Source organism: Microcaecilia unicolor, chromosome 6 (genome assembly GCF_901765095.1).
Source record: "Microcaecilia unicolor chromosome 6, aMicUni1.1, whole genome shotgun sequence".
Taxonomy (NCBI): domain Eukaryota; kingdom Metazoa; phylum Chordata; class Amphibia; order Gymnophiona; family Siphonopidae; genus Microcaecilia; species Microcaecilia unicolor.
This window is the reverse complement of record NC_044036.1, coordinates 239,293,198-239,394,145: the sequence shown is the minus strand read 5'-3', so window position 1 is coordinate 239,394,145 and position 100,948 is coordinate 239,293,198. Positions and strand designations below refer to the sequence as shown.

The following is a 100,948-nucleotide window of genomic DNA, read 5'->3' as shown; positions in this document are numbered from 1 at the left end:
GTTGACCATGTCGAAGGCACTGGACATATCAAATTGTAGGAGAAGTATATTATTGCCTTTTGCGATTGTTTGTTTAAATTTATTCATTAGAGCCACTAGTACTATTTCTGTGCTGTAGTTTGATCGAAATCCTGGTTAGTGAGTTGTTCTGTCACTACTCCTTCCATAAGTTTGGTTATTAGTGGGATAGATGCTACTGGGCTTATGTCACTTGTGCTTTTCTTTGCGTCTTTAGGTTACGGAGTGAGTAGTATATTTCCTCTGTTTTTTGGGAAGAGACCATTTTGTAGCATGTAATTTAGGTAGTCTGTGAGGTCTGTTAAGAATTGTTATGAAGCAGATCTTTTGAGATTGCTAGGACATATGTCTAGTTTGCATTGTGATTTGGCATATTTTTTGAGTGATTGGGAGATCTTTTCTATTGATAGTGAGTTAAAGTCTGTCCATGATCTATCTACAGGATATTCCCTGTGTATTGGGTCTAGACACTCAAGGAGGTTTGCATAGTCAGTTGTGCTGTTGGGTATCATAGTTCGTAGCTTTGTGATTTTCTCTTTGACGTATGTCCCTACTATGAAATAGCTGTGCATAGAGCTGCCAAATGATCGAGCTCCAGAAGGGAGATTTTTCAACCAGTCCTAGTGTGAACTGACATCCCAAATTCATGTGGGATTTGCAGTCCATGATTCTACCCATCAAAATCTGTGCACTCGGACCCCTGCAGGGTTGCTAATTTGAAGACATCAGGGATGTGCGTTTTTAAATACTGTCATATTCCTAAAATCAAATTCAAAATAAAATACCTTTTTCTACTGTTTGAACAATTTATTTTTTAATTTGCTTTGGTCTCACTGTCTCTTTTCTGTTTTTCTCCGTTTCTTCTGCCTTTTCAGGGTCTCTTGCCCATCTGACATTTCTTCTGTCGCCAAGTGCACCATCCTTCTTTCCTCTGCACCACTATTTGTCCTGTCTAGTATCTCCCTTCTGTGTCCCTTGTCCCTATCCTACCCCCAAGTTCAGCATCTGCCCTTTCTGTGTCCCCATCTCCCCCCCCCCCACCCCTTTTCAGCACAAGCCTACCTGGTCTCCTCATCTCCCCCTTTTCTAATATCTGCCCTCCTGGTGTCTCCATCTCTCCCTTTTTCTAACATTGCCCTGTGTCCCCCCTTTTTCCAGTATTACCTCTTTCTCCCCATCTCACCCTTCTCCCCATATTCCCAGTCCCCCCTTTCAGTACTGCCTCTTTGTGTCCTTATCTCCTCCTCCCCATTCCAGTAGTGCCTTCTCTGTGGCCCTATCTACTTACCCCCCCCCCCCCCCCCCCCCCTTTCTAGTAGTGCCCCTGTGTCCCTTTCAGTGAACGGTGAAGAAAAATGAGCTCAACCTATAGTTTATAACTGTGGTTTCCACCGGCTATAATAATTTTTGAAGCTGTTTTAGTGATATTCGATTGTTATTTCTTTTCTTCTCCAGCTTTTAAGGCACTTCCTATCCAACTGAAACTGCTTTAGATGGACCAAAAATAAAAAATTACAAGTTGGATGCAGTAGCTCATAAGTTTTGAGTGAACAGCAATGACAACTGCGCAGGGAAGTAGAAACAGAGTAACCAAACTGACTTCCCTGGCAGGCTTACAACGGACTAGATAGGCTGAGTTCCACTCTTGTCTATTAAACCTCCTTGGACAGCTTGCTCCCTTCTCAAGCTGCCCCCCCCCTACATGTTACGTCCGTGCTGATTTTCACTGCCCTCCTGTGCGAGTCTTGCACCTACTCCAAGTCCTGTCTGTTCCGCCCGCTCTTGCCCATCCGTGTGGTCGCTCGTTTTTAAAGCCCTGAGGCATTCTCCCTCTGACACCAGCAATTCACATAACCAGCCTTCTGCCAGCATCGGGGCCTCTCCTCAGGCGCGTCCCACCTCCCCAATGCAACTTCCTGTCTTCCGCAGAGGTGGGACGCGTCTGAGGGAGAGGCCCCGATGCAGGCAGAAGGCTGGCTTTGTGAATTGCCGGTGTCAGAGGGAGAACACCTCAGGGCTTTAAAAACGAGCAACCAAGCGGATGGGCGAGAGCGGGCGGAACAGACAGGACTCAGAGTAGGTGCAAGACTCGTGCAGGAGGGCAGTGAAAATCAGCACGGATGTAACATGTAGGGGGGGGCGGCTGGAGAAGGGAGCAAGCTGTAGCACAACTCAACATATGCAGTGCTGTACACAACATACGTAAGAGACAGTGCCTGCTCAACAGAGCTTGCAATCGATCAATGCAGGCAAAAAGGACAAATAAGGGATTAGGGAATTATTTGTTGTGGGAATGATTAAAACAAATATGGGCACTAAACAGATGAATAGGGGGTTAAGCGTTAAAAGCAGTCTCAAAGGGGGTGGAAGGCTTTATTACAGATGTACAGTATGTTGATGACTACATGTACTGTTATCATTTACTTTATATGTTTGGTAGTTTAACCACCCAGAATTGTAGAAGAAGTGGACTATAAATTTTTAACTAACTAACTAACTAACTAACTAACTAACTAACTAACTAACTAACTAACTAACTAACTAACAGATTTGAATGTCCTACCCTCATAAAGCTGCCCTATAGTTGTAATTTCAGCATCACCTAACTCTACAGCCCTGCACCTGCTCTTCCAAGGGATATCAGGGAAGCTACCTTCAAGGTTGTAAAATGAGATATCATCCCTCTCCCAAGCACTACCTTTCATACTTTCTGCCAAGTTGTCCTTGTTAGTTCTACACAAGGTTCTATTGTGATATATTTCTTAATCTGATCCTCAGGGAGTCAATAAGAGCCTCCAGAGGGCAAATATGGGTACTGAACTCTAGCTTCCTCACACATCACCCATTGCTTTGGGCAACACAGTAGTACCTCTTCAGGTCTGGTGCACCAGTCTTCCTTTATCCTAGTTGCTACCTGGATCTTGCAAGCAAGTTGATTCCTCTTATGCCAGACATGATTGTACATTTTCTTGGTAAGGTTCTGCAGCTCCAGGAATAGGTACGAGGACAGTTGGGAAGAGATATAAGAACTTCAGTAGGAGCATCATCCTCAGACATGAGATCCTTCCTTGCCAGGAGTGGAATAGCCTACTCCATCTCTTGAGATCTGCAGAGAGATTTAAACAATAGGGTAAATTTTACTCTTTAAAGCTCCTCCAGTGCTCCTTCTATATGGACCCCATTTCCCTTATAATTTCTAAAAGATTACTCAAGGCACCCCACTGTAAGCATAATGTCATCAGTGAAAAGTGAGATCTTATATTCCTTAGTACCCATAATAATGTCAATCATGTTCTCATTAGCCCTTAGCCTTACCCAGGGCTGGATTAAGGTCAACTGATGCCCTAAGCGCAGCCCAACAGTGGTGCCCCTTGGCCCTTCCATTGCTTAAGTGACAAACATTAAGACTCAATAAGTACTGAGAAATATCATTATTGTATGAAACAAAACATCATATATATTTATAATGATTACAAAACCACTGAAATCTATGTTAGATAATAAGTGTAGCAAATGATAGTGAAAGAGTTAAGAGGATGATAGCTATGGGGGAAAAAAAAACTCTGTGGTGCTCCCCTTCCCTTGGTGACCTAAGCATGTGCTTGTTTTGCCTCATGGTTAATCTGAGGCTAGCCTCGCCATCAGTGGTTCTACCATCACAGCAAAGAGCAAAGGCATGAGCAAGCAACCCCACCAGGTACTCCTTTTAAGGTAGAATATCTCAAATTACCCCCTGTTCATTCAGACTTTAGGCTGGAGTCCATATAGAGAGCTTCCACCTCTAGTCTTGGGGTCGGTATAGAGAGTTTCAACCTACCTTAATAATTTAGGTCCAAAACCCCATCCTCTTTAATGTTAAAATCATGAATATCCACGCCACCCTATCAAATGACTTTTCAGCATTCACTGCTATGAGAACTAGTGGAGGTCTGGTGGACCTGAGCCCAGCTCACCAAGTTGATCAGTTTCTTCACATTATCTCCTGCAAGTCCTCCAGGGATAAATACTGATTTGTCCCCATAGATAATCTGACAAATAACTTTGTTCAGCCTTGAAACTAGTATTTTTGCCAGTATATTGGCATCTAAATTTAGCAGAGATATTGACCTGTATGATTCACATAGCATTGGGTCCCTACCTTACTTATGGATCCCTGTAATACTTGCTGTTGTCATAGACTCTACCAAACTCTCCCCAGTCAGGATGAAATTAATGAGTGCAGCTAGTGGGGCTGCCAACACAGAAGCAAAAGATTTATATCCAGCCCTGGCTCCTTTCCAGGTTTTAGCTCTTTAGTTGCCTTGAGAATTTCCCCTTCCAAAATCTCCCCTTCTAGCATTTCCATTTGTCCATTTGTGATACTAGAGAGTTGGGTGTCTTCCAGATACTGCATCACCTGCTAAGTCTCACTGGCAAACTCAGAAGAGTTTAACCCCTGATAGTGTTTTGCAAAAAAGGACTCTAATCCATCAGGGTCATTAGTCACTCCACATGGTCTTTTCAGCTGTAGTATAGCATTGTGAACCTTCTGTTTCTTTAAAATGATGGACCCGGAGCTTACCAGTTCTGTTGCTCTCTTCAAACAACATCTAATGAGCCTTATTTACTACTACCACTACTTAGCATTTCTATAGTGCTACTAGATATACACAGTGCTGTACACTAAACATGTAAGAAACAGTCCCTGCTTGATGTATTTCTTCTGCCCATAAAACCTTCAGCTGTTCTCTTAGTACAGCTATCTACTTCTGAAGGCTATAGATAGGTTGCTGTCTATTCCTCCCCTCTAGCTTACTGATCTCTCTCAATTGTACAGCTTTACATTGGATTTTATTGACTTAATATACCGCTACATACTATTTGTGCCTAAGTGGTTTACGATAAAAACAATAATTACATACATACATCATAAAAGAATATAGATTACTACAAATACATGCCCCCCCCCCCCAAAAAAAAGTTAGAATTATCCTTAACAATCTTTACATTACTCAATATCGTAACATTGTCTGAACAATAAAGTCTTTAAGAGTTTATGGAAGGCATAATAAGATGACAAATCAGAGAAGCAATCAACCCAGGAATTCCATAAGTAAGATCCAACATATGAAAAAGACTTTTTATGAGTTGAAGATAACCTAAGCATCTCTGGTCCTGGTAATGCAAGAAGTTCTCGAAGCCTCTTCCACCTACTAGTTGAAGCAAGTGCTCTCTAATTACTGCCTTGAATCCCTCTCAGACTGCTCAATCCTGTCTCCACATTAGAATTTAACTCAAGTATAAAATATTTGTAGAGAGATCTGCCCAATCCTGTGTCTGCATTAGAATTTAACTCAAGTATAAAATATTTGGAGAGGGACGGGAGTGTGCCCTGTAAAGGAGTAACCTAGAGACAGAAAGAAGACTTGTCTGGTTTCCTGTCCCTGTCCCCATTAATGAGCAATACCTTGTGATGTCATTGGAGTGGCACCAGAAACACCTTTTAAAAGCTAGCCCTGCCATGGAACACAGCCCTCTGACACATGTCCAAAGGAGCACAACTACCCCCTTTGGAGCCACTGGAGAAGCCAACAGAGGAATAAACTGAGGAGGTACTCTACTCGTTTGAATTTGTGTGTCTTAATATCAGGAAAAGGAAAGGAAAAAATAAGGAAGCAAGTGTGGCTCCTTTGGTTATAAATGGCCCTATGTACTCATAAGAACATAAGAACAGCCATACTGTGTCAGACCAATGGTCCATCTAGCCCGCTTCCAGCAGTGGTCAATCCAGCAGGTCACAATACCTGGAAGCAGAAGCGTAGGTAGACCTGTTATTTTGGATGGGCCCACAGTTGGGTGGGCCTTCCCAAACCACCCTCCATTTATCCTATATCTTGCTCCCTCTCCTTTGCCCCCAGATCTCTCATTTGCCACCACAGCCATCCGACCATCTCCCATGTATCTTAGCTACTTCACAGGCGGCAGCAGTGACATGCATCCACTAATTGTGCTGAGTCTGCAGACTTCCCTCTGTCTCATTCTGCCCTCACTGATGTTGCTTCCTGGTGGGATGCGGCAGAGAGAAGCCTGCAGGGCATGCGCAGGCAGCAGATGAGTGTTGCTTCCCCCACCTTTGAAGTTGATGAGGTATACCGGGAAGGGGGAGGTTTAGAAAGAGGGTGAGTTGCCAGGCCGTGGGTGAGCAAGTGAGTGAGGGCAAATGCTGGATCCAGATGAGGGAGAGAGGAGAGCAAGGCAGCCACTGCTGAATTGTCTTGGGTGGGCCTGAGCCAAGAATGGGTGGGCCTGTGCCCACCCATGTCCACCCGTAGCTACCCCACTGCCTGGTAGAAACCCAACTAGTAGCAACATTCCATGATACTAATCCCAGGACAAGCAGTGGCTTACCTCATGTCCATCTCAATAACTGACTATGGACTTTTCCTCCAGGAACTTGTTCAAACCTTTTTAAAACCCAGATACGCTAGTTGCTGTTACCATATCCTCCGACAATGAGTTCCAGAGCTTAACTATTCTTTGAGTGAAAAAATATTTCTCCTATTTGTTTTAAAGGAATTTCCGTGCAAGTTCATTGACTGTCCTCTGGTCTTTGTACTTTTTGAAAGAGTGAAAAATCAATTCACTTTTACTCGTTCTACATCACTCAGGATTTTATAGACCTTAATCATATCGCCCCTTAGCTGTCTCTTTTCCAAGCTAAAGAGACCTAACCTCTTTAGCCTTTCCTCATATGGGAGGAGTTCCATCCCTGTTATCATTTTGGTCACTCTTCTTTGAACCTTTTCTAATTCCACTAAAACTTTTTTGAAATATGGCAACCAGAATTGAACACAATACTCAAGGTGAAGTTGCACTATGGAGAGCTACAGAGGCATTATACTATTCTTGGTCTTATTTTGCATCTTTTCCTATATAATAATTCTCACCTCCAACGTTCTAAAACCTGGCTGCCTGTGTCCGTCACTTGCTGAGTCTCTGAAGCCTCATCTGACATCACTGCAGGGGGAGGAGTAAAGCCTCAACTGACGTCACTGCAGGGTGAGGAGTAGGGAAACACGCGGAGCGTGTTTCCCTACTCCTCCCCCTGCCTACGAAGCAGCTCTCACTTCCGCCCCCCTGCTGCATCAACCAAGCCCCTCCCCCACGGTGCATCACCCAAGCCTTGACGCCCTTCCCCCACATCATCTCTCGCTGCTGGTGGGATAGGGAGGAAAGAGTCCTCATTGCCACCGGGGCCAACAACGGTGGAACGCGGAGCTTCCGAGTCGTGACTGGCAGCGGAAATAGAGAATGCGAGTCCCGAGACGCCGAGCAGCTAGATGACTCTGGTAATGGTACAGCGATCTCCCACCCCTACCACCAGCTCCAGCCCCTGCGTGTCGGTGAGTGAGTGTCCAGTGGCTGGCTTCGGCCTCGCGTCTTCCTGTCAGGACGCTGCGCATGCGCACTCAGCCCGGACTGGAAATTGGGATGCGCCTCACCCTGTCGAACTGCTGAAATAATTCACTCATACGCTCGGTCACCCATCCATACATTTACAGATTCATACAATTATTCTCTCTCGGTCATAAAAGAATGCATTTTGCTCACACACATGGTCACACGCGCTATTCTTACAATTACTTCCATATTCAGATGAGCTGCTTCCGCCCCGCTTCAGGTATAAGTGCAGACTTCCTCTTCCCCCTCCCCCACGGCTCAGGCTCACAGACACACACACACACACACACACACACACACACACACACACACACACACTCTGTCTCTCATACACTCTCTCTCACACAAACACACACACACTCTGTCTCTCTCTCTCTCTCTCTCTCTCTCTCATTCTCTCTCTGACATACATACTCCATCTCTCATACATACATACACTCTGAGGAAAACCTTGCTAGCGCCTGTTTCATTTCTCACAGAAACGGGCTTTTTTCCTAGTTTCCTAATAATTCTTAGCATCCTGTTTGCTTTTTTGGCTGCCACCACACACTGGGCTGAAGATTTCAGTCTATTGTCTACAGTGACACCTAGATCTGACTTCTAAGGTGGACCCTAGCATCAGGAAACTATGATTCAGATTATTCTTCCCATTGTGCATCACTGTGCATTTGTCCACATTAAATTTCATCTGCCATTTGAATGCCCTGTGTTCCAGTTTCCTAAGTTCTTCGTGCAGTTTTTCACAATCCAAATGTGTTTTGACAAGTTTGAATAGTTTTGTGTCATCTGCAAGTTTAATCATCTCATTCGTTGTTCTGATTTCCAGATCATTTATAAATATGCAGGGAAAGGGATATCATGTTAGGGAACTCAGCCCTGAGGCTCGCACTGACACAAAATGCCTCATTGATGTCATGTGGCAGAAGTGGGGACATTAAGATTCCACAAAAGTCAATTTGGCAGTTGGGGTTGGTATATGACAGGGAGATGATATGTGGGGTGTGTTGTGTGAGAAGGTGTTAAGAAAATAGTAGAAGCTGTGGTATGAGAAAGCTGTGAGAAGAAAATGAAGTGTTGCGAATGATATTTTAAAACAAAGGTCAAAGATGTTTGAGTGACAGCAAATGAAAAGTAAAGGAGTGAAACTAAATATAAGAGATCATTGGATAGTAGTGAATTTAAAAGTAAAGTCATTTTAATTGCTATGCAGGAGCTGGAAAAGGTCAGTAGTTATCTGAGTTAACTTTGGAACACAGTTCAGGGGGCTGAATAAAGTAAAATGCCTCCCAGGATTCTCAGCTAGCAGGAGTACCAGGCTAATACTGACTATAATCAGAGAAGAGTCTAAGGGTTCTAACACTGATGTTGTTATCCACCTGGGAACAAATGATTTAGCCAATAATACCTCACTTGTAGTCCAAAGAGCTTTTCAGGAGTTGGAGGAGGGGTTAAAACCTTTGGTACAGACTGTAGCTTTTTCTGAAGTTCTACCTACTTATGGATATAGCGAGGAAAGATTACAAAATACTGAGAACTTCAATATGTCTCAAAGCCTGGTGTCACCAAGAAGGTTTAAGGTACAAAGGTAGATGTGGCAATATATGGAAAAACAAATTACTATACTGTAATGATGGACTGCATCTCACTGTGGCAGGAAAAAGAATTCTGACATTCAGACAATTTGTTTCTAGGCATTTAAACTAGAAGGTGGGGGTGGCAGTTGGAAGCAGATCAATTCAGGTAGTCACCCCCAGTAAAAGACAAGCTGTGACAGTAGTAAAGAAAGCAATGAAAACAATAATCTTAGCAATTCACTTCTTAGCAATACCGTAGAAGGTGAGACTAAACTAAAAACTATAGAGAAGATGAGACTACTACTGAAATGTAGCTGGAAAGCAATGACCACAAAGTTCATGACCAGCAAGCCCTGATGGTAGGGGTAGATTTAGATGTTGTTGCTATCACTGAGACATGCTTCAATGACTCCTATGAATGGGTTGCAAACATACCGGGTTATAATCTCTTCAGGAAGGATAGAGATGGTCAAAAAGGTGGAGGAGTAGCTCTATGTATGAGAAACAAAAAAAGTGACTGAAATGCAGGGGGCTTGGGGAAAGGAAGAAGCAATATAGATCACCTTGAAAAGAGAAGATGGGCTCTCTATCCACATGGGTATTCTCCATAGACATCCAACGCAATCAGAGCGGCTTGATAAGGATCTGGTTGTAGATGTCTAAAAATTGGGAAAGAAAGGAAAAGTGCTGTTAATTGGAAATTTCAGCCTGCCAGATGTGGACTGGAAAGCTCTATCTGTAAAATTGGATAGAAGTAGAGAGATTGTGGATGCCTTTCAAGGCACTCTACTCAGACAAATGGTAACAGAACGCATGAGGGAAGGAATGACACTGGATCTGGTGCTCACAAATGGGGAAAGTGTGTCTAACAACAGAGTGAGGGGCCTGCCTGGGCAGTAGTGATCATCAAATAGTTTGGTTTGATATAATAGCTAAAGTGGAGGAGAGCCACTCAAAACTCAAAGTCTTGGATTTCAAACATGCTGACATTAGTTAAATGGTGACATACCTGAAGAAAGAATTGATGGGATAGGAGGACATATGAGAAGTAGAAAGACAGTAGTCCAGGTTGAAAGGAGCTATTAAAATGGCTACTAACCTTTATGTAGGAGAGTAAATAAAAGCAAGAAAAACAATATGGTTCTCCAAACAAGTGGCTGAGAAAATAAAGGCAAAAGAGCTGGCATTCATGAAATACAGAAAAAGCTCAAGAAGAGGAACACAGAACAGAATACTGGATGAAACTGAAAGAAGCCAAGAGAGATATATGTATGGTGAAAAGCATAGGCAGAAGAACAAATGGCTTGAAATGTAAAGAGGGGTGACGGGAATTTTGTTTAGATATATTAGTGAAAGGAGGGATGCTAAAAATGAAATTGTGAGATTGAAAGATGCTGTGGATGGCTATGTGGAGAGTGATGAGGAAAAAGTGAACATGCTAAACAAATACATCTGGTCTGTGTTCACAGAAGAAAATCCTGGAGAAGGACCGTAATCGGCTGGTGAAAGTACATATGAGAATGTAGTGGATATTGCACCTTTCACAGAAGAAAGTGTTTATGAACAACTTGTTCCACAGGATTGGAGAAGTGCGGATGAGGTCCCTATTCACAAAAGTGGCACCAGAGAAGCAGCGGGAAACTACAGACTGGTAAACTTCACGTCGGTTATTGGAAAAGTAATGGAAGCGCTGAAGGAGAGGATAGTGAATTTCCTGGAATCCAATGGGTTACAAGATATGAGGCAACATGGTTTTACCAAAGGTAAATCGTTCCAAATGAATTTGATTGAATTCTTTGACTGGGCAACTAGAGAATTGGATATTGGACGTGCGGTAGATGTAATCACTCTGGATTTCAGCAAAGCCTTTGACATGGTTCCTCAAAGGAGACTTTTGAATAAACTTGACAGGACCCAAACTGGTGAACTGAATTAGAAACTGGTTGACAGACAGACACCAGAGAGTGATGGTCAATGTAATCAATTCGGCGGAAGGAAAAGTGAGTTGCGGAGTGCCTCAAGGATCGGTGCTGGGGCTGATTCTGTTCAATATATTTGTGAGCAACATAGCAGAAAGGTTATTCTACAAAGGGGTTGACATTCCTGAATTATGGGATAACAGTATTGAAATAATAATCCTATCATGGTCAGACCATTTCCTAATTAAATTTTTCCTAAGTGACCACCTGAAACAAATGGCACCTCCCAGAGTTTGGAAGGAGATCAGAGACAAAAAAATGTTGACCGTTGAGAATTTCCTAGAGGCCTTGGACTATCCACATGTGGATGAAAAGAAAACTACAGTGTCAGAACAGGTTGAGATTTGGAATACACAGTTAGCCAAGACCTTAGAGAAAACAGCACCACTAAAACGGTCTTATGTCCCACTCACAAACGCTCACCTACCCCACTTACAAATGCTCACCTTGGTTTTCTCCAGAACTTTGGATCCTTAAATGTAAAGGACGGAAACTAGAAAGGAGATGGCATAAATCCCACCTAGATGAAGATAGGCTAAACTGTAGGAAGCACATGACAAAGTACAGCCAAGCTTTAACAGCAAACAAAAAACAATATTTCTCTCAATGCATTGCACAGGCTGCCAATTCAACCAAGCAATTGTTCAACATAGTAAACAGCCTACTGCAACCCCTACAACAGAACCAGCCTGCCCAGTCTAAACTGAACTGCAATGATTTTACTGCATACTTTGCCAACAAACTTAAAAGTCTCTGCCAGGATTTATAGGCAGTCCCACCCAGTCTCCAGTCAGTTAACCAGGAGTGCACAAACTCACCCCCTCCTGATAGAGACAGATGGGACACTTTTAACTCAATGGCAGAGGAGAGCCTTGACAAAATCCTAAGAGACCTTTGACCAACCACTTGCTCCCTCGACCCTTGCCCATCAAAGATAGTGCAGCAGGTAAGTGTGGGCCTCATAGAAGGTGCCACAAAAATTGTGAATGCCTCTCTTTCTAATGGGCAACTACCAACAGCATTAAAAAGGGCAGTGGTTCATCCTTTGCTAAAGAGAAACAACCTAGACCAGGACAAACTTGAAAGTTACCGGCCAGTATCCAACATCAAATTTCTAGGAAAACTTATAGAACAGTCTGTGTTCAACTTAATGCCTGGCTAGAAGAAAGAAACTGGCTAGATCCATGTCAATCTGGATTCAGACCCGGTTATGGAATAGAAACGGTCCTCGTATCCCTACTAGATGATCTTCACAGAAACTAAGACAGGGGATTCACTTTGGTGTTAGTACTGCTAGATTTCTCAGCAGCTTTTGACACTGTGGATCATGATATCATGCTAACACGACTGACAGAAACAGATATCAATGGAACAGTACTTGCGTGGTTCAGATCCTATCTATCAGACAGGCAACAATTCACAATGTTTGGCAGCAACTCATCGCCACCATGGGCACTGACCTGTGGGATACCACAAAGATCGATATTGTAACCTATTCTGTTCAATATATGCCTCAAGCCACTAGCTGAGCTGATTCTGTCAATGGACACTCAGTTCTACATCTACGTGGATGATGTGCAGCTACTCATACCCACTGAACATGACTTACCTACAGCCTTGAATAAACTGATTACCAATTTAACATCAATTCAAGAATGGGCTAAACACAACAAACTTTGCCTGAATCCAAGTAAAAGCAAGCTTCTCTGGGTTCCTAACACAAGTGGATACATACCTCTTTTGGGAAGTATGAACTCCCCCTCAAATCACAAGTCAGGAACCTTGGAATACAATTAGATTCAACACTTACTCTGATTCCCTAAATCCAAGCAACCTTCAAAAACTGCTTCTACTATCTGTGACAGCTGTGCTGCCTCTCTCCTTACACCGAGAAGGTAAATCTTATCCCAGTTGTGCATGCCATGATAACATCAAGACCGGATTACTACAATGTACTATTCAACGGTCTGACTTTAAAGGTCCTGCACCAGGTTCAATTGATTCAGAATGCTGCAGCAAGACTCGTAGAAGGTTGCAAGTGACGTGACCACATCACACCATTTTTACAAAAACGTTATTGGCTGCCAATACAGGGCTAAATTTAAAACTCTAATTCTGATCTTCAAGGCCCTTAAAGGAAATGGCCCTGAGTACTTGAAGAACAGGATGACTCTCTACACACTGCCAAGGACCCTAAGGTCTTCTCAAGGACTATCGCTAACTACATCCTCTCCAAAAGACATTGCACGATATGATACCCGCAAGAGAGCCTTCTCTGGAGGAGCCCCCACACCAGGGGCGTAGCCAGACAACAGACTTTGGGTGGGCCTAGGCAAGAAGTGGGTAGGCACCAAGTGTTCCCCCCCCCCCCCCCCCCCCATAACCAAGATCACAAGGAGCTGCTGCTCCTTGTGATCTTGGGCAAGTTACTTAACCCTCCATTGCCTCAGGTACAAACTTAGATTGTGAGCCCTCCTGGGACAGAGAAATATCCAGTGTACCTGAATGTAACTCACCTTGAGCTACTACTGAAAAATGTGTGAGCAAAATCTAAATAAAGAAATTAATAAAATAAATCTCAGCTGGCGGGAAAATGCTTCTTTCCACCTTGGCAGTCTGCAGCAGGTATGCGCTGAAAAATGAGCATGCTTAGGTGCCAGTATCATGGAGAGTAGCGTTTTTGTTACCATCAGGGGGAAGTCTTCAGCTGGCCGAACTTGGGATCCCCACCAGCTACCACTAAACAGGTGGGCCTGAGCCCTAAATGGGTGGGCCCTGGCCCACCCATGCCCACCTGTGGCTATGCCACTGCCCCACACTCTGGAATGCACTGCCTGAAAGGCTAGAGCTTAACGCAAGACTATCTCTACTTCAGGAAGTAGGTGAAAGCTTGGCTCTCCAACCAGACCTTTAATGGAAGAAGTAACTAACTTGTTAGTCTCACTGACACATACAAGGAGCGACATGGTCTGCACATACTGCAGCAGGACATGTTTATCCACTCCTACCCTAGCTGGGATAATATTTAACCATCTCTCTAACCTCATGTGCAACTTTCTTTAAAATTAGTCACCTTACTTTCTAACTCTACTTAATCTCTTACCTATCTATATGTTCCGTCACCTGATAGAATAGGATCCCTCAATGTTTAAGGATCCTTAAACATTGAAGACATGCAGTGTCTAAAGTTACGGATGTCATGCATGCTTTGAGACAGCCCAAGGTAGCGAAACTCTGGCCACAGTCGGTGTGATTGACCCATTCTGCATGTTGTGCCTACTATTTAGAAGTTTAAGCTAAGTATTTTTTCACTTCTTTTTTTGGATCCATGAGTTGTCATTCCTGTGAAGTTTTTAGCAATAAACAGTATAAGAGATAAAGGATTTTTATGCTGATGTTATTTCCTCCATACCTTATTCCAAAAAAATATATAGGGTGGAGGTTTGGGTACAGAGGCCTTTTCCCTTTCTCATTAATTACTTTTTTGCATTTCACGGGAACATAGTATCATACTAATAATCCTGCAATCTACTTAAGATAAGCTTTTTGTACTTACCTATATTTGTACATGTAAACAAGGAATTAATTCTTTCCTTGTCTTTCCCTCTTTTTCAGATAAATGTTAACAGAGTCTGGAGAAACTCCAGCACAACCCCCAAAAGGTAAATATTCTTTTTTTTCCTCTGTTTTTTTTCTGTGTAAATTGTCTTTTACTTATTTGTGGTTTTTCTTTCATGTATTCATTCTTGTCCTTGCTTGTGGTGAAGCTCAAGGTCTTCTTTCTCCTCTCCTTTCTCTTTGGTATACCTACTAACCTGGCTGAATAAATCGAATAAAAGATGTTATCACCCTCTTCTATAATTGTGAGGTTCTTCTAAGTTACTCAAAAACAACTATTAATTTTACTGGGGTTTCCAACTAGGTAAAACAAGGGATGATTCTTTTCCCTATCTATTGTTTTTTTTTCCTTATTCTGTTACCTAGTTCCTTGATCTAAAAGTGTTTTGCTCCCAAGATGGCTGCGCCCTGCTAGGACGCCTTAGACCTCGCTCCTTACGATGCCTAAACGTCGAGGGAAAATCGCGGGCAGAGCTTCCCCGCATTCATCCCCGTTACCTGGTCCTCTGGATCGATTCATGAGGCCATGGGAACTTATACAAGAAGGCGGAACGCCTCCAATCGGGAACGCCGGCGAACGGGAGATATTGGCTTCCCCCGGACTGGAAACAACTTTAAGCCCCGCTGCACGCACTCCTCCTCCTCAACCGCTTGGCGCCAGTTCCTTCCTCTTTGACCCGACGGGGTCTCCCTCGGATGGAGTAGGGAACCCGGAAGAACCTCGGGGAGAAGCGTCTTCACCATCGGGGGAAGGAATGGAGGGAAGTTTGCCCATATCATCACCACATTGAGGAGAGAGAAACTGAGGGTCGAAGTGCAGCAGATTTACAGTCTTCAGTAAGGTTTGAACTTCCTAAAGAGTTAGTGGCCAAGCCAAAGAATGTGACTTTAGATACTCTGTGGGATTTAATGTCCAACCTGGGACAATGTTTTCTTAAGCAAACTGAAGAGTTTTTACCAAGAGTAAAGACTATTGAAAGTGACCTGAAAAAAAAAGAGGAAGAGTTTAAAGTTTTAAATGAAAAAATGGAAAAAATTGATCAAAGGGTTATGAAGATGGAAACGTTACAAACTTTGATGGTAAAAGATGTAACTAATCTCAGGCGGAAAACAGAGGTTTTTGACAATTATACCAAAAATCATAACCTGAGATTCGTTAACTTTCCTAGGATTCCAAATGTTCTTCCTCTTGATATGTTGAAACGTTATTTCCATGAAAATTTGAATATTCAGGAAAAGGACTTTCCACCCTTTTCCCAAGTTTATTATGTCCCAGAAAGGAACTTGAATCAAGAGACTGAAAAACCTATTGACGTTTCTCTTTTGCTTGAGACTTCTGACTCTGAATTGGTCACAGCCACTACTTTGGTAGCGACTGTCGCCCTACTACCTGATAAGAATTGGATCTTCCGCCTTTTTTTCCGTAATAAAGAGAACCCTTTTTTGGGTCTCAAAATATTGTTATTTCCTGATGTCTCCAAGGAGACACGTCAACGGAGGAAACAATTCTTACTCCTTAAGCCAGAAATTCTGCACTTGGGGGGTGCCTTCTTTTTAAGGTACCCCTGCAAGTGCATAGTAAGGCTAGGGGGAAAGAAATATGTATTTACTGAACCTGAACATCTGTCAGCATTAGTAGCCTCAGTTAAAATGGAGAAGCTTTAAAGAATAATGTATAATTTCTTAGCAGAGAAGGATTTACCCAGCAACTTTTTTTTTTCCTATATTATAATTCTCCCCTTAGATTACCTGAAATCTTGGATCTCCAATTATGGACTTGAGTGTCTTATAAATTTGAAAGTGTATAGATTTATATGCTTGTTTTTGAGAGTATTTTCCTTTTATAACAGTTCCTAGTTATATGACACCTTCCTAAGCAAGATGTTTCTTGTAAATATTGTTTAAATGAATAAATAATAATAAAAAAAAAAAATAAAAGTGTTTTGCTTGTTACAACAGTTGTCACTGTTTGCTCCTACTTTCAAACACACTGCACTTAGCTATTACACCTTCACTCCAAGCAATATCACTGACACTTGGTCAGGACCTTCACAATCAGACCCTTCATGGGTATGCATCCGTTTAGAATTCCAGATCTCTTATAGAGATCTCAATCCAGGGCAGTATAACATTCAAATGGACCTTTTTCTTTGCCCAGTTTGCCAAAACTGCTTTGTCTCTCAGTTTTACAAGCTAAGTTCACTCAGGCAGAATTTTAATGCTAGCAGTATATCTAGATTTTCAGAAAGCGTTTGACAAAGTCCCTCATGAGAGACTCCTGAGAAAATTAAAGATTCATGGGACAGAAGGCAATGTTCTGTAGTGGATTAGGAATTGGCTGATAATTAGAAAATAGAAGGTATAGTTAAATGGCTAATTCTCTTAGTGGAGGAGGGTGAATAATGGAGTGCACCAAGGATCTGTACTAGGGCCAGTGCTTTTGTATTAATGATCTGGAAATGGGAACGATGACTGAGGTGATTAAATTTGCAGATGACAAAAAACTATTCAGAGTTGTTAGAATGCATGGGGATTGTGAAAAATTGCAGGAAGGCCTTAGCAAGTTGGAAGACTGGGCATCCAAATGGCTGATTAAATTTAATGTGGACAAATGCAAAGTGATGCACATTGGGAAGAATAATCCAAATCATAGTTACTTGATGCTAAGATCCACCTTAGGAGTCAGCACCCAAGAAAAAAATCTAGGTGTCAACGTACACAATATGCTGAAATCTTCCGCCCAATGCATGGCGGTAGCCAAAAGATCAAACAGAAAGCTAGGAATTATCAGGAAAGGGATAGAAAATAAGACAAAAAATATTATATTGCTTCTGTATCGCTCCATGCTGTGACCACACCTTGAGTACTGTGTGTAATTCTGGTCGCGGTATCTTCAAAAAGATATAGCAGAATTAGAACAAGTTCAAAGAAGGATGACCAAAATGATTAAGGGGATGGAGTTCCTCTCATATAAGGAAAGGCATAAGAGCTTAGCAGTGGCATAGGAAGGGGGGGCGGGGGTGGCGGTCCGCCCCGGGTGCACGCCGCTGGGGGGTGTCGGCTCCACGCTGGTGCACTGCCCTCTCTGCCCCGGAACAGGTTACTTCCTGTTCCGGGACAGAGAGAGCAGTGAACCAGTGCGGAGCCGACACACCCCAGCAACGTGCAGTCGGGGCGGATCGGCCCTCCCGCCTGTCCCTCGCCGCAGGTATGCGCTCTGGGGGGGTATGTGCTCCGGGGGTGTGCGCTCCAGCGGGAGGAGGGTGCGCCGTGCTGCACCCGGGGGGGGGGGTGCGCAGCGGCGACCCGCCCCAGGTGTCAGCTCCCCTCGCTACGGCTCTGGAGCTTAGGACTCTTCAGCTTTGAAGAGAAGGCTGAGGAGGATATGATAGAGGTCTACAAAATACTTACAGGGGCATTTTCGAAAGAGAAGGGCGCCCATCTTCCGACACAAATCGGGATATGGGTGTCCTTTTCTCAGGGTCGTCGCCCAAATCAGCATAATTGAAAGCCAATTTTGGGCGCCCTCAACTGCAGTCCATCGCGGGGATGACCAAAGTTCACGGGGGCGTGTCGAAGGCGGGACTGGGGCATGCTTAAGAGATGGGCGTCCTCTTCTGATAATGGAAAAAAAAAGGGTGTCCCTGACGAGCATTTGGTCGACTTTACTTGGTCCATTTTTTTTCACGTACAAGCCTCAAAAAGGTGCCCAAACTGACCAGATGACCACCGGAGAGAATCGGGGATGACCTCCCCTTACTTCCCCAGTGATCACCAACCCCCTCCCACCATAAAAAACTTTTTAATAAATTTTTTTTCCAGCCTCTATGCCAGCCTCAAATGTCATACCCAGCTCCATGACAGCAGTATGCAGGTCCCTGGAGCAGTTTTAGTGGATGCAGTGCACTTCAGGCAGGCGGACCCAGGCCCATCCCCCCCACCTGTTACACTTGTGCTGGTAAATGTGAGCCCTTCAAAACCCACCCAAAACCCACTGTACCCACATGTAGGTGCCCCCCTTCACCCCTTAGGGCTATGGTAGTGGTGTACAGTTGTGGGGAGTGGGTTTGGGGGGGTTTGGGGGGCTCAGCACCGAAGGTAAGGTCGTCCTAAATGTTGAGATTTGGGCGTCCCGACTGTATTATTGAAACGAAAGATGGACACCTATCTTGTTGCGATAATAGCGGTTTCCCCACCCCTTTACGGGGTCATCCTGTGGGGACGCCCTCAGGAAAAATTGGGCACCTTATTCGATTATGCCCCTCTTTGTGGTGTAGAACGGGTAAACTTAAATCAATTTTTTACTGTTACAAAAAGTACAAAGACTAGGGGACGCTCAAGGAAGTTATATGGTACTACTTATAAAACGAACAGGAGGTAATATTTTTTCACTCAATGAATACTCTGGAACTTGTTGCCAGTGAATGTGGTATCAACAGTTAGTGTATCTGGGTTTAAAAAAAGGTTTGGATAAGTTCCTGGAAGAAAAGTCCATAAACTACTACTACTACTATTTAACATTTCTAAAGCGCTACCAGGGTTACGCAGTGCTGTACAATCTAACAAAGAAGGACAGTCCCTGCTCAAAGGAGCTTACAATCTAAAGGACAAAAAAGTGCAGTCAATCAAATTGGGGCAGTCTAGATTTCCTGGATAGAGGTACAATGGTTAGGTGCTGAAAGCGACATTGAAGAGGTGGGCTTTGAGCAAGGATTTGAAGATGGGCAGGGAGGGGGCTTGGCGTATGGGCTCAGGGAGTTTATTCCAAGCATAGGGTGAGGCGAGGCAGAAAGGGCGGAGCCTGGAGTTGGCGGTGGTGGAGAAGGGTACTGAGAGGAGGGATTTGTCCTGTGAGCGGAGGTTATGGGTAGGAGCGTAAGGGGAGATGAGGGTAGGAGATAATGAGGGGCTGCAGATTGAGTGCATTTGTAGGTTAGTAGGAGAAGCTTGAACTATATGCGGTACCTGATCGGAAGCCAGTGAAGTGACTTGAGGAGAGAGGTGATGTGAGCATCTCGGTCGAGGCGCATGATAAGACGGGCATCAGAGTTCTGAACGGATTGAAGGGGGGATAGAAGGTTAAGTGGGAGGCCAGTGAGGAGTAGGTTGCAGTAGTCAAGGTAAGAGGTGATGAGAAAGTGGATGAGAGTTCGGGTGGTGTGCTCGGAGAGGAAGGGCCGAATTTTGCTGATGTTATAGAGAAAGAAGCGACATGTCTTGGCTGTCTGCTGGATATGGGCAGAGAAGGAGAGGGAGGAGTCGAAAATGACTCTGAGGTTGCGGGCAGATGAGACAGGGAGGATGAGGGCTTCTCACTGTTCCTCTGCACCGCTGGCTTCTTCAGCGCAGTGGTTCTTCTCCCATCGCCGGCCTGCCACTTGGTCGGTTGCTGGCCGTTTGGAGGTTGTGATGGCGCTGTTGAGTACTCTTGGAGGGAGCTGCCCTGCCGATCCCAGCTGCAGAGGTGGCCTGATTTGTATGCTTCTCGGTTTCCACTTCTCTCTCAGCTGTTTCTCACTGAAGAGGTCGGAGAGTGTGTGGGTCACTGCGCCAGTTGCCATGGGAGCAGGAGTGGCAGTTAATGGACTCCATTTCCATCAAGCAGGGTCATCTTTTTTTTTTTTTATTTGTACCCTGCACTTTTTCCCACTCATGGCAGGCTCAATGTGGCAGGCAATGGAGGGTTAAGTGACTTGCCCAAAGTCACAAGGAGCTGCCTGGGCCGGGAATCGAACTCAGTTCCTCAGTTCCCCAGGACCAAAGTCCACCACCCTAACCACTAGGTCACTCCTCCTCTTAGTGTGTCCAGTTGATGTACCTCTCTTCAAGCCAGAAGAGGTTCAGCCTACTCCTCAGATTCAACTTATAACCTGCAGATCTTCCTACCATCATATCTACGGACCATTTTAGACACATTTACCCTTTCCCTGTTATCTACTTTCCCAGTTTCCTCTATTCTATCTAATTTGATTGTAACCATCTCATCTTTGACCTGGCAATAGCCATTCAGTGCATTGTAAGCCACTTTGAGCCTGCAAAACTGTGGGAAAAACGTGGGGTATAAATGTGCAAAATAAATAAATATAGATATTGGGAAAGCCATTGCTTGTCCCTGCGATCTGAATTGATTTGCTCTTTTTCTAACCACTGACAGGTCAGTAGTGACCCATGAAATGCATAAGTTAAAAGCTCAGACTTAAAATGTCTGAGCACTGCATTTTCTGTACTTTCAGTGGCGTAGGAAGGGGGGGCGGTGGGGCGGTCCGCCCCGGGTGCACGCCGCTGGGGGGGTGTCGTCTCTGTTGGTTCCTTGCTCCCTCTGCCCCGGAACAGGTTACTTCCTGTTCCGGGGCAGAGAGAGCAAGGAACCAATGGAGCCGACGCAGCTCCCAGCGACGTGGACTCGGGGGCGGATCGGCCCTCCCGCCTGTCCGCTCCTTGCTTCTAAAGTAAGTAAGAATGCACGCCGGACGGGTCTGCCGCCTTCGCTACGGCATTGTGTACTTTATGCTTAAAGCTGCATCTTTCTGTCTAAAGGTTCAAACTTAGAAAGCCTGACAGTTTCATCTTTCTGTACTTCGAGGTCAAACTGCTCCAGCAAGGAGTGCTCTTCCCCTGCCCTGGCAGAAATGGTGCCACTAATTCTACATTCACAAGGACACTGAGAGAGCATACATAGTTTGAAAGCGGAGATGCTTTTAGGTCTTAGATAGCATTATAGTAAACATGGGTACTGGGGAAATTCCTATAACATAATGGCATCTATAATGTTCTGTAAAAGAACCTTGGAGGTGCTGAAGTTCTATAAACATTATGCTGTGTTCTGTAAACATTCAGATAGTGTGTTCCATTTAATGTAACCAATATGGTAAGGCAGAAATTAGCTAATGTTACAATAAAATTGGCTGAAATTGCAAATTGTAGACTTGACGGGAGGGGGATTGATGCTCAATCGACTGCATATAAGGCACTCCTGTCTTACATCTAAACAGAGGCTGAGAGACCATCCACGTAGCGCTATAGAAATGATAAGTAGTAGTAGTAGTAGTGCATTTTTACCACAGTGATATCTCCTCCTCCCACAACAAATATTTCTATTTGTTGTGCTTTCCCTAATTCCCTAATTCCTTTACCTAATTCCTTACCTAATTCCCTAATTACTTTATCTAATTCTCTAATTACTTTACCTAATTACCTTGCCTGATTACCTTGTCTGATCACCCTGCCTAATTATTTTGCCTAATTGTTTTATTGCCTAATTAGTTCATTGGCTAATTACTTTATCATCTGATTGCTTTGTTATTATCTATACTGGAATAAAAACTATCCCTTTGGAAGGAAACTAGCCTCTGATCTCTCTGTCACACTATATCTTGGGAATGGCTGGTCCACTGTATCTTGGGGTAAGTGTTAGGATAATAACAGAAAGTGGGAATATAAACCTGGCTTATCCAAAGAACTGGAACCAAACAAAATCTATATAGATATTCAAACAAACAATGTTTATTAATATTTTATTAAAATGACTCGACACAACGTTGTGTTTTGGACTGGTGGGCAATCCTATCATGTTCACGCAGACTTCAGTGACAGATGGTGCATCCTTTTAACGGTCTTTTTCAAGACCATTGCTATGTTTTTATCTCTAGTTTTTTAATTATCAATTGAGACTTGAGTTTGTTTCATATCATCAATTCATATGTTTTATTTTTATCATGAATATAAGACTCCTGATGTAGGCCACCAGGCCGAAACACAACGTTGTATCGAGTCATTTTAATGAAATATTAATAAACATTGTTTGAATATCTATATAGATTTTGTTTGGTTCCAGTTCTTTGGATAAGCCTGGTTTATATTCCCACTTCCTGTTATTATTATTTTCTGCTCCATGGGATCTACTGAGTTCTCCAAGTACGTGGATACTCTTTAGGTAAGTGTTAGGAGACAGAAACCCTATTGTTTCACCTGTCCAAACTATTATATTCCATATGACAGGTGGAAGGATAAGAGAGAAGAATATCACAGCCTACTCTGGGACTGGGTAGTTATCAGGGGAAGACCCTATTATGGCCTTCCCTAAGGCTCCACTATAAACAGATCAATAGCATGAATCTTGCTTCTATTTAGGATTCTATCAGGTACTTGTGACCTGAATTGGCCATTGGTCTAGATGGACCATTGGTCTGACCTAGTATGGCTATTCTTATGTACATTTTAAAAAATTATTATTAACACCGAAAGAATTACAATGGCAAAAATGAATAAACAAAGTTGCAGAAACAAGAAATAGCAACCCCACTCACTCCCCTCAGTATCATAAAGCCCCCTCCCCCACAGCTCCCTTACATTCCCAGGGTGCACTGTTATTCGATATCTCAAGACTCTATCACAAAGTACTATCCCCAGATTCTATATATGGCGCCTAGATTCCACGTGGAGATATGCGAGTATCTTAATTGGTGGAACAAGGTAATTAGTGTTTTAACAGCACTTAACAAGTAATAACAAGCGCTAATTGGCAATAATTACAATCTATGCATGGAAATCACTAAGCATAAGCACTAAGCACCTAAATTGCAAAGTGCGCAGTTCAAAATAAATGCACATAGCTTAAAAGGGGCATGTTTATGGGCATATTTATGGGCATTTTGTGGGCGTTTCAAAATTTCCACGCGTAATTACAGAATACAGGTTTGTGAGCCTAAATCTACATGCACGGATTTACACCAGGTTTTTATTGGTGTAAATGAATGCGCGTAGATTTAGGCACTATGTTATCGACTAAGTGTATTCTATATACTGCGCGTAAATTTTATAGAATATGCTTAGTTCTGCTGGATCTTTTTAGGTATCATATATAGAATCTGGCCCTATGCACTTTCTGAGGAAGTACTTCCCAAACAGGAGAACATGTAACCTGAAATAATTTCTACAATTTAGGAGTAGCATTTTTTACATCTAATTTTTCCAACTTTAATAAATGATATACATTATTTGGCTAAGCGTTCTGAAGCAATCTTCATTCCCCCTTTCACAAAAATGGTTGGCCTACCACATTGTCAAATATTAAATCAAAGGTAAGCCAGTTATTGCTTTCAGGTAGGAAAGAACATACTCTCAAAAGGAACATTCCCAAAACATGTGAGCTAGATTGACATGTAAATGTGAACATTTCAAACATTTCCCTTCAAATTTTCAAACAAAACTTTTCTACAAAGTTCCAGAGGAGATAAATCAAGGGCCCTAGGAAAGTTTAATACCCGAAGATTAAGCCTTCTATTACAATTCTCTAATTGTTCAATCTTATGGTATATCAAAATTTTGTCTTTTAACACTGCAGATACGGTCTCCTTAATATCTTTAACTTCTGTTTGAACTTGTTTGACTTGTTCAGCAGAGTCCTTCCTAACCATCTCCAAAGAAAGGGGAAGAGAGTCAGCTTTACTCACAAGGTTGCCACTTCTTGCGTGGATTTTTTCACTGTTAAATCAAGACTTTGAAGAACCTTCCAAACATTTTCTAGGGTAACCACCATGGGTGCTGCTTCTCAAAAAGCTCCAATGCTCTCTCTCACAGCAGACTTCTCGTTAGGTCTGGCTACCTCCTCAAGGTTCACTGAAATAGCAGCTTCCACCTCCAGAACAGTTAAGGGAAGATCCTGAATATTCGCTGGACACAGTGGAGGGCTGACTGTCGGCGGCAACAATAATGCATCCAACACCAGCAAACTGTGCACTCCCTCACGCAGACTTGCAGCAGGGCTTCTGTCATCACTTGACTCAAGTTGCAGGAGTTTGATGGTGTACCCATCCAAACTTTGCTGGACAGATGAGGAGGTGGTCGCTGGGAGGGGTACACCCCTTACCATAAGAGCCAACTTTTCAAAATTATTGGGGGTGCTAAGCACAATGGAAATAACCCCTCCTTGGACACATACAAGGAATGTTCTCAATATTGGAGGTGCTCAAGCACCCATAGCACCCACAGAGTCGGCTCCTAAGCCCCTTACCACCCCTTTTCTTTTGGTGTGCAACATGATCTTTGAAGAAAGAAACAAGAAAATGTCAGCAAAAGAAAATAGAGGTGAACACAAGCAAACACTCACGCTGCCATCTTGGCTATGCTTCTTTTTAATAGGATTTACTATTTGCCTAATGCCTCTAATAAGCTACAGGAGATGACATGGGGCCAAATTCAAACGCAATCAAGGAAAGAGGACAATTAAGATGTGTCTGCTATAGTAGAAGATTCCTTCTCAGGGACATCTGAAAGATCAACTTTATTAGTCTCTTTTGTCTTTCAGCAGGACCTAAATGCGATTATGAGACTATGCCAGATTAATATTCGGCAAGGCGAAATATGAAAGTGCCAGACCCCTTAGAGAAATCCTGCATTGGCTCCCACTGAAGGACTGTATTGCATTCAAGATATGTACCTTGGTCCATAAAATCATTTATGGAGATGCCCCATCATACATGTCAGACCTAATTGACTTACCAGAGAGAAACAATAAAAGTTCATCACGCACCTGCTTAAACCTTCATTATCCCAATTGCAGAGGACTTAAATATCCAGTGTCTCATACACCTGCACGCAACTATGGAATGAATTACCGATTACCATAAAAACAACACACGACCTGACAACCTTCCGAAAGTTATTAAAGACCTACTTATTCATAAAGGCGTACAATAAAGATTCCCCATAACGATCTGATTTCCTAATTATTCCAATCACAACTAGTAAGGAACCCTCCTATCTGTTCATCCTAATTACATCCTCACGACTGAATATTATATCTTGTCCTGATATCATTATATTATGTTATGTTGACCTTTCAATCCACTTCCAATCCAATATGATTTACTTATGCACTCTTATTTGTAACATTTGTAAAATTATTATTCCGTTAATATGATTGCTTTGATATTCTATGTACCCATCTTTATCTATATTTTGAAATTCTTATCCTATAATGTGTACATGTTGCTATAACATTTTGTAAGCCACATTGAGCCTGCAAATAGGTGGGAAAATGTTGGGATACAAGTGCAGCAAATAAATAAATAAATAAATAAAATATTTTTGGAATCAACAGACTCAATTTTGTGGACAAAGGTTTTGGATACATCCAGATGGTACAAAATCTACACAAGAAAGAAGAAAAGGGGTTTTGGTAACGAGAGATGAAGTTAAGAAATTGGGGGGTTCTTTTCTTTTAGCTTATCTGTGCAAGTGTCAAGTATGTTACTTAGGAATTAAATATATTTTTTTTTATTTTTTTTTTTTATTTATTAGTTTTTAATTTCTTACAAGTGCAAAACTTGTTACAGAAAAACAGCCAATTTTAAATTTTTAAAGTAAAAAAAAAATTAAACAAGAATAAGTTTAACAGCTTTCTTAGACCTCAATTAAGGGGGGGGGAGTTACATAATCAGTGGAGATTTAAAGGTATTATTGCCAAATTATACATAACGCGGTTTATGTGCACTAATTCGTCTCTCATCATTTTACTATATTTGCATGCAGTTGTTTCATGTCCAGAAAGGATTTCAGCTGTTCTGGGTCATAAAATACATACTTTATCCCACTGAGCTTGACCAAGCATTTGCAAGGATATGCTAACAAAAATGAGCCACCTAACTTAATGACATCCTGTTTCATTAGTAAAAATAATTTTCTCCGTTCCTGAGTTACCTTAGTAACGTCAGGAAATATCCACAATTTGTTTCCAAAGAACAGTTCTTTTGAATATTTAAAGTACAACTTAAATATTGTGTTAAAGTCCTGTTCAAATACCAGGGAAACCAAGAGGGTAGCCCTCTCCGGAACAATTTCAATAGATTGTTCTAAAATTGCTGATAAGTTGTTGAGATCTACTCCTTCTACTCCGAGGCCATCTTTATTTCCTTCTTTCCCCGCAAATCTTGCTGGCAAGTAATATATTTTACTTATAGGGGGAATAAGTTCTTGCGGTATTTTCAAATTTTCCAACAAGTATTTTTTAAATAAGTCAATAGGTGTTTTACCAGGAATTTTAGGAAAATTCAGTACTCGGAGGTTTAGTCTTCTATTGAAGTTCTCAATCTGTTCGAGTTTTCTGTGCATTGCCAACTGGTTTTTCATTACCGTGATTTTAAATTCTTGCAATTGACCAACATCTTTTTTTAAATCTTTAACTTGTGTAGTCAGCTCTTCTTTCACCATTTCTAAATTTTTCACCATGTCTTCAAATTTCAGGGATAAAGTATTTACCTTTTCAGATGTATTTTGAAGAGTAGAGTCGATTTTTCCCAGCATCAGCCATATCCTCTCCAGATTCACCTCCGGAGTTGTTCCGGGTCCCTCAAACACAGGGACTCCTCTTTCTCGGCTACTTTCTTGTGGTAAAGGGTCTCCGCTTGCAGCAACCTTGATCACCTCCATGGGGTCTCGGGTGCTTGCTCCCTCCACCATCACAGACGCCGGACACGGAGGACAGCTTGATTCTGGAGGCGGAGATAGCGATGTTTCAAGGCCCAGTAGGGGAACCGCTCCACCGGCTGCCCCTAAAGCAGGCGTCTCCGTCTCTAATCTATGAGACGAACGCGAAAGGAAGGGCTCAATGCTGCCTTGAAGTGGAGAGGAAGCAGCTGCGGGTCGCGGAGGAATCCTCACAGCTCCTTTCCGCTTTGTATGCGGCATTTTGCGGTAGGAAAAATCTATTTCACTCGTGCAGCAAAGAGCTCTCTTCCCAAACGCGGTCACAAATCCGCCATCTTAGAAACGCCCCCCGGGTCGCAGGACTTAAATATATTTTTTATACACCAGAACAACTGAAAGCCTTTCTGGACCTGAAGAAAATTTCTAGAGGGAATGTTCTATCAGAGAGTTAGCTGATTTAAGTATGTATATGTGGGCTAATCACACTAGGCCTTTTAAACTTTTTTATATAACTTCTTTTTCTCCCTATAAATTTTGTTCCACTCCTCCAATTTATGGTGGTTTAAGGAAGAGGTATAATTATGTTTCTTCACTGAAAATGTGGTATTTTGAAATTCTCTCTGTATTTTTGGTACAAGTGGTTATGTTTGGAATTCTTGTTTGAAATTGAAATAAATAAATAAATAAATAAACCTTTCCCATCAGATGAAAATCCAGCCAAATGAGCTAGTTGAGGAGAAACATAAAGTCTGGTTAAGAATTTATACTGTTGTTCTCAGAGGACAGCAGAGTGGGTTAAAGAGGGCAACCACTTCATTAACAGATGTTGATCATTGCCATGAGATTTGATTTAGAGTTAAAATCATTCAACTATTTATGGGTCAGATGATCTGGGTCCCATTTGGCAGATAAACTTTGCACAACCTTTTGATATGAAGTAATATATGCCCTTGTAGGTCTGTTAAGAAGCAAGATTTCTTGTATTGAATCCCATGCCTCCTCAGCTAGGGCAACTTTATCCAAGGAGTAAATGTGGAAGGGCATTTTCAATATGATGTCTAAATCTGGATGTTTTGCAGAAAATATCCAAAAATCCAGTAGCAAAAATGGCCATTTTCAAAACAGAAAAACGTTTAACTTTTTGTTAAGAAACTGGTCATTTGCTAACTGTTGTTCTGCTTAGTGGGTCTATCTTTTTAAAACATTTTAGAAAAAAGAAAATGTCCAAGAGAAAAAAGCAAAAAATCAAGCCATTGGGATGTAGGAGGAGCCACCATTCCTAGTAGACTGGCCACACAGACTTCCCAGCAGAGCAGTAAGTACCCTGTATCCCAGCAGAGCATGGGACACTGCAGTCAACTTCACATTAAATGTCCCAGGCACACATCTCACCATTACCTCCTTATATTGTACAGGGAGTCACCAAAACCCACCAAAAACCTACTGTGGCCTAACTATACACTACTAGAATAGTCCTTATGCCTGCAGGTGAGTTTTTGAGGGCTCACATTTTCCACCACAAGTGTAACAGTTAGAGCAGGATATAGACCTGGGTCCCCTTCGCTACAGTGCTCTGAACCGACAACTAGGCTACTCCAGGGACCTGCTTACTGCTCCAATAGGACTGGCCATAACATCTGATGCTGTCATAGAACTTGGTATATATGGTTTCTTTCACATCTTTGGGGGTGGCAGGGGGGTCAGTGACCAATGGGAAAGTAAGGGGGAGTCATGCCTTAAAAAGGAGATAGAGCAGCTTTTAAACTAGAAACTGGGGGAAGGCCGACAGTCGTTCAAAAGCGCATGGTTCAGAACAAGGTATCACCAAAACAGGGAAGATAGGGTAATCCGATAGCGAGGTTGCAATAGAGACCATAGTGGACCAGGTGTCTTTAAATAAAAAGCAGACAAAAGATTGCTAATTATCACGGTCAACTGCTGAGCAAGTTATAAAAAGGAACAACAAACATAGTTTGAAATGTCTATATGTGAATGCCAGAAGCCTAACAAATAAGATGGGAGAGTATGTGTTAGGCGGTGAGAGTCTGATATGTATGGACGGGAGAGGGATCTTGGGGTGATAGTATCTGAGGATCTGAAAGCGACAAAACTGTGTGACAAGGCGGTGGCCATAACTATAAGGTTGCTAAGCTGTATAGAGAGAGGTGTGACCAGCAGAAGAAAAGAGGTTTTAATGCCCCTGTATAAGTCATTGGTGAGGCCCCACCTGGAGTATTGTGTTCAGTTTTGGAGGCCGTATCTTGCTAAGGATGTAAAAAGAATTGAAGCGGTGCAAAGAAAAGCTACAAAAATGGTATGAGATTTGCGTTACAAGACGTATGAGGAGAGACTTGCTGACTTGAACATATATACCTTGGAAGAAAGGAGAAACAGGGGTGATTGTAAGCTCTTTGAGCAGGGACTGTGTTTCTCTATGTCAAGTGTTCAGTGCTGCGTGCGTCTGGTAGCGCTATATAAATGCTAATAGTAGTAGTAGTAGTATATGATACAGATGTTCAAATATTTGAAAGGTATTAATCCGCAAACGAACCTTTTCCGGAGATGGGAACTAGAGGACATGAAATGAGATTGAAGGGGGGCAGACTCAAGAAAAATGTCAGGAAGTATTTTTTCATGGAGAGAGTGGTGGATACTTGGAATGCCCTCCTGCGGGAGGTGGTGGAGATGAAAACGGTAACGGAATTCAAACATGCATGGGATAAACATAAAGGAATCCTGTTTGGAAGGAATGGATCCTCAAAAGCTTAACTGAGATTGGGTGGCAGAACCGGAGGGGGAGGCGGGACTGGGTTGAGAAGCGGGGCTAGTGCTGGGCAAGACTTCTACGGTCTGTGCCCTGACAATGGCAGATAGAAATCAAGGTAAGGTATACACAAAAAGTAGCACATATGAGTTTATCTTGTTGGGCAGACTGGATGGACCGTGCACGTCTTTTTCTGCCGTCATCTACTATATTGCATTAAATGAAAAATTAGATATAATAGGCATCTCTGACACCTGGTGGAAGGAGGATAACTAGTGGAACACTGTCATACCAGGGTACAAATTATATTGTAACTAGTAAAAAAGGCCCGTTTCTGAGAGCAATGAAACGGGCGCTAGCAAGGTATTTGTTTCCTGGAATGAATGTTTTGATAGGGATTGTTATTTTAATTGTGTTGTGTTGAGATAGTGACATGAAATCAACTCTGCCTATTCCCCACACCACTGCAGCCCAGCCCAGCACCTTACCACCTCCTGTTCCCACAGTGATGAAGCCTGGAGTAGTGTAGGAGACTTGAATACATGCGAGGCAAAGCAGCACAGGGTCAGGTTTTCTTTATTCGGCAGCTGTGCTGGTGTAGTGACGGCCAGTGTCTTTGCAGGTGGAGTTCTGTCAGAGCAGTTTGTCCAGTTAGGAGTTCTGCGTGAGTAAGCGAGTTAGGCGTCAGGTTTTAAGCTGGAGGAGGATTTCAGCACGACGGACAGATTCGGGCAGTTGTTTGTTGAGCAGCGCGAGGAACTGAGTGAGAGGTGGCTCTTTGTTGTGTTCAGGAGGGCTCGGAGTGCGGGAGGTACACGGTGCGAGGGGCGGGAGGGCGGAACACGCGCGAGCAACTTAGCCAGCTGTCTGTTCTGATCAGCTGTGCTCTGAGGGCGGGGCTATGACAGCGAGTGGAGCGCTTCCTGTGGGGGGCAGAGCGATGACGAAGCTTTGAGGGCGGAGCTATTACGAAGCGATTCCTGTGGAGGGCGGAGCTATTACGAAGCCTGGCAGCTGGCTGTTCTGATCAGCTGTGCTCCGAGGGCGGGAGGGCTCCGAGGGCGGGGCTATGACAGTGAGTGGATCAATTCCTGTGGAGGGCGGAGCTATTACAAAGCGATTCCTACCTACGAACATCAGGACTTCAGGCTTCACTGCAACGCTGCCGGCTTCAGAACGTTGGAGGTGCTTTTTATAGGATAGGATAAGTAGTGATAGGGTGGATTGAATAGGTGGAGGGGTAGCATTGTATGTTAAGTGTGAAGGAGAGGACCTGGGGGTGGATGAGATGGAAGTGGAGGGAGAAGAAGTGAGGAGGCTCAAGAGCAGAAGGCCGAACAGAGTCTTGCCTCCATTCCAGCCACAGAGAGTGAGACGAGAAGTAGTAATGCCCCCTATGCAAGGGGGGAGGGAGAAGGACTACATTACCCACCATCCCCTGAGAGAGAGCAGAGAAAGGTTAGTGACCCCTGTAAAATGGAGGAGAGGCAGAGACTACATTTCCCAGCAACCCCGGGGCAAACCCTGGTACAGAGATTATCTTCCCCATCAGGCCAGAGGGGAGAGCTCTAACAAGGCAGGGGAGGGGCTCCTGGAGGGTAATCAAGTAAAAGAGGAACAGCTGCCCAGAGCAGTGTTGCCAGGTGGGCGGTTTTACCGCCCAATTGGGCGGTTTTCCGCGACCCGCCGCGGGAAATTTTTGCCCGCGGCGGGTTGCGGTTTTTTGGGCTGTTTTTGGCCTTCAGTGCGGTTTTTTCGGCCGCGGGGGGGCGGGGTTAGTGACGTTTTTGGGTGGGGTTAATGACGTTTTGGGCGGGGTTAGTGACGTGGGAGGCGGGGCCGATGACGTAGGAGGCGGGGCCGATGACGTGAGAGGCGGGGCCGATGACGGGGAGGCGGGGCCGATGACGTGGGAGGCGGGGCCGATGACGGGGAGGCGGGGCCGGTGACGTGGGAGGCGGGGCCGGTGACAGCGGGGGCGGGGTTGATGACGGCGGGGGCGGGCGTGATGACGCGGGGGTGGGGGTGTCAGGGGCGGGGTTTGTGTTTGGGCGTATAAGTATTGGACATTATGGAAAAGAATTGATATTCAGAAGATGCAAGCTAAGTTATATTTTTGAATTGATTCACCGTAATTGTGGCGTGATAAATAGCCTCTACCTTTTTGTATTGTTTAAGGTGTATGCACAGGTATTTTATGAATAAGAAGAGTGGAGTTTTTTTTGTGAAGACTAGTGATTGAAGAAAGGAGTTCTCTTAACTTTGAAAAGTATTGCTTTAAAGAGAATTTTTCCTGTGGTTTCTGAAGTCTTTTTTTCTCCACGTATTTTTCATAAATATACGTGAATTCACACCTGCAATACAGGGTTCTAAATAGTAGAAAGGTTTAATAGATTTTTGATTTCAATTACCCCAATATTGACTGGGTAAATGTAATATCAGGGCATACTGGGAAGGTAAAATTCTTTGACAAAATTGAGGACTGCTTTATAGAGCAGTTGGTACAGGAGCCAACAAGAAGAGGAAAAATTCTAGACCTAGTGCTTAGTGGAGAGCACGATATCATGTAGGAGGTAATAGTGGCAGGGCCACTTGATAACAGGAAATCCAATACGTTAGCATTTAACTTTCAAAAGGGAGACAATGATAAAATGAGAAGGACGGAGAAAAAAAAACTTAGAGGAGCAGCTGCAAAGGTAAATATTTTACATCAGGAGTGGATGCTGTTCAAAAACACCATCCTGGAAGCCCAGGCCAGTTATATTTCATGTATTAAAAAAGGAGGAAGGGAGGCCAAATGATAGCCGACATGATTACAAAAGTGAGGTGAAGGAAGCTATTAGAGCTAAAAGAAAATCCTTCAGAAAATGGAAGAAGGATCCGACCAGTGGTGTGCTGGTAAATTTTTAACAACAGGCTCTCTCCCCGGTCCACCTCTGCGCCCCCCCCCCCAATCCACCTCTGCGCCCCCCCCCCAATCCACCTCTGCGCCCCCCCAAAATTGCAGAGCTGGCTGTAGCCAGTGGGGGGGGGGGGGGGGGGGCAATGCATTACTCTCTCCAGGAAAAAAAAATTAAATGATCCCAGGTTCCAATCTAATTCATGTTTAATGTGGGATAAAAAACCATAAATAAGTAAATAAATATAAACTTTTCATGTTGAGCATCTGATTCTCAAAGGGAACATATTCCAAACACTATAATGAAAATAAAATTATTTTTTTCTACCTTTGTTGTCTGGTGACTGTTTTTCTGATCATGCTGGCCCAGTATCCGATTCTGCTGCTATCTGTCCTCTTAACTCTGTTTCCAGGGCTTCCTTTCCATTTATTTCTTTCCTTTCCTCCTTTCTTCTTCATTTCTGGTCCTCAGCTTCTGCCTATTTTCTTCATCCATGTGCAGTTTTTCTCCTCTCTTCCTTTTCCCTTATCTTATCTCCTTCCTCACTCTTCCCTCCCCTCCATCCATGTCCAGCATTTATTCTCTCTCCCCTCCTCTCTCCCTGCCCTCCATCCACCCATGGCCAGCAGTGACCCTCCTCTCCCCTGCCCAGCATGCACCCATACCCAGCGACCCTTCTCTCCCCTGCCCTCCATCCACCCATGGCCAGCGACCCTTCTCTTCCCTTCCCTCCATCCACCCATGGCCAGCGACCCTTCTCTCCCTTGCCCTCCATCCACACATGCCCAGCAGTGACCCTCCTCTCCCCTGTCCTCCATCCACCCATGCCCAGCAGTGACCCTCCTCTCCCCTGTCCTCCATCCACCCATGCCCAGCAGTGACCCTCCTTTCCCCTGTCCTCTATCCACCCATGCCCACCAGTGACCCTTCTTTCCCCTGCCCTCCATCCACCCATGCTCAGCAGTGACCCTCCTCTCCCCTGCCCTCCATCCACCCATTCCCAGCAGTGACCCTTCTTTCCCCTGTCCTCCATCCACCCATGCCACCAGTGACCCTCCTCTCCCCTGCCACCCCCTCCCGACTTGTTTCACAAATTCTCCTGCTTCCTCCCTCCCTCCCTCCCGATCCGGTCCCTCACCGACCCTACCTTGGCCATCAAATTCTTCGGGGCAGGCAGTGTTGCCTGCCCGCTGCCATCGCTGACTTTCCTCCGCCGCCCGATCGCGCTTCAAAATGGCCACAGACTTACAGAAGTCTCGCGAGGCCGCCTCTGGAAGTCTAGGCGGCCATTTTTAAAGCGCAAACAGGCGGCGGAGGAAAGTCAGCGATAGCAGCGGGCAGGCAACACTGCCTGCCCCGAAGAATTTGATAGTCAAGGTAGGATCTGTGAGGGACCGGATCCGGAGGGCAGAGGGAGGGAGAGCCGACTCGCCCTTTCCAACAACCGGCTCGCAAGTCCGGCCAAAATTTAACAACCGGATCTTGCGAGCCGGAGCGAGCCGGCTCCAGCACACCACTGGATCCGACTGAAAATAATAAGAAACAGCAAAAGGAATGGCATGTCAAATTCAAAGCACTGATAAGGAAGCAAAGAGGGGCTTTGAATAAAAGATTGCATCGGAGGCAAAAACACATAGTAAAAACTCTTTTAGGTATATTAAAAGCAAGAAGCTGGCAAAAGAATCAGTTGGATTGCTAAATGACTGAGGGGTAAAAGGGGCACTCAGTGAAGACAAAGCCATAGTGGAGATATTAAATGAATTCTTTGCTTCGGTCTTCACCAAGGAAGATTTGGGAGAGATACTGGTAACAAAAATGGTATTCAAAGCTGACGAGTCAGAGAAACTGAATGAAATCTCTACAAAATTGAAAGATGTAATGGTGCTATTTGACAAACTGAAGAGTAGCAAATTGCCTGGACAGGATGGTATTCATCCCAGAATGCTGATAGAATGAAAAATGAACTTGCACAACTATTGTTAGTAATATGTAATTTATCTTTAAAATCAAGCATGGTACCGGAAGATTGGAGGGTGACCAAAGTAACGCCAATTTTTAAAAAAGGTTGCAGAAGTAATCTGGGCAATTATAGACAAGTGAGCCTGACTTTGCTGCTGGGCAAAATGGTAGAGACTATTATAAAGAACAAAACTACAGAGCATATTCAAAAGCATATATTAATAAGACATAGCCAACATGGATTTAATGAAGGGAAATCTTGCCTCACCAATTTACTACAATTCTTTGAAGGAGTGAACAAACATGTGGCTAAAGGTGAGCCAGCTGATATTGTGTATCTGAATTTTCAGAAGGCGCTTTGACAAAGTACCTCATGAAAAACTCCAGAGGAAATTGGAGAGCCATGGGATAGGAGGTACTGTCCTATTGTGGATTAAAAACTGGTTAAAAGAAAACAAAGAGTAGGGTTAAATGGTCAGTATTCTCAATGGAGAAGGGCAGAGCCGTAGCTAGGTGGGGCCACGGGGGCATGGGCCCCCACAGATTACGCCCTGGCCCCCTCTACATCTGACCCCTCCCCGCTGCCACCCGCCCCCACATCAGGTACCTTGTTTGCTGGCGGGGGTCCCCAAACCCAACCAGCAGAAGAGTCTTCTTCAGCGCTGGTCAACTCCGGAGCCTTCGCTGTGGGATCATCTATTTCTGACGCCTTACGTCCTGCACCGTGCATGTAGCCCCGTGCAGGATGTAAGGCGTCAGAAACAGAAGATCACACTACGAATGCGCCAGAGTCGACCGGCGCTGAAGAAGACTCTTCAGCTGGCGGGGATTGGAGACCCCCGCCAGCAAACAAGGTACCTGATGCGGCGGCGGGGGGGGGGGGGGTGAGGTTGTGGTGGTGGGGGGTTGCAGTTATGGCGGCGGGGGGTCCAAAGTGGCGGGGGGGTTGGTGGCGGGGGAGGTGGCTAAAAGTGCCCCCCCACCTCGGGCGCTGGCCCCCCTCCCACCGAGGTCTGTCTATGCCCCTGGAGAAGGGTGTTAGTGGGGTTCCCCAGGGGTCTGTGCTGGGACTGCTGCTTCTTTACATATTTATAAATGATCTAGAGATGGGAGTAAACCCAGACTAGCTTGTTTTACTACCCTGACCTGAACTGTGGTGAAAGACAAGCCTGAAATGGCCATCCGGAGGGCTGTAAGTGGCTCCTAGCCCAGGGTTATCACAATGTGCATATATGCTAGCATTCTAAAGATATATGCACTTGATGCATACTTAAATGTTAGTGCTTGGTTTATAGATTTGCCGTCATACAGTGTATGTAAATGTGACATTACAGAGGGGAAGGAGTTGCAAAGCTGTGATAAAATATGGCATCCACACACAACCCCCATACCCCTTGTTACCATAACACACGACCCAGCCTACCATTCTAATCCTCCAATGCACACACATCCCCTGCCACACCCAGAAGACATACATGTTATGATTGGGGTCTGAACCCCTCTCAAACTTACCTCTTTCCTGGGAGTCAGCTTCTTAGCTGGCTTCTGTTTCTTTTTCTGTCCTTTCTGAGCTGGCTCTGTCTCTCTGTGCTGGCAGCTTCCAGCAGCAGGGCTCTAATTGTTTCACTATACTGCACCTGTGTGGGTAGTCTGAGTTGCTCTAACTCTCTTTGGGTGTACTGGCTTCAAGTGTTTCACAGTTTTGCATTGGTGTGGGTTGGGCCTCTCTGGGTCAGTGTGCTTTTGCCTAGGTCTAGGGAGTGTGACATCATCAGGGAGGGCCTTGATAAGGAAGTGGTCTTGTTTCCTTCAGGGCCTTTGCAACAGTTGTGTTTGCTTTAGGTAGGGTGGTGCAGTGTGCACTTCTGACATTGTGTCTAGGGTCCCTGCTTGCTTTTGCTAAGGTCCAGGTTAGTGTTAGTGCAGTGTGCACTGGTGTCTATGTGTTTAGCTTTCCTGCTTTTCCCTTTGGTTCCCCTGCTTTTCCCTCTTGGTTTTGGAAGCATTGCTATGTGTAGGGCTTTGGAAGCTCTGTTGCTATTAGAAGTACTCCTGGGTTTGGTGTTGTTAGGAACACTGCAGAGTTTGCTGTTAGAAGTACTTCTGGTGTTTGTGCTATTGGGAGCATTGCAGTCTTTGCTGTTGGTGTTTGGTGATTTAGAATCACTTTTGGCTTATGTGTTAGCTTCACTGCTTTTTCCTTGTGGCTCCCCTGTCTTCCCTTTTAGTGCTAGGAGCTCTTCTGGTTGCTTGCCAGAGTAGTGCTTAGGAAGCACCTTGTTAGTTGTATCTAGCTTGCTAGAGCAGTGCTTAGGTAGCTGGTTAGTTCTGTGTTTAGCTTATTAGTGTAAAGCTCTGCTTGTAGCTTGGTGCTTAGTAGCACCTGTGTTAGCTTTGTGTTTAGTTCCCTGCTCTGTTAGTCTAGGGCTGAGGAAGTCCCTTTCTTGAGCAGGGATTAGGAGCTCCTGTTTAGTATAGGGCTTAGGAAGTCCTTTTGTCAGTTTACGGTTAGGAACACTCCTGCTGGTTTAGGGCTTGGGAGCACGTAGATCAGTTTAGGGTTAGGAGCACTTCTGTTTCCAGTCCTGGTCCCTATGTCATCCGGTATCCAGTAAGTCCTGTCGGCTACTCGAACCCAGGAGCTCAACTCTTGGGGGGCTTAGTAGCTAAGTACAGGTGAAGCTGTTGGACCAGTCCAGTGTGCTCCAGTCCCGTGTTCCGGTCCTGTGTCCTCCAGTCTGGGGGTCCAATCCAGGGTGTTCCAGTCTGGTGTGCTCCAGTCCAGTGTGTTCCGGTCCGTTGTGTGTTCCAGTCCTGTGTCCTCCAGTCCGGGGGATTCCAGTCCATGTGTTCCGGTTCGCTGGGCAGTGCCTGCAGTCCCTGCCGGTGTGCTTACCCAGTGTTGGTTGGTGGGTTTTGCCTGCTGCTGTCGCTCCTCGTCAGCAGCCCAAGGGCTCACGTTTGCTCCAGAGCCCGGCCCCGCGGGCTCTGAACCTGAGAACCTGACAGATTGCAAAGGCCATGAGCCCGGCAAGAACCCCCGCCCAGCTGACCCAGCTGGGGTCCAGCTCCATCGTTGTTCTTGATCCTTCTATGACTCTTCGTCAGTATCGTGGGAAACTGTTGTCTCATCCTGTTTTGAAGAAGACCCCTGAAGCGGCAGCTGAGAGAAAACGTGTCCGGTGGCTTGGAATCACTGAAAGCCCAGTTTCAGATATGGACCCTTTCATCACGCTCTCAGAGTATCGCCACAGCCTTGTCCTGAATCCAGCTTTGTGGGATACTCCGGAAGCTGTCGCTGAGAGAAGACGTCTTGGGAATTCCACGCTCTGGGCCCAGCAGGGGTCCAGTCCCGTTCAAGCAGTGCACCCAGACAAGCCTCTGAATCCAGTCCGAGCAGCGCGTTCAGCCAAGCTTCAGAGTCCAGTCCGAGGGACGCTGCTGACCGAGCCTCCGATGCCAGTTCAAGTGGCGCCTCCACGCAAGCCTCGGAGTCCAGTTCAAGTGGCGCTTCAAACCAAGCCTCCTAGTACAAGTTTGGATCCCAGTTCCAACCCCATTTTTGATCTGATCCGTTTCTGACACTCCAGGATTACCGGGTTGCACTTTTGTCTGATCCAGCCCTGAAGAATACTCCTGAAGCTGCAGCAGAGAAAAGGCGTGTCTCCTGGCTTGGGTTCGAAGAGAACCCAGTTTCTGCTATTGACCCTGCTACCAAGCTCTTCTTTTATCGCTTCCAGCTTCTCTCGGATCCAGCCCTGCGGGATACTCCTGAAGCCCAAGCTGAAAGAAGGTGGCTTCCTGATTTTTCCCGCCAAACTTCTGAGTCCAGCCTGAAGGGCTTTGCCTGCCAAGATGCTGAGTCTGGATCGAGTTGCAGTTCCAGTCAAGATGCTGAGTCTGGGTCGAGTTGCAGTTCCAGTCAAGATGCTGAGTCTGGATCGAGTTGCAGTTCCAGTCAAGATGCTGAGAGTTGCAGTTCCAGTCAAGATGCTGAGTCTGGATCGAGTTGCAGTTCCAGTCAAGATGCTGAGTCTGGATCGAGTTGCAGTTCCAGTCAAGATGCTGAGTCTGGATTGAGTTGCGGTTCCAGTCAAGATGCTGAGTCTGGATCGAGTTGCAGTTCCAGTCAAGATGCTGAGTCTGGATCGAGTTGTAGTTCCAGTCAAGATGCTGAGTCTGGTAGTTCCAGTCAAGATGCTGAGTCTGGATCGAGTTGCAGTTCCAGTCAAGATGCTGAGTCTGGATTGAGTTGCGGTTCCAGTCAAGATGCTGAGTCTGGATCGAGTTGTAGTTCCAGTCAAGATGCTGAGAGTGGTAGTTCCAGTCAAGATGCTGAGTCTGGATCGAGTTGCAGTTCCAGTCAAGATGCTGAGTCTGGATCGAGTTGCAGTTCCAGTCAAGATGCTGAGTCTGGATTGAGTTGCGGTTCCAGTCAAGATGCTGAGTCTGGATCGAGTTGCAGTTCCAGTCAAGATGCTGAGTCTGGATCGAGTTGTAGTTCCAGTCAAGATGCTGAGTCTGGAGCGAGTTGCAGTCCCAGCCGGGATGCTGAGTCTACACCGAGTGATGAGTCCATGAGTGCTGAGTCTGCACTGAGTACAGAGTCCAGCCGAGACAATGAGTCCACGATGAGTGCTGAGTCTACACCGAGTGCAGAGCCCAGCCAAGATGACGAGTCCACGATGAGTGCTGAGTCTGCACCGAGTGCAGAGTTCAGCCGAGATGCCGAATCAGAATTGAGTTACAGTCCCGGGCAAGATGCAGAGTCCGGGTCAAGTTACAGTCCCGGCCAAGATGCTGAGTCCGGTGAGAGTTGCCGTCCCGGCCAAGATGCTGAGTCCGTGCCAAGTTGGAGTTCCAGGCAAGATGCTGAGTCCGGGTCAAGTTGCAACTCCGGTCAAGATGTTGAGTCCGGTGAGAGTTGGAGTTCCAGTTCCGGCCAAGATGCTGAGTCCGGGTCAAGTTGCAGTTCCGGCCAAGATGCTGAGTCCGGAGCGAGTTCCAGTGCCAGCCGAGATGCTGAGTCTATGCTGAGTACCAAGTCCAGCCAAGATGCTGAGTCCGAGTTGAGTGGCAGTTCCGGCCAAGATGCTGAGGCCGGACCAGGTTGCAGTCTCATGCAAGATGCTGAGTCTACTCAGAGTTCCCATTTCAGCCAAGATGTTGAACTCCTTCTGAGTTCCAGCTCCAGCCAAGGGGCAAGGTCTAGTCTGAAGTCCAGTTCGAGTTCCTGTCTGGCTTCAGATTCCAGGATGGGTGTGGGCTGTAGCCCAGTTCTGGCTGCTACAGTGGAGTGCCAGGAAGTCAAGGAAGTTGTGGACTCCTTCAGGAGATGGTTCCTGTTGAATAGAACTCCGCTTGTTGCATCCAAGACTCTGATCCTGCCTAGCAGCCGTTCTAAAGAGCCTCGTGGAGGCCAAAGCCATTCTGGTTTCCTAGTTCCAGATGTACTTGTCACGTCCTGCCCAGCCATCCAGATTTATGTTGTGAAACCCATTGGGAGATTTCATCACAGCTACCCATGGAGACCTAAATTGTCTTTTGAGACCTGGGGCTCCCGTGGGGACACGGGAGCCTTGAGGGGGAGGTGCTGTTATGATTGGGGTCTGAACCCCTCTCAAACTTACCTCTTTCCTGGGAGTCAGCTTCTTAGCTGGCTTCTGTTTCTTTCTCTGTCCTTTCTGAGCTGGCTCTGTCTCTCTGTGCTGGCAGCTTCCAGCAGCAGGGCTCTAATTGTTTCACTATACTGCACCTGTGTGGGTAGTCTGAGTTGCTCTAACTCTCTTTGGGTGTACTGGCTTCAAGTGTTTCACAGTTTTGCATTGGTGTGGGTTGGGCCTCTCTGGGTCAGTGTGCTTTTGCCTAGGTCTAGGGAGTGTGACATCATCAGGGAGGGCCTTGATAAGGAAGTGGTCTTGTTTCCTTCAGGGCCTTTGCAACAGTTGTGTTTGCTTTAGGTAGGGTGGTGCAGTGTGCACTTCTGACATTGTGTCTAGGGTCCCTGCTTGCTTTTGCTAAGGTCCAGGTTAGTGTTAGTGCAGTGTGCACTGGTGTCTATGTGTTTAGCTTTCCTGCTTTTCCCTTTGGTTCCCCTGCTTTTCCCTCTTGGTTTTGGAAGCATTGCTATGTGTAGGGCTTTGGAAGCTCTGTTGCTATTAGAAGTACTCCTGGGTTTGGTGTTGTTAGGAACACTGCAGAGTTTGCTGTTAGAAGTACTTCTGGTGTTTGTGCTATTGGGAGCATTGCAGTCTTTGCTGTTGGTGTTTGGTGATTTAGAATCACTTTTGGCTTATGTGTTAGCTTCACTGCTTTTTCCTTGTGGCTCCCCTGTCTTCCCTTTTAGTGCTAGGAGCTCTTCTGGTTGCTTGCCAGAGTAGTGCTTAGGAAGCACCTTGTTAGTTGTATCTAGCTTGCTAGAGCAGTGCTTAGGTAGCTGGTTAGTTCTGTGTTTAGCTTATTAGTGTAAAGCTCTGCTTGTAGCTTGGTGCTTAGTAGCACCTGTGTTAGCTTTGTGTTTAGTTCCCTGCTCTGTTAGTCTAGGGCTGAGGAAGTCCCTTTCTTGAGCAGGGATTAGGAGCTCCTGTTTAGTATAGGGCTTAGGAAGTCCTTTTGTCAGTTTACGGTTAGGAACACTCCTGCTGGTTTAGGGCTTGGGAGCACGTAGATCAGTTTAGGGTTAGGAGCACTTCTGTTTCCAGTCCTGGTCCCTATGTCATCCGGTATCCAGTAAGTCCTGTCGGCTACTCGAACCCAGGAGCTCAACTCTTGGGGGGCTTAGTAGCTAAGTACAGGTGAAGCTGTTGGACCAGTCCAGTGTGCTCCAGTCCCGTGTTCCGGTCCTGTGTCCTCCAGTCCGGGGGTCCAGTCCAGGGTGTTCCAGTCTGGTGTGCTCCAGTCCAGTGTGTTCCAGTCCGTTGTGTGTTCCAGTCCTGTGTCCTCCAGTCCGGGGGATTCCAGTCCATGTGTTCCGGTTCGCTGGGCAGTGCCTGCAGTCCCTGCCGGTGTGCTTACCCAGTGTTGGTTGGTGGGTTTTGCCTGCTGCTGTCGCTCCTCGTCAGCAGCCCAAGGGCTCACGTTTGCTCCAGAGCCCGGCCCCGCGGGCTCTGAACCTGAGAACCTGACAATACACAACAGTACCCAGTGCTTTTTTTGTAGGAAAAAAGGTACCGGTACTCATTGTAGGTGGAGTCACCAACTCTGGCTCTGCCCCTATGGTAGCCACACCCACCATAGCCACACCCCTTATACCAGCCATGACACATATAAATAGGCATCATTGAAATTTTATACCAGTATTGGAGAAAAAAATAACTTGTGATTCTTTTCATTATAAATAATTTCTGTAAGCTGTTACAGCTCCAGTATACCCAGTGCAAAATAAGACAGCAGATGTAAATTCTCAATTTGGACATATTCCAAAAACTAAAATGAAAATAAAATGATTTTTTCTACCTTTGTTGTCTGGTGACTCTTTTTCTGATCATGTTGGCCCCAGTCTCTGATTCTGCTGCTCTCTGTTCTTTTAACTCTTTTTTCCAGGGCTTCCTTTCCATTTATTTCTTTACTTTCCTCCTTTCTTCTTCATTTCTTGCCCTACATCCATAAGTAAAAGCTGGGTCCTCCATTGAATTGACTAGAGGAGGTATAACACAGTTCCAGCTTTTGCCTATTTTCTCCATCCATACGCAGTTTTTCTCCTCTCTTCCTTTTCTCTCATCATCCATATGCATCTTCTTTTCTCTATCCTCCCCTCTATCCATATCCAACATTTCTCCTCTCTCCTTCCCTCCGTCCATGTCCAGCATTTCTCCTGTCTCCCCTGCCTTCCCCTCTATCCATCCATGTCCAGCAATTCTCTCTCGCCTGCTCTCCTCCTTGCCATCCATTTCCATCATTTCTCCACTCTGCCCTGCCCTCTCCTCCCCTCCATGTCCAGTGATTCTCACTTCCCTGCCCTCCCCTCCCATCCATGTCCAGCATCATGTCTTCTCTCTCCCCTGCCCTCCCCTCCATGTCCAGCGATTCTCTTCTGCCCCTGTCCTCCCCTCTCATCCATGTCCAGCGATTCACCTTCCCCCGTCCTCCCCTGCCATCCATGTCCAGCAATTCTCCTCTCCCCACTACTCCCCTGCTATCCATGTCCAGTGATTCTCCCTCCCTCCCGCCTGCCCACCCATCCATCCTCCTTCTCCCACTGCCTGCCAGCCCCCTTCTCCCATCTGAGACCCCCCTTTTTAGCCTCCCCCCGACCCAGTCCCCACCTGCTTACCCTCAGCTCTCTGGACAGCCCCCTTCTCTCTGCCACCCGGCCGCCTGCATTTTTTAAATCTCTGAATTGGCAGCACAGTGCCTCATGTCTGCAAAACAAGCAGATTACCTCGGGCCTTCCCTGTGTCCCGCCCTCGTGGAAATAGGGAAGGCCAGAAGTGATCTGCTTGTTTTGCAGACGCGAGGTGCTGCGCTGCCGATTCAGAGATTTTTAGTAAGCCACTGCTTGAGAGGTAAAAAAAAGGTGCCAGTATGCTGTACCAGTGCAATAAAGGCACTGACAGTACCACCCCACACATAGCACTGCACTCACAAATACACATCCTGCTCCCCCCACAGATCCTACACCCCATACATAGACCCTGCTCCCTACACACACACATACTTACACATACACATTTGGCCCTAAACACATGATTACACAGAGCTCCTGTGCTGACATCCCCAGCAGTATGTGCATACTTTCTTTTTTGTAGCTTGCTTTGGGTACCAAAGCGCATGCAATCACTGGTATGTGCATTTGTGCTAGCAAACGTTTGGTGGAAAAGTAGGTGCACAGATCTGAAAATGCAATCTATACGCATGCTTTTCCTCCCCTGAGCTAAACATGTTCCTGGAAATGCCTCTTCTCAGTGCAACTGAAAGGATAGGTGTTGTGGAAGACACTGCATACATAGCTACATTGAGGGAAGGCAGTTTCCAGATAGCTGATCTGCATGGCAAAAACATTTAGGAAGAAACTGAAAGCTTGCTTATCTACTCACTATTTGGGTAATTAATTTAGAACTTCTTGTGTCTCTTTAATGATGTAGTTTGTTGGTTTCCTATTTTGTAACTTCCCAGTTTGATTGACTGGTTTGCTTTTATTGTAATCTGCATTGAACCCGGAAGTAATTGCGGAATATAGTACATAGTAGATGACGGCAGAAAAAGACCCGCATGGTCCATCCAGTCTGCCCAACAAGATAACTCATATGTGCTACTTTTTGTGTATACCTTACCTTGATTTCTATCTGTCTTTTTCAGGGCACAGACCGTATAAGTCTGCCCAGCACTAGCCCCACCTCCCAACCACCAGCCCCTTGATTTGTATCTGTCTTTTTCAGGGCACAGACCGTATAAGTCTGCCCAGCACTAACCCCGCCTCCCAACCACCAGCCATCCAATCTCCGCTAAGCTTCTGAGGATCCATTCCTTCCGAACAGGATTCCTTTATGTTTATCCCACGCATGTTTGAATTCCGTTACCGTTTTCATCTCCACCACCTCCCGTGGGAGGGCATTCCAAGCATCCACCACTGTGTCCGTGAAAAAATACTTCCTGACATTTTTCTTGAGTCTGCCCCCCTTCAATCTCATTTCATGTCCTCTAGTTCTACCGTCTTCCCATCTCCGGAAAAGGTTCGTTTGCGGATTAATACCTTTCAAATATTTGAACGTCTGTATCATATCACCCCTGTTTCTCCTTTCCTCCAGGGTATACATGTTCAGGTCCGCAAGCCTCTCCTCATACATCTTGTAACGCAAATCCCATACCATTCTCGTAGCTTTTCTTTGCAATTGTAATTTATACCTGAAAATTGTAATTGTAATTTTGCAATTGTAATTTATATGAACTGCCATGTTCATATAAAAGGACCATTTTGGTTTGACCTGTGATTTGGAAGGGAACTTGTGCTTATTTTTCCTCTCTGATGTAGCTGGTAGGATCTGGACATGGGGGGGGGGGGGGGGGGAGTTGATCATGGAGAGAGAAAAGTGACATGTACTATGAGAGTCTGCAGTATGTTACAGAGTGGCACAGATGAGGAATGAACTTGTGCACTCACTGTGTTGCTGAAGTTGTTTAATCTTGCTGTGAGGTTTATACACTCCATCACACTTTGTAAAGAAGACAAGGCAGTTGGTTAGTAAGTGATAATTGCAGTACTTGCTATGGGTTTGTGGATGACAGTGATCAAGTACAGTTCTCTCGGAAGGAATATTTTTCTAAAGATTACAAGCAAGACACTAACAAACGCTGAACTTGTAAGAGATGATAAAGTTCCCTTATTACGAAGGAAATATCTACTGCTTTGTCCAAAAGCAGACTATGTTTTTCTTTCTGGATTTTGAAATGTCTCATGCTTCATTGTTTTTCAATAGGGTAGAATTAAGACCTCATCCTTTTTCTAACCCCAGATCTCCGCACATGCTTTCAAATGTTGGCATGCCTGCTGCCATCTGACTCTGTCCAGCGCCACCAAGTCTTGCCTCTCTGTTGGATGCTCTTCATCACTCCTTAACTGATGATCCTTTGAATGGTTTTTGGTGTTACATTACAAACAATAATAATGTGTTCTCTGTCAGGTCCCTCAGAATAAGCTCCCAGAAAAAGATGCCAAGAACAAGCTCAGATTGCATTTTCACCTGACAGACCTGGGCTCCAGCTAGGACCAGTCCATGTGAAAATGAAGTTAAATGCTATGGTCCTTCCGGAAGCAAAGAACATGACCAGTGGAAACCCCATCATGCTACTATGAGATTCCACCATTGTCTCTGGGATTTATCTCCATTGCAATCTTTCAGTAAATGGCATATATCCCTTATTAGCATTTGCTATCAAATAGTCTTGGCGCCATCTTTGTATGCAATGCTGAGATAAAAATGAGCATCGTCAATTATTCACAATGAAATAAACGCTATAAACCCTGGTTTAAAGATAAAGTTACATGGGTTAGCACTGTTTGATGAACTCTGATAGATTTGTTTCAAGCGTTGCCTTGTGACACAAGAAAGATTATCACCAGATTTTTAGTGGACAAAACTGAGACATTTGTTCCTTGTAGTACCAGTATATTTCAACGGTTTTTATTGATGACAATACACATTGTAAACATAGTCCATAAAGTCAAACATTTCGTTAACCTAATAACAGGTCACTGTTGCATACATACATCATAACTGCATCATCAATATTTTCTATCATCATTTTCTCCCCCCCCCCCCCCCCGGTTAACATCTTCACAATAATCTTGTACTTCATAGCGTCTAGTCTTTTCCAATATCTATTACAGGACTATACCCATTTACAACCTGAAGTGCTTATCTCCTGAACACCCCATTTGCTAAGGCGTTCCAAGTCTATTTAGCACCGCACTTCGTGCTTTGTGGGATATGTTTTGCAAATACTTATTCCTTATATTAATAAATTCCTTTCTTTTCTTTGGATTACCATACGCCGTCCTAGCCTCCCAAAGCATTAATTCATGTATCCTATTTCTCCAGTACCAAAAGGAGGGTGGATCTTCTTGCACCCAGTGTTTAAGTATGCATTTTTTCCCCACTGCATATGCCTTGCATAAAAATAGCTCTATATGTCTGTTTGATATCCCATATGCATCCCTTTTGTTCAACAACACTCCTCTCCAAGAGGGGAGTAATCTTTGCCCTATGAGATGTTCAATATAGTTCTGTATCGCTCTCCAAAATAATTTTATTCGAGTACATTTCCAGAATGCATGCAAAAAGGTATTACTTTCTCTATTACACTTGGAGCATTGAGCTTCGCCTATCCAACCCGCTCTTGCTGCTTGATTTTGCGTTATGTATCCCCTGTGTATTACCCTATATTGACTCTCCTGTAACTCTGCCCCACCTACTTGTTTTGGTATATCTTTTATCAATTTTGCAAAATTTATTCCTTTCAATTCGTATCCCAGATCCTTGCTCCATGCCTCTTTAAGTATCTCGTAGGTACGGGGGGGACTTAGTGATACTAAATCTCTATGTAAACTCGATATTGATACCTGCCCGTGCGCATCTCCCTTTAAAAATTCACGAAGCCTGCAGCCAAGCTTCGTGCCTATTGCTTCTTGGTCCATACTGCACCAGTAATGATGTAATTGTCTATATGAGTAATGATCCTGGTTGGCTAAGGACAATCTCTGCTTCAGATCCTGGAAGCCATACAACCCTCCCTCCTCATTAACTAGGTGTTCGAGCAAGGTAATCCCCGCCCTCGACCACCTATCAAATATACCTTTCTCCATTCCTGGTGGAAAGTCCCCATTTCCTTTTAGTGGAAGCTGATCGCTAACATTGGGGTTTTGCCTCCACATCTGCATGAGCGATCGCCAAATGCTTCTCATTGGCCGTAGCAATATGCTTTTCCGAAAGTTTAATGGTAAATTTTTTGTTTTGGCCTGCAATATAAAATTCAAGTGCCAGGGCTCAAATAGTATTCCCTCCCATCTAGTCGGCGTATACTGGTTTGTATTGAGCAGCCAATCCCTAAGATGTCGCAACAGGCATGCTTGATTGTATCGTTTTATACAGGGTAATCCCACTCCCCCCTGAATCCAGCCATCATACAGATATTCAAAACGAACTTTTGATTTCTTCCCCCCCCCCCCCCCCCCCCCCCCCCACAGGAACTTTCGAATTATTCTATTTAACTTTCTGATGTCTTTACCCAGTGTATGTAGTGGCAATACCTGCAATATGTAGAGCCACCTTGGGAATATAATCATTTTAAACATATTGATTCTGCCTATTAGGGACAGGGGCAGATGGTTCCATCTCTCGAGAGATCTGCTGGTGTCCTGTAACAACTTTTCTATATTGATTTTATATAGATTAGTAGTATCCATAGTCAAGCGCACTCCCAAATATCTGAACGATTCCTCCGCCCATTTTAACGGTAATTGTCCTTGCCATTCTCTAACGTGGGCTCCCTCCCTCTGCATCGCTTCAGACTTCTCTAGATTTAGCTTAAAACCTGAAAAGTCGCCGTACTCTGCCATACACTCAATGAGAGCTGGTAATGATTCCTCTGGCTGAGTCACATGTGCTAATAAGTCATCAGCAAATGCTGCTATTTTAAAAGTTTCCGTGCCCATCCTAACTCCCTGTACATCGGGTGTTTGTTGAATATTTCTAATCAATGGGTCTAATGTTAATACAAATAGTAGAGGTGACAGTGGGCATCCCTGCCTTGTTCCCCGACAAATGGGAAAGGGAGAAGACAATATTCCATTTGCCCACACCTGGGCTTGTGGAAGATAGTATAATGCTCTAATTGCCTCCTGAAAAAACCCTGTTATTCCATACGCATCTAATGTTCCAAACAAAAAGTCCCATACTACCCTGTCGAATGCCTTTTCGGCATCGAAGCTGACCAGCACCGACGGCGTGGCCCGCTCCGCTACCGCCTCCAATGTTACCAATATCTTTCTCACATTTTTTGTAATATTTCGACCCTGTACAAATCCCACCTGTGAGTCTTCAATGATATCTGGCAGAATTCGCGATAATCGATTTGCTAAAACCTTGGCAAATAATTTAGCCTCATAATTGAGTAGCGAAATTGGCCTATAAGATTCTGGTTTCTGTGTGTCCCGTCCAGGTTTTGGGAGCACGATGATCTGAGCTGTCCTCAAGGAGTTGGGCATTTGTTTTTCTTGCACTATGGCATTAAACATTAATGTGATGGGTGCCACTACTTCATCCCTCACCATTTTATAGAATTCTCCTCTATACCCATCTGGTCCCGGGGCTTTCCCCAAAGGTCCCTGCTGTATGGCCCATGATACTTCATCTTCCGTTATGGGGGCATTTAACATATCTTGGCTCTCTATATCTATTCTCGGAAGATTTTGTCCCTCCAGATACATTGTGCTATCCATCGGAGGTGGGTCTGGGACATCGTACAGCTGCCTGTAGTAATCTTGCAAAATTCTGTTTATTTGGGCATCTTTATTTTCTAAAATTCCATTTGACGAATATAGTGCGTTTATTTTATGGGGGCCTTGCCTGGGTTTTGCTAACCTAGCCAACATCTTTCCCCCTCTGTTAGCATATTTATATAATTGATATCTATAAGAACCATAGTTGTGTTGGGCCTTACTATGAAGTCTCTCATTCAGGGTTTGCTGCAGTTCTAAAAGTTGGGCTTTTAATGTGACAGTATGTTGGCGTCCATATTCCCGCCGTACCCGTGTTATTTCCTTCTCTAGCCAAATCTGTTCCTTCTCCCTTGCCTTTTTTTGATGGCTAGTATATGCGATTATCTCCCCCCTAAGTACTGCCTTTGCCGTATCCCAATAAAGTATAGGAGTTGTCGTATGTGCCTGATTGGTGTCTTGGAACTGCTTATACTTTTTAATTATAAAATCTCGGAATCCCTGATCTTTGTATAACCGAATAGGGAACCTTCACTGGAACTGTCTAACCTCTCTCTCCAAAGGCTCCCATACGGTCATTACCATTGCATGATCTGATATTTTAATGGGGCCTATTTCTGCACTACATATTTTAGTAAATAGTGAACGAGATATAAATATATAATCAATCCTCGACATGGTGGCATGTGCACGAGACAAATGAGTATAATCACGCTCTACGGGATGCAATGTTCGCCACACATCCACCAGGTCCAGGACCTCACTTAACACATCCAGTCCTCTTGATTCCGTCCCTGCTCCTCTTCTTCCCCCCTGTGATCTATCCAGTTTGGGATCCACTACTGCATTGAAATCTCCCCCAACTAGTATGGGTGTTCCCTCAAAACTTATTAAATGGTGTAAAAGTTGTTTATAGAAAGCTTTGTTATACGTGTTAGGAGCATACACATTACATACAACTACTGGTTGACGTTCTACAGTTAAATGTACTATTACAAATCTTCCCGCATCGTCAGCTATTACTTTGTGTGTAGTAATTTGCACCCCTTTCTTGATTAGAATTATGACTCCCGCTTTTTTTGCCTGCGCTGGGGATTCATAATATGAGCCCACCCACCAACGGCATAGTTTCTCATGTTCTTTGGCACTTAAATGCGTTTCTTGGAGTAATGCTATTGACACCTTTTGCTTGTGGAGTGCTTGGAGTATCTTCTGTCTTTTTATCGGCGAAGAAATACCTCCTACATTCCATGTCACTACCTTAAGGGCCATTAAGTGTTATCGTAAATTAGCTGTAATATTAACTTGATTCCTTCTCTGAATGAACGGGGAGGGCATCCCAGCCTATACCCCCCCTCCTGTAGTTGATCCTGTTTCCACATGGGTGCTTTCCTCGTGTGTCACCTACTGTGTTGCCTGTATTCCCCTGTTCCTCTGTAACCATGAAGTTCTTGCTCCTCATTATCCCTCCCCCCCTCCCTCCCCCATCCTCCCCCCTACTACCCAACTTCCCCACACTCTTATTAGCACCTATAGTGCTCTACTTCCGTGCTTCCGACCCGGGATCCCATCTAGACCAACCTTGCTTATATGTTATTTAACCCCTTCCCCCTCATTTTACCTTATTGACTTTACAAACAATATCAACAACTTCAAAACTTTATAACTCTGCATCAAATAGTCTCTGGACTCCTCACCACTTCTGCTCCTCCTCTTACTGTAGTACCAGTCTCTCTTTTATTATCCACCGCACTATTCAGGTTGTGCTCGACGTTCTCGGCCTTTCATCCTCCAGCCGGTCCACAAATGCTTGGGCGGCTTCCACCGTATCACAAAATCTGACTGAACCATTGTGCTGGATTCTCAATTTTGCTGGATACAATAAACTGAACCTTATCTGCATTTTATGTAGTCGCCCACAGATTTGCGAGTATTGCTTGCGCTGGAGGGAAACTTTGGTAGAATAGTCCTGAAAGCACAGTATCTTATGTCCGTCCACCTCCAGCTTCTCTCCTTTCCGAAGAGCTATTAACACATCCATCTTATGTTGATAGTGTAGCATTCGCAATATGACCACTCTTGGCCTTGTGTTAGACTCTTTTCTTGGACCCAAACGGTGTGCTCGTTCTATCTTGATTGGTCCCGCGGTACTTTGGTTAGTCAAAATCTTGGTGAGCCATGGCTCCAAAAAACCTCTCAGTTCCACCTCTGGTATTGATTCTGGTATGCCTACCAGCCGAAGATTATTCCTTCGAGATCGATTCTCCAAGTCATCCACTTTATCTTCCAAGGTTGTCATCATTGCTTGTAGATGCTCGATGGATTTCGAGGCCTCCTCCGAGGAGGTTTCCACCTCCCCCAGTCGCTGTTGAACCTCCTGGAACTCATTAGTAAACGTGGTGATTCTTTGATCCATTCCTTCAAGCTTGTCAATTATTTGCTGTAATTTGTTGTTCATGGTTTCCTCTACCGCCATTTTTACCTCCGTGACAATTTCCGTGGCCCAAACGGAACTCACTGATGGTGACGGTGGGGAATTTTTGTCAGCCATCTTTGTACCCCCGCTCTTATTCTTCTCAGGCTCTTTCCTGGAGCTTCTGGTCGCCATACAATAATACAAGGGGCAGCTGTAGTCTATTCGACTGATTTAATACTATTCTTTGTCCCAGTTTCTCAGCTGCAGTGGGTTGACTCGGCTTTTTATTATGTGCTGGATACTGTTTTATTAGTCTTTGTCTCTATGCTAAGTATTCCTCTTTCTCTTTATTATTCAATTAGCACATTTTCATTTACAGTGACTGGTGCTGTGTTCCTTGCTCTTGTTTCCCCGTGCTTCTCTGCCCATTAGCTCTCCGCCATTTTCTCCAGATAGCACGTTACCTTGTCCTCTGCTCCTCGTGCCCCACACTCTTATCCGTCCTCCGCCTCACCCGCATCTGGCTGCTCCTACCTGCACTCTCAATCGCCCGTTCCAGAGCACACCAGCGAGGCCCTCTTGTTTTTTTAAGCCTCCAGGTCTCCCGCCAGCATCGGGCCCGTAGTTCCGCTCCCTGCTTCCCGCTGGCCGCCTCCGGCCCCGACTCCACGCGGTTGCGGTCAGACGCGCGATCGCCGATTTTCACCGCGCCGTCTTTGCCAAGCGGCTTCGCGGTTCTCAATTATGTGCCTGGGACACTCCTCCACAATAACCCGTCCACTCCGTCTTGTTCTGGGGGTTGGAGTTGTCGTAATCGATAGGATCCCTGGTCGTTGCCTGCAGGAGCTCACATTACAGCGGCCATCTTGGCTCGCAGCTCCACCGGAAGTCTCCTTGTAGTACCAGTAATAAACAGTTCATTTGTGTGAGTGGAAGAGGGGAGAGGTAGACACAGGTTGATAGTCAGGTGGACTGCCTCCATAGAAAATTGCTGTAATCTTTTCTCAAAATAGTGAAAAGCACATTCTTTACACTTTCTTACCATAAAATATATTCCTTGTGATATTCAACCCACAGTGGACAGCAGTTTTAAAATCACTGTCCATCATAGACTGAATCTGACCCAGATATTCCTTGCCAGGGCATGGGTCAGCCTGAAGTGCCTGCCAATGACCAGTGTTAGCACTGTCACAGTTACGCTGGCAAAGATAGGACTGCCTTTTGTGTGGTCCTATCTGCTCGCTTAGGAGGTCTTTTACAAAGGTGCAGTAGTGTTTTTAGCACTTGCTAATGATTGGTGCATGCTAAACGCTAGAGATGTATGGGCATCTCTAGTTTATAGCGCACATTTATTTTTAGCGCGTGCTAAAAATGATATCACGCCTTTGTAAAAGGCCCACTTAGCTATGCAGTCACCAGGACTTAATATGGCCAGTGCCCGCATAACTGCTGGCTCATCCCAACTCTGCCCACAGACTGCCACAGTATTAACTGCACAGTACTGCAGCTGTCAGAAGAGATATTTAGTGGCACTGTGCGGTTAAGTGTCACTGAGTATTCTAGGATGTCCACCCGAGCTTCTCCTGCCTGCTTAAACCCCATTAAATATCAACCCCTTTGGAGTCAATAGAAAAGACAAAGGAGCCCTTTTACTGAGCTGCGCTAAAAGGTAACCTATGCTATGACTAGTGCGTGGGTTTCCTTGCGTGCTGAGGGCCACCTTTAGTGCAATAGTAAACTGGCCAAGTTTTCATTTCCATGGATAAGAAGCAAGGAAAGACAACAACTGATGTCTTTATTTAAAACATATAATCTATGGTGAAAGGAGTCTATGATACCAAATAATGTCAATCCATGGCATCAAATGTCAATTTGTGGCACAGAAGACTCAACTTTGTGATACAGGCATGCTTCATCTGAATGTCTTGCAAAGTAGTTATCTCGGTTTATTTCAAGTCCACCTATCAAGGTTACTTCTGCTCACCAGAGTTACAACTGTGTCTTTACTGCTGACTCCTGACGCAGGCCTAGTACCGAAACACAGCCATGTCGAGTCTTCTGTGCCATGGATTGACTATTTTGTATCACAGACTCCTTTATGAATATTGGCAGTGCCTGGCTAACTTCTGGTGCCTGCTAAAGAACCAGATATTCAACACCTGTATCTGGGTATGTCTTAGCACTGAATATCCCAGTCTCAATCAGTCCATGTCAGCCAACATTTAAAAATATGCTGACTGCCATAGGCTGAATATTGTCTGGACTGTTCCTAACATGAATTCAATGTGAGAGATTTGTTGAGATCAAAGACATCGGGCTGGGAATATTTTACACTGATGAGTTATTAATACTATCTATTCAGTAATAAATGTTTACAACCATTGGTGTTTATGGCTTGCATAATCATCTGCCTCATGAGTGGGATTCTAGGTTCACTCAGGCAGAACTACTTTTATGAAAAGGATGAGATAAGCAGGGATGGCAATGCTCCGATGATCCTTATTGCCTGACCTCCAATACACGCTTTCTTCTGCTCAGTGTATAGCTGGCATCTGTCAAAAAAGCAAAGAGAACGTAAAGAATTATTAGAAAAGGAATAGAAAATAAAACAAAGAATATACTAATGCCTATATATTGCTCCATGGTTAAACTGAAACTTGATGCACGATTCTGGTTGACATACCTGAAAAAAAAAAAGATACAGCAGAATTAGAAAAGGTACAAAGAAGGGTGACCAAAATGATAAATAGGATAGAATGGCTATGAAGAAAGGCTAAGGAGATTAAGGATTATTCAGCCTGGAGAAGAGACAGCTGAAGAAAGACATGATATAGGTCTATAAAATAATTAATGAAGTGGAATGAATAAATGTGAATCGATTGTTACTCTTTAAAAAAAAATAGAAAGACTAGGGACATGCTATGAAGTACAATATATTTTCACTCAATGTACAATCTGTCTTTGAAATTTGTTGCTGGAGGATGTGGTAAAAGCAGTTAGTGTAGCTGTATTTTAAAAGAGGTTTGGGCAAGTTCTTGCAGATAAAGTCCATAAACTGTTATTAAGGTAGACTTGGGGAAAGCTACTGCTTAACCCTGGAGGTAAATAGCACAGAATCTAGCTATGTTTTGGGGATTTTGGCAGGTACTTGTGACCTGGATTGGCCACTATTGGAACAGGATACTTGCCTTGATAGACAAGAGGGCTATCACCTCCTTTTTCCTGCTGGCCATTCCTCTCTCAAGTATCAAAACATCCTTCTGGCTTTGGCTGCCACCTTAAAATTGTCAGATATGAGTCAGTAAGGCAATTCTTGAGTTCTTATGTTCCACTCCACTCTAGAAACACAAGTCCAACCGTCTCTTTTTCTAAAAATTACATTTATTTGGTGAAATCCCCCAAAACAAAATGACACACAGAAAAGTCAGCACAAAAGGAAAAAAAATCAGAGTTTAAGACTGGAAAAAAAAAGCTAGGTCCAAATTTAAAGATAAAAGTATTTCACAAACTAAACATTCTCTATACAAGTATTTCTCACTCTCCATCACCTGCTCTTTTGTACCAGACATTGTACAGACTGGGTTCCTCTTCTGTCTCTCGAAGTCTTATACAGGCTTCTTCATTTGGGCCCTTGGGTGGGCACCCTACCTCCTCAGAATTCTAGAACATACTCAGAAGAGATATTCTCCCATAACATTCCCCTGCCCTTTTTGTCTGTGGAAACTCATAATTTATCCAGCCCTGTTTGGTTACTGAAGAGCTGTAGCCTGCTCAGAGCAGCATGGATAACTCAAAGCCTGTAGTATCGCTAATCTATGCTTCCTTCATTCACTCTTAGCTTTGTCCTTATTGCCTATTCCTTTGCTTCTGCTTTTTAGAGAATGAAGGGTGAGTTATTTTCACCACTGTAACCTTCCAGATATCTTCTTCTCATGTCCACAATCAAAGTTATATTACTTCCCATTTATGAATACATTTCAGTGCTCATGAGCTGGTCTCAGGCAAGGTTTTGCATTTTGCAGGCTCCATCTTCAAGCAATAACATATTTATAAATGAAATGGAAATTGGAATGACAAGTGAGGTGATTAAATTTGCAGATGATACAAAACTATTCAAGGTTATTAAAACACGTGCGGACTGTGAAATATTGCAGGAAGACCTTAGGAAATTGGAAGACTGGGCACTCAAATAGCAGATGAAATTTAATGTGGACAAATGCAAGGTGATGCACATTGGAAAGAATAATCCAAATCATAGTTACTTCATGCTAGGGTCTATCTTGGGGATCAGCACTCAAGAAAAAGATCTAGGTGTCATTGTTGATAATACGCTGAACTTTTCTGCTCAGTGTGCAGCAGTGGCCAAAAAAGCAAACAGGTTGCTAGGAATTATTAGGAAAGGGATGGTGAATAAAACCAAAAATACTATAATGCCTTTGTATTGCTCCATGGTGTGACTGCACCTTGAGTATTGCGTTCAGTTCTAGTCGCAGTATCTCAAAAAAGATATAGCAGAATTAGAAAAGGCTCAAAGAAGAGCGACCAAAATGATAAAAGGGATGGAACTCCTCTCGTATGAAGAAAGGCCATGGGCGTAGACTGAGGGGGGGGGGCGGGGGCGGGGGGGGCAATGCCCCCCAAACGACAACGACTTACCCGGGGCACCACTGTAGTAAAAGAAACAAGCAGGTACGCTCGTCTCCATCTGCTTCCCTGCTCTCTCAGCATCCCACCCGAAAGGAAATGACATCAGAGGAAGGCAGGACGCAGAGAGAGCAGGGAAGCAGATGGAGACGAGCGTGCCTGCTTGTTTCTTTTACAACCCCCGCTCGCTTGATGGAAATTGTTCCGACTCAGCTTGGTTTTCTTATGGTCTTAGACTGCAGCAGTAGGAGATCTTGGCACTCATGAATCCACATCGTCACAAAATGTAGCACAGATAGATGAGGCAAGTGGAAGTGCTGGCTCCTATCTAGTCCATTGCTTTCACTCCCCCACGCAGCCGTCGCCGTTCACTCAAAACACAGCAAGCAAAGCTGTGAGCTGCTGCATCCATGTTGTCGTTCTTTATGGGAGAAGATGCTGCGAAGGGGGAGAGAGGGGGGGAGACGCTGGATAGAATGGTGAAGGGGATGGGTGGAAACAGGATGGGCAGGGGACAGAGGAGAATTGCTGGACAACAGGGATTGATGGAGGGGACAGGGGAGAGAGGAAATTTGCTGGAGATGGATGGAGGAGAAGGCAGGGGAGAATTGAGAGTTGCCGGACATGGAAGGAGGGCAGGGGAAGGAGGAGAATTGCTGGACATGGATGGATGGATGGAGGAGAAAGGGGAGAGAGGAGATTTGCTGGATATGGCTGGATCATGGAGGAGAGGGCAGGGGAGAATGGAGAGTTGCTGGACGTGGATGGATAGAGGGGAGGGGAGGACAGGGGAGAGAGGAGAGTTGCTGAACATGGATGGATGAATGGAGGGGGCAGGGGACGAGGACATTTGCTGGATATGGGTGGATGGAGGAGAGGGCAGGGGAGAATGGAGAGTTGCTGGATGGATGGATGGAGGGAGGGGAGAGAAGTCAGGAAGGAGGTGCACATGGATGGAGGGGAGGGAAGAGAGGAGAAATGCTGGACATGGATGGAGTGGAGGGCAGGAAAGAGAGGAGAAATGTTGGACAAGGATGGAGGGAAGGAAAGAGAAAGGAAGGAAGGAGATGCACATGGATGGAGGGGAAGGGAGAAAGGAGAAATGCTGGACGTGGATGGATGGTAGGGAAGACAGAGGAAGTAGATGCACATGGATGGAGGGGAGTAAGGAGAAATGCTGGATATGGATGGAGGGAAAACTGCTGAGTTTAAGGGCTGGTTTGGAACACATTGAGGGCAGATACTAAAACTCGAGGAAGGTTAGGGACAGGGCTACAGATGGTAGACAGGACGCATAAGGACACAGGAGGATGGTGGTCATGGTGAGAGAAAATATCAAATGGCAAGAAGACACTGCATAAAACAGAAGACACTGGGACCAAAGCGAATAGAAAAACTAAATGATCAGACAACAAAGGTAGAAAAAAGTATTTTATTCAGAATTTATTAATTGGAATATGTCAGCTTTTTGAAATGTGCATCTGTGATATTTTGCATGCAAGTTTCAATTTTTCTGGTATTGATGCATGCCGAGTCTGACTTCTTCAGTTAACTTTCCAGTTCAGTATTTTGCCTTCATATTTTTTTTATTTTTAGTTCCTTGTGTCATGTCTGTTGTGTCATGTGTTTTTCATGTGTGATCAAGGTGCAGTATTCTGGTAGCATGTAGTATTTGCAGCCCTTTTTGTTTTGCTTTTTTTTTTCACGAGGTAGTGTATTGGTGTTTTAGAGCCTGGTGCAATTACAGTTCTGCCTTTTCACGCATACGGTTGTAGCTTGTCCTGTCCTTGGAATTAGTGCTGTTATGGTTTAGTAAGGTTATGAGTGTGTTTTTGCACAAGATTGTGTATAGCATTTTGCAGTGGAGAGATTGTGTGTTGGCCTTACTGAGGTGGCACCAAAACATCAGAAAGGGTGTAGAGCCTAAATCATGACACACTACCTCTTGAAGGATCTACATATAGAGCCTATGCATTTCTAAGGTCAACACTGGTATGGTATGGGAAAGGGGGTGGGGAAATACTACTGGAGATGAAGAGGGAGTGCTGGGTAAGGAGGAAAGAAGGAAGGAAGGAAGGAAGGAAGGAAGGAAGGGAGAAAGAGTTGTCTTGATATCTCATACATATTCATTATGGTTATTTCCCAAAAAAGCCAGCTCTTTTTCTCTTCCTTCATCCATATTAGCAAATTCATTTGCACACATATATATATATATATATATATATATATATATATATATATATATATATGTAAATGAATATGCTAATATGCTCTGCCCCATCCTTTGCCCCCCCCCCCAAATCCCCAAATGAAACAGTCAAACTACGCCCATGAGAAAGGCTAAAGAGGTTAAGGCTCTCCAGCTTGAATAAGAGACAGCTGAGGGGAGATATGATTGAAGTCTACAAAATCCTGAGTGGTGAAGAATGAGTAGAAGTAAATTGATATTTTACTCGTTCCAAATGTACAAAGACTAGGGGTCATTCGAGGAAGTTACATGGAAATACTTTTAAAACAAATAGGAGGAAATATTTTTTCACTCAACGAATAGTTAAGCTCTGGATCTCTTTGCCAGAGGATGTAGTAACAGCAGTTTGTGTATCTGGGTTTTAAAAAGGTTTGGACAAATTCCTTGAGAAAAAGTCCATAGTCTGCTAATGAGACTGACATGGGGAAGCATCTGCTTGCCCTGAGATTGGTAGCATGGAATTTTGCTGATAGTTGAGTTTCTGCCAGGTACCTGTGACCTGGCTTGGCTACTGGTTAGAAAACAGGATACTGGGCTAGATGGACCATTGGTCTGACCCAGTATGGCTATTCTTATGTTCTTATGTTAATGATATACAGATATATGTTTGAACAGTAGCAGCAGCAGCAGCAGCAGCACCTCTTAGTTAACAAAATTGTGCTGAAATAAAATGAAAAACAAAATGAAACAGGAAACTAAACAAAATGATTTTTTTGCCTGAACATCTCTAATATTTATAGATATATGATGCTAGACTCTACATTAGGAGTCACCACCCAGGAAAAGGATCTAGGTGTCATTGAGGGGCATTTTTTTATATGATGTCTAAGTCCAATTTTGAACGTTTTGCTCATAATGTCAAGAATCCGAATAGCAAATATAGCTATTTTTGAAACATCGAAATGTCTCTCTCTCTTTTTTTCTAAAATGGCCACTTGCTAGATGTTTTTTGTGCTCTGTTCATTTATCTTTTTGGTCCATTTTTGAAATAAAAAAGTCCAACTGAAAAACATACAAAATCAAGCCACTGGGATGCAGGAGGAGCCAGCATTCTTAGTAGACTGGTCACACAGACATCCCAGCAGAGCAATGGGGCACCTGGGGGGCACTGCAGTGGACATCACCAAAAAGCTCCCAGTGCTCCCTTATATTGTATATTGAGCCCTCCAAAACCTACCAAAAACCTACTGTCCCCACATATAGGTGACATCTGCAGCCATAAAGGGCTATTATGTAGTAGTGCGCAGTTGGGAACAGTAGGTTTTTGGTGAGTTTTGGAGGGCTCACATTTTCCACCACAAGTGTAACAGTTAGAGTGGATTGTGGGCCTGAGTCCCCTTCTCTATAGTGCACTGCACCAACCACTAGGCTACTCCAGGGACCTGCTTGCTTCTTTAATAGGACTGGCTATAACATCTGAGGCTGTCATAGAGGCTGGTATGTATTGGGGTTTTTTTTAACATTTTTGGAGGATGAGAGTGGGTCAGTGACCACTGGGGGAGTAAGGGAGGGACATTTATTTATTCCTCCAATGGTCATCTGGTCATTAAGGGCATTTTTTTGTGGCTTAGTCATTATTAAAACAGGTCTAGCTCAAAAAGTCTTAATTTTAGTTCTGGACATTTTCGTTTTGTTCTATTATGACTGAAAAATGTCCAGGTGTTAGGAACACCCAAATCCCGCCCTTAACATGCATATGACACACCCCCTTGAGACTTGATGCACTGCAGAAGAACTGCAGAGAAACACATCTGTAAAATGGGTTTCAAAAATACAGATTTAGGTGTTTTGGTGAGAAAAATGACGAAATTCTGCTTTATGCCACTTTTTAGATGTTGTTCACTTTCGAAAATGATCCCCTATTGAACAATATAATCAAATCTTCTGTTAAGTGTGTGGTGGCAGCCAAATCCTCAAAAGGAATGTTAGGAATTATTTGAAAAGGAACATTGAATACTAAATATCACAGTGCCTCTGTATTGCTCCATAGTTTAGCCACATCTTAAGGATTCTGTATAATTGCGGTTCTTACATTTCAAAAGAGATACAGTAGAATTAGAAAAGGTACAGAAAAAAGCAACCAAAATGATAAAATGGATGGAATAATTCTCCTGTGAGGAAAGGATAAAAAGGTTAGAGCTCTTCAGCATAGAAAAGAGAAAGCTGAAGGGAGATATAAAGGTCTATAAAATGATGAGTAAAGTAGAATGGGTCAATGCAAATAAATTGTTTTTATCTTTTAAAAAGAATTAAACAGAATGGAGTTGGTTCTCAAGGAAGAGCATATGGGGAGAATCTTAAAGATCTCAATATGTATTCTTTGGTATAAAAGCTGGATAAGGGAGACATGATCAAAATATTTAAATACCTCCATGGCATAAATGTGCAGGAGGCATGTCTCTTTCAATGGAAAGGAAGCTCTGGAATAAGGGGATAACATGGAGGGGCATAATTGAACGAAAACGTCTATCTCCATGGGCGATCTCCGAGAACGGGTCCGTGAAGGGGCGGAACGAACCGTATTTTCGAAAAAAATAGACGTCCATGTTTTATTCGACAATTTGTGAGTTGGGCGTTTTTGTTTTTCAGCGATAATGGAAAATGAAAGCGCCCAGCTCAAAAACGAATAAATCCAAGGCATTTGTTCGTGGGAGGGGCCAGGATTCGTAGTGCACTGGTCCCCCTCACATGCCAGTACACCAACCGGGCACCCTAGGGGGCACTTTTACAAAAACAAAAAAAAAGGTAAAAGAGCTCCCAGGTGCATAGCACCCTTCCCTTGTGTGTTGAGCCCCCCAAATCCCCCTCAAAACCCACTGCCCACAAGTCTACACCATTACTATAGCCCTAAGGGGTGAAGGGGGACACCTACATATGGGTACAGTGGGTTTGGGGGGGTTGGACGACTAAGCATTAAGCAGCACAATTGTAACATGTAGGGGGGGGATGGGCCTGGGTCCACCTGCCTGAAGTCCACTGCACCCCCTAACAACTGCTCCAGGGACCTGCATACTGCTGCCAGGGAGGTGGGTATGACATTTGAGGGTGAAAATAAAAAGTTGTGAAACATCATTTTTTGTGGTGGGAGGGGGTTAGTGACCACTGGGGGAGTCAGGGGAGGTCATCCCCGATTCCCTCGGGTGGTAATCTGGTCATTTAGGGCACTTTTCGGGGCCTTATTCGTGAAAAAACAGGGTCCAGGAAAAGTGCCCTAAATTCTAGCTACAAATGCATACTTTTTTTCCATTATCGGCAAAAGGCGCCCATCTCTCCTCGGCCGATAACCACGCCCCAGTTCCACCTTCGCCACACCTCCGACACGCCCCCGTCAACTTTGTACGCTTCCGCGATGGAGTGCAGTTGAAAACGTCCAAAATCGCCTTTCCATTATACCGATTTATTCGTTTTTGTGAGATAAACGTCTATCTCCCGATTTGGGTCGCAATATAGGCGTTTTTCTTTTTCAATTATAAGCTGGATAGTAACATAGTAGATGACGGCAGAAAAAAACCTGCATGGTCCATCCAGTCTGCCCAAGACAAACTCATATGTGTATACCTTACCTTGAATTTGTACCTGTCCTTTTCAGGGCACAGACCGTATAAGTCTGCCCAGCAGTATTTCCCGCCTCCCAACCACCAGTCCCGCCTCCCATCATTGGCTCTGGTACAGACCGTATAAGTCTGCCCTCCCCTATCCTCGCCTCCCAACCACCACCCCCTCTTCCCCCCAACTGCTCCGCCACCCAATTTCAGCTAAGCTTCTGAGGATCCATTCCTTCTGCACAGGATTCCTCTATGCATATCCCACGCATGTTTGAACTCCGTTACCGTTTTCATCTCCACCACCTCCCGTGAGAGGGCATTCCAAGCGTCCACCACCCTCTCCGTGAAAAAATGCTTCCTGACATCTTTCCTGAGTCTGCCCCCCTTCAATCTCATTTCATGTCCTCTCGTTCTACCGCCTTCCCATCTCTGGAAAAGATTCGTTTGCGGATTAATACCTTTCAAATATTTGAACGTCTGTATCATATCACCCCTGTTCCTCCTTTCCTCCAGGGTATACATGTTCAGGTCAGCAAGTCTCTCTTCATACGTCTTGGAACGCAAATCCCATACCATCCTCGTAGCTTTTCTTTGCACCGCTTCCATTTTTTTAACATCCTTCGCAAGATACGGCCTCCAAAACTGAACACAATACTCCAGGTGGGGCCTCACCAACGTCTTATACAGGGGCATTAAAACCTCCTTTTTTCTGCTGGTCACTCCTCTCTATATACAGCCTAGCAATCTTCTAGCTACGGCCACCGCCTTGTCGCACTGTTTCGTCACCTTCAGGTACTCAGATACTATCACCCCAAGATCCCTCTCCCCGTCCGTGCCTATCAGACTCTCCCCGCCTAACACATACGTTTCCCTTGGATTTCTACTCCCTAAGTGCATCACTTTGCATTTCTTCACATTGAATTTTAATTGCCGTACGTTAGACCATTCTTCTAGCTTCTTCAGATCTTTTTTCATGTTTTCCACTCCCTCCGGGGTGTCCACTCTGTTGGAAATCTTGGTGTCATCCGCAAAAAGGCAAACTTTACCTTGTAACCCTTCGGCAATGTCACTCACAAATATATTGAACAGAATCGGCCCCAGCACCGATCCCTGAGGCACTCCACTACTCACCTTTCCCTCCTCCGAGCGAACTCCATTCACCACCACCCTCTGGTGTCTGCCCGTCAACCAGTTCCTAATCCAGTTTACCACTTCGGGTCCTATCTTCAGCCCGTCTAGTTTATTTAAGAGCCTCCTGTGGGGAACCGTGTCAAAAGCCTTGCTGAAATCTAAGTAGATTACGTCCATAGCACGTCCTTGATTTAATTCTCCTGTCACCCAGTCAAAGAATTCAATGAGATTCGTTTGGCACGATTTCCCTTTGGTGAAACCATGTTGTCTCGGATCTTGCAACTTATTGGCTTCCAGGAAATTCACTATCCTTTCCTTCAGCATCGCTTCCATTACTTTTCCAATAACCGAAGTGAGGCTTACCGGCCTGTAGTTTCCAGCTTCTTCCCTATCACCACTTTTGTGAAGAGGGACCACCTCCGCCGTTCTCCAATCCCTCGGAACCTCTCCCGTCTCCAAGGATTTATTAAACAAGTCTTTAAGAGGACCCACCAGAACCTCTCTGAGCTCCCTCAGTATTCTGGGGTGGATCCCGTCCGGTCCCATGGCTTTGTCCACCTTTAGCTTTCCAAGTTGTTGATACACACTCTCTTCCGTGAATGGTGCTCTATCCACCTCATTCTCAGGTGTACTTTTTCCAGTCCCTCTCGGTCCTTCCCCAGGGTTTTCTTCAGTGAAAACAGAACAAAAGTATCTATTTAGCAAATTGGCTTTTTCTTCATCATTTTCTACATAGCGTTTCGTTGTATCTTTTAGTCTCACAATTCCCTTTATAGTCTTTCTCCTTTCACTAATATACCTGAAGAAGTTTTTGTCTCCCCTCCTTACATTTCTAGCCATTTGTTCTTCCGCTTGCGCCTTCGCCAGACGTACCTCTCTCTTGGCTTCTTTCAGTTTCATCCGGTATTCCTCCCCGTGTTCCTCCTCTTGAGATTTTCTATATTTCTGGAACGCTAACTCTTTAATCTTTATTTTCTAAGCCACTTGCTTTGAGAACCATATCGGTTTCCTTTTTCTCTTGCTTTTATTTACTGTCCTTACATAAAGGTCTGTGGCCCTGTTTATTACTTCTTTTAGCCTGGACCACTGTCCTTCCACTTCTCGTATGTCCTCCCAGCCCATCAGCTCCTTCCTCAGGTATTCTCCCATTTTGTTAAAGTCAGCTCGCTTGAAATCCAGGACTTTGAGTTTAGAGTGGCCGCCGTCCACATGAGCCGTTATATCCAAACAAACCGTTTGATGGTCACTGCTTCCCAGGTGTGCAGCCACTCGGACATTTGACACACTATCCCCATTCGTGAGCACCAGATCCAACATGGCTCCCTCCCTCGTGGGTTCCGTCACCATTTGTCTGAGCAGAGCACTTTGGAAAGCATCCACAATCTCTCTACTTCTTTCCGATTTTGCAGGCGGAACCTTCCAATCTACATCCGGCAGATTAAAATCTCCCAACAACAGCACCTCTCTTTTCTTCCCCAACTTTTGAATATCAGCGATCAGATCTTTATCTAGTTCCTCCAATTGTGTCGGGGGTCTATAGACAACACCCACGTGGACCAAGGTTCTATCCTCTCTTTTTAAGGTGATCCATATCGCTTCTTCCTTTCCCCAGTTCCCTGTCATTTCAGTTGCTGCGATATCTTTTCTCACATACAGAGCTACTCCTCCACCTTTACGTCCCTCTCTATCCTTCCTAAAAAGATTATAGCCTGGTATGTTTACATCCCATTCATGTGAACCATTGAGCCATGTCTCTGTGACTGCAACTATGTCCAAGTCAGCCTCCAAAATCAGGGCTTGAAGGTCATGAATTTTATTGTTTAGACTGCGAGCATTTGTGGTCATTGCTTTCCATCTACATTTCCTATTATGTGTTTTGGTTTTAGTGATTTGTGAGGGTGTTTTCTCTTTGGGTACCTTCTCATCTTTTTGTTCCCCCTTCCTTGCTTTTTCTTTTTTTTTTCCCGCTTCAGTTTTATTTTCAGGAACATCACAGTGCTGTAGTGGAGCAAAAGAATTTTGTAGTGGCAACACTTGTGCGGGCGGATGTTTCTGTGTCACATGATGAAGTCTGCCTGAGCCTACTGTGAACCATCTGTTCTTATGTGGTTTTATTCTTTGAGGCAGTGGTGAGAAGTTATGATTCTGCACAGTCCTATAAGTTGCTTTAATTACATCTAATTCTTGCATTACTTTACAGAGCTCTTGTTTTAAAGTAGATAGCTGAAGACAGATAGGACAAGCTTTAAGTCTCCAGATGATTGGCCTTGAAACTAAAGCACCACAATTATTGCAAAGAATTCCCTTGATAACAGCACTTAGCTGACACTTTTGGGAGATAAGCACCCCCACAGCTGGAGGCAGGGTTGGCCTCAAACAAAAGGACATACCACTTATTTCTAACTTTCCAGGTGCTGGAAGTGAACCAAACTCCTGCAAAGGAAAGGTTTAATTCTGACCTCTAAATCCCAAACTTCTCAACTATCTGGCTTTTAGGTGAGATACCTGATAATCTCTTTAATTTTAATGCTTATTGCTTAATAAATTTAATTAGCACTGTGAAACCTCTCTTTCTTTCTTTCTTTCTTTTTCTTTCTTTCTTTCTGTTCCTGCCAAACTCTGATAGAGAGGAGAGGCATGATGAAGGTGAAAGGCACAGGCTCAGACGTAACCTAAAGAAATACTGCTTCATAGATATGATGGTGAATTCATATAATGGCCTCTTGGTGGAGGTAGTGGAAACAAAGACTGTATCAGAATTCAAGAATGTTTTGGAGAAGTACATAGGATATTCATGGGACAGGAAGGGATAGGAGATGGTATGGATGGGCAGACTGGATAGGCCATATGGTCTTTATCTGCTTCATTTTCTATGAAAAAAAAATGAGAAGTCTCATGAATGGCAGGCATTATTATCTTCCTTTTGTTTTTTATTGGTAAGCACAAATTATTGGTCAATATGACATATTAGTCCAGACCTTCTAGTTATGCCTCTTCATTATCCACTTCTTTAAACCATGCTATCTCACTTGAGATCATCAAACACCACTACCCCAAGATTTCTCTTGTGTTTGGTGAATATTGGCTTCTTACCTCCACTCCTCTCCCCACTATGTATGCCTCTCTGGGATTTCTGCATCCTAAATACATGACCCTGTCTTGTTTGCATTGAATGTTAACCACAACCACTTGACCACTCCATAAGCTTGATTTGATCACTTCACATTCTACTTGTTCCCTTAGGACAGTGTTTCCCAAACTGTACAGGACAATGTTTACCAAACTGTAGGCCGTGGCAAACCTGCAGGGGTGCCGAAGGGAGAGATGGGAGTTTATAAGCCACGCACTACACACACCCAGCAGTTAATCCCAGGCACTGCAACTGCCAGAGGTTGAAGGAGTGGGAAGGTTATGTACCATATAGTCACAGGTGAGCCAGGGAGACTTATCTGTTCATTTCATGGCCGGTCTTAGGCTGGGGCGACAGAGGCGGCTGCACACCAACCTCCGAGTCCCGGCCAGCCAATCAGAATCATCCTTCAAAAATATATTTCTTAAATTTAAAAACAACAAATTGTTTGGCTCTGTTGTTTGAATTTTGCTATGAATGTTAGGATTGTTGTTGCTATTGTTGGGATACATAGTAAAGTAACATAGAGGGGAATAATCGAACGGCGCCGGCGAAATAAATCGCTGGTGATACATTTTGGCGGCGCCGCAAACAGCTGGCCAGACCTGTATTTTCGAAAAAGATGGCCGGCCATCTTTTGTTTCGATAATACGTTTCCGGCCAGCCAAATGCATTGGATTTGGCCGGGGTTTGAGATGGCCGGCTTAGTTTTTTAGCCATAATGGAAAGTTATGTCGATCATCTCAAACCCCAGCCAAATTCAAGGCATTTGGCCATGGGAGGAGCCAGCATTGTTAGTGCACTGCCCCCCCTGACATGCCAGGATACCAACCGGGCTCCCTAGGGGTCACTGCGGTGGACTTCAGAAAAGCTCCCAAGTGCATAGCTCCCTTACTTTGGGAGCTGAGCCCCCCAAACCCCACCAAAAAAACCCACTACCCACAAATGTACTGCACCCACTAAAACTGCTCCAGGGACCTGCATACAGCCTCTAGGACTTATTGCTGCTGTATAACTTTGGCACACCAGTTCACACCTGAAGACTAATCTCTCTGAAAAAGTCCTTTCTTGAAATAACCACGTTTACTCACAGTTAACTGCAGATCAAAGGTTGTGCCCCACTGGCAAAGAGTCCCCTGGTACTAAGATTAGCAGTAGGTCAGAGCTGGCACAATGGTGTACAATGCCCTCTTTCAGCACCATTCAAGGTAAGAACTACGTTCTCTGATGTGGGTAACACAGGAAAGGGATCTAAAACTGTCTTATCCTTAAAATCGAGCGTGGTACCGGAAGATTGGAAGGTGGCCAATGTAACGCCCATTTTTAAAAAAGGCTCCAGGGGAGATCCGGGAAATTATAGACCGGTGAGTCTGACGTCGGTGCCGGGGAAAATGGTAGAGGCTATTATTAAAAACAAAATTACAGAGCACATCCGAGGACATGGATTACTGAGACCAAGTCAGCATGGCTTTTGTGTGGGGAAATCTTGCCTGACCAATTTACTTCAATTCTTTGAAGGAGTGAACAAACATGTGGACAAAGGGGAGTCGGTTGATATTGTGTATCTGGATTTTCAAAAGGCGTTTGACAAGGTACCTCATGAAAGGCTACAGAGGAAATTGGAGGGTCATGGGATAGGAGGAAATGTCCTATTGTGGATTAAAAACTGGTTGAAGGATAGGAAACAGAGAGTGGGGTTAAATGGGCAGTATTCACAATGGAGAAGGGTAGTTAGTGGGGTTCCTCAGGGGTCCGTGCTAGGACCGCTGCTTTTTAATATATTTATAAATGATTTAGAGATGGGAGTAACTAGCGAGGTAATTAAATTTGCTGATGACACAAAGTTATTCAAAGTCGTTAAATCGCGACAGGATTGTGAAAAATTACAAGAGGACCTTACGAGACTGGGAGACTGGGCGGCTAAATGGCAGATGATGTTTAATGTGAGAAAGTGCAAGGTGATGCATGTGGGAAAAAAGAACCCGAATTATAGCTACGTCATGCAAGGTTCCACGTTAGGAGTTACGGACCAAGAAAGGGATCTGGGTGTCGTCGTCGATAACACATTGAAACCTTCTGCTCAGTGTGCTGCTGCGGCTAAGAAAGCGAATAGAATGTTGGGTATTATTAGGAAAGGTATGGAAAACAGGTGTGAGGATGTTATAATGCCGTTGTATCGCTCCATGGTGCGACCGCACCTTGAGTATTGTGTTCAATTCTGGTCGCCGCATCTCAAGAAAGATATAGTAGAACTGGAAAAGGTGCAGCGAAGGGCGACTAAAATGATAGCGGGGATGGGACGACTTCCCTATGAAAAAAGACTAAGGAGGCTAGGGCTATACAGCTTGGAGAAGAGACGGCTGAGGGGAGACATGATAGAGGTATATAAAATAATGAGTGAAGTGGAACAGGTGGATGTGAAGCATCTGTTCACGCTTTCCAAAAATACTAGGACTAGGGGGCATGCGATGAAACTACAGTGTAGTAAATTTAAAACAAATCGGAGAAAAATTTTCTTCACCCAACGTGTAATTAAACTCTGGAATTCGTTGCCGGAGAAAGTGGTGAAGGCGGTTAGCTTAGCAGAGTTTAAAAAGGGGTTGGACGGATTCCTAAAGGACAAGTCCATAAACCGCTACTAAACGGACTTGGAAAAATCCAAAATTCCAGGAATAACATGTATAGAATGTTTGTACGTTTGGGAAGCTTGCCAGGTGCCCTTGGCCTGGATTGGCCGCTGTCGTGGACAGGATGCTGGGCTCGATGGACCCTTGGTCTTTTCCCAGTATGGCATTACTTATGTACTTACAAAAATGGCCACTACCGCATGGACTACAACAGGAAACAAAACAGGGCACACTCTGACCCAGTAAGCAGGGGGAAAAGCAGAGCCTACCAAATACCAATACCTATACCCACCACAATGCATTGCTGATGTGACTCTGCAGTGCAAATAACAGAAAAGGTGCCACACTCGCCTCAGAGCCACATCACAAGCAGGCAAAGGCTGTCGGAGGACAGAACACATTCTGCTGTCATGGAGGTGGGTACGCATTTGAGGCTGGCATAGAGACTGGCAAAAAAGTATTTGTAACCTGTTTTTTATGCTGGGAGGGGGTTGGTGACCACTGGGGGAGTATGGGGAGGTCATCCCCGATTCCTTCCGGTGGTCATGTGGTCAGTTCGGCCACCTTTTTGAAGCTTGGACCTGAAAAAAAAGGGACCAAGTAAAAGCGGCCAAATGCTCTTTATCGCCGGGTTTTTTTTCCATTATGGGCTAAAGCCGGCCATTTCATAACCCTACCTATGCCCACCCATGTCCCGCCTTCGCGTCGCTGCCGCCCCCTTGAACTTTCGCCGGCTCTGCTACGGGAAAGCGGCGATGATGTCAAAATAGCGGCTTTCGATTATACCGATTTGGCCGCTTTTGCGAGATCACCGGCCATCTCCCGATTTGTGTCGGAAGATGGCCGGCGATCACTTTCGAAAATGAGCTGGATAGTAACATAGTAAATGACGGCAGATAAAGACCTGAACGGTCCATCCAGTCCCAACAAGATAAACTCATTATACATGGTATGTGATACTTTATATGTATACCTGAGTTTGATTTGTCCTTGCCGTTCTCAGGACACAGACTGTAGAAGTCTGTCCAGCACTGTTCTTGTACTAAAATTTCTGAAGTTAACGTCGAAGGCCCTTAAAATTTACACTCAAGTCCATCCATATTTATTCCGCCACGATCAGGGCGCAGACTGTAGAAGTCCGCCCTGCATTGGTTTTACTCTCCAATTACCGGTGCCGCCGTCAGGTTTGGGAGAGATTGGGGAGAAGTAATCTCTGTCACTGAAACTTAAGCTTTTCTGCTGGCTGCTATTTTCAAAATAAAGTCTATATTTGATAGTTTGTTCATGGCTTTGTAAACCTTGTCTGTTTACTGTTAAGAAACCAAACTATTAGATGGATTGTTTATTTCCATGAAGTGAAGTACATCTGTGGCAGAGGAATACTGGGGACTGTCCAGCCTATGCACAATCTTCCTCTGAATGGAGCAGTTTAGTTTCAGATACCTCCAAGTAAAGGCTTCTGGGGATTTCTGTTTGCAGTTTCTGGATTCACTGGGCATAGTGAGAGGTGTGCCTAGATATTTAAGAATGAGGCACTCCTGCTACTGGTTTTTGGCAAAGGAATTCCTGGAATAATTGTCACACCAGTTTGGCCAGCTGATAAGTAAGACAGTAAAGAAAACAATTGTGACTGTTCATCTGCTTCTGTTGCTACTTCTGGCAAGATAGATACAAATTTGTATATGGTCTCAGTTAAAAAAAGAAAAGAAAAGAAAACTGGCTTATTTATTTAAACAATAAAGTACTTGACTTTGTTTGATTTTAGACATAAGACAAGGTGGATATTAATAAAAGATGAATATCCTCTGCTAAGTGGCAGTGTCGAATCTGATTTCAAGGTTTGAGAAGTTGTGCAGTGCTCAACAGTCACACACATCCCGTTAGTAATTATAGTTATTCAAGAATAAAATATTATTTTTCCTTCCATTTAATTGTTTTGACCTAACTACTTAATATGCAGAACTGTTACGCTGTGTTACTGTATTTCTTTTGACTTAGGGCTGCCATGAAAAAATTATTGACACAAAGTTTGGGAACTACTGCCTTTGGAAGAATCCAGGAGCATGTGTATCCACTTTCCTCAGGAATCTGCAGACCACGTAGCCCTCCACCCTGGAAATCCCAGGAGCATGTGCAACCTCACTCTGGAAATGTGAAAATTATGTATATTTCTCTGGGAATCATGAAACAACCATACCCCATCAAGAACAAGAAGAAGCACAGATTGGTATTTCCCAACAAAAAATGTATACATGGATATAAGTTCATTTCATTTTATATATTTATAATTTATAAACTACCAAGTTCATTAAGCAATTTACAATACAACATACATAAGAATATCAATTACACACAACCCATTACAACATTGATGAACATAGACCAACATGGCCCCTGCCAACACAACAATCTCTATATAATAATTGGTCAATCTGCCTCCCTGGATGGCTGGCTGGCTGGGTTTGTAACCGTATGCTAATGAGCTTACATAAGCTCGCCTCCAGCTTTCCCTTCCCTCTCAATGTCCCGCCCTCGTGGAAAGACGAAATGACGTCAGAGGAGGGCGGAACACTGAGAGAGAAGGCAAGGGAAGGCTGGAGGCGATGCGAGCCGAGCCTGCCGCCGCTGCGACCTGAGGTATGGATTGGAAGGGAGAATCGCTGGACATGGATGAAATGGGATGGGAGGGCAGAGGAGGGGAAGGGAGAATCGCTGGACATGGAGGGGAGGGGACAATTGTTGGACATGGAGGGGAGGGCAGGGGAGAAAGACGAGAAAACGCTTAGATGATAGCCTTCCTGTTTCATTTGTTCCGAAACAGGCGTTTTTGCTTGTTTCAAATATTTATCTAGTATATGGGAGCAATTCTATAACTAGGCACCAGAATTTAGGCACCCTGATGTCACATGCTGAGTGATTATATAATGGCATCTGGGCACCCAAATTCCATTATATTATACTAGCATAAGTCATCATTGGTCAATGTGCATTCAGTTACACCTATTATGCCAGGTCAATGGTAGGTGTAAGTGGGTGTGCTAAATGTGACATTTATGCATTCAACTTGCAGCGTTTATGTCAGTTCTGTTTTGAGCTCCTGCCAATATGATTTATATCAAGCAAGATGTTTGACAATTCTTCTTACATTATTATTTCACAAGCTGTTAAGCCCATTAAAACGGGCAATATTTTTTATTTCTGACATATAATGAAAAATTTAATGAACGTAATGTGTAGTGCTTGAAAGGGTGTGGGGAAAAGTTGTGGGTACAGAGAGAGTGACAGTGTGTATATGTGTGTGTGTGTGTGTGTGTGTGTGAGAGACAGAGAGAGAGCTGCTAGGAGTCCCTGTGAGAGTGGAGGGTCATTTTCTCCTTAGCCAGTTGTTTGAGGCAGCAAAGCAGGGCTCGTTTTTGAGTAGCCTGCCCCCTCCCCCATACATCTTCCTGTAACCTATATGGGGTATTGTGCAGTATTGTTGGACTTCAATGAGTTCACTGTATGTGTGGTGTGTGTGAGCGACGTACCTGGGATCCATTCTCAGTGTCGCTGTCCCGCTCTGTGTGTGTGTGTGTGTTAGAGAGAGACAGAGAGAGAGTGCGTGTGTCTGTGTGAAAGAGAGAGAGTGTGAAAGTGAGTTCAGAGAGAGATAGAGACAAAGTGTATGTGTGTCTGTGTGGAAGAGAGAGAAGAGAGTGTGTGTGAGAGTGAGTTCAGAGAGAGAGAGACAGAGACAGAGTTGTTTGAGGCAGCAAAGCAGGGCTCGTTTATGAGTCGCCTGCTCCCCCTCCCCCATACTTCTTCCTGTAACCTATATGGGATATGGTGCGTTATTGTTGGACTTCAATGAGTTCACTGTATGTGTGGTGTGTGTGAGCGACATGCCTGGGATCCTTTCCCGGCGTCGCTTTCCCACTCTGTGTGTGTGTGTGTGTGTGTGAGAGAGAGAGTGTGTGTGTGTGTGTGTGCCTGTGTGAGAGAGAGAGAGTGTGAAAGTGAGTTCAGAGAGAGATAGAGACAAAGTGTGTGTGTGTCTTTGTGAAAGAGAGAGAGAGAGTGAATTGAGAGAGAGAGAAAGAGAGAGAGAGAATCTCCGAGTTCCAGGCCTCCCTCCCTCTGAGTTCCAGGCCGGCCTCCCTCCCTCCGAGTTCCAGGCCCCTCCATCCCTGTTCCAGGCCCCCCTCCCTCCCTCCGAGTTCCAGGCCCCTCCCCTCCCTCCGAGTTCCAGGGCATCTCCCTCCCTCCGAGTTCGCCACCACCCCTCCCCCAAGGTCGCCGCCGCCCCCCCCCCCCCCCGGAGGTCGCCGCCGGCCCTCTCCATTGAACTCACAGCGCCTCACCTCCGAAGGCTTTGGTAGTGGCAACAGGTTTTATTGGCTGCTAATCGCAGCAGGGGCAGGCACTCGCCAGGAGGTAGGATCTGTGGGAGTGATGTGGAAGGGCATAATCGAACACAAACGCCTATCTCCATGGGCGTTTATTTCCGAGAACGGGTCCGTGAAGGGGTGGGCCGAACCATATTTTCAAAAAAATGGATGTTTTTGAGCTGGGCGTACCACGGGTGCTGAGTCCCAACCCCCCTCCCCCAAAACCCACTATCCACAAATGTACAACACTACCATAGCTCTTAGGGGTACAGTGGGTTTTGGAGGCCTCCCATTTACCAGCACAAGTGTTACAGGTGGGGGGGGGATGGGCCTGGGGCCACCTGGCTGAAGTGCACTGCGGTACCCACTAAAAGTGCTCCAGGGACTTGCATACAAGCAGGCCTCTAGGACTTGTTGCTGCTGTATAACATTGGCACACCAGTTGACACCTGAAGACAGCGCTGAGTACATCTAGTAGCGCTTTAGAAATGATTTGTAGTAGTAGTAGTAGTAATGTCTCCGAAAACGTCCTTTATTGGAATAAGCACGTTTACTCACAGTTAACTGCAGATCAGAGGTTGTGCCCCACCACTGGCAACGAGTCCCCTGGTACTGAGATTAGCAGTAGGTCAGAGCTGGCAGAATGCTGTACAATGCCCTCTTTCAGCCACATTCAAGGTAATAACTAAGTTCTCTAACATGGCTAACACAGGAAAGGGAACTAAAACTGGCTTACAAAAATGGCCACTACCGCAAGGACTACAACAGGAAACACAACAGGGCACACTCTGACCCAGTAGGCAGGGGGAAAAGCACCATGGGAGAAGAGCCTACCAACTACCAACATTGTGAGACTGTAACACAAGCTAATGAAATCACGGAGCCCAATACCCTAAACCCACCACAATGCAATGCTGATGTGACCCTGTACTGCACCTGAGAACCACATCTGACCCAGGGAAAGGCTGTGACAGGATCACATTCTGCTGTCATGGAGGTGGGTACGGCATTTGAGGTTGGCATACAGGCTGGAAAAAAAGTTTTTAAAGTGGGGTTTTTTTTGGTGGGAGGGGGTTAGTGACCACTGGGGGAGTCCGGGGAGGTCATCCCCGATTCCCTCCAGTGGTCATCTGGGCAGTTGGGGCACCTTTTTGGGACTTGTTCGTGAAAAAAAAGGGTCCAAAAAAAGTGACCCAAAATTGCGGTAAAAACGCCTTTTTTTTTTTCGATTATCAGCTAAAGACGCCCATCTCTCCTCGGCTGATAACCACGCCCCAGTCCCGCCTCCACCACGCCTCTGACACGCCCCCGTCAACTTTATTCGTTTCCGCGACGGAGTACAGTTGGAAACGCCCAAAATCGGCTTTCGATTATACCCATTTGGGCGCCTTTGCGAGAAAAACGCCCATCTCCCGATTTGGGTCGAAATATAGGCGTTTTTCTCTTTCGATTATAAGCTGGTTAGTCCTCCTGCTTGTATTGTATTGCAACATATGTATGCCCCCCCTTGTATTTACGCACTAAGGCATTTGAATGCTCACATTATAGAATATTACTGAGTACACAGCTCACACTTGCACACGTAAGCATGCATTATAGATGTATATATGCTAATATTTTACAACATTGATGCATAAATGGCACCTAACTTTAGGTGCTCTATTACAAAATGAGGGGGATACTGTCTTACATGGCTGAGTCTTTTGCTCTATATACATGGAGGGGCATTTTTGAACGGGGCCGGCCATCTCTAAGGACGCCCATCTCCGAGGACGGCACCGTGAAGGGGCGGGGCCAACTGTATTTTCGAACGAGATGGCCGGTCATCTTTTGTTTCGATAATACGGTTGGGGCTGGCCAAATGTCAGAGATGGCCAGGTTTGAGATGACCGGCCTTGGTTTTTGCCGATAATGGAAACCGAGGCCGGCCATCTCAAACCCGGCCAAATCCAAGGCATTTGGTCGTGGTAAGAGCCAGCAATTGTAGTGCACTGGTCCCCCTGACATGCCAGGACACCAACCGGGCACCCTAGGGGGCACTTCTAAAAATTAAAAAAAAAACATTAAAATAGCTCCCAGGTGCATAGCTCCCTTACCTTGGATGCTGAGGCCCCCAAATCCTCCCCAAACCCACTCCCCACAACTATACACCATAGCCCTTATGGGTGAAGGGGGGCACCTACATGTGGGTACAGTGGGTTTTGGGGGATTTAGAGGGCTCCCATTTACCACCACAAGTGTAACAGGTGTGGGGGGGGGGGGGGTTGGGCCTGGGTCAACCTGCCTGAAGTGCACTGCACCCACTAAAAACTGCTCCAGGGACTTGCATACTGCTGTCAGGGAGCTGGGTATGACATTTGAGGCTGGCAAAAAAAGTTTTTAAAGTTGTTTTTTTGAGGGTGGGAGGGGGTTAGTGACCACTGGGGGAGTCAGGGGAGGTGATCCCCGATTCCCTCCGGTGGTCATCTGGTCAGTTTGGGCACTTTTTTTGGACTTGGACCTGAAAAAAAAGGGACCAAGTAAAGTCGGCCAAATGCTCGTCAGGGATGGCTTTGTTTTTTCCATTATCGGGCGAAGCCGGCCATCTCGTATCCCGCCCCCGTCCTGCCTTCTGTACCCTGCCGACACGCCCCCTTGAAGTTTGGCCAGCTCCACGATTATGCCGATTTTGCCGGCCTTGAGATATGGCTGGCCTTCTCCCGATTTGTGTCGGAAGATGGCCAGCCTTCTCTTTCGAAAAGAAGCTGGATAGTAACATAGTAGATGACGGCAGAAAAAGACCTGCACAGTCCATCCAGTCTGCCCAACAAGATAAACTCATATGTGCTACTTTTTGTGTATACTTTACCTTGATTTGTATCTGCCATTTTTAGGGCACAGACCATAGAAGTCTTGCCCAGCACTAGCCCCATCTTCCAACCACCAGCCCCGCCTCCCCCCTCCGGCTCTGCCACCCAACCTCGGTTAAGCTTCTGAGGATCCATTCCTTCTGAACAGGATTCCTTTATGTTTATCCCATGCATGTTTGAATTCCGTTTTCATCTCCACCACCTCCCGCGGGAGGGCATTCCAAGTATCCACCACTCTGTCCGTAAAAAATTACTTCCTGACATTTTTCTTGAGTCTGCCCCCCTTCAATCTCATTTCATGTCCTTTAGTTCTACCGCCTTCCCATCTCTGGAAAAGGTTCGTTTGCGGATTAATACCTTTCAAATATTTGAACGTCTGTATCATATCACCCCTGTTTCTCCTTTCCTCCAGGGTATACATGTTCAGGTCAGCAAATCTCTCCTCATACGTCTTGTAACGTAAATCCCATACCATTTTTGTAGCTTTTCTTTGCACCGCTTCAATTCTTTTTACATCCTTAGCAAGATATGGCCTCCAAAACTGAACACAATACTCCAGGTGGGGCCTCACCAACGACTTATACAGGGGCATTAAAACCTCTTTTCTTCTGCTGGTCACACCTCTCTCTATACAGCCTAGCAACCTTCTAGCTACGGCCACCGCCTTGTCACACTGTTTCGTCGCCTTCAGATCCTCAGATACTATCACCCCAAGATCCCTCTCCCCGTTCGTACATATCAGACTCTCGCTGTCTAACACATACGTCTCCCGTGGATTTCTACTCCCTAAGTGCATCACTTTGCATTTCTTCGCATTGAATTTTAATTGCCAAACCTTAGACCATTTTTCTAGCTTCCGCAGATCCTTTTTCATGTTTTCCACTCTCTCCTGGGAGTCCACTCTGTTACAAATCTTAATATCATCCGCAAAAAGGCAAACTTTACCTTCTAACCCTTCAGCAATGTCACTCACAAATATATTGAATAGAATCGGCCCCAGCACCGATCCCTGAGGCACTCCACTACTCACCTTTCCCCTCATCCGAGCGAATTCCATTCACCACTACCCTCTGGCGTCTGTCCGTCAACCAGTTCCTAATCCAGTTCACCACGTCGGGTCCTATCTTCAGCCCGTCAAGTTTATTCAAGAGCCTCCTGTGGGGAACCGTGTCAAAAGCTTTGCTGAAATCTAAGTAGATTACGTCTATAGCACGTCCCTGATTCACCCAGTCAATGAATTCAATGAGATTCGTTTGGCACGATTTCCCTTTGGTAAAACCATGTTGTCTTGGATCTTGCAACTTATTGGCTTCCAGGAAATTCACTATCCTTTCCTTCAGCATCGCTTCCATTACTTTTCCAATAACCGAAGTGAGGCTTACCAGCCTGTAGTTTCCAGCTTCTTCCCTATCACCACTTTTGTGAAGAGGGACCACATCCGCCGTTCTCCAATCCAATGGAACCTCTCCCTTCTCCAAGGATTTATTAAACAAATCTTTAAGAGGACCTGCCAGAACCTCTCTGAGCTCCTTCAATATCCTGGGGTGGATCCCGTCCGGTCCCACAGCTTTGTCCATTGTTAGCTTTTCAAGTTGTTCATACACACTCTCTTCCGTGAATGGTGCTATATCCACTCCATTCTCATTTGTACTTTTGCCAGTCAATCGCAGTCCTTCTCCAGGATTTTCTTTTGTGAAAACAGAACAAAAGTGTCTATTTAGCAAATTTGTTTAGCAAAAACTGTTAATTATTTGCCAATTCTGCAAATTCCTGTGATTTAAACTAAATATACACTGTCTTTCACAGTATCAAAAAGAGCACATGAAGGTACACAGGACTGTAGCCCTCACAGCCTCCTCCCCCCTCCCAACACACACTTCTTCACAGTATGAGTTATATTTATAAGAGAAGCTTTGAGACAAGTTTTCCTGTATTGACTAGCAAAATTAAATATAGCACCAAAACTGGCGAAGCACAATGGATTTTGTATCATAACAGAGCAATAAACCATTTTTAGTACAAAACTGTTGCCATACTGGGATAGACTGAAGGTCCATGAAGCCCAGCATCCTGTTTCCAACATACATGGTGTTCCTACTGTATGTTGCCCTATTTTATATGGCCAGTTAGCTGTGCACTACACACATTGCATTAAAAATGTGATTTCCACTTTCACTGGCTAGAACAGTAGGTCAGGACTGCTTCAAGTACAGAGGTACAAGTCCAATTTCTCAAACCAGACAAGTAAAGGCACCGAAGGGGAATTAACTCTGCTCATAATCCTAACCTTAATCCTCACAGCCTACTTTTATCAATCTAAGATTTATGTTGATGGACATCCTAAACCCCAAGAAAAAATCTCTAATTTCCTCCATTCGTCTATAAGTTATTCAAATAAAGGGATAGAATTTCTTTCCTTGCAGCAAATGGTATAAATACAGAGCTCTCTGCAGGGACCAGAACACTCTCAGCAGCTACCAAACAGTTCCTCAGTTGGTGTACGAAGTGGGAAAGGAAACCTGAGACCATGTCTTCCATTCTGGCTCTGAGTGTTGGGCTGCTCCTGACCTGTGTGCTCCAGGCATGGGCTGATGTTCCTCCTCCTCCTAGGGTGATGGATAATTTTGATAATAGCCAGGTAATTTACTTTTAAACTTTTGTCTTCAGAAGTCAAACTTTTGTCTTCAGAAGTCACCATGGTGGGTGGTGGGGTGGGGGGGGGGGGGTACTGAAGGATTTGGATGGAGGTGGAAAAAAACCCAAGGTTTCTGAAGGTGGAGCAATAACAGTTCAGTTATGGTCAGATGCAGGTAGAGAGCAGGACAACTTTACAGGGCTTCATTTGTAGACAAAAAAGAGGTGGAACTGGAGGAGGGGCACATAGGTAGAGCAAGAGGAGAAAAGGGTCTGAATTAGGGTACAGATTGTTTTCTGTTCTGCCCTAGAGTCATCCCCTTCCCTCCAGGTTGCTTTGAAGGAAGGAGCTGAAACTGAACACCTGTGCTTCTCTGCACTGAAAAAAAAAGGTGGAACTGTGTTCCAGGCTTTTCACCCTGAAATTAAGCTCTGCACCTTTATCATTTATTATCCTGCTAGTTCACCTCATGTCTGTCACGCACCCTGTACTTATTGCCCTTTATTCTGTGTCTCTGCTGCTTGCATAGGATAGGAACCAAAGGGAAACAGAACCACACCAGAATTATAGAGACAGGATGTTTAATGAAAGTTGCTTTTATAAATGAAAAGTAGGACCCTTTCTACTTTAGAAAACAGTGAGATGGGCTTCGGGATGGACAAGGGGTGATGGGAGGAGAAGAGGTGACCTGGCACTTAGAGAAGGCAAGACCTATTGGTTAGAGAAATGAGAGGAAAACAAAAGTCCAAACCTGGGTCTCCCACTGCACTTCCTGTGTCCCAGGGCAAGTCACTTTATCTGCCATTGTCTCGGGTACTCACTTAGATTGTAAGCTTTTGGCAACATGTACTTATTGTAATGCAGACTGGAAAAGGTACCAGAAGGCTAAAGAAGCTGTATTGCATTCACTCGCTGCTCACTCCTTTCTCTCAATAACTGCAGACCACAGATGGATGTATTCTGAACCCAGAATAAACTTTTACTTAAAGTGTTTCAGTACTTCATTGCAAAACAATATTGGCAGAGGCAGTATTACAGCAGAGTTTCTTATTCCCTTTATGAGAAATGTAGAGTTCTTCCATCCTTTCTCAAAAAACAAAATTGCTCTAGTCCACATAGGGTGAAGCTGTTAGCTGTATGTAGTAGCAATATAACAGATACACTCAGTACATTTTTTCTAGTGAAAAAGGTGCCGGTACTCAAATGCCAGGCCACCCTTCAGGGATGGGGGTGATCACTGAGGGACCCACCCCACAATAGCCAGGCCCCCTGCAACCAGTCACAGAATCTATGACAAGGCAGAATTTGTGTGTAGAGTATGAGCTCTTTCATTAAAACTTGGGGACCATGGGTCAATTTTAGCAGAAAATAGAAAAGGTGCCGGTACTCAGTACCCCCAAGTACCCCCTCTAAAAAAGCCCTGGATATTTCTAAAACTTCCATCCAGTTTAAATCTCCTCCTTGTTTCTTTGTGTCTACCAATAAGATACTCCCAGTTCCCTTTGAGAGGCAGTTTCTGAGACCACTAAAATACATTTCTCCTACTCAATGTCTTCACACTTTCCACGGTAATTACCATTGGTGGAGCCTGAGGGATTTTTCCTATGCACATTGTTTGTGACAAAATCCCACAGGTCCTACATTATAGTACCTGAATGCTTTTTGCCATTGAACAGTGCTGCATATATCTATCAAGGTTATAAAATGCTAAAGTTTAGTAGAATGGAGTTGGGGAGGTGTCAGTTTCTGTTACTTGCAGAAGAGCTACTCAGAAAGCATAGATAAGACTTCTAAGAAGCTTTTGGGGCACTTCTGTAACAGTGCTAGAAGGAACCCAACCCAGGAGGGGCAGCACAGATAAAAGATCTTGAGCAACTTCTTTAGCTGTTTACCAGGTTCAACCATACCCAGACTTGATATCCAGTTAATACTTTTGAACTCTACAGCAGTCTTCTTGGGAATCTGGCAGGACAGTAAATGTCAAAAATAGAACTGTTATAGCCCAAATAGGATATGTACTGTAGGTACTTGTGTGGTCTTTTAGTCATTGCTCACTGTGCCTGGTACCTCCAGTTTGCAGGAAAATGGTATGCAATTGCTGCAGCAACTAATAACAAAGAGCGTCAAACAATGATGAGAGGAATGTCTTTGCCTACTTTTCACTTCGAACTCACTGATGATGGCAATTTCAAGGTTGACATGAGCTTCTCTATGTAAGTATGGAGTGTACCTAAGAACACTGCCCAAGAGGGATAAGGTAAAGTCTTGGTCTTCACTTCTAGTTTTCAAGTTTCCTGAGGGCTGGCTGGGTATGCCCCAAGGACTGGATTGAAATCCTCTTGGTTAGAGGAGCAGGTACAGAACAAAGGAAGCAAGGGTTGAAATCACACTGATGCTCCTTGTGACTTTCAGCAAGTCAATGCATTGCCTCAGGTATGGGCTTAGACTGTGACCCTTCTGGGGAGAGAGAAATACCTAATGTACCTGGATGTAACTTGCCTTGAGATACCATTGAAAAGGCATTAACTAAATCTACATAAATTAAATAAAAAATCCAGCTAACTGGCAAAACCTGTTCTGAAAAATGATGCCAGTTAGCAACCCTTCCTGTGGAATGAGGAAAAGAGGAATGGAGCTTTAGTAAAGGGTTTTGCTTGCCTGATAACTTTGGTTATTAGACCACAAAACTCTTAGACTATACATGATTTAGAATTTGATAATGATAAACTGAGGACATGATGCATGATAAACTGAGGACATGATGCAGAAGCCATGGGAAAGTTGAGGGCTCTTCAGCTTGGAGATTATATGGCTGAGGGGAGATATGACAGAGGATTATAAAATTCTGAATGGAGTAGAATGGGCAAATGCAAATTGATTGTTTACTCTTTCATAAAGTACAAAGACTGGGGACACTCCATGAGGTTACATAGCAGTACATCAAGTAGGAGGAAATAGTTTTGCACTCACCACATAGTTATCTCTGGAACTCATTGCCAGAGCAAGTGGTAAAAGCAGGTGATGCAGCTGGGTTGAAACATTTGGACAAATTCCTGGAGGCAAAGTCTATAAACTGTTAAGATAGAACTGGGGAAATGAGGTACAGGGTCCGATCTCTAGTTTTTTAATGATTTTTTTCATATTTATTTTTATATATATATTGAGGTCGGGATTTAAAGTTTTCTCCCATTTCATTATTTTTGTTAATGAATATGTATGAGAGAGATTTGCATGTCTACTACCTCCATTATACAAAAATCTTTTTCTTGCATATTCATTATGAATACCCTGACCTATTGATGGCCCTCGAAGATTGTTAAGGTCTAATGCAGTGGTAGACCTCACTGGTCAGTACATTTGGACTATCTACACTGCCCAAGAACAATACGCTAAGGACTAGTGCAGCGGTACACCTCAGAAGCGTCATGCTATTTACAGAATATATTCATATTTCTGTCTAAGAACCCAGTTAATCTGTATCATGCGTCTTTGGAGGAGCTTTTTAGACTTGATTAGAGACTGCCCTGACAGTCTGTTGTAGGTCCAGGAGAGTGATTATTCTATTAGGTCTTTTTCTCCTCTTAATAGATAAAAATATATTAGAAATATTATGTGGATATTGTTTATGAGTATGATTAATAATTTCCTCTGTCAAAATATCCCCAAACCAGACCTGTTTGTGATTTTCAAGGTCTAGAGTTATCCTTTCTAGTGGTCAGAGCATACAACTATAAATAAGCAGAGCTTTTGAGATGTTGGTCAGAATCTTTTGTCAATTGCTATAATTTTTCAGTCTGACTAAATACAATTTTATAATAGCAAAAATAATATTCTTTTCTTTGGAAGCTATTATGTAGATCAAATGCCTTCTGAAGTCTTATAAACTCTACAGTGTGGAAAATCTTGACTGAGTACAAAACATTCATATGAATGTGAATTGTTGATATGTAGTATTATCAGGGCCCGTGGAGGGGAATAATCGAACGGCGCCAGCCATCTATATGGCCGGCGCCATAAAGTGGCGTCCGAACCGTATTATTGAAATAAGATAGTCAGCTATCTTTCATTTCGATAATACGGTTGGAGCTGGCCACATCTCAGCATTTGGGCCGGCTTTAGAGATGGCCGGCATTGGTTTCTGGTGATAATGGAAACTAATGCTGGCGATCTCAAACCCGGCAAAATCCAAGGTATTTGGTCATTGGAGGAGCCAGCATTTGTAGTGCACTGGTCCCCCTGACATGCCAGGACACCAACTGGGCACTGCAGTAGTCTTCAAAAATTGCTCCCAGGTGCATAGCTCCCTTACCTTGGGTGCTGAGCCCTCCAAATACCCCCAAAACCCACTCTCTACACCACTACCATAGCCCTAAGGGATGAAGGGGGGCACCTACATGTGGATACAGTGGGTTATAGGGGGGGGGGTTGGGAGGGCTCCCATTTACCAGCACAAGTGTAACAGGTAGTGGGGGTGGACCTCGGTCCACCTGCCTGAAGTGCACTGCACCCACAAAAAACTGCTCCAGGGACCTGCATACTGCTGTCAGGGAGCTGGGTATGACATTTGAGGCTGGCATAGAGGCTGGCAAAAAAATGTTTTTTAATTTTTTGGGGGGGTGGGAGGGGGTTGGTGACCACTGGAGGAGTAAGGGGAGGTGATCCCCGATTCCCTCCCATGGCCATCTGGTCAATTGGGGCACATTTTTGAGGCATGGTCCTAAAATTAAATGGACCAAGTGAAGCCGGCAAAATGCTCACTAGAGCAGGCCTTCCATACCCTTCCAAAACGCCCCCTTTAACTTTGGCCGGCTCTGCGAAGGAAAGCAGTTGGAGCCGGCCAAAATCGGCTTTCGATTATACCGATTTGGCCGGGTTCAGGAGATGGCCGGCCATCTCCCGATTTGTGTCAGAAGATGGCCAGCGATCTCTTTTGAAAATAAGCAGGATAATCTCCTGTACTCAATGGATACCAGCTGTTGTAGGCTGACCATTCAGAAATGGACTGTTTTGGCAGTCTGGGCAAACTGCTCTGTGATGGACTACCATCAAACACCACAGCAAAGAGAGGCTGTGTTAGTGCATGGCTTTCTAAAATCTCTGTCAATATTATCCTATTCCTGATGGATTCATTTGGTCACTACTATGCATCATGTTTTTTTCTTGTTTGAGCCTACTATTTGAGACAAATTACCACTCGATGTTAAATTGGCTGGTGAATTACTTTCTTTTTATAGACTATCCAAGTTTTGTTGTTGAAAAAACACTTATGATTGTTTTATTCTGTTTGTGACATTGTTTACCTCTGCATTGTAAATTTTGGGGCCCTTTTAAAATGCTGTGGTAGAGCTACAATGGCATTGTCACATGCCAATCCTGCACTACCACGGTTCACCGCAGGAGCCAGCGGTAGTGCCACCCCCAGCATGTGTCATTTCTGGTGCAACCAAAAATATTTTTTTATTTTAACCACTGGTTAGTACGGTAAAGGCTCCCCCAGGAAATGTCAGCACAGCAACTTTGTACTTACTGCACAGCCATTTCCTTTAAAAAGAAAAACAAAAAACACGCTGCAGTAAAAGGAGCCTCAGTGTGCGGCAAATCCATGTGTTGATGTTATTGCAGGGCCCCTTTTACCATAGCTTTGTAAAAGGGGCCCCTTATGTTGTAAACTGCTTTGTAGCCTTCCAGGGATAGTCTAGCTATTAAGATGGATAAACAAATACTAAGGATCATCATTCTTTTGAAATGATGTGGAAAATGACCCAAAACGACAGGGAAAAAAATCTCTGAAATTTCATTTTTTTTTCCTGTGTTGGAAACAGTGTGCACTCTTTGGTAAGAGTCCACACTCTCTGTGAAAAAGTGTGCACTCTTTCCAACATTGATGGTGAAATGAAAAAACCAAAACCCTAAAACAAAGTGAAAATTCCCATAAATGACACAGGAAACTAAACAAAATGCAAATTTGGGGGCTACACACCCATATTAAATACCAACACCGAAACTGAAAACTACTAGTGCAAGAAGGGAGGTCAATCTGAGTTGTCTACATAGCGCAACACTGCTGAATGGTCAAGTGTTTATCTACCTTTTTGTATTTGTAGAGGTGACAGCTGTCAGAAACAAACTGTACTGTACAGGACCATTGGGAAACCTGGCACCTGGGCCTATGAAAGTAAGTCTTAAACAAGTTACATTACATACATACTGCAGTGTACAAAAATTCCAGAGCACACAATGAGTGGCATTTTCAATATGACACCTAAGTCTGAATTTGGACATTTCAAAAAAAAAAAAAAAGAAGAAGAAAAATGTCTATCTTTTTTTTTTGAAAATACTGTTTCGAACAAGGTTTTGTGCTTTGGACGTTTTGTTTTTTTGGTTCATTAAAAGAAACAACAACAAAAAACCTGAATAAGTGCAAAATGTAGAGATTCATGCCATTGGGATGTAGGAGGAGCCAGCATTTTTTAGTAGACTGGTCTCCTAGACATTATTATTATTATTAGCATTTGTATAGCGCTACCAGACGCACACAGAGCTGAACACCTGATACAAAGAGACAGTCCCTGCTCAAAAGAGCTTACAATCTAAATAATACAGACAGACAAGACAATTACGGGTGAGACATCCCAGGAGAGCAATGGGGCACCCTAGAGGGCACTTCTGTGCACTTCATGAAAATGCTCCCAGGTGCACATCTCACCTTTGCTCCCTTATCTTGTCCCCTGAGCCCTCCAAAACCCACCCAAAACCCACTGTCTCCCACTGTACACCATTACAATAGCCCTTATGGGTGAAGGGGGCACCTATATGTGGGTACAGTAGGGTTTTGGTGTCTTTGGGAGAGGTCACAGTTTCCACCACAAGTGGGACAGGTAGAAGAAGATAGGGACCTGGGTCCCCACTGTGTACTGCACCGACCACTCCACTACTGTAGGGACCTGCATGCTGCTCTAATAGACCTGACTTTAACATCTGAGGCTGTCATAGAGGCTGGTACGTCATATTTTTATTCACTTTTGGGGGGAGGTGGTCAATGACCACTGGGAAGGGTATTTGGGGATCACCTTGATTCCACCCTTGATGGGGTGGAGGAGTGGCCTAGTGGTTAGGGTGGTGGACTTTGGTCCTGAGGAACTGAGTTCAATTACCACTCCAGGCACAGGCAGCTCCTTGTGACTCTGGACAAGTCACTTAACCCTCCATTGCCCCATGTAAGCCACATAGAGCCTGCCATGAGTGGGAAAGCACAGGGTACAAATGTAACAAAAATAAATTCCCTTCAGTGATCATTTAGGGCACCTTTATGTGTCTTATTCATTCTGAAAACAGGTGTAGACCAAAACATCTTGATTTTAGTTCTGGACATTTTTGTTTTGTTCCATTATGGCTGTAAAACATCCAAGTGTTAGGCATGCCCTAATCCCACCTCAGAAACCCCCTCACATGCCCACTTGTGATTTGGACACACTGCAGACAAATTGCATAGATAAACATCTGCAACATTGGTTTCGAAAATACCAATTCGGATGTTTTGAGAAGAAAAACATCCAAATGGTGCTCTATGACACTTTTTGGACGTTTTTCTCTTTTTGAGCTTCCATGTGTCCTATTAACTATTTAAGAACATTGTATGGCATGCTTACAATACACTCAGTAAATTAATACCTTACCATAAGTACTAGCCTGGATTTAAAGGTGGATTTTTTTTGCCAATACCAGATCAGTTGTGTGAATTAGATTGATAGTACCATCAAATACCTTTCAGCACAGGTAGAAATGAAATCATTTATGCTACCTTTACCACAGATGTTCAATAGTTTTTTTCATCCCAAGCTATTTTGCTGATCATTAAAGACCCTAAATATCCGGGGATCTGCTCCAAGAAAAAATTAGCCGAGTATTGGGATGGGAACCCCTTAATGAGAAATCACAGATAGACAAAAAGTGATAAGGGGCTACGGTGAAGTCAGTATAATAAAGGGATCTGATACAGAACTATAGCATCTTTAAATAGCACATTGGCACTTGGGAGATACCAAGAGTGTCACAAATAGAAAACTCCTGGCTGGTTGCTCTCTAGGACATTCTTTGTTATGTAACCAAAATGGATGAATTAGGTTCTGCAAGAGTAAATAGCATTTTACAACACTGGCACCATCATAGATTGCATTTACAGTGGACAACAGGCTTTTTTTGCATGATCACCAGCCCAGCAGGGGCAAATGATTGAAGTCCTCAATGATAGCACCTGGGAGCCTAGTAATGCCAGATGATTAGCATTTCACTGTAATTGAATGCAAAAGTTTCTCTCATAACTGACTTTATACAAAACAAAGATTACTAAACATAGTACATAGTAAACATAGTAGATGACGGCAGAAAAAGACCTGCACGGTCCATCCAGTCTGCCCAAGAAGATAAATTCATATGTGCTACTTTTTTATTTGTACTGTCCTCTTCAGTGCACAGACCGTATAAGTCTGGCCAGCCCTATCCCCGCCTCCCAACCACCAGCTGTGGCACAGACCCTATAAGTCTGCCCAGCACTATCCCTGCCGCCCAACCACCAGCTCCGGCACAGACCGTATAAGTCTGCCCAGCACTAGCCCCGCCTCCCAACCACCAGCTCTGCTATATAATATACTACAATCTTGCACATTCCTGAAACTGTATTTCCTTTTTAAATTTTTTGCCCTTCCTCAAGGCATCCTTCTTCAGTGCTTAAGGCTAGTGTCATCTGGAGCCACTACCCACAACCTCCAGGACTTTTCAGGCTTTCTGCCACTTTCCTTCCCATACACATGAGCCACAAAGAACATGTTGCAGCTCTCTTCACAGCCATTGCAATGTTCCTTTTTGAGTTCACAAGGTGTCATTGTAGACTCATATGTGTAATACTTAATAAACTTTCTGATGTTAAAATATGTACAGTGCACCCTTAGTATCAATATTTTCCAAACACACCAAGAGTTCATTAAATATACACCAGCTGATATTCAGTCAGCTGTGGTCAGAGTTTTCTGTCCACCGGCAACTGTATTCCCAGATGTCCGGGCACTGGCATTGAAAATCCAGTTGTGTGTTGCTGGTTAAAACTTATGTGGTTAAGTGCATTATTCAGCTCTTAATCTCACATAAAGACAGGTCTGCTTTTTATGCAGTCCGTTTTATGCAGTTATCTTATGTGGTTATGGGCTGAATATAAATTCTGACTCCGCTCCTGGAACACCCAGAAGTTAGCGGTTTCAATTTAGGCCCTAACTGTGGATATTCAGCAGCCCTAATCAGGCCTTTTAAATATCTTTGAATATTGTTTCATTTTGTTCCTTTTTTAGTGAAAAAGTAGATTTTGTATCTGTTTGGAAATCCATTTGCTAAGTTTTCCACATTCTGTGAAAATAAGAGCTTTGTCCCCAGATGAACTTTACTATTACAGCTATGACATTGTTTTCTTTGATTTAGATAATGGGATGAACGGCAACATGGGAGTGCTGGAAACAGACTATAAAACGTATTGCTTTGTGATGCAGATGGATCAGGGAATCATCACAACGACCGTCTTTGGTACGTGTTACAAAGGAATAATTTGTGTTACATTACTAGAGTGAATAATGCTGTACCTTCCATCTGAGTTTCAGACATATTTACTGTCATGCTCTTGAAACTCAGGCTTGAATGCGTCTCAAAGTCTCCGAAAGAGGTGTTAGAGGCAAGCTAAGTTCTAGCTGATGGAAAGGGGTCTTATTATGCAGCTGTATGTCACTGCCTGAACATGAGGTGGACTCATCTCCATGGGATGTCTCTCTAGCTTAGAGTCTGAAGGTCTGGTCTGATCTTTGCAGTCCTGCCTAGCTACAGGGGATCCCCATGGTCCAGCATCTCTTCCCCTTCCCCCAGGTTCAATATCCACCTTCTGTGGCCATTCCCGGAGCTTTCCCTCTGCTGCAACTTCCTATTTACCTGGGCAGAACATGGCAAAAGCAAAACTCCGGAACTGGCTACTGACTGTGTATCAGAATAGCTGCTGCTGCTAGCAACCCAACTACTGTAAAGCAAGATACATTTGAAGGAAGACCATACTCATTCTTGGAACACTTACATGGCGTTTGTTTCACATTTATAGCGTAGGTTCTACAGAGGCAACTTTGCTATCTCTGCTCAGCACCATCAAAAACCTGTAACTGATAAGTCTGAAACACTTGTGAAAGTCAAACAGGGATGAAATGGTGGCAAAAAGAAAAATTTTGTCCATTTTGCAGAGTTGTGTACTTGAAAAAACATGGGTAATGATAATGACATTTCCCATGTCATTTCATATTGTTTTTAAACTGAAATGACAGGAAAGAACCTGAAATTTTGTTTTTCTTTTCCTGTGCCATTAATAATACACCACCATTGTGCCCTATTTATCGACATATGAATATAAGAACTGCCCTACTGGGTCAGACCAAAGATATCCTGTTCCCAACCATGGCCACTCCAGATCACAAATATCTGACAGGATCCCAAAAGTAGCAAGATTCCATGTTTCTGACCCCCAGGCATAAGTAGTGGCTTTCCTCAGGTCTACCTTAATAACAATTTATGGACTTTTCTTCTAGAAATCTATTCAAAACTTTTTTAAACCCAGATACACTAACTGCTTTTACCACATTCTCCAGCATTATTGAGCAACAGTGCACACTATTGAAGACTTTGCCTCTGAAAGGAAAAAAATAAATGAAAAATCCTAGAAATGACATGGGAAACTAAACAAAATTAAAAATTTTGCCTTGTGCACCATACCATTTTGTTTTAAATATATTCATATACTACCACCTATCCATGAGTTCACTGTTTACTCTCTACCTACTTATGTATATTTTCTAAAAAGTTTATATACTGCCTTACTGACAATCATCCAAGGTGGTTTATCAAATAGACATCATCCCCCTGAGTCTGTAAAGATCGCCAAAAATTGCGCACAAAAATTTAGGCTTGTTCCAGATTTGTGCACACAATTTAATTGAATAGCAATTAGTGCCAATAATTGGCTTTTTAGCAAGTAGTTATTGACACTAATTAAATTTAATTAGGACCAAAATGTGTAAAGTTAGGTGCAGGATCAGTGTCTAAAATGTACATGTGTTCCAAAAAAGAGGGCACAGAAATGGGGGGGGGGGGGGGGGGGGGGGGGGTCGTCATGGGCATTTCAGGTTGGAATGGGTGCTTGGCTTCCAGTTACATGCATAATTACAGAATAATGGTGCTCTACACGTAAATCTAGGCTCAGGCATTTGCCCCACATTTTCATTGGTGCAAATAGCCGCACCTAAATTCACATGTGACTGTCCATTTAAGTGTGTATTCTATATAAACCATGCCAAGCTTTAGGCGCGGCTTATATAATACCACTTAAGTGGGTTTTTTCGTGCTGATTTTTTAGGCACCATTTATAGAATTAACCCTCATATTACCCACCACATATCGCCCTTTTCATAAGCTGTCACCTCACCCAACTTAATCCAAGTAGGTTGATTCGGTCTTTTTTGTCTATCTTCACTGGATGCCCAGAAGAGAGGAGCTGGCATTCTAATTTTCCTAACAGTAAGTTTACAATTACAATGAGTCCACATGTGCAATGAAATAAATCAGTGCTGCATCAGTCTCTTCAGGTTGGCAGGAGTGAGGTGACAACCCTACTTCCATTCTGAATGTCTCTTATCCAATTTGTTTTCCATATCTTCTTTACTGCTGCACTCATCTTTCCTTTTGTGTATTAAAATACAGATTTGACTAACTTTGATTCTGACCTTTAACTTTAGGAAGAAGCCCTGATGTGAGTTCTGAAATCCTGGAGAAATACAGGGATTTAATTTTGTCCAGGAATCTCACTGAAGATGACGTTGTTATGGTTCCTGCAAAAGGTAAGACTGTATGTGATTGACTACCTCTGAGAGTTTTGAGAAACCATTAAAAGAGAATTGAATGTGTTAGGACAGTTCCTGCCACCATTATCACCCTGCAAGACAGTGACACAGATTCAGTGCTTGCTCCAATAACCAGGAATCAGGGCTGGTATTAGACATTCAGGGAGCCAGGGCAGAAACCATGGAGAGGGCCTAAAAGCTGGCCTTCAGCCTATGCCTCCATTAACATGAGGCAGGTTTGGGGCCCCATGTAGTATGGGGGCCCAGGGCAATTGCCTTATTGGTTTGTTTATTTATTAAGACTTATTTACCCCCTTTTTGAAGGCATTCACTCAAGGCAGTGTACAAGAATAAATCAAACATTAAGCAACATTGCCACCCCCTAATGCTGGCCCTGCTTGGAATTGAAGTGGGCTCATCAGCAATATTTCTCAGGATATTACCCTGCATATTCAGTCACCAGAGGGCGGGGTAACAATAGACTAGTGTTTAGGTAGCTGATAACTCCCCCCCCCCCCCCCACACCCATAGGCAGAATTATGGCATTTATGCACATATGTGCACATGTATTTGAGTAAATGCCATCATTCTAAACATTTATGCATGTAAAAGGTGCATAATTGTTAGCAGCTATGTTATAGAATTGCCTCCCATAATGCTGTTTGGAATTCTGGGATTCACAGTCCTGCATTTATGATTATTTAAACAAGTCAAAATGTACAAGCACAAGAGTTAGCATAAACTTCCCCAGGGTGGGTCAGTGACTCATTGGCAATTGCTGTTTGTTATCACTCAGAATATTTGGGTTCAGTTCTAGATCAGAGCTCCATAACATGGGTAAGGTTGCCAACTGCCTTCAGCTTCACCTGACAGGATTGATCTAGTCCTGGGTTTACTCCATTCCATGCATGGACTTGTAGTTCTGATTTCTCCATTTAATTCCCTAAGAAAAGCAAAACATTTCATATTTTAAATTTATTTAATATACCACTAATTAAAAATAATATCTAGGCAGTTTACATAAAATTAGGGCTGCATTTCAATCGCAGTTAATTCTGCGATTATTTAAAAAAAAAAAAAAAAGTTAGCATGTTGCAACATCTCCTGTCTCCTCCAAACATCTCTTCTACTCTCTTCCATCCCAACCCACATCCTCAGCACGCGATCTGGCATCTTTCTAGCTGCCCGTGATACATCATCCCCCTTCCTGTGCTGGTCTACCTTAAAGGTGGTCTTCTGTAGATTCCTGGCAGCAGAAGCATTGTACATATGCTATGTGCAACTTGGTCCAAAGTTTTTCCTTTGACTTGTCCTGCCCATGCAAAAACAGAAAGTGATATCAGAGTAGGCAAGACAAACCAGAGGGAAAGCTTTGGAGCAAACAGAAAGGGAATGGGACTTGATATACCATTTTTCTGTGGTTACAATCAAAGTGGTTTACATATTATATACATGTACTTATTTTGTACCTGGGGCAGTGGTGGGTTACGTGACTTGCCCAGTCACAAGGAGCTGCAGTGGAAATATATCCCAGTTCCCCAGGTTCTCAGGCCATTGCACTAACCATTAGGCTACTTCTCCACTCCAGGCTGCAGACAACACTGCTGCTGCAGGGGACCAACAGAAGATCTCCTTTAAGATAGATCGGCAGGGTGGGGGATTGAGGGGGGGGGGGGGGGGACAGATGCCAAACCTCAGGTGAGGGGAAGGGCGTGAGCTACCTTCCCATGAGCAGAACGGGAGGGGCTGCCAGTGGAAGCTATGGCCAAGGCGGTGAGCTCCAGCAGTCACAAGATGAGCTTGCTGCAGCTAACCACCAAGTTTGTGTTGCTGCTTATGAGGGTGGAGGGGGGTGGAAAGATGATGGACAAAAGGATGGAAGAAGAGAGAGAGATATAGATAATAGGCCGTTGGAAAGAAAGATAGATAATGAACCTGGGGGAGGAGGAGAGGGAGAGAAGAAAGAGAATGGGAGAGATGTTACTACTACTAGTACAACTACTTATCATTTCTAAAGCGCTACTAGACGTACGCAGCGCTGTACACTTGAACATGAAGAGACAGTCCCTGCTCGACAGAGCTTACAATCTAATTAGGACAGACAAACAGGACAAACAAGAGATAAAGGAATATTAAAATGAGGATGATAAAATAAGGGTTCTGAACAAGTGACTAAGGGTTAGGAGTTAAAAGCAGCATCAAAAAGGTGGGCTTTTAGCCTAGATTTGAAGACAGCCAGAGATGGAGCTTGATACCGGCTCAGGAAGTCTATTCCAGGCATATGGTGCAGCAAGATAAAAGGAACGGAGTCTGGAGTTAGCGGTGGAGGAGAAGGGTGCAGATAAGAGAGATTTACCTAGTGAACGGAATTCCCGGGGAGGAATCTATGGAGAGATGAGAGTGGAGAGGTACTGAGGAGCTGCATAGTGAATGCACTTATAGGTCAATAAGAGGAGTTTGAACTGTATGCGGAAACGGATAGGAAGCCGGTGAAGTGACTTGAGGAGAGGGCTAATATGAGCATAACGACACTGGTGGAATATTAGTCGTGCAGCGGAATTTTGAACAGATTGGAGAGGAGAGAGATGGCTAAGTGGGAGACCTGTGAGAAGGAACTTGCAATAGTCTAAGCGAGAGGTGATAAGAGTATGGATGAGGGTTCTGGTAGTATGCTCAGAAAGGAAAGGGCGAATTTTGCTGATATTATAGAGAAAGAAACGACAGGTTTTAGTAGTGTGCTGAATATGTGCAGAGAAGGAGAGGGAGGAATCAAAGATGACCCCAAGGTTACGAGCTGATGAGACAGGAAGGGGATGAGTGTTATCCACAGAAATAGAGAATGGGTGAGGAGGAGAGGTTGGTTTAGGGGGAAAGATAAGAAGTTCTGTCTTGGTCATGTTTAGTTTCAGATGGCACTGAGACATCCAGGCATCAATGTTGGATCTGGGGGTGGGAAGGAGGGAGATTACCACTCCTTTAGGGAAGGGAAGAGGGATGGGATTTAATATACCGCTTTTCTGTGGTTACAACCAAAGTGGTTTACATACTAAATTCAGGTACTTATTTTGTACCTGAGGCAATGGAGCGTTAAGTGAGTTGCCCAGTCACAAGGAGCTGCAGTGGGGGGAAATAAATACATAAAAATACATAAAATACCTTTAATTGTTTGATTAATCAGAATCATAAAATTTTAATCACACAATTAATCGCGATTAAAAATTTAAATTGAAATGCGGCCCTACATAAAATAAATAAATTAGAAGGTGGGAATTAAGATAGGAGAAGGGTAGTTAGTGGGGTCCCTCAGGGGTCTGTGCTGGGACCGCAGCTTTTTAACATATTTATAAATTACCTTGAGATGGGAGTAACTAGTGAGGTAATTAAATTCGCAGATGACACAAAGTTATCCAGGGTCGTCTCGTCGCGGGAGGAGTGTGAAAGATTACAAGAGGACCTCGTGAGACTGGGGGATTGGGCGTCCAAATGGCAGATGAAGTTCAACATTGACAAGTGCAAAGTAATGCACTTGGGAAGGAGGAACCCGAATTACGGCTATGTCATGCAAGGTTCCGCTTTAGGAGTTACGGACCGAGAAAGGGATCTGGGAGTCATCGTGGATAGAACGTTGAAATCTTCCGCTCAATGTGCTGCGTCGGCTGATAAGGCGAACAGAATGTTGAGTATTATTAGAAAAGGGATGGAAAACAAGCATGAGGATGTTATAATGCCATTATATCGCTCCATGGTGCGACCATACCTGGAGTATTGTGTTCAGTTCTGGTCGCCTCGTCTCAAAAAAGATATAAAGGAATTGGAGAAGGTGCAGAGAAGGGCGACAAAAATGATAAAAGGGATGGGACGACTACCTTATGAGGAGAGGTTAAGATGGCTAGGACTCTTTAGCCTGGAGAACAGGTGGCTGAAGGGTGATATGATAGAGGTCTACAAAATAATGAGTGGGGTAGAGCGGACAGATGTGAAGCGTTTGTTTATGCTTTCTAACAATAATAGAACTAGGGGACACAAGATGAAATTAGAATGTGGTAGGTTTAAAACAAATTGAAGAAAGTTTTTCTTTACTCAGCGTGTGGTTAGACTCTGGAACTCATTGCCGGAGAAGGTAGTGACGGTAGCTGGCCTTGCTGAGTTTAAAGGGGGTCTGGACAGATTCCTGAAGGAAAAGTCCATTGATCGTTATTAAATTCTGGGTTTTTGCTAGGTTCTTGGGGCCTGGATTGGCCGCTGTCGGAGACAAAGTGCTGGGCTTGATGGACCTTTGGTCTTTTCCCAGCGTGGCAGTGCTTATGTACTTATGAACAAGAGGAATTCTAGGTTTTATGATGTTTCTACCCCACATTTTTCCCAAGAAAGCTCAGGTTCAATGCAGCTTACACAACAAATTAAGAAGAAGCATTACAAGACAATTAATATTAATACAAGAACACAACTATTTAAAAAAAATGTCTTTTCATATTAACTGAACACCGATTTAAAGAAGTGGGCTTTAAGTAAACTTCTAAACAACATATAACCAACTGAGTGTCTGATATACATGTATAGAATGTTTGTGCATTTGGGAAGCTTGCCAGGTGCCCTTGACCTGGATTGGCCGCTGTCGGGGACAGGATGCTGGGCTTGATAAGCCTTTGGTCTTTTCCCAGTATGGCATTACTTATGTACTTATGTAAATTAACATTATGGATAGTTTTGTAGGTTAAGTATTTACAACTTGGGAAATGTAATATGAGATATTCTATAGATGATGAGGTGGCATTTTGTGGTGATAACTTAATGAGAACTATCATATAAGATGGTAAAATACTATAAAGAATCTGATGAACAAGAACACAGAGCTTAAATGAAATTCTTTCGTTGATAGGTAACCAATGTAGATCCTTAAGAAGAGGAGATGCTTTAACGTAACACAGCGATCTATATATAAGGCAGGCAGCCATGTTTTGTGCAGTTTGTAGTTTTCTTAGGAGACACCGCTTAATACCTGCATAAATTGAATTGCAATAGTCCAATGTAGTTAAGACTAACAAATGAACTAATGTGCAAAGAGGAATGGGAGTTGATATACCGCTTTTCTGTGGTTTGTGCAACTACATTCAAGGTATGTAGAGGTACTTATTTGTACCTGGGGCAATGGAAAGTTAAGTGACTTGCTCAGAGTCATAAGCAGCTGCAGTGGAAATCAAACCAAGTTTTCCAGGATCAAAGTCCACTGCACTAATCACTAGGCTACTCCTCCACTCTGATCTTGAAAAGAATGGTCTCAATCTTTAAGGTTACATAATTTAAAATATATAGAGAGTGGGGGTGTATGAGGGAGATATAATTACTCTAAACCACATAAGGAAGAGAGGTCAAGAACCAGAAATAGACAATAACCACCCTGATTTACTAAGTTGCACTTTGAATAGGCTGTGTCGGCATTGCCGTGCAACTTAGTAAACAGGGGAGCAACTCTGCTGGGTAAACATGGAGCCAGCTGGCAACCCTGGCCCTGGGCATGCCAGCTAGAGATGCTGTAGAGGTAGATTTCCTATTGGTCAATGATGGCATCTACTGATTGGACTAAGCCTTGTGCATGACTCCCAGCTGCAGAATGTCAGTGCAGTGCAGAGGCTACAAATAGTGAGATATGAATAAGGGACAATACTCTGATAGTTGTCAGTGATGGCCTATTTCGCCATAGCCTAAGGAGCAAGCTCCAATCGAGTTGGAAGCCCAAGGTAGCAGGAGGAAACAGTTGGGCCAAAACTAAATATTAAAAACTATCCCAAATGCCTTCTATTCTTGGGTCCCTCTGCAGAAATAACAATCTAAGCTTTAAGCAGGTTTAAGAATGCTTTGAACTTGAGTCAACTTGTTTTGGTAGTAACTTACTTTATTTATTGTATTTGATATACCATCATTTGAGAACGTATCATGGTGGTTTACAATTAAATTCAAAATTAGAGAAAAATTAAAAACAATCCAAATGGTTACAACAAGTAGAGGCGTTTAGAAAAATATAAATTGTAGGACTAACAAAATAAAATAATATTGTTTACAGATGGATTTGTTTAAGGACACGTGGCATGGGACTGGAACTAGGGTCTCTGGGTTTTCTCATCACTAAGAGCTACTCTGCCAGCTCTAGTTCACCTTGAGTTAACATCTTAGAACATCTGTTGATAGTCCCCTGTTGCCCTCCAGGGAAGATCTGAAGGAGCTGTTCTCCCTCATCCCCAAACTGCAGAACCAGAGAGAACAGAACACAAATTATAGAGCTGTAAAAATCAGTTTCATGATTTTATGGAGGAATTTCTCAACCAATTCAATCAACTCAGAAATCTGAGAAAATAACAAAAATAATAAAATAAAAAGGATTTGGGGGACACAAGTTTCCTTTTGTGTTCTATCTAGGGCACAAAGAATCTGGTGATTAAAAATACTTGCTTTGGCAAACTGAATATATATTTGCAACTAACTAGACCATTTCATGATGTGTCTCTCTTTCTTTCCATCTCCACAGAGGGCTGCCAACCTGTCTAGGTAAGATAGTATTTTCTGACTGAAGGATTTGGGGGAAGGAAGGGCTCATTTATCCACATTGTACAGTGCTCCACTGATTAATCCCAATAGTTATTCAACCCAGAAGCTTCTAGAAAAGTGTAGGTTGGCAATAATCCCAATTGTTGCAGCCATTAGCACCTCACGGTAAAGTGTTAGTTTCACCCAGGGGCAGCCCAAAGCAATCTGTCACCTGAGGCAGGGATGAAATGGGGCCCTGCCCCCCCCAGTCCAACATTTTTCCACATTCTCTCTGCCAATTCCCTCTCCCCCACCCCCGCAGCCTCGGTCTGGCATTCCCCCCTTCCCTTTCTTTCTTGCTCCCTCAATCCCCTTCCCTCAGCCTACCTTCTTTTTATGTTGTTTTTAAAAGTCAGTGGTGGCAGCAATCCCCATACGCTGCGCCACTTGCATCTCCACTGTATTGCTACCTGCCTCCGAGGAAACAGGAACTTATGTCAGAGAGGCAGTCCACAGTACAGAGGAAATGCAGGTGCCAGCAACAGAGCAGCATATGGGGACCGCTGTCACCATCAACTTTTGAAAAACAAAAAAAGAAGGTAGGCTGGGGAGGGGAGTTGAGGAAGGAAGGGGGAAAGATGCCGCTCCATAAAGAGTGCCACCTAAGGCCCCCGCCTCAGTTGACCTAATGGTAGGGCCCCCACTGGTTTAACCTTGCATAAAATTGCATTGTTTTCAGACAATGGGCTTTAACAAGGAACGAGGCAAACTGGTTGCAATTTTCTGCCAGGTCATGCGAAGCCACAGGCCTGGACCCTATTGTCACTGTCCCCAAACCTTTTAGAACTTGATTCCTTTCCCTATTACAACTGTATTACAACTGGAGTGAAAGGTATCCCTGTCTGCCCCCACCCCACCTTATAGCTTCAATCTTGTCAAGACCCACACACAGGACAAGTTAGAGGCTTCAGGGAATAACTTCAATCTAGTAAGCAATTTATAGCAGAGCTTTGATAGAAATTGGGAAGATATGTATTGGAGAAGTTAGGACTGAGCCCAAGATTTCTTTATAAAGCTTCAAGATGAAGGGGGGGGGGGGGCAGGCATGCGACCAATTTAATAGCTGGATCAGTCAATATATCCCCCTCCTTTTCCTCCTCTATAGTATCAGCATATGCAGAATCCCCCCCCCCCCCCCCCCAACTCTTTTAAATTTAAAAACAATATGGTAAATTTTGACACGGGATTATTCCTATAACTATATAGTTATACATATATTTGGTGGTGATAAATATATTAAGTGCCATCACTGAATATGTATGTTATATTGAAAACTTATATGGCTAGCGACTGAATATTGCCTTTATCTGTATAAATTATCTTCCCATCCCAGACCAGCCTAAATTCTGCTCTGCTTTCCACTGTGAATGTTCCTACAGAAAGTGTTTAAAAACAAACATGATCTGCTAAAATTCCTAGAAATCAAAAGCATCTCAGAGCAGGGTGCAGTACAGCCTCCTCAGGGTTCGATCATTGCCAAGCCTGTTCTATGCACCTGCTAACCAGAGTTGGGGGCTGTGTAGCTGCAACTGGAGACTGCTAGCAGTGATGAAAGAGGCAGGCTCTCTTCCTGTCTTTTTTTTTTTTTAACATTCTTTCGGTTATTCTTCCAGAGGGATATTTTCTCATCCTATACCTAAGGAAAAAGAAATCTTTATTAGATGAGGCCCTTTGTGCTTTGTTTTCTCTCTTTACGGTAGCACTGCAAAGACCTCAGGTCTACAAAGGTTGGACGGTTTCATACTACTGGTTTCCTGCAAAATGAAAGCCTCAACCTAGAGTGTCAGTACCTATCTCTCAAGTAATGCCATGTTTCCTTCTTACAGAGGAAGCCAGCCACCAGTTTGCAAGTTACTTCAAAATATTCCAGCCAGAACAGAAGCTTGAAAAAATGAGCATGCTTTTCCCTTCTATCTTCTTACTTCTCCTCCTTCTATACTTTCCTTCCAGAATATAAAATTATATTTAAATGTTGTAAGACTGGAATAGTACATGTATAAGCATGTATAAGACTTGTGAGCAGAAACATAGAAAGAATGCCTGGACGTGAAATCAGTGTTCACATATTCTAATCCAATATCAAATCTTCAGCTTCCCCTATTAGTTACTAGTTACTGGTAAGTTCCTTGTCTACAAACTTTGACTTACAAAGACCATGGGAACTTTATATAAAATGCAATAAAGAAAAATGTAGCATTCTAACCGTCTAAGGTCTGATTTAATTATGGAGTCTATTCCATGAGCTAGTTTGATTTCAGTGTATTGCTTGCATATGGTATATATTTTTGTTTTACCTAGTATGCAATATGAACTCAAAATAAGTACCCTGCTGTTTACAATGTTAACTAAATTCTTTGATTTTTGGGTAACTAGTAATTGCCATCCTGGTTCCACACTCTATAGAGCAGGATGGAAGGAAAGAGTCCACACTCCGCAGAACAACAAATCAACACACAAACAACAAAGTGATAATCGATGGCAGGAGATTCTTTATTGAGAAATCAAAAGACCCGACATGGACTGTGTTTTGGCTCGAGGGGCTGAGTCAGGGGTCAAATACTATCAAAAACAAAACATGCAAACATTTATGACTGATCAAGGGTAAAAAATTAAAAATGAGAACATTGAAAAATACAACATTAAATAATATTTAAAAAAATTGGTAGACAAATGTTGCGTAGAAACTAAAATGCCACAAACACATGGAATATCAAATGGTTAAAACACATAAATGAACACATAATAACACAATTAATATGCATATATAAAATATTGTACAAACAATAAGCATAACAGCATCAATTTTGCACAAAATATAAGTCTAAAATGAATCCAGTGTACTAATTAATAAATGCAGTATTATAAAAGTAAAAGTGGAATAAAAAAGTCTTAACTAAAAAGTTCTTCACATACATGAATGATTAATCAATAGAAATGTATCACTGAAATCACATCAGTATAGATACAATTTCTCTGACATCCATACAGATGAAAGATATCTACAGGTGAATAAACAATATTTAAAAAGTAGAATAGATAAATGAAACAGGGTGAATGACATACTGCCAAACAAAAACAGCCAAAGTAAATGATACATGAGAGTAGAAAAAGAGGAAGCAAAATTAATGCCACCAGACAAAAATATGTATGTAGAGATATATACAACCAGATTAGAAATAACATGATAGCAACTAAAAGGTATAGAAAGAGAGAACGTGATTGTGTGAAGTGCAAACTCCAGTGAGATTCTCGATATGAGAAATATAACAGGTACACCGTGGAATTATAAAACCAAAATACTACCAAAGAAAGACAGGGAATGCAAAGTGCTAAAATACAAATCATGTGGACAAAAGTTTGATCTAATTCAATAAGAAAAGTGTATACACCTACAAAGTGATGGCAGAGTGAATAACTATGCAGTACAACAAACTTGTCTGCTGGTCACAAATAATATATACCGAATCAGGAAAGCTTAATAATATGCTAGTGTCTGTCCCAAGAAAAGAGAAAGAGCATAAAGTGATTATTTATGCACATGCTAGTGCTATAAAAATGATTAGCACCAAAGAAATATTATATGTAATATATGGACATGTGAACCATAACTTTGTAGGCAGGTGGTGCTAGCAGGACAAATATCTGCTAATACACCGCACATCTTGGTTGAAGGTTCAAAGAAGTGCAATCTCTCGAAAAAAGCAAAGACAGCAATAGTCATCATACAGAAATGCAAGCAACGTTGAATGAAAAATGCCTTTTTGGTGGATTCACTGAAACTTTGGAGATTGACGATGCATTGTTCTGAGATGCGGTTACAAGCTTTACTACCTTGATATTAGGGTTTTTAATACTGTATGTTGGAAAACTCCAATATAGAAGGGCCGACGGTGTTTTTCATTCAACGTTACTTGCATTTCTGTATGATGATTATAGACGTCTTTGCTACTTCTTTTGACTCCCGACACAGACGTATGTTGGGTCTGTTTCTTAAAGGACTTTTGATTATTCCACTCCTGAAGGTCCTTTTGTGCTTCTTTTTGTGCTGCTTTTGTGTGTACTTTTGGACCTTCTCTTCTGCAACCTATAAACGGAATGCAAAAGTTACACTTGTATCTTTGTGTTAATGACTATTAAACAAGCCAATTAGAGTATCCCAGAACAAAATGTGAAAAACAGAAAATTAAAACCTTGTGCAAAAGTCATAACTATATAGTACATAAGTACATAAGTATTGCCATACTGGGA

At 43.9% G+C, this 100,948-nt stretch overlaps 1 protein-coding gene across 1 annotated transcript; it reads left to right on the top strand.

Annotated features, from left to right (window-relative positions):
* Positions 1-7,149: 7,149 nt before the first annotated feature.
* On the top strand, positions 7,150-98,899 carry LOC115473106 (lipocalin-like). Its single transcript, XM_030207768.1, has 10 exons — positions 7,150-7,400; positions 14,627-14,673; positions 70,351-70,598; positions 77,992-78,206; positions 80,277-80,416; positions 84,308-84,378; positions 87,672-87,773; positions 90,014-90,115; positions 96,642-96,661; positions 98,527-98,899. The coding sequence occupies exons 1-9, from the start codon at positions 7,338-7,340 to the stop codon at positions 96,659-96,661; spliced, it is 1,008 nt and encodes a 335-aa protein (XP_030063628.1). The 5' UTR covers positions 7,150-7,337; the 3' UTR covers positions 98,527-98,899.
* The last annotated feature ends 2,049 nt before the right edge of the window (positions 98,900-100,948 follow it).

What these genes read in the sequence shown, in the direction of transcription:
- LOC115473106 (XM_030207768.1), top strand. Translation starts at nt 7,338, where the DNA reads ATGACTCTGGTAATGGTACAGCGATCTCCCACCCCTACCACCAGCTCC. An exon ending in TCCAGCACAACCCCCAAAAG is followed by an intron (nt 14,674 to 70,350) that starts GTAAATATTCTT and finishes CTTTTGACTTAG; the next exon opens with GGCTGCCATGAAAAAATTAT. An exon ending in GTTGACATGAGCTTCTCTAT is followed by an intron (nt 80,417 to 84,307) that starts GTAAGTATGGAG and finishes TTGTATTTGTAG; the next exon opens with AGGTGACAGCTGTCAGAAAC.